Source organism: Xyrauchen texanus, chromosome 2 (genome assembly GCF_025860055.1).
Source record: "Xyrauchen texanus isolate HMW12.3.18 chromosome 2, RBS_HiC_50CHRs, whole genome shotgun sequence".
In the NCBI taxonomy this organism is placed as follows: Eukaryota; Metazoa; Chordata; class Actinopteri; order Cypriniformes; family Catostomidae; genus Xyrauchen; species Xyrauchen texanus.
Genome location: NC_068277.1, coordinates 45,668,604 through 45,812,782, shown reverse-complemented (window position 1 = coordinate 45,812,782; position 144,179 = coordinate 45,668,604). Strand labels below are relative to the sequence as shown.

Sequence of the window (144,179 nt, the reverse complement as noted above, 5' to 3'; positions counted from 1 at the left end):
TTTCCCCTTCTCTCCTTACTTTTTTTCTCCTTTCGACTCTTCTTCTGACAAGCCATGGGTTTTCAGCAAAGAAAGCGAGCATTAATTAAGACAGTGCCAGCTGTAATTTTCTTGGGAAGTAAATTTCTGCACAACTAAAGGTTACGGGGACCTTTTCACTGTCAGAATTTACTACAGCCTGTGAATGTTAATGCAGCTAATGAAGACATGCTCCCAGTTTCTGAACTTAAAAGTACCACTGCAGAGAGAGGGAGAGCGAGGGAGAAAGAGTGAGATGGGAAAAGGAAAAAAGGATACAAATGAAAATCCATTTTGACGAATGCAGTCAGATCAGCCATATTAATTTGATGGAAGTGCTTGGTTTAATTGCAACATTTGGAGGCTTTGTTTCATTCTTAAGGAGGATCAGCATTATCTGTGAACATATGTTCTGATAAACACCTTCCACACAGAGTCCAGACACAGAATGCAGACTTGGTGCAAAGTAATCATTTTATATAGCTTTAATGAAAATGGGTAACTATTTCAGCCTTTATTTGCAATTAATGTACTGTAAGATACTTTGAATAATAATTTTAAAAAAAACAGCTTGCATTGTGAATACTTTTAATGTTCTCTTTTGTTAAGGGTTTATAAAGGGATGCATTAAAGTCATGTATAAATGCATAATAAATGAATTGTAGAAACATGCATAAAAAGGACACATTTCCACCAAAACTTGGCAAATAGTAAGCATTTTAAATGTAATCCACTTATTCATACTTTTTTTTTAATTGATCAAAAACATAAAATCCCCTAAGTCAAGATTTGTGTCACAATTTAGCCAAAAAAAATGTAGTATTATAGTGAGATTATAAAAGGAGAGATAAAGTCATTTTGGTACAGTCTGCTATATGTCTGCAGGTAACACTTTACAATAAGGTTAACATGAACTAACAATGAACAATATTAATTTTATTTATATGAGTTCATGTTAATTTGATCATATAGTAAAAAATTATTTTTATATAAAAGGTTTTATTTGTTAACATTAGTGTGATGATACTATGTACTATGTGTATGTATATATATATATATATATATATATATACACACTATGAATTAACATGAACTATCAATGAACAATTGTGTTTTTATTAACTAACATTAACATAGATTAATAAATGATGTAAAACATGTATTGTTAATTGTTTGTTCATGATACCTAAAGCATTAACTAATGTAAATTGTTGTCTGTCTGCATTGTTTATATTAATTAATGTCTTGAGTTGACTCACTTGTGTTGTCACTTTCTTTGTCACGTTGATGTCAAATAAATGGTGTCTCAACTTTTCATGCTCATCCACAGCATATATCATATAACAAAGCCTGATGGGCATTGAACAATATGGACCTTTATATACTTTAAGTAGGTTTTTAAGGTTGGCAACTTCTTAATAAATTCTTCACAATTGTCCACTTAACTACAGAACAGTAAATTTCCATAGGTTTTGTAATGTTGAATATGTTTTATTTGGTATTTATAACATGTGAGGTAAAAATGATCTTTTCCTTTGTCTTGTTTGACCAAAAAGCATGCCAATGAAAAAGTGTGGAAGCCCGGGATGACTGATAGGACTGCAGTGTAAATAAATATCTAGCTGAGGAGTTCAGAGATGCTTGTTGAAGTCCCTCTCATGGGTTTCAGACTGCGTGAGGTAAATGTTTGAGAATAAACATGGTTCCACCCTGTGAGAAAATATGAGAGGCTTTCAAAGGAGAGGAATATAGATGGAGGTTGCACTAATAGAGGGAGCGCCACGTTGGGGGCAAAGTGCAAAATAGAGACATTGTGTTGTTGGTCTGAATGATTTTAACACATCAAGCCCTTTAGAGTCACAGACTGACACATCCTCTTAGAAACTAGTGTGAGTTTTTAATGTAAAAGTAATACACAGAGAGATGAAAAAAAATCAACAAAACAGCCATTGCGGCTGTCCACACACAAACACAACACACACGCACATTCATACATGCTCCCATTTTAGCAAGCCTGGCCAGGAGGATGATTTGATGTTGCGGATACAAAGTAGGTCTCGGCAAGGCCTTGAATTTCCACATGCTCAACACTAACCCTGCTGATGGGACAAAGAGATGGTGATCAGAAAACAAACAATACAACCTCCTCCCCTCTTCCTTTCCCTGAAGCAGCACGGTCTTCCACAAGATGGCTCTGAAAGCTGCAATCAATGACAAGGTCATAAAAAGCGGGGCGACAAAGCAACAGAATTCCTGAAGTAAGTAATATTTAACCTGAGGCTAGAGAATAATTTGACTTTCTCTTGATCAGTTTAAAAAATCTCCTCTGTCAGTGGGGGCAGCTTTATACAAATGAACTGCCTTTAGTGAAAATCACCCGCACTTAGGTTATTAATTGTTAAAGTGCATACATTAAACAAAATGAGTAAAATTTAATTTTAATAAACTCTATCCCCTACCAAAACCTGCCTGGAAAGGAGCGCAGAACACAGCACGATATCTAAGCGGTGTGTGATCCTTCACAATAATATGGCACAAATAAAAGAGAGAAACAAATGTAGTGTCCACTAGTATCTCATTAGGCTTTGAGCCTTCAGCACAATTAGCAATATAGAGTTGGCTTACTGAGGCTTCAAGCATGATTGCTTTGAAACAGTTTTTTGTTTTTTTCTTAAAAAATATTTAGATAATTGGCTTTTGCATGAATATCAAAACAATATCCATGGCCAAAACAAAATAATATTTAACAGAATATTCAGATATAAGCAAAAAACAAATGCCAATGCAGGGAATATTTGAAATCTCAAATTATTGAGCTATTGAGGTCATTTTACGTTTTCTCTTTGATGAATTTTAATACTCTTTAAAGTTCACGTACTTGAAATGACACATTTGATTGAATTAAGGATTCTTGTGATAAGCAAAACACAAAAACATACATTGATTTTATTCTTAGCAATTTTTTATTTATCCTCAAAGCTCTTTGTTTTAATATTTATTGCCATTTTAGCCACATACAGGGTTCAATCCGTGTCCCCAACTCATGTAATCAAAAACATGTTCTAAACATTCAAAGATAACAAACTCCTTCAATGCTGTACACAAAGCATTTCAGGTGGATACTTTTTAGTAAACTTGTCAAAGGATGGACACTTTGAAGAAGCTAAAATCTAACATTAGAAATCAGCATAAATCATTCTGATTCAAAGTAATGACCAGCATCATCCAATCACTGCTAACCATCTTAAAATAAATGTATACATTCTAAATTCTGAATCTATGTACTATGTAACACAATGTTTGTCCCTGGGAAGTAAGTGTTATTTTCTAATTGCTTATGCCTCAAAAGTATAGACAATGCTATTATTCCCCACAAACTTTGCTTTTGTGACCAGGATATTTTGAAATGCACCTATTTCCAATGACAAAATAAATTGTCTTTTTGTTCACATGAAGTCAGAAAAAAACAATATATGAATCCAATTAACAAATTTATACTTAAGTAATACAAAAATGACTACAGTGAGTCGTTTTTCGAGATTTACGATGATACTGTAAATCACTTTCACGAATCAGACCCCAAATGTACTCATCATACTTCAAGGCATCCAGCAAGGTCTTGATGCTGTTGTAATACTCTTTGAGGTGCACTCTTGAGTGAGCCAGGGGAAGATATGGGTACTTATTTAATTTAAAATGTTTAAACTTTTACAATTTAAAAAATGAACACATTTTATAACATAAAATTCCGAACAGCCTTCCAGAATTGTTTTGCAGTGCTCACAGGTGAAATGAGGTGCCCAGGGTTTGTCTTGATCCCTGACAGACATGCCAAAATATGCCTTTTAGGCCTCACACATCTTAGCAGATGCTTCCACGGAGTACTTTTTCGCTCTTATCTTGATAAATTGGCCGCAGACATAGCAAAATGCGTCTGCCAGATGCTTACAGTCTCAGAAAAATGCAGATATGTATCCACTTAGGCAGCTGGAAGTAAACTGAACTGGTGGGCTTAAGCCCCTGTATTTATACTACTATTTATATTACTGGAAAGTTGTAGAAGTTTCTCGTAGTTTACTCAGCACTGAATTTATCTGGAATGTTCTGGAAAATAGGTACATTTCAAAATATCACTGTCCTGGTCACAAAAGCAAAGTTTGTGGGGAATAATAGCCGTTTTATATCATTTTGAGGCATACGCAATTAGGACATAACACTTATTACCCAGGAACCAAATTTTTTTTCAAAATTGTTACACGGTGATTGCCCCATGTTTGCCTAACATTTTGAGTGGTTCAAACATCTGCAGCATGAAACTGAACTTTTGGTTGGATTTCAGGAGTGAATCCCCTGCATAGAGAGCTATAGGATGCTGTAGGATGCTCATTACCAACCCGTTCTCACTCCCGAGGCGTCAAATACTGCCCAACATGTCAATCTAGAGACGCCAAAAGCACCCTCTGGAGTCTATATCCAATGCACACAGAGGGAAGTCTAAAAGGGAGGCGTCAGTTCCAATATTCGGATATTGTGTGACAGAGTGAAAAGGAACATGTGTATTTTAAAAATGCATAAGTCTGTGTACACTGTAATATATATATATATATATATATATATATATACTCACCTAAAGGATTATTAGGAACACCATACTAATACTGTGTTTGACCCCCTTTCGCATATAGAACTGCCTTAATTCTACGTGGCATTGATTCAACAAGGTGCTGAAAGCATTCTTTAGAAATGTTGGTCCATATTGATAGGATAGCATCTTGCAGTTGATGGAGATTTGTGGGATGCACATCCAGGGCACGAAGCTCCCGTTCCACCACATCCCAAAGATGCTCTATTGGGTTGAGATCTGGTGACTGTGGGGGCCATTTTAGTACAGTGAACTCATTGTCATGTTTAAGAAACCAATTTGAAATGATTCGAGCTTTGTGACATGGTGCATTATCCTGCTGGAAGTAGCCATAAGAGGATGGGTACATGGTGGCCATAAAGGGATGGACATGGTCAAAAACAATGCTCAGGTAGGCCGTGGCATTTAAACGATGCCCAATTGGCACTAAGGGGCCTAAAGTGTGCCAAGAAAACATCCCCCACACATTACACCACCACCACCAGCATGCACAGTGGTAACAAGGCATGATGGATCCATGTTCTCATTCTGTTTACGCCAAATTCTGACTCTACCATCTGAATGTCTCAACAGAAATCGAGACTCATCAGACCAGGCAACATTTTTCCAGTCTTCAACTGTCCAATTTTGGTGAGCTCTTGCAAATTCTAGCCTCTTTTTCCTATTTGTAGTGGAGATGAGTGGTACCCGGTGGGGTCTTCTGCTGTTGTAGCCCATCCGCCTCAAGGTTGTGCGTGTTGTGGCTTCACAAATGCTTTGCTGCATACCTCGGTTGTAACGAGTGGTTATTTCAGGCGAAGTTGCTCTTCTATCAGCTTGAATCAGTCGGCCCATTCTCCTCTGACCTCTAGCATCAACAAGGCATTTTCGCCCACAGGACTGCCGCATACTGGATGTTTTTCCCTTTTCACACCATTCTTTGTAAACCCTAGAAATGGTTGTGTGTGAAAATCCCAGTAACTGAGCAGATTGTGAAATACTCGGACCGGCCCATCTGGCACCAACAACCATGCCACGCTCAAAATTGCTTAAATCACCTTTCTTTCCCATTCTGACATTCAGTTTGGAGTTCAGGAGATTGTCTTGACCAGGACCACACCCCTAAATGCATTGAAGCAACTGCCATGTGATTGGTTGATTAGATAATTGCATTAATGAGAAATTGAACAGGTGTTCCTAATAATCCTTTAGGTGAGTGTATATTTGCTATTTTGAATATGTAGAAAAGTTTATAAAATTTAAATATGTAGTTTAAAGTTATTCTGAGTTTATCGGTGATCAGTTAATTGGCACGATAAGTTGGACGATCGATTGTTCTGGTCTGCGTGAACACTAGGGGAAGAGCCCGCGGGATTTCTCCATTCTACATAAAGCTTGCAGTGGAGAAACAGCGAGTGCGAGTTTTCTGTTTTAATCTTCTTCCCCTTTTCAGGTATGAAGTATAATGTTTAGTCAAAATACTTTGATATGATGTTTAATATGTTTAAGAGCATGCAGACGCGAATATTATATTGATTGTGTGTTTGAAATGTTGAAATGGTTAGTTCAGAAATGCGCATGCTCAGGACTCCATTTTAAGCACGTTGGTCATGGCGTTAGGCCTATATAATTGCGCAAAGTTAAAGAGTATGTTCAATATTTATGTATTTAAGGTGTAATTCTGTTTATTTAGTGCTGATTTGTTGACTTTTTGTACAAAGGTGAATGTATAGAGTATGAAAAGTGAATTGAGAATTTCAGATGCATTTTCAGCTAAAATAATTTGTTGAAATAGTACATTTACGTGCTCATGACTGATTTGCCGTATAATTGATGTGCATTTATGACTAAAAAGAGAATGATTTAAAAGAGTTGATTCTCAGGTAATTAAAAATACTTTAAATGCCTTATTATATATTTTTTTTTGTATACTTTATATAGTGTTATGGTTTTCAAATAGCCTATTATAAAGAAGTGTAGCCTACTCATGTAACTAAATGTGTACGTTACAAATTGTTGAATATATGTTAAGAAATGTCAATGAGGTTAATGTGAAAAAGAACTGCTTAATGTCAATTACAAAAACATTCTACATAAAGCTTGCAGTGGAGAAACAGCGAGTGTGAGTTTTCTGTTTTAATCTTCTTCCCCTTTTCAGGGGTACAACAATTGCGTGTGTTTAACCACAATATGTTTGATCATGTTGATTATTTTAGATCCCCTAACCCAACACCATTCCTGAACCTTACTAATTATCAATGATATAAATCATGAATGAGGTTTCATTTTTAACATCCTTGATAATTGTTTAGGTTTAGGGATGGGGTGACATTTTTCTAACTAAAGCATTACTTTTTTTCCAGTGTGAATCAAAACTAGGCAGATAGGTGTGCTGTATTATTCACCTTATTTTCTTTCCCAACTTATTTCATAAGTAGCTGCATTAGAATCAATATATGACAGTTCTTGAAAATTAACAATGGTGGTATTTTTAGACAATGTGGCATTCAAGAGATTGTTTGTTGCTAAAATAGTATCACCAGGATACCAATAGCTTTTAGAGTAAATTATTTTATTCCTTTTCAAGTTGTATTCCCTTATTTGAAGAATATGACTTTATCAAGTATACAGTAGCTTTATCAGAGAAATTGTGAATTTAGAAATGTTTTATTCTGTACTGTGTTATTTATTCTTTCATTCTGAGTAGTTAGCACAAGTAATATTCTTGCAAAATGTATCCTGGAATATGTAAATATAGCTCGGTTTTCCTTTCCCCACCCCCAAATTTTAGTTGGGAAGTGTGCATTGCAGGTCAGGGACTTGTTCTTCACCGTTCAGGTGTAATCAAATGGTTATATCCTATATTGCAAATACAAAGGTTTCAGGCTCAATTGCAGGAAGTGGAATTCTAAAGTCACTAAAACCGCAGTCAAATAGTGTCCTGAACTCCAGGTTACTTTAGGGCAGTGCCACCACAATTATGGTACCATAAGTCACTTTGGGTGAAGAGTATCGTTAAAAAGTTTACTGCATTAGAGATCTTGAGGCCTGTTGATGGATCCATGCAAATGTGTTATCTTTTTTTACATCAAAGAGAGCATTTAAACTGTACAGATCAGATCAGCAAACTCTCACACTAGCTAATACAAGCTACTCATACATATTTGCATGTATGGCCCTGTTTACACCTGGTATTAACATGCATTATAAATGCGTAGTCAGATTTTATTCGTAGGGTCTCTGATTTTGTAATTATATACATATTTCACTATATGCTAGTGTGCTTCTGCATATTGATAAAGTAAACAATTAAAAGCTAGAAAAAAAAGTTGGCGAGTTGGTTCCATACATGCTTAAAAATAGACCGCACAGCAAAAGTGTTTTTCAAGTGGACTGCTTATTGTTATTTTTGTTGAGCTCCTATATTAACTTCAGATATGTCTGTTTTACATTATCTGTGTCATTGTATGTTGATGTCAAGCTTTTTAATGGGCTTTTCAAGGTTTTTGAACAGACGTTTTTATTATTATTTACTTACTAATTTTTAAAGCAACACTATGTAAGATTTTTGGGTTCAAAATTAACAAATTAAAGATATAATAGAGTACTTAAACAATCAGAGATCAAAACAATGTTCTTACCTTACCCCGATTCACTACGTTAAGCCTATAAGCATTATTTGTATTTTGAACTGTCGGGTCGGATTTGGTGCTAAATCACTGGCTTATGTCATTCATCATTGTGTCATTACGTCATATCCGTAACCGCAGGAAAGAAGAATCAGCTGTCTCATGTTCCTGCTGGATAAACCATAGATATATAAGGGAGAAACTATGTTCCCATGTTAACAGTAGATTGCGGTAATAATCTATTTTAGTTTGCAAGCCTCCATGAAAAAGATGAAACTTCATTAGTTCAGTTCAGTCAGTCACACTCACACAGTTCAGGACAGCAGTCTGGATGGATGTTTATCTGTTATCTGTTTGGTGAAGTTGTTTACCTGCTATAATTCTTGGATATGTTTTCTGGTAGGGTTGTTGAAGCTAATATTGCTTCTCATGCGTGATAAATCGAACATACTCATGTGTTATCTCATTGCGTTGTATTTCTGTTGTCGGGTGGATTTGCTGTGACATGTTTACTAATATTACGACTTCTGAAATTAACTTATTTTAATTGTTATATTGCATACTGTAATTACGCATATTATTTTCATGTTTAATAAAGTATACTTTATCCCCATTATTATTAAATCCTTTTTTTATGTTTTTAGTTTACTGCGTTATTGTGTGCATTGCATCTAGACATACTATTGTAGTAGTATGGTTCACTTTCATTATCAACTGAGGCTTTGCAATATGATAGAATAATAATAAAGTCTTCCATTGAACTTGTATTAGCTGGTGCACCTGCAGGAGTGGCACCCCTTAACGTTGTGTCGATGTTGTGACACTAGGGGTCGCCCTTGGGATCTGTATGAGTGGTTGCATTCCAGCTCCTTTTATAACCGCATGTCCAGGGGAGTGGAGTTTAGAAGTGCATGCTTGCCTGGGTGGCTGCAAGCGTCGGGCTGGAGTGGAGTCCTCCACTCCCCCCGAATCCTTGCGGCTCAATGATTGGTTCCGTGGGCCAGAGTGTTGCTCATTCACTGAGGTACATTAGGAGCCCACGCGATCGTCCTCCGCTCTCATTACACTCGGCAGTGGGGTGGCTAGGGGGGTACTCAGTGATTCCTCAGGTGGATCAAGTGGTCGCAGTGCACTTGTGCCTGAAGAGCGCCATCACCTGATGGAGTCCGGTGCCATCCAGGTCCTGTCCAGGTCCTGTCCAGGTCCTGTAGGCTCACGTGGTCACTGGCGGGTAAGATCTATGGTGCTGCTGGACAGGCTGCCTCCACCCTGCATGCCATGGCACTCCTGCAGGTGCACCAAGCCAAGGCACTTAAAGAACTGCATGAGGGTAGTCCTGAACCGGGATTGATGCAGGAGCTGCGCTTGGCGACCGATCTCGCCCTCCTGGCGATGAAGGTCAAGGTGCGGTCTCTCTGGCAGGCGATGTCCACCTTGGTGGTCCTGGAGCTCCACCTTTGGCTCAACCTGGTCAAGTCGAGAGAGGCTGACAAGGTTTGATTCCTTTACTCCCCCATCTCCCAGGTCGGCCTATTAGGCGACACCATCAGAGACTTTGCCCGGCAGTTTTCGACAGTGAGGAAGCAGACGGAGGCCATTCAACACATCCTGTCCCGGCGCAGCTCAAGGTCTTGCACCCCATCTGCTCGTCACCAAGGGCATACAGTCAGTGCATACAGTCAGTTCCCAACGTGAAGACCCCCAGATATGCACAGTCAGATCAGTGCTTTACTTCCTGCAGGAGAGGCTGGAGGGGCGGCTGTCCCCCTCCACCTTGAAGGTGTATGTTGCCGTTATATTGGCACACCATGATGGAGTGGACAGTAAGTATTTAGGGAAGCATGACTTGATCGTCAGGTTCTTGGCACACGGAGGTTAAACCCCAGCAGATTGTGTCTCATCCCCTCGTGGGACCTCTTTGTGGTACTTCAGGGCCATTTGAGCCCCTACAGTCACCTGAGCTTAAGGCACTCTCATTGGGGGAACTTCATGCGTTCTCTGTCAACGAAACATGCATGGAGTTCGGTCTGGGTTACTCTCACGTGATCCTGAGACACCTACCGGGCTATGTGCCCAAGGTTCCCATGAACCAATTTAGGGATCAGGTAGTGAACCTGCAAGCACTGCCCCAGGAGGAGGCAGACCCGCCTTGGTGCTGCTGTGTCCAGTGCGTGCTTTGCGCAACAATTTGGATCGCACGCATAGCTTTAGATGCTCTGAGGAGCTCTTTGTCTGCTTTTGGTGGATCATTGATGCCATCGCTGTGGCATATCATACCCAGGATGTGCCGCTCCCCCTTGGGGCTGCGTGCTCACTCTACTAGGTGCCTCTTTAGCAGACATCTGTAGAGCAGCGGGCTGGGCATCACCCAACACTTTGTGAGATTCTATAATCTCCAGGTTGTGCCAGTCCATTTCCGTGTTTTGTCAGGTACAAGCAGGTATCTTCTGGGAGAGCTGGCCGGTTGTACTGCTTGCGCATAGCGCCTTTCCCCTCCCCTGAGGTGAAGACGTTTGCTTTTACTCCCAGTCATGTTCACAAAGTTTTCAGAGAAACTGCAAATTGGAGTTGGTGCTCCACATGCGCTGGTTACACGTAGGTAACCCTGTGTGATGTATTTTGCGCAAAATGTTTTCCCCATTGGTAACTGCATCTTCCTTGGTCACCGTGTTTTTAGAACTCCTCCCCACCAAGATAGGACCTACCACAGGACTTCTCCACATGAGATGCACCTCCGGGCGGGGTGTAGTCCCCGCGGTGTCCTCCTCTTTGGAGGGACACTACCTAACGCAGACCCTATATGGCCCCCAGCTGAACTATTTAGTTCCTTTTGGGGAGAAAAAAGAGAAGAGGCTGCAGCTGGGTCAGCCGGTCCTTATTTGTTGGGCAGTCGACTTGTCCCAGAGGTGCAGGTGACCATTTTGACACATATAAGAGCGTTGGGGGAGGTTACATGACGGCCGGGTGCACTGGCTACGAGGCACATAGAGGTCTTCCCGTACAGCACCGCCAGTCCACGTAACACAGTTAATTATGGTGTTTTGTATAGTGACCCCTAGTGTCACTACATTGACACAACTTCGAGTGAGTGACAGAAGGGGAATGTCTCAGTTACTTTTGTAACCTCTGTTACCTGATGGAGGGAACAAGACATTGTGTCCCTCCTGCCACAACACTGAACAACCCGCTGAAATGGCTGGGGCCTTGGCTCGGCTCCTCAGCACAAAAGCTGAATGAGTGGTTGCGTTCCAGCTCCTTTTATACCCGTATGTCCAGGGGAGTGACATGCAAATTCCACTCACCAATTTCCTTTTCTCAAAGATCTGGGTGTCTGGGGCTCCCAAGGGTGAACCCTAGTGTCACTACATCGACACAAGTCTTGTTCCCTCCATCAGGGAACGGAGGTTACAACAGTAACTGAGACATTTCAACTCTTAAATTTATTTGTAGTAAAATACAACATTAATAGTAGATACAACACTTGAATAATCATATTGAAATATAGTGGTAGCGATTGAGTCCCCTGTTAACTCAATCTATCTATGTTAACTATCAATTATCAAAATCAATGGAATATTAGTAAGGATTAATATTACCGGGGCACCACCCTGGAATCAGGGTCTAATAACCAGACAGTATAGCAGTCTCAATATAGGACAGTTCTCTTAGGAAAGTCGATGTCCGGGAACATGGACATTCAAAAGTAAAACAATGAAGGCTTGAATCTGAGCACTGACATCCCCTGACAGCCCTTGGCACAGGTGCCTGCAGAACAAAACCAAAACACTTCTCTTTAAAGTATGACAAAGTTTATTGTCAGTAATATCAATTAATAATCAATACAATGCAGTCGATAAACTTCTGACTTCAAACTACAAACTAACATGATTAGATATGGTAACATGATTAGATATTTTAACAGATAATCCTATAATACATGAGAGGAGGGTAGGGGGTGTGTGTGTGTGTGTGTGTGTGTGTGTGTGTGTGTGTGTGTGTGTGTGTGTGTGTGTGTGTGTGTGTATTTCTGTGTGTGTAAGGATAGGAGTGCATGAAATGGCAGCCTTGGTACATCAGGCGAGGTTTCCAGCCAGAGAATTTGGCTGTGAATATAGGCGGAAAGACTGGTTAATGGTGTCTGCCCGTTTAACGTGTGTCTCCGCTGGTACGATAACTTGGGGACAAAGCTGGGCTCTATTTCCAAGTTTCTGTTCGCCAAATCTGTGTGCAGTTAGTACGAGAGAGAGAGAGAGAGAGAGAGAGAGAAAACAGGGTGACCGAAGCCGGTTTAGCAATCATAGGAGAGATGGCATCCGTTATTTTTATCATGCAGAGACGCAGAGAATGGCTCGTAATCCGTCTGCTGCAGTCGTTGGTTCTTTAATGGATAAACTCAGTGAGTCAGTCTCACCCGCGATGCGGAAAAACACAAAGAGTCAATGTGGTTGGACGACAACACAGCAAATCTCATTCGTGGTAACAAGTAATTTACAGTAATACCTTGAGTATTAGCAGCAATGAGCAGACACTGCGGTCTGTAAACTCTACAAGCAATAACCATGATACACAAGAATAACACACTATAATAATCTATCTCTACCCAGACGTAAACCTCGCGGGTAGAATGTGTGATCGTCCGTCGTTTGACTTTGACTCGGTTCCTCGAAGCTTGGGTAATGACGGGAGGCCGTTTCCTTGTTCTGTCGTTGGACGGTACGGCAGCTGATTCTCGATGGGTTGGCAGAGTATTCAGCGAAGTCAACTCGGTTGAAAGTTGACTTCTTCTCTAATGGAGGCAAAAGTGTGATTGTTCAGCGGTCTCCTTTGGATCCGTTAGCGTGTTCGTTGGAACACAGAGAATCTCGGCTTGTCCAGCGAGATGGGGATTGTATGACCAAAGTTCAAGTATGTACGCTACTTCCTTGGGCAGCAAGACTACACCTGGGAGCAGCAGGGCTGCAAATAGATGTGGTGAATACTGTTGCTGGGAGCAAGGCTTAGGAGGAATCTCCAGGGTTTTATACTCACGATGACATCATGATTGAGGGACATGTTCTGTTGTGCATTTCATCCAGTAGGAGTTGAGAGTTCGATCCTTCAGAATTTCACACCTAGGTGTAAAGTGAGCAAGGCTGGATGGGATCTGTAGTCTATTTGGACTCTATTTGTTTGATTTTGGTACCGTTTTGTATTATCAGGCTTTGAGTGTTCCTACAGGCCTAAGTCAGGATTTATGACTATGTGTAGGCCTGCCTTTGTCTCCTATCTGAGCACATGAGGCCCAAGATTAGTTTAAGCAAACTCTGAATTTTGTGGTACCAGTAAAGTGGATAGGCGTTCCTCACCATAGTAACATATGCTAATCAACTAACCTAATCCAGGGCAGTATATGTTCCCGATCAGAGATCTCATCCAGATTCTGGGCCAATCAGCTGTGAGTAAAGTGACAGATACTCCCCCCAGTATATCTCACTTCAATTTAAAGAGCACTTCAACAAGACAAATTTAGAAATTTACAAACTAAGCTATTGATGATAATGGTTTATTGTAAGAAATGTATTTTTGGCACTATTGCATTTGTTTAAAGACACTTACATTTTTTCCCAATCATTTCCCACACTGGCCAAAAAATATGTATGAATAAATAAACCTAAAATAATTATATAATTTCAAGTAAGATATTAATAAAATATCAATAACGATCGAAAGACTTTAAAATATAAAAACTGAATCACTCCACAGTATACTATAGATATATCAGAAAAGTGTGAATGCCACACAAACCCCTTCTTATTAAGATTTTCTGGCAGAGATGCCATGAATATAAAGTATTTCACTTGTTGTTCAATAAAAGCACACTAGCACACCAAATATGTCTTTGTTGTGTCTTATGCAGCTTGAAAGAACAAATAAGTCCGTATTAGTAGTGTTTCTCAACTGGTGGGTCGCAACCCAAAAGTGGGTCACAGGTCTATTCGGGCTGGGTCGCGGACAGCAGGGAAAGAACAATGCCATGGTTCTTCCACTTAAAGGATTTTCGGCAGCCGCCCATGTGATAGAGATTATTTAATGATAATATAATATTTAATGAAGAGATTTAATGATAATCTCACATTTAGTTAAAGGCTTCTCATCTGAACTGCGATATTTTCATGGTGCGACTAAAGTTTTCACGCAAGTGTAGCAGTACCAGCACTTGATAATGATCTGCTCTGCTCTCTGACTTATATGCGCAATAACCGGGCTTCCCACAATATTGCAGCACGCAGACCTTAAAACTGATGTGACCCATTTGAATTCTCGTGAGACTTTTCTAGTTTTAAGCATTACAGAGGACGTCAAGTCATACCCATCAAACCGGCAGCCCTGACATGCCAAACAGCACTGAGGAGGAAAAGAGCAAAATTGTGCCATGTGCTAAAAAAATAATCATTACACATCATCACCTTTACTAAGTTTCATGATTTTACATGAGTAAAAGTAACTGTTATATTTTGTTATATGTATTATAGTTTCATATGAAATAATCTATAGGTGGAATCTATTAACCAAATTTTTATATCACCATTTGCAGTTGTAGTTAAAGTTTTAAAATGTGTTTCGGCTTGTATTTATTTATTTTTTCATCAATAATATAATGTATTATTATTATTACTATTATTTACTGTAAGACTAGCTACACTGACCTAACCATGATAATGAGGAGCCTTTCCTCCTGTGTAATATGTATGTTCTGTTTGAATGTTGTTTGAAATTAGGAAACAAACCGGATAATAATGGGCTCATAACCTATAAATATATATGCTCTTCAATTTTTAAAAGAGGGGAGAAAAACATTCCTGAAGCTTTTGTTGTTAACATCAACAAAATCTGGGTCCCCAAGCAAAACCAGTTGAGAACCACTGGTGTATAACAATTACTCAATTTCCAACTGCTCACATTTTTATTATTCAATAGTGTATTAATGTCTCATAGTATTAAATTACATTAAGTTTGTAAATTAAATGAATGCTAAAGCTTTTTATTTCAATAAAAAAAATGTAAATCAAGATATTAAACTTTTAAAATTACACGCATGGAAGACATTGTTGTGGACCTATATAAAGTTACTTTCTCATCGATATATTATCTATTTTAATAATTTCATCACATTCAGATTTTTTTCATGCTCAAGCAGCAGCAGCAATGATTATTATTGCTGTGTAAATGCCTTTAAATTCTTTATCATTTACTAGTGATCCTCTGTGATGTTTAAATATATTATAATTAGTCATGATTTCATAGTGATAATTTGTGTTGTGTAAATGTGTTTTGACTGATCATATTTGTTAAAGACATCTTGTGCTGTGTTATAACTGTTTACATTCTTAGGATTTATCATAATTTTCTTCATAATTTTCACATCTTGCTGACTCTCTCTGGAGATGTAATGCACTGTCTCGACTTGATTGGCTGTTCGCTTCATTCATGTGAATGTGCTCATGAACTAATCATAACCCCAGGATCAAATTCTGAATTGATAGAGAACCAATCCTGGAATCCAATTTTCTTTTTTGGTATTTTGTTTATTTATTTATTTGGTGATACATGGCACAGCTCTGAATATCTCCCCAATAATGATCACACACCAGCGATGTCCTGTTAAACTAAAATCAAGAGATCCATCCATCAGAGGACTGTACCATGAGGGTTGCTGAATGAACTCAGGGTTTCAGGATTGGTTTCATGTTGACAAATTCATACCAATCCAATCAGGATTAATTGGTACCATGATGTAGCTCATCAACTTTCTCTGTGAACTCAGGCTTCGATCCTGACTTTAAGATTAGATTACGGACTCAGGCACATTAATTAGTGACATTTGCAGCGCACAACCAATCGTGTGAGAGAATGCGATCCACTTCTCGTGAGAGACTCAGTGGGATTTACTTCTCTGCTGAAAGCTTATGTTTCAAATTCAATTAAACTCTGCACAAGATATTGTTTTAAAAATATTTAAAAAATTATAACGCATTTACACTGCTCAAGAGTTCTGACTGAAACCATGAAGACTTAAAACACATGATTTACACAGTACAAAGGATAACTGTAAATTTATGAAGCAATTAAAGACATTTACACAACAAGAAGAAACAGCTGCTGCTACAAGAGCTCAAGAGGACTGCTGCACACAAATTCTTAATGTGAAAAAAAAAAATATATATATATATATATATATATATATATATATATATATATATATATATATATATATATATATATATATATAACAGCTGGTATATTGATGTGTAAGTGAATTCATATAGGCCCACAACAAGTAATCAATACATTTGATTACAAAACAAATGGAGAATATAAAGATGAATATTATTTTTAAAAATCTACCAGTTAGTATATTCAAAAGTGTTTTTAGACAATGGAATAAACGAATTTGTAAATATATATGGGATAGTAGGAAACCTAGAATTGGTCTATAATGTCTGAATTTATCATAAAGGCTTGGAGGACTAGAATTCCCAAATGTAATAAATGATTATAAATCTGCCCAAATTCAACCTATATTGATTTGGATGAAAAAAGAATCTAAAGTGAAATAGAGGAAGATGGAAATGTATAAAATGGGGAAACTTATTAGTATATCCCCTTTGCTACCTAAACAAATCAACACATGTAAATCAGTACATTTGTATTAATAGTAAAATTTGTTATAATTATTATATTTTTTTTAATTAAGAAATATATTGTTTAATTACAAAAAATTGCTAAAGATCCTGATTTCATGTCAAATACATTAGATAATACATTTAAGTTTTGGGCAGATAGAGGTCTGAAAAGATATCACCAACAATGCACTGATAAAGGAATGTCTTTAGTAAAAAAAAAAATAATGCAAAAATAAAAAGCATAAAATAAGACTACAGCCATGGCCAAAAGTATTGGCAGTGACATTTGTGTTTCGCACATTTTTCTGCTTCAGTTGTTGTGGTGTTGATTCACATTGTTTCTAGATTATTGTGCAGAGTGATCAGGTGCATTTTAAATAATTGCAAAAAGCTTAATTGGCCAAACAAATTTACTTTATCACAAAAATAAAAAATTCACAGTTTCTTTGGCCCTGGCATAAAACGACCAGCTAACATCATTTCACTAATCATATCAGCAGCACCTGGAAAAGTGTGAATGAGTACTAGTCAGGTGAAATCACTCTATAAATCTGATTGGACTATGAGAGCAGACCGATTGCTTCCAATCATTGTGTTCTTGTTAATGGTTACCTCTAAAGAAAGACGTGCAGCCATCATCGCTTTGAATCAAAATGGCCTCAAATGCAAGTAAATTGCTGCAAAGAATATTGCATCTGAAAGAACCATTTACCAGATCATCAAGAACTTCAAGGAGAGAGGTTCAACTGCTGTGAAGAAGGCTTCAGGACATCCCAGATTGTCCAGCTCCTCCTGACAGAGGACCGACGACTCCTGACGAGTCAGCTATGGAATCGTGTCACCACCAGCAGGTTGGTGTGAGTGCATCTGCACGCACAGTGAGGTGAAGACTTTTGGACAATGGCCTGGTGTCAAGAAGGACAGAAAAGAAGCCACTTCTCCAAGAAAAAACATCAAGGACAGACTGAAATTCTGCAGGAAGTACAAGGATTGGACAGCAGAAGACTGGTGCAATGATATTTTCTCTGAAGCCCCCTTCCGACTGTGTGGGACATCTGGAAAATTGACAGTCCAGAGAAGAAAAGCTGAACGCTACCATGAGTCCTGTATTGTGCCAACAGTGAAGCATCCTGAGACCATCCATGTGTGGGGTTGTTTTTCATCCAAGGGAGTGGGCTCTCTCACAATTCTGCCCAAAATTTCAGTTATTAACATAACTGTTAATCAGAAGGTCGCTGGTTCAATCCCCACAGCCACCACCATTGTGTAATGACCACCATTGAGCAAGGCACTTCAGGTTGCTCCGGGGAGATTGTCCCTGTAATAAGTGCACTGTAAGTCGCTTTGCATTACATTGAAATTTTGGATCCGTGGCCAGGCAAATCCCCTGACCTTAATCCCAAAGAGAACCTGTGGTCAATCCTCAAATGGCAATTTGCCTCATCGCCATCAGTCAGGATTTGGCCCAGAAGCTGATATCTAGCATGCTTGAGCGAATTGCAGAGGTTATGAAGAACAAGGGTCAACACTGTAAATATTGACTCTTTGCATATATTGAATGTTTTTGCCAATAAAAACCTTTAAATCTTATTAAACGCTTATCATTGTTTTCCAGTAAACAAAATAAAAAATGATCTACAAATACTGAAACAGCAAACTTTGCAAAACACAACAATTTATGTCACTGCCAATACTTTTGGCCACGGCTGTACTATTGATTAATTAAAGTGAACACTTGGAATACTCTATGCAAAAGAACAATGGTATGCAATAATAAGACGTATTTGTTCTTTTTTATAAAAGTTGTCTTTTGTGTAACTCTTATATTGCTTATATTTTTATAACTTCAAGTAAAATACTGTATGTTCATCTTGAGTCCATGAAAGAAGAAGGGGGTTTGGGTGGCATTTACCCCTTTCCATAGCAATCTTGAGCTTTTAATATTTTAAAAACAACCGAAAATTGACCAAAATTTGGTATCATATTATAGATAGCTTTATATATTATATTTTCAAATATATTTTTTGCAATGGCTAAAGAGGGTAAATGAAAAGCAATTCAATTTTAAATAAAATACAACTCTCTATCTGCTGAAAATATACATTTAGATTCTCAAATTAATAATTTATCATGAAGAGTTGATTTTGTGAATTTTTTTTGTAATGTGTGCTTTAAGATACAAGGGGGGTGACTTGATAGCGTCAGAGATGTCATTTTACTCACAGCTGATTGGTTCAGCATCTGTAATCCAACCTGCTTCGGAGCAGATTAGCCATGTATCTATGGCAATGAACAGTGCTAAAAGCCAACCAACTTTCATGGTACCTAAAACCTGGGGTTGAGGCAAACTAAACTAAAACTTACCTAGCTAGCCATTGAAACTGGCTTCATGGTACAGGCCTCAGAAGAGCAGTGCCGAAACACAACTCACATAAAAGTGTTCTTCCTCAAATTGTTTGCAATTTTAAGTTTCAACCACAGATGTCGCTAGAGAGCACAAAGTTACATAGTGCAGCTTTAAGCTACATGTAACAAACAATGTTTAAAACTCTTGTTTTAGTTCCATTGGTGAGTAGGTGGCTATTCATTGTTATCTGGCAAGCATGAGGACAGATTAGCATATACGCTAAAATTCAATGTGGTCATATGTGTTTCTGACAACTTTCGGATGTGGTTTGGTTTGAATTGATTTACTCAAAACAAATATCAATACCACTTCTAAATTGTGTCTACATTTATGTATGTTCAGAGCTGCACTTATGCACAGGCTAATCTGGGCTGCAGCCCAGGGTCCCAGTTTGTTGGGGGGCCCCAAACATTGCTAGTCAGAAGTTCGGAGTGGTAGCAGAGCAGAGTGGGAGTGTGATTTTGCTTGGATGGAGGACTTTTTTTCTAAGAGGCAAAGCGTCAGACTGTATAATCTGGAACAGAGCGGAGCGGTATTCGAGCAAGAGTTTTTCATGAAACCAAAGACAAAAGAGTTTTCAGAGGTACTATAGGCTACCTCTTGCTTGTTTTCCAAATACCATCATTTCCTGCACACTCTAATGAAGGGAAGATATTTGTGTCCAATTTTATTATCGGGGCGAATTATATGAATGATGGTATTGTGCTACAAATAATTTTTTTCTGTCATGGGCTGGGTTTCCTTATAAAATTTTAACTAACATTTTTGGTCATACCGTAAATTGCTCGTTATTTGTTCTTCATATAAATTGTTCTATACAGGAGCTGTCAAAGGTGCTAAACTAAGGCTGAAACTTTCACCAATATATCCAGGAGTTTGTCTTCTCAACATGAAAATACTAAAAAAAACACTGACAAACATGGAAATTCTATGTAATCTTATCAAGGTGCTGAAAGTTAGTAAATACTACTGAATTTCATAAAATAAACACTGCTTCTATTCTCTCTGTGTTTGTATCCAGATTCGCAAACACCCAGTGCTATATTTGGTTTTCTCAGAAATACCTTTTATTTGTCTTTCCGAAATTGTAGCATAAATGGTTTAGGCCCCAACAATTAATTCAGCCCAGGGCCCCCAAACAACTAAATCCTGCCCTGTCTTAGTCTGATGGATGAATTTACCTGAATTAAAACATTGGAACTGCCATCAGTTTACTTCATTGGTCAGTTGGTCATCAGAGTCCCATCATTGTCCTTGTTAAGAATAAAAGCAAGAGATGGAGGGAAAGATTAATCCATTTGTGTGTGTTGGGTTGAATATGTTGGTGTGTCCTGGTTTAGCAATTAAAATCACAGGGGCATGTAAAACTAATGAAATGTGTGTGTGACCACGTGTGTTGTAATGTCAAAGGGAGTCATTCACTGCACACAACAGTAGACAATACCTGGGAATAGATGTAAAGTAACTGCATTATCTAAAGGAATTACTTCATATTACCATAATGTGACATAGAACTTATATTAACCATTCCATATTTAACACCACTGCCAGATCTCTGCAGACCAATATGAACTATATTCTATAATGACACGATAACAGCTAACAAAAATTTCATTTCATTAGAACACAGCTGAAAGTGTTCCAGGCAATGCCTATAACAGGAGAAATGGGGATTTAGAAAGGTTGAAGTTCAGGGCCAGTATCTGTGGTTTAATATCAAGGCAAAAGTGGGCATTTAAGTGTCAAAAAGGTAAAACATTTGCCTACTCTCCAAGGCCCCCCATTAACTAGATGGGGAAGAAAAAATGTGGAGAGGTTTGGGAGGGGTGAATCTCTTTAATTCTGTGGCATTCCAGTACTCCAGGGTTAAATATCTGCTGTCGTTTCCATGTATTTGCATCTGATTAGCATAGAAATGCTCATTGGGGGCTAAAGCAAAGCCATGAAGACAAAGGGAGCTGGTAATTTCATTAGGTCACATATCTAAGTGTTTAACTTGGAACCCATGATAATGTATTAATTGTTGTCGCACTGCCATGGAAATAGACCAGCAAGATAGCCAATCTATTTGCTCACACTGGAAAAATATTCTATTTGTTCTAGATGTAGAAGAGAAGTAGATGGACTTGGGTCCACAGAAAATGTTTACCTTTATCCCTTCCACTAACCCCTGACCATTTCTTATTTTTGCTTCATTTGTAAGTGGGTTCTTCAGGAACACAATTATATGCAATTCAGTAGTAGTGGCCTTCCATTTTGGATATTAGCTCTTGAGTAGTTATTGGCACCTCAACATAGTATTATGAGTCATGACAACTCGTTATTATTTGTATGTGATGGCAAAAATGTAAGATAGTGTATACAACTTGGATTGTACAAAAATCTATGACTTTTATTCACATTGAGACCAACCAATCAACAGAGTTTCAAACCAATTCAATACAAGCATCACATTTTTAATTAACCTTCTGTTCAACCATTTATTTAAATAAGGAAGACATCTGTGAACAAATTTGATTACTTATTCCATATTTATTTATGCAACATACACTCACTTAGCCCTTTATTTGGAAAATCTATACACCTTCTTATTCATGCGATTATCTAATCAGCCAATCATGTGGCAGCAATGCAATGCATAAAATCATTCAGATACGGGTCAGGAGCTTCAGTTAATGTTCACATCAACCATTAGAATGGGGAAACATTTTTGATATAAGTTGTTGCAGGGGTTAAACTTAGGAAAAATCATAATAACATTGTTTTTTTGTTCGTTTTCTTTTTCTCTTTTGTAGGAAAAGCCATATGTTTTTGTACAAATTTGTACTAAATTTTGCAGTCTCATACAATTATTGTATAACTGGTTTCGAACCCTCATACATTCATCCTGTCATAGCAGCTTGGCATATATTCTGTTCAGTTTTGAGATATTGTTGTTACTTTTCATGTTGTTGAATTTTCTATGTAGTATTATGTGTATTACTTGATAATAGGGCATTCTTATCTCATTGGTTGTATATCTGATCAGTTGGAAATATCTGTTGTTATTTCACTATTTCCACATTTTAAACTGATGAAAGCATAACATGTCAGAGACTGTGAGGCTGCAACATTGGTAAATAAACAAATCTGCATTTTTAAGATGATTTGTGTGGTTAAACGGTATATATACAGTGTGCTTCCCTATACAGGTATACTGTGTGTGCCATAACTGGCACCTTCAAATTTAAGGTGTGCATATACTACAAATGCTATTTCTTCTTAAATGGTGTTAGTGGAGACAGTTCGATGCCTTCACAATGTGGTAGAGCAGATTTAAACTGCTGTAAGGGAGTACCTAGTTGAATGCCCTTGAAAAAAGCCACCATCAGGGCATGTGCTTCTGGGAAAATGCAGTACATTACAGAGATGAAAAATTTTGAAGAAAAAACAACAAAAAAACTAAAACAACAGCAATAAAGTGAAGCCAGTAGGTGGCTTTTAGAACCAGAAGTCTGATCTGTTACATAAATCATTCTTAATGCAGGAATAAAAAGGGTGCATATTTCAATGAGGGAGAGGGAGACGGCAAATCAGTGAAGTTAGTCATAGATGTACGGGGTGGTCATACCTGCAATTTATACAACAACAATACAGAGCAACACATTTATTCACACACACTCACCACACATGTATTCACCCACAAAAGAGGGAATCGTGAAATCTTCCTAGTTGATACACAGTACAACACGGTAGCAACTCTAATTGATTGAAGTCTGCGGGAGAGCACTTTTACAAAAATAACTACACCACATTTGCCATCCAAAGATATGTATCACCATGCCCAGTATCTAAGCCAGCCACTCAGAAGTACATCTTTCAAATCTTTGCTTTCTATTTAGTTCAATTTTGTTAATAAATAGTTAATAAATAGATAATAAAAACTATTGTCTGAGATTCTCAGAAAAATATTTATCTTTTGAGACAGTCATCAGTAATTGTGCAACTGAAGTATTTTAAGCACAAATAAACAAGGTGTGAATTCAACCTGCTTGCATGCAATTTGCGGGGACGGAGTGTATGGTGTCAGGGAAATTTGTCACTGATATACATGCTGTGCCCTTAAGAAAATGACAGCGCTGTCAGCAGGCAGAGGGGGCCTGCGACACTTTGGACATAAATCCACTGAGGAGATAAAGAAAGTACATGATAAATTAAGCGGCGCATATAAATTCTTAAGAGTCTCCATTTTAATGCCGGTCATTATTCAACACATTTTTCTAAGAAATGCCACATAGGCAGGAACAAGTAATTAGAGGGAGAAAAGTGAAACTGTCACCCTTAATGGTTTACTCCAGTGCCTCACCTACTCCTACAGAGAGCTGAGCGAGGCCAAAAAGTAGTGGGAGTGGGGTAGAAAAGAGTCATATAAGGGCAACAAATGGCTATTACACCACAGCCAAAGTGTTTGCTGAAGAAGGGGAAGTGTTCGATCCGAGGGGATCTTTAAATGCCTTCAATTGCCCCATGACGGCAATGTTTTGTCTGTGCCATTTGGACATCAGGGTGTAGAAAGGAACATGATATCTTTAAGCCAGCACCATGTCACCATCTCATCCTCTCCCCGATAGCCAAAGCCCTCAATAAATCTTAAGTCACAAGGGATATTGTTAGCGTAGGGCAAAGTACTATTAAAATGAAAGGGAAATTTATGGGTGACAGTTTGTAACAATTAATCTGGATGTTGATTAATAAAGTTGGTTGGACGTTCTCATGAAACCTGGGAGGCTATGAGCATTGTCAGACGGATCATTTTATTCATTATTTTTGATTAATGCACTGAATTCTGTGAATAAAAGAGGAGAGAGAGAGAAAAAAAACTAATCCGCTATGCAAAATCATAAATAGTGAATGAGAGTGTGTACAGTTAACCTTGGCCATGGCAAACAGATCTCAAGGAAGGAGAAATGTGCATATTCAGCAAACAAATGACTACAGGGATTTAAGGAGTTTGATGAACATCACCTCTCCAGACCTGTCCGTCTTCCACCAGTGCCAGTGATTAATTAGTTTGTTTATACACTCAATTAGCCCAGCCAAGCAGAGAGAAAGTGGGAGAGAAGTAGAAGCAAGCGTGAGCAAGCTGACTGCAAGGGTGAGCAAGCAGACTGATAAGGACAAAAGTGGAAAATAAACGTTATACTGGTGGTTGGTTTTTTTAAACACTTCTCTTTTCTCTCTCTCTGCTATGATGGAGGTCCTTTAACACAGAGCAGCTTTATGATGTGACATTCAACTCACCCTTTACATTTTGGAGAAGATTTGGTGAACTTTGGGCACTTTTAGTCCTGTGAACTGTAAGAACTCCTTTAAAACACACTTTTCACATTCTCACTAGTTTTGTACATTTGTCTACAAACCAGTGCTGAGTAGTAACAGATCAAATTTAATATGGATTATGTAATCAAATTACAAAAATTAAGTACTTTTGATCAGATCATATTACCTTTGAAAATACTCATAATCAGATTACAGTTACATTTGTATGGATTACCTGATTACATAATCAGGCAACTGCAGTAAATTGTTAATTATTTATTGATTCCCCTAATTATTTTTTTTTATTTTTATTCTAAATCAGACTGTTGCTGATATACACAAAAACATTATGAAGCAGGTGAAGCAAATAGCATTGATCATCTCCTAACAAGGCCATATGTCAAGGTCTGGGTAGATTAGATGGTACGTGAACAATCAGTTATCGTAGTCAATGTGTTGAATGCAGGAGAAATGGTCAGGAGTAAAGACCTGAGTGACTTTGACAAAGGCCAAATTGTTTTGGCCAGACAACTGGGTCAGAGCATCTCTGAAATGGCAAGGCTTGTGTGGTGCTCCCGGTCAGCAGTGGTGAGTACCAACGACACGCAAGGCTCATCGATACACAAAGGCAACGAAGGCTATCCCATCTGGTTCTAACCGACAGAAGGTCTACTGTGTAACAAATCATAGAAAATGTCAATGGTGTTTACAGGAGAAAAGAGTCACAACACACAGTGCATCCTACTCTGCTGCGTATGGGGCTGCATAGCTGCAGACTGGTCAGAGTGCCCATGATGACCCCTGTCCATTGCCAAAAGTGATGAGTCCCATTTTCTTTTGCATCATGTTGACGGCAATGTACGTGTGTGCCGTTTACCTGGGGAAATGATGGCACTAGGATGCACTGTGGGAAGACGACATGCCAGTGGAGGGAGTGTGATGCTCTGAGCAATGTTCTGCTGGGAAACCCTAGGTTTGGCCATTCATGTTCATGTCAATTTGACACGAGTCACCTACCTAAACATCGTTACAGACCAGTATCTCCCCTTTATAGCAATGGTATTCCCATATGGCAGTGGCCACATTGCACCCATTGTTCAGGAATGGTTTGAGAAGCATGATGAAGACTTCAAGTTGTTGCCCTGGCCTCCAAATTCCCTGGATCTATATCCGATTGAGCATCTGTGGGATGTGCTGGACCAACAAATCCGATAAACGGTGGCTCCACCTCACAATTTACAGTACTTGAAGGATCAGCTGTCAGGATCAGGATCAATGTACTGGTGCCAGATACCACAGGACACTTCAAGGGTCTTGGAGAGTCCATCCTCACTGGGTCACCACTGATTTGGTGGCATGTGGAGGACAAACAGCATATTAGGCAGGTGGTCATAATGTTTGGCTCATCAGTGTACATTCGGTAAGTCTTCGAGTGTTTTCGGAAGAGAGGTTTGTGGAATTTCACTCACAGACCTAAAACTAGCCACTAGACAAGTGGCTATAATTACACTGAAGATGGAGAGGTTACACTCAGCATTTCAACACTAGATTTACAAACATTAATTTCACTTTTAAAGAGACATAAGGCAAAAATGTTACTTTGAAATGTAGACTCTGACTTGCATGTTTCTCAACTTGACATTGCATATCTAGCCTACACCAACTCCTGACAAACATATACACCCTGTAGCTCAAGATTAGGTGACCTCCTGGAGAAAACTAAGGTTGCTGCTGGAAGAAGTATTAGGGAGGCCAGCAGTGGGTGATCACCCTGTGGTCTGTGTCGGTCCTAATGCCCCAGTATAGTCATGGGAAAACTCTACTGTAAAAAGGTACCATCCTTCGGATGAGATGTTAAACCAAGGTCCTGACTCTCTCTGGTCATTAAAAATCCCAGGACACTCCTCAAAAATTGTAGGGGTGTAACCCTGGTGTCCTGGCCAAATTCCTCCCATTAGTCCTTATCCATCATTGCTTCCTAATAATCCCCATCCGTTATTTGGCTCAATAAATCTACTCTCTCCTCTCCACCAATAGCTGGTGTGTGGTGAGCATACTGGTGCACTATGGCTGCCATCACATCATCCAGTTGGATGCTGAACACTGGTGGTGGTTGAGGAGAGTCCCCTGTTCTCTGTGTAAAGTGCTTTGAGTGTTTCAGAAAAGCACTATATAAATGTAATTTTTATTCATTCATTACTTGAATTATCAATCTGTTTGTTATATAACCATGTATCACTGTGTATTTGGAAAGGTTGTATCCATCAAACACATCAAAATACAAAAATATACATCATAGCGGATTTACAACCTAATCCACACATACATGCCGAACCAATTGCATTAGCACAGTTAGGTTAGTTTTAGTTTTGCAAATTGCTTTTGTACTTGGATTCAGAAATTTACATTAATGAGCTATTGTGATAACTTTTGAGACTTTTGTTCTTTGTGACATTGATTTACAAATATAACTTGTCTGATCTGTTACCTGGAATACAGGTAACTGGATTATATTTTACTTGGTTACAAGGACATGGATTCTAGGGGGGATGGGGGGAGGAAACCCAATGTTCAAGCCAAATCTACGCCCTTGCTTTGTTACATGGATGGCCTTTGTAATTACGAAATTTGTTAAAAGAAACATTTTAAATATGTCGCTAATAACTTGTCCTGTCCATAAATAAATCTCCTATAAGAAATACATGTTAACCTTCTTCCATTTAGGTTTGTTGATGGTGTGAATTATTCTGATCAGTTAAAATGTGTTTTTGTATGAAACTCAATGTGCTTTGTTATTTCACTCATGAAAAGAAAATTAGTGAGTAAAAACCAAATATTCATATTCATTGTCATATTTTGATTCATTAAATTTTCTTATGTTTAAGAAACATTGTCAAAAATAATACAAAATAATACAAGATTATACTATTCAAAGGCATGTGACATCACATACAATTTGTCAGAGGTAATCCAAAAGTAACCCAAAAGTAATCAAATTAGATAAAAACGGTAATCTTAGGCTGCTTTCACACCATTGCTAAATGTGGCCCAAATCTGATTTTTCACTCACATGTGAGACAGATCTGTTTAGATCCTTTTTAAGGCAAGACAATTATCGCTTCAACAATTGGGTTCTGTGGTTCGTCTGAATTTTACAAAGTAAAATACGCGCATGAAAAGATACAGAGGTAATATTTAACATTTTCAATGTTAAAATTAATATTTATCAAACTGTATCAAAACCTGAATGCAAGCAAGTCAATGGAAATATGGAATAATAACAGATAAAACTCAATGCCATTTTTCCAGCTGTCCTTCGATTTTATATTTTCTTCCTCATAGTTTTACAGTTGTGGCCAAAAGTGACATACATTTTGTGTTTTACAAAGTTTGCTGCTTCAGTATTTGTAGATTCTTTTTCCACATGTTTCTATGGCATACTGGAAAACAATGATAAGTATTTCAAAAGTTGTGAAGGCTTTTATTGGCAAAAACATTCAATATATGCAAAGAGTCAATATTTACAGTGTTGACCCTTGTTATTCATAACCTCTGCAATTCGCTCTGGTATGCTGGATATCAGCTTCTGGGCCAAATCCTGACTGATGGCGATCCTTTGTTGACTTATTAGTGCTCGGATTTTATCACAATTTGTGGGCTTCTGCTTGTCCACTTACCTTTTGAGGATTGGCCAAAGGTTCTCTTTGGGATTAAGATCCGGGGATTTGCCTGGCCACGGATCTAAAATTTAAATGTAATGATCTCCGAGCCACTTCATTATTACTCTTGCCCTGTGAAATGGATCGTTGCTCCTGGATCGTTGGGAGAAGTTGCTCTTGCATGACGTTTTGATACCATTCTTTATTCATGGCAGTGTTTTTGGGCAGAATTTTGAGAGAGCCCACTCCCTTGGATGAAAAGCAACCCCACACATGGATGATCTCAGGATGCTTCACTGTTGGTACAACACAGGACTCATTGTAGCATTCACCTTTTCTTCTCTGAACTATCGATGTTCCAGATGTCCCAAACAGTCGGAAGGGGGCTTCATCAGAGAAAATATTTTTGCACCATTCTTCTGCTGTCCAATCCTTGTACTACATGCATAATTTCAGTCTGTCCTTGATGTTTTTCTTGGAGAGAAGTGGCTTCTTTGCTGCCCTTCTTGACACCAGGCTAATGTTCAAAAGTCCGCCTCACTGTGTGTGTAGATGCATTCACACCAACCTGCTGCCAATATTGAGCAAGCTCTGCACTGGTGGTGACACGATTCCGTAGCTGACTCCTCAGGAGGAGACGGTCCTGGCACTTGCTGGACATTATGAAGCCTTCTTCACTGCAGTTGAACCTCTCTTCTTGAAGTGTTTGATGATCCGGTAAATAGTTATTTCAGGTGCAATATTCTTTGCATGTGAGGCCATTTTGATGCAAAGTGATGATGGCTGCATGTCTTTCTTTAGAGGTAACATTGCAAAAATGAACACAATGATTGGAAGCACTTCTTCCCTCCTTTTATATTAATCAGTCTGCTCTCATAATCCAATCAGAATTATAGAGTGATTTCACCTGACTAGTACTCGTTCACACTTTTCCAGGTGCTGCTGATATGATTAGTGAAATGATGTTAGCTAGTCATTTTGTGCCAGGGCCAAAAAACAGTGACATTTGTGTTTTTGTGACAAAGTTGTTTGGCCAATGAAGCTTTTTACAATTATTTAAATGCATTTGATCACTCTGCACGATAATCTAGAAACAATGTGAATCAACACCACAACAACTGAAGCAGAAAACTTTGCGAAACACAAAATTTATGTCACTGACAATAATTTTGGCCACAACTGTACATTCTTGAGCATCAGTGCTAATGAAGATTCACAATATGACTACAAATTTATTTAAAATTAATTTATCCATCTGGTCTTCCATTAGTTGCTGATTTTTATTTATTTATTTATTATCATTTAAGTGTCCTATTCAGGTTAAAAAAAAACACTAATAACCATTTTAATAAGTTAATTAATTAATTATACATATAAAAATAATGAACATGGGTCTAGGTTTGTTATATGCATGCTCAGGGAGTGTTAAACGCATGCGGGTCAGTTAACAATCGTCAGCTGTTTAGATCAGTGTCTGACATGGGCTACATTTAAAATGTTGGGTGAGTCTTACAAAATAAATCTGAAAAAAAAAAAAATCAATTTTAATTTCTCTAAAACATTTTCACCACATGGTTATTTCCATTACATATCAAACTGTATTGTGTTTGAAAGTATTCTGCTGTGGAAATGGCTAAATTGCACAATACAAATATTCATTCATGGTAAATATCACTTTTGAACAGAATATTTGTATTGTGCAATTTAACCATTTCCAGTCTAGCTATAATTTATCATATTATGCAAAATGTGTGAAAACATTATTTTATTGTATTTAGGTTTCTTAAATACATTATTAAGAAAATGTGCCTTAGCTACACAGTCATCTGTCATTTTTTTTCAAAAATGTTTAAATGGCCATTTCCACAGCAGAATACTTTTTTTTAAGAATCATTGTCTGGGTTGTGGACAAGATAAAATATATATATATATATATATGTATATATATCTTGTCCACAACCCAGACAATGATTCTTAAAATATGAAAAAACAATAAAAAAAAAATTTAATTATTACATTTGGAAAACTTGGAAATTTGGGAAATAGTTTTCCAAATTTCCAAGTACTTAAAATAAATGATGAAAGCATGGTAAATAGTTCCAAGACAGTTTTAATGTGAAATCTGTTAGTTTTAATAAAAATCAATGTCTGGAGCATACAAGTGGCCATAATTAAAGAAAAACCGAGAACAAAAACAAAGAAAATATAAATAATTCCACCTGACACTCACTCTGAATTACAGTAGATGTACTTCCAGTGACTATTTAAATCAACAATATTAATCAAATCTATTATCGCTGCAATGATGCTTCTCTTTAACTTATATAGAAATATCAGACTTGAGTGCACACATGAGAAGCACGATCTTTTATACATCTGCCCATCCATATCCCCACTGCTGGAACATGCTTTATGGTGGCATGTGATAACCTAAAACAAGAGAACGAGAAATCAGATTAACATGGTGAGTTTAATGAAAATGGTACGGCATTTTCCGTCAACATCCGCTGCTTTTTATTGAGAAAAGATGCTTGGCCACGTCATACAGACAGAGCGTGTACCAGATATAGCAATTTCCATGAGGGACCAGACCTCAGGAGATACAGTTGTTTCCAGTAACACATTTTTGCTGAACATTTCATGACCTATTTGACAAACTTTCACCCTTTGCTGTATGCATGACTATTAATGACAGCAGACGATCAAAAAAGCAGCAGTTTTGTTTCTAAAGAAAGATGTGCCTAGATGATACAAAGTTCAAGACGCATGCTGGAAAATGTAGTGCATCTCATAACATAAGGTAACAATCATTCTGAAGGTTCCACATGAGCTGCATCCAGATTGTGAGGCAAAGCCATCTTTATCTCTTTAAACTTGAGTTTGTAAATGGAAACATCCTTTTTATATTTTGGTTCAAGTGGGTTGAGACTAATTTGAATTTTCTCCACATTTAGCAAATGCTATGTGTGTATTTCGCTTATTGAGGGGAGGGGGGGGGGGTTCATAAGATGAAGAAACACTGTTGATTTTTATTTTTAAATTCTCCCCAGTCAAATTGTTTCAATTGTGCACAAACATAGAAGAGTGTGCAACGTGCATGGACCATTTAACATACAAATCACAATGATGTGAAAACTAAAAACATCAAAATACATATAAAATGAGCTCTGAATAATCACAAAAAGACACATAACTGAAAGTTACAACAAATAAAATAACAGCAGTGTATCTAAAATTGGCAAGAAGTAAACTAAGCAGTACACACTAATCTGCATAATTTATTCATAACACAAATCATTGCTGGAAAATGGAGCATGGGTTCTTATAACAGTATTATTAGACACAAATCGCACACCTTGCTGAATAATGCACACACCAGACAGAAATGCAGAACATAAGTTATGAAAAATATTGCTATTTGAGACTTTGAGGCTTATTTTGTGTAAATGATAGCAGAAACAGCACTTGACAAATCATCAGGTCTTTTCACATTTTCTCAACAATAATCTGCTGGGGTAGGAATTAAAACACTGTTGATATAAAGATGCAAAAAAACTCACAGAGGGAAAAAATGAGCGATTAATCTGGAAAATCACCATACCATCCTATCTACAAAGATCTCTGCTCTCTAAGAGTGATGTGTTTATTCTTTATATTCTATATATTTTGAGATGTGTTTATAGGCCCTATTTAAAATATGTATTTATATTGCTGTATTTTCCTGATTTTCCCTGATGTTTTAACATCTATTCACTTCTGCACACATTCTGGCCAAAGTTTTGTTTTCGTTGATTTTGCTATGTACATTAAATAAATAAATAAACATTTGCACTTATGTGGGTAGTTGAAATGTAATTTCAAGCATTGTCAGCCGTGTCCTAATTAAAAATATCTATAAAACTATTTTAAACAGTATTTTCTTATTCTGTGTAACTTTAATGGGTAACATTAATGGTTGAATTTGTTAACATTAGTTAATTACATTAGTTAACAACTAACAATCTTAGTTAATACTAATTTCTACAAATACTAGTTAATACAATATGAACTAACATGAACAAACAATAATCAATTGTATTTTTTCAAGATTAATACATGATAGAAAATTGTATGATACGTTGTTAATGATACCTAATGCAAATCTTATTGTATAATGTTACCCAGTAATTATGAAACATGCAGTTCCCATGACCTCATATTAACTGAGACATTGGTTTATTTGTACTTCTAGAAAAAGTTTGAATGATTGATTAAAATAAGGCCACAAAATGGTTGTCACAGCACCTAAAATACACATATTCCTTTATGCATGCATGCACATTTTAACCTAACATCTTCATGATGGGGAAAAGCAACAACTATTGGACACGTTATTTGACATCTACCGAGCTATACAGTACAGTGCTACTTTTTCAGTGCTTTCTATTTAAAAAATCTGCTCATCATGTTTGCAGTGGATTTAGGATGTTTTGAAGTTATGACAATTTTCACACCAGGGGGCCCATTTTCATGATTTCGCCTAGGGCCCCACAAACCCACGGGCCGGCCCTGATGTTAGATGATTGTTACAAGTTGATGCATGAATTTCCCGTGTTTAGTGCTGGCTGGAATAAATATAGACACATAACAGTGTTTATGGCCATGTGTCGTTTTGATTGACGGCTAGTGCCGCTTTCCTGAGTGCCTTATGCGAAGTGCATCCAGTCACTCGCTTTCATCATGCTGGACATTAATTATGGACATATGCCTGTTTATCTGATGACACCAAAGCTGATCAGCGCATCCTGTCCTCGTCAGACATGCATGCATACACACAAACATGCGTGCACTTCAGCGCACCCTTTTTCAATTTGTCACATCACATTTGCTAAAACATGGCAGCTTGTCTCTCTCTGTCCCCCATCCTTTGTGTCCTCACATCCCCTTCCCTCCCCACATGATACAAATGGAAGGAGGGTTCTGCAAGGTTTTGACTCACTGCCCCAATAACTCGGCAAGGAGGCACAAACGAGGTTGCTAATGGACCTGGCCCACAAATGCTTGTCACACAAACATTTCTGCTGTCACAACACTTTATCAGAGAGAAAAAAAGATAGAGAGAGATGTGTGTAAATAGACTAGTGGTGCTCTTTCTTTGTGCTTGTGTCCTAGCAACATGTCTTAGTATATTTTGGCCTGCTCCGCATGAGTATGAATTGAAGATGAATGGTTTTTACACGCAAATTGCATCAGAGGTTAATAGAATTTCTTAATAGTCAAGCTATGAGATTCAGCCTAAACACAACGTGAGATTCAGCCTAGACACTCGTGTCAGTGCCACATCACAGATTTATGTTGCAATGAATTATGTCAGATTACCAGAAACTTGTGTGGCAAATACCATCAACCTTTGACATGTGATCTATATCTTTTTAAAGGTGAAAAAAAATGTCAATACCTTTTTTCTTTTATTTTTTTTTCTTTATTAACTATGTTTGATAGTAAACTTAGTCTCATGAGAATTTGTAATAATTCTCATTTATTACATCGTACTCGATATTGTATGATTTGTCTCCTTCGCAAAGATACAACTTTTTTATTCCCATAGAGACCAACCAATCAACAGAATATTAAATGCATCCAATACAGGCATAACATTTTAGCTAAACTCCTAAAACACTATTTTTAAAAAGGAAATGTCAGTGAACAAATTTGATGACTCAGTCCATATTTATTAATGCAATACAAATGAATCATGTATGTCTATAACCTGTAATATACAACAGTTAGTTCCGGTCCTCGAATCTGATCGTCTGATTGGACGAGAGACGTTCCATGAGCACTGATGGTCTGACACATCAGCACTTGAATGCTTCACTGTGTGTATCATTCCGCTTGTGTTCGTGCCATTCTAAACTAAAGTGTAAGAGCAGTGCATAACAGAATGTCTCTTACATGTATTTTTTATAAAAATTTTTGACATTACATATGTTAGCTAGCAGGTGGTGGCAAAAGATCATTTTTGTGTATAATATGAGCAGTTGGTGATGTGAAGTGAATCCGTTAGTCATTGTTTACATACAACAGCGCTCCATGATCGCTCGTGTTACTACTACACAACTACAGCTAGAAAATAGATTAAACTGCTTTAAACGAACAACTTCAGCATTACGGCTCATCACAGCTGAGAGACACAACAGACAGATTAATTACACAACTCATTACTTACCTCTTACTGGAGTTCCCACATTGAAGAAAACGTACTGTTCACAATGGCGGTGGACATTGTGGTTTCTATAGTGAAAGATTCATTCACCAGCTACCGCAAAATAGTGATTTTTCCACTAAGAAAGCTGGTCTTCAGAAAGCTGACAGCATCTCTGCTTAGGTTTGGCAACAGGTGATCACACGCACTCTGTCTCTCTCTTTCTCTCTCTCTCTCTCTCTCTCTCACACACACACACACACACACACACACAGATCCATCCTTGTTTATCTAATAACTTGGTAGAAACAGCAAAAGCCATGATACTATTTCGGAAGTGAAATTTTTTTTATTACAAGCGAAGTCTTGGACGGATCATTTGTTTTGAACCAGCAATGGCAGATTCTGATCCATCACGTAAGAAAGTGGTTCCAAGCACAGATACGTTTTTATGATTGTACTCAGTTTTTTCTCATTTTTAAAAATGTACTCTTGGCCTGCAACCTCATGCCTACAGCCGAATCACAGCAGTGCTGATGTATGGCCATATCGCACTCATGCTTGTGTGATATTGTTTACATACGCTTCACTTATCTCATTCCAAACCCAGATGTTTTCTTTGATCCAGTTAAAATCATGGTTAGGTTTAAGGATTAGGAAAGGTGTTGCACTTTATTTTTAGGTTTAGGTTTGGATTAGGGGTTAAATTTAGGAAAAAATCACAAGAACTTTGTTCATTGATTTGTTTATTTTTCTCAATGGGAGTAAAAGTCGTACATTTTTCTACAAGCCAGCTTATATGATTTTTTACGATTTCGCCATCTCGTTCTATTATTACAACATGTCGTGACATGTTGATAGTTTACCCCAAAAATGACAATTCTTTCATCATTTACTAACCCTCATTTTGTTCCAAGCCTGTATAACTTTATGTTTTCTAGAGATTTCGCGATACCATTTTTTTGAGAACGAGTATGAATAATCATACTTTCTTTTTGGTACACACCGATACCAAATCCGATATCTGATAAAAAAAAAAAAAAAAATTATTCCATATCAGCAGTTTATTTCAATTTTATCATCAAAATGGTTTTTACAGTGCATCCGGAAAGTATTCACAGCGCTTCACTTTTTCCACATTTTGTTATGTTACAGCCTTATTCCAAAATTGATTGTATTTATTATTTTCCTCAAAATTCTACAAACAATACCCCATAATGACAATGTGAAAGAAGTTTGTTTGAAATCTTTGCAAATTTATAATTATTACTGATCTCAGGTGCATGCTGTTTCCACTGATCATCCTTGAGATGTTTCTACAACTTGACTGGAGTCCACCTGTGGTCAATTCAGTTGATTGGAGATGATTTGGAAAGGCAGACACCTGTCTATATAAGGTCCCAATGTTAACAGTGCATGTCAGAGCACAAACAATGCCATGAAGTCCAAGGAATTGTCTGTGGACCTCCGAAACAGGATTGTATCGAGGCACAGATCTGGGGAAGGGTACAGAAAATGTTCTGCAGAATTGAAGGTCCCAATGGGCACAGTGGCCTCCATCATCTGTAAATGGAAGAAGTTTGGATCCACCATGACTCTTCCTAGAGCTGGCCACCTGGCCAAACTGAGCTATCAGGGGAGAAGGGCATTAGTCAGGGAGGTGACCAAGAACCCAATGGTCACTCTGACAGAGCTCCAGCATTTCTCTGTGGAGAGAGGAGAACCTTCCAGAAAAACAACCATCTCTGCAGCACTCCACCAATCCGGTCTGTGGCCAGACGGAAGCCACTCCTCAGTAAAAGGCACATGACAGCCTGCCTGGAGTTTGCCAAAAGGCACCTAAAGGATTCTCAGACCATGAGAAACAAAATTCTCTAATATGACAAAAAAAATATTGAACTCTTTGGCCTGAATGGCAAGCGTCACGTCTGGAGGAAACAGGCATCGCTCATCACCTGGCCAATACCATCACTACAGTGAAGCATGGTGGTGGCAGCATCATGCTGTGGGGATGTTTTTCAGTGGCAGGAACAGGGAGACTAGTCAGGATTGAGGGAAAAATGAATGCAGCAATGTACAGAGACATCCTTGATGAAAACCTTCTCCAGAGCACTCTGGACCTCATCTTCCAACAGGACATTGACCCCAAGCACACAGCCAAGATAACAAAGGAGTGGCTACGGGACAACTCTGTGAATGTTCTTGAGTGGCCCAGCCAGAGCCCAGACTTGAACCCGATTGAACATATCTGGATAGATCTGAAAATGGCCAACCTGATGGAACTTGAGAGGTCCTGCAAAGAAGGTGTGCCAAGCTTGTAGCATCATACATAAAAATACTCGAGGCTGTAATTGTTGCCGAAGGTGCTTCAACAAAGTATTTAGCAAAGGATGTGAATACTTATGCACATGTGATTTTTTTTCATTTAAAATTTTTCAAACAAGAATTCCAACAAACTTCTTTCACATTGTCATTATGGGGTATTTTTTGTAGAATGTTTAGGAAAATAATTAATTTAATAAATTTTGGAATAAGGCTGTAACATAACAAAATGTGGGGAAAGTGAAGCGCTGTGAATACTTTATGGATGCACTTTAAATAAATGAATTCCTTAAAACTTCAAAAGAAAATATAACAATTCATTTTCAACATTATATAATTATTATTTTTATCAAGTGAAGTAATTGTATACAGAATCTCACAGCACAATCCAAAATACAACATTGTATTTTTGTCAAATAAATTGCTGCATGACAGAGCATCACATGTGAGATAGAGCTTAAATTTAATAAAATTACTATTTAATATGTTTAATACTGTAATAGTATTACAGTGAATATTACATAACTATACAGTAGTAATTTTTTTCTATTGTACTTTTTTCCCTTTAAATTGAGCATTTATTTTGGTGGTGCTTTTATTTTGAAGTGTTTGTGTTGTTATGGCCAAGTTATGCAGCACTTTATTTGACAAAAATATGAGACAAAGTGATTATTAAACTGTAAAAGGCTTTTATTTTATTGAACAAATATGTAGTCTGTATGTGCCTCATGCTACAAAGTGAATTATCGCTCTGCCTGCTGTCATCTGCTACATACAGAGCATGCAATGCTCATGATGGTGTTTTCCTTGTATGAGCCAAGGTGCTCTAAAAGGTATGAGAACTTTGTGTCTTTATGTCTGCACAACACCAGCTCCACACATTAACAAGTACTCACATTTAAAGCACTGCACATGCAACTGTTGGTTTAGAACATGCAGTGATTTTAATTTGTGTATTGAATGTTTACATAATGACATTCGTAGGTCAGATGGTCTTTCCGTTTTTGTATCGGAAAATTTTTATGAGCTCGAGTACAAGTACATGAGTGCGGTGTCGGTATTGGTATCAGGAGATCCCTACTTTTTTTCCATTGAACAAAATTGGAGATTTTAGGCAGAATGTTAGCCTCAGTCACCATTCAAGCATTGCATCTTTTTTCCCCCATACAATCAAAGTGAATGGTGACTGAGTTTAACACTCTAATATCTCCTTTTGTTTTCCATGGAAGATAAAAAGTCATACAGGTTTGTAACATGATGATAAGTAAATGAATACAGAATTTTTATGTTGGGGTGAACTATCCCTTTAAATGGTTGTTTTCTTTTGTGTGTAAGTCTCTTCCAATTAAAAAGAAGGATTCCTAACTTAAAGGATTTGGCCTAAACACCCCCCGAGGGTAGATGAGTCTGTGCTGAGTGGTGATGCAAAAAATAAAACTTGTAGAGATTGCTTTGCTGTGTGATCAGATGTATCTGTGTCCCCAAAGGTCCACATATTTGCAGCTCTGCATAATTCCAAACAAATCGCTCTGCATTAGTAATGGAGATGCTCCCTATCCCCCACAGACCTGCAGCACTTGTAACGCTGCTGCTACGCACTCTGGCCCGTCCTTCAAAAAAGCCTAACCAGGAGGGACTTGTTTAGCGTCCCCAAACCCTCCTTCACACACTCATGCTTACATGCTAACACTCTACAGCCCGAGTGGACTGAATTATTCATGCTGATCTTCAAATGTGTTCATCATGTTTCACAAGTCAAACTGGGAGTTTTGTGAGAGACGCAGAGAGCGAGAGGTATGTATTCATCCATGCATTCATCTTTTGCCGCTTATCCAGGACCAGGTCGCACTGACGGCAGACTAAGTATAAGCAGCCCATATGTCCTTTTCCCTTTCACAGCTTGAGTGTTGTCACTAATGCCATGTAGACAGGAAGTGATGTCAATTATGAACTTCATGGAACCCAGTCATTCAGAGGGGTCTGGATATGCCACAAATCATAATGTCTGTGTTTAAATTAGATGTGGTACATCTTAGGTTGTGTTAATTTTATAAGGTCTTTTTATAACAGTAAGATAATACAGTACATAAGCTTTATACAGTGATAGTGGCTTTAACTATAGCCAATGACTTTTAAAACAACAATAACAAAGCTTCACAAGAGAATGTGCCTTTGGTGCCTTTAGCTTAACAGTTAGGATTTTTTTGGTAGGCCAAACTGACATGCACACAAACCATTTCTGATGTTGAACATTTCACAAGACAGGCTTTTAGGCCTGGCAGCATGACAGTTGAGGGAATAGACTGTGCAGGAATGAGGGGGGTAGAGGGGTAACCATGCAACTTTAAAGAGACAACACAATGCAAGAACAGTTTGTTTTCTGAAAGAAACAGAGAAACAGACAGACAAAGGGAGAAGAGAGTGAGGAAAGAGAAATACTTTTTCTTTTCACATTTACAAGCCAAGCTAAGAGTCCACTTTTGACGTTCTCCATCGTGTCTGCCTCCCCCCATTACAACCTTTGTTTGCACTCTTTACATTCCAAGAAACAGCGACATACTCTATTATGCTAATTTAGGAAGACCTATTTCAGTGGACATTGTGAAATTCCACAAATTAATGCTGTTTGTTATGTTGTGTGAAAAATGAAAATCTTGTTATCATTTAATATCCCTTGTGTTGTTCCAAACCCATATGACTTTCTTTATTCCGAGGGACACAAAAGAACACTGTTCTCTTTCATTGCATCTTTTTTTCTTCTCTCTCTACAATGAAAGTGAATGGCGACTGAGGTTAGATTCTGTCTAACATCTTTTGTGTTCCACCAAAGAAAGGCAGAAAGTCATGTAGGTTTAGAACAACAGGAGGGTGAATTTGTGGGTGCATCTCATTAAATATCAAGCAAAATCAAGCATAACAAAATAATAAGCATAATACTGACGTTTGCTTTACACTGTTAGAATAAAAGGTACTGTGAAGGTATATTTTTGTTAACATGCGTGGATGTTGGTTTTGGGCTTTGCTATATGCAACGCATAACTTAAATTAATTTAAATTAGGAGAGTCTGGGCTGTCAGTAAAGGAGTCATGTGACAACAAATACATGGCACCGATCACTGCTTTTTACTTTGGGAGAAATGCCAACAAATCTACATCTGGCAAGAAACCTAATTACATTTTTACATTGAAACCTGTTTGAGTCAAAAGAGTCTCCAGTTTCATCCTATATGCCATTTTTTAAATCTGAGTAATTAAAAAAAAAAAAAAACCACAATGTACTCAACTTAAGAGCCTATTATTGCTTAGAAATTCTATATTTACTGTGCATTATCACATTGAGAATCAATGAGTTCATTCAAAAGCTAAAACATGTTGCTTTCAGAGGCTTTAGGAGTTAGGATGAAACAAAGGTGCATTTTGAACTGTTCTGAGACCAGTACAGAAAAGCAGCACACTGGGGGTTAAGTCATTCACTAAATAGGGAGCAAGGGAGCATTCTATAGCTCTCTTATGCAGGTAAGTGAAATCCTAAAGTCCTAAAATCAATACTGGCTAAGACTTGTTTGTTTGGCTTTACAAAGACAGAACACTGATATTTTGTTGCCAATGTAGAAAAAAAAAACATTGCAACATAAAAGTCCCGTCAAGTAAAATAATATTTATTTCTATAGTTTTTTTTTATTTCTGCTTTCCGCAATATACATTGTTCAAAAGCAGCCTTACAGAAAATCAGATGTCAATCTCAAGTGATCCGATCACATGTGGTCAGGTGAGACACATCGCTGTTTAAACCTGGTCGCTTAAATGCGTCACATGTGACCAATTTTGTTCGCATTTGAAGGTAAGGGTCTATGTATAATGATGACATACAGTACTGTGCAAAAGTTTTGGGCACTTAAGATGTTTCACAAAAATATTAGTCTTAAAATGCTTATTTATATCCTCAGCTTTAGTGTGTCAATAGGAAAAATAAATTTTAGACTCCCAAACATTACTTTTGCAATATACAGTCAACAAATCACAGCCAATGCGCAGGAGTATATAAGCCGCTGCTTACCTGCTTCCTGTGACAACCCTTCTGACATCCCACCTCCACCCCATCTCCACCTATTCTCTAGATTAATTTTTATATATATATAACACTTTTAGTTATATATATATATAACACTTCAAAATAAAAGCTCAATTTAAATACAAAAGTATGACATAAATGTAATAATCACTGTTATACTACTACTACTACTACTACTAATACTACTACTAATAATAAATCAATAGTAACTGTATTATATTCCCAACTCAATCCGGGAAGCTAACTCACTCTCTATCTTCAAAAAATGGCTAAAAACACATCTTTTCCAAAAGCACTGAACCGGTCACAAAAAAAAAAATAAATAAAAAAAAAATATTTACATTTCTTGTTGCACTTAAATCTGTTATGTATACTATTCTGATGATAGTGAAACTTTGTAATATGTCACTTTTTGTACCACTGTCTCCCTAAGATGATTCGCTGATGTTTTTTCCTCTTTTGTAAGTCGCTTTCAGTTCAGAAAAAAAGAAAAACAGGTATCGGAAACGGTACAAAAAAAAGCGAACACAGGACATCCCTAGTTATAACTAACTAGAGGTACAAAAAGGGAAGCACTCCAGTGACGACCTTTGTACCTGAAAACATTACAGTTAAGTGCAGTTTTTTTTTTTTGGGGGGGGGGTTATGATGTGAGTGTAGCTGGAATTGTTTGTGGGATTGTCAAAACAGAAATAAATAGATATAATGCTTCAGAATGGGTTCATTTTAATCTTGTTAAACTCACAAAAAGTAAAGAACAGAAGCTTTGATTTGCTATCTGTGATATTGCAGTCCTCTTAGGCCAATTCGGTTAGCTGACTCTGAGAGGACCATGCTGAGTTCTTACTAGCTGCTCCAGCAACAACAAAAAAGGCAATAAAAAGCATTCATCAAAAAGCCTCAGTGAGTGGGGCAATTCATTCACAGGCCAGGGAAGAGAAATATCATCAATATTTGACATTGTTTTATGGAGAAGGCACTTGATTTCATCCCATGACACCCGAAATGACCACGAGCAATCAATTACAGAGCTCAAAAATTGTGTGCATTTCTTATTTTTGGGGGCTGGTTTCTGTTGTCATTTTTTCTCACATATTTTAGTCAGACCAGGGCCACTGCACCATAAACAATGTAGTCTGAGTGCTTGCTGTCGCAACACTGCCAGAGCATTTTGGGAACACTGTTGATGCGTTTGAGATCTGAGCCATTGTAAGTTTGTTATGGTGGTGTTGGCGGTAATGGCAGGTCCCTAGGAGGCTACGACGAGTGTGATTTGTGGCTGTGGAAGACTAATGAAGTGGTCGGCATGCCACCCTGATTCTTTTGCAAGATCAATTCGGTGGCGTGCAGCAGCAGCATGTTTATGAATGATGGAGACCTCTTCAGGCCATTCATATACCTGAGCCTTGGTGTCACTGCTGGCCCCCTCTGCACCAGGAGGCAGGGAAGTGGTCATCCTTCTTGTTTGCAACACAATACATTATTGCAAGCAGGCTGCATCAACACTAACTGCTGAGAAAGACAGAACATAGTTAATGACTTTGTGATCTCCTCCTGGAAGCATTCAAAACGAGTGCTCAGATGTATTCCAACACGCAGCGGCATCCTCACACCAGACAGGCCTTTAAGATGATTGCCATTAGTTGAGTCCAGCTAGCAGCAGGTGACTGCAATCTCTGGAGAGCTGTTTTTTAATAGTAAATCAATTGAAAGAGGGATTTTTAGATATTCACATCTCTGACCTCGATCACTCCAAGACGGAGATTTTCAGCATGAGCTTGTGTAATGAGATAGTTTACCATATTTAATTCGGCTTGGTGTTCTCGGGATTCACAGGGTAATGGCGTGTTTGTCTGTGTGATTAAGTGCCATCTCTATCCTTGTGACATTGTTGAACTTCGCCATAAAATAGGTTGCTGAGAAGAAAAGGAGGAAATGCAATCGGATTCAGTATCATTTTATCATTGAAAACACCCTCATTATAATTAGCTTGTTTTTTGTGAAGAGAAATGTAAAGCAGTGTTTTAAAGGCGAGGAATGATGCCCTTTGGCTTGCTCAGGCGGGCTACTCCAGCGAGTGTGTATCAATAAGAAGAATCTAACGCCGGTGTTTTTGTGTTGCAAGATCACAGTGCAGAGCTCATCCGAGGCATCAATGGCATTTTGAAAGGAGAACATCATATATAAAGTTGTCATGAATACAGCCTCCAGCAGAGAGGTTGAAATGGAAAACAAAGAACACAATGAATACTTGCCAGAGTTTTGTGGAAGTAATGAAATTTAAAGGCCTTCCTTTATTTTTGCTCAGATTAAAATGAAAAAAAAAAAAAATGGTGGAAGAAGGAGAAAGGCATTAAGAGTAAGGGAGATAGAGAGGGGGGAACCAGACTTGTACTTTTAATCTGAACTTTGTGAATGATTGACTGGGGTTGTCTTTAAATCAACCCTTCTCTGACAATAGTCTTCTTTTATTGTAATCTGTGTGTCAGAAGTGAGCAGGTTATGGAGACAACGATGAGGAGAGAAGCACCTGGAACTCTCTGACACAGCAGCACCTGCCTCAATATGAGTTTTTTATGTGTCTTCTCATTTCGCTTCAGAACGAGATAAGAAAAAGAGCTTACGAGCTGGTGATTGTTTCAGATATTCAGAGAGAAGAAAGCCAGCTAACTTATCAATAAACTTAATCGAATGGGATGTGGTGTGCAATAGTGGCTGCCGAGACATCACAGTGGTATTTCATATTAGATGTTTCCCAGGTATTCTTTTGTTTTCTTGGAGAAGTTTTAGAAAAGTGTGCACATGGGTAGTTGACATGACATATGATATGTTCATTAGCTTTTTTTTTTAATCAAAATTAGGAATTTAGGTTCAAATTGATACATAAGTATAAGGAAAATGTAAATTTTAGTTGCTGATCTCCATTCCTTTAAAGTTTGTCACCATTTTTAATAATCGTTTTGTCTTAAGCAGTTCCTTTTAAATGGTCAAGCAGAGTAAAAATTACATTTAGAAAGTAATAAGAGTCAAGTTATATCCAAGGTTGTCATCCAATTACTGTAATATGAGGTCGTAAAAACTGAATCCATTTTTATTGTAAAAACGCTGTTTAAACTAGTTTTTGAGTAAAACATGCCACACCGCAAGACAAAAGTATTTGCGTATTGACAAATAAGGTCGTGCCCTGTCGTCTCGTGTTCCGCTCTGTGTTAGTTTGTGTTGGTTTACTTTTCCCCTCGTAGACTTCTTATTTGCTCCAGTGTTTATTCCCTCGTGTTTGATCAGTTTCATTGTGTTTTCAGTTGCCTGTTTCTCCCATCGTGGACTTTGCTTTGTGTTTACCCTTTTATTTATTATATGTTAAATAAAAAACGCATTTGGATCCGCACCTCTTGTCTTCCCATTCTTCAACTGTGACAGAACGATCGACCAAAATATGGATCCAGCGGTTATCCGGGCATGCTGCCGCCTCCTGGACCTGAAGCAAGGAAGCCGCCCGGTGGAGGAACACATTAGGGACTTCCTGTTCCTAACGAGCGCCACCGACTATCCTGACTCCTCCCTGGTGGTGTTCTTCCAGGCTAGCCTGACCGGTTCGCTCCAGGAGCGGTTGCTGCCGGCGACACGTGGCTGGACGCTCTGTGAATTCATGGAGGAGACACTTCTGGCATGCGGCTCACTGCTTACTGTGGAGGTGGTTGAGGATCCTGCCTCTCCTCCCACGGCGGTGGCCCTCCAGTCGTCCTTGGCTCATCCTCTTCCACCTGCCCCACCGGTCAGCGAGCTCGCCCCCACGCCTGTCACGGTGAGCGAACCTGTGCCCACGTCAGCCACGATCTGCGAGCCAGAGCCCACACCTGTCTTGGTCAGTGAGCCTGCACGGCCCACTTCGTCTGCCCGGAGGAGGAACAGAAGACGGGCTTCCGCCTTCCGGCCAACGTCAGCCACGGTCAGCGAGCCTGTGCCCACGTCAGCCACGGTCAGCGAGCCGGCACCTACGCATATCACGGTGAGCGAGCCAATGCCTACGCACGTCACTGTGAGCAAGCCTGTCGCCCCTGAAGTCAGTGAGCCAGCGCCTGTAGCCTCGACCGTCCCTGAGCCAGCGCCTGTAGCCTCGACCGTCCCTGAGCCAGCGCCTGTAGCCTCGACCGTCCCTGAGCCAGCGCCTGTAGCCTCGACCATCCCTGAGCCAGCGCCTGTAGCCTCGACCGTCCCTGAGCCAGCGCCACCAGCCATGACCGTCCAAGAGCCAGCACCAGCGGCCATGACCGATCCAACAGCCAGCGCCCCTCGAACCTTCTAGGGCTCTGCTTCCCGAGCCTTCCAGGGCTCCTCCTCTCGAGCTTTCCAGGGCTCCTCCTCACGAGCTTTCCAGGGCTCCTCCTCTCGAGCTTTCCAGAGCTCCGCCTCTCGAGCTTTCCAGAGCTCTGCCTCTCGAGCTTTCCAGAGCTCTACCTCTCCAGCCTCTCGGGCCATCCAGGGCTCCACCTCTCAGAAGCCCTCTCGAGCTTTCCAGAGCTCCACCTCTTGAGCTTCCCGAGCCTTCCAGGGCTCCGCCCCTCAAGTCACTCGGGCCTTCCAGAGCTCCGCCCCTCAAGTCACTCGATCCTTCCAGGGCTCCGCCCCTCGAGCCTTCTAGAGCTCCGCCCCTCGAGCCCTCTAGGGCTCCACCCCCAGAGCCTCCTATGGCTCTGCAACCAGAGACTCCAGAGCCTTCTAAAGCTCCACCTCCCGAGCCTCCTACGGCTCTACTCCCAGAGCTTTCTGAGCCCCCTACGGCTCTGCCTCCCGAGCCTCCTACGGCTCCGCCCCTAAAGGCCCCTACGGCGCCACCTTCCTCGGCTCCACCTCCTGAGCCTCCCTCGGCTCCGCCTCCAGAGTCTTCCAGGCCTCCGCCTCTAGAGCCTCCTGCAGTGCCACCTCCATCGGCTCTGCCTCCAGAGCCTTCCAGAGCTTCGCCTCTAGAGCCTCCTACGGCGCCACCTTCCTCGGCCCTGCCTCCTGAGCCTCCCACGGCCCTGCCTCCTGAGCCTCCCACGGCCCTGCCTCCTGAGCCTCCCACGGCTCTGCCTCCTGAGGCCCCAGAGCCTCCCTCGGCTCCGCCTCCTGAGCCCCCAGAGCCTCCCTCGGCTCCGCCTCCTGAGCCCCCAGAGCCTCCCTCAGCTTCATCTCCTGAGATGAAGAGCTGCCCCCAGGGTCTCCTGCGGCCTTGCCTGCGCCTCCTTCGGCGCCACCACCCAAGTCTTCGACTGCGCCACCTCCTTGGCTCCGCCAGCTCCCCTAGTGGCCACTCTTCCTCCCAGGCCTCTTCGAACTGTCCCGGTCCTGTGGCCACCTCCCGGGTCCCCTGAACCGGCCCCTGTTCTGCGGCCATCTCCCAGACCTCCTAGACCTGTCCCTGTCCTGAGGCCGCCTCCCAGGCCTCCTGGACCTGTCCCTGTCCGATGGCCACCTCCCAGGCCCCCTAGACCTGTCCCTGTCTTGTGGCCGCCTCCCAGGCCTCCTCGAACTGTCCCGGTCCTGTGGCCACCTCCCGGGTCCCCTGAACCGGCCCTTGCCCAGTGGCCAGCTCCCAGGCCCTCTAAACCTGTCCCTACCCGGGGGACGTTCCCCAGGCCACCCGACCTGGTTCCCTGCACACACCCCCAGAGACTGCTCACCTGCCCTCTCGGCCCCCCTGGTCTGCCCGTCTGCCCTTTGTGCCCCCGTGGACTGCCTAATTTCCCCTTTTGCCCCCGTAGTCTGTCTCCATGTCCCTGGTGCCCCCTTGGTCTGTGTCCCTTGTGCCCCCTTTGGTCCGTCTTTTTTTCCCCTTGTCTAGCCCCTCTCGCCTTGAACATCTGTTTATCCCTGCTATTGTTGCTTGTCTGTGTCTTAAGTCCGTCTGGAATCCGGTCCTTTTGAGGGGGGATTCTGTCACGATTCCCTGTTGTCCTCACTGTGTTCTCTGTTTCTCTTGTCACGTTTCCATGTGGTCCGTCCCATGTTTTCTGTTTCACCCTCGCCAGTCACGTTCCATGTCGCTCGTCCTTGTTATCCGTCCCGTGTTTTCTGTTTCACCTAACACGCTCCCTGTCATTTCTTCCTTGTCGTCCGCCTGTGTTTCACTGTCTCTGTTAAAACTACACTTCCCTTCTTCCTCATCACCGCTGTCACAGCGTTATTGTCCGCACCTGTCGCTTGTTTTGTTATCACTGTGTCTGTCTACTTAACCCCGTCGTTTCCTCTCTCCGTTGTCGATCGTTACCGTTTCATGTTTATGCCTATGTGTAACCTCTCGTGCTTTCTCCAGGTTTTCCCAGCCCTTCGTGGATGACCTGTCGTCTCGTGTTCCGCTCTGTGTTAGTTTGTGTTGGTTTACTTTTCCCCTCGTGGACTTCTTATTTGCTCCAGTGTTTATTCCCTCGTGTTTGATCAGTTTCATTGTGTTTTCAGTTGCCTGTTTCTCCCATCGTGGACTTTGCTTTGTGTTTACCCTTTTATTTATTATATGTTAAATAAAAACCGCATTTGGATCCGCACATCTTGTCTTCCCATTCTTCAACTGTGACAATAGGAGATCTTGACTCAATTCCTTATATTTAGGCTGTCTTAATTGTTTCTGTCTCTTCATGTAATCCCAGACTGACTCAGTAATGTTGAGATCAGGGCTCTGTGTGGGACCTACCATCTGTTGCAGGAATCCTTGTGCTACTTCTATTCTATTTGCAATAGGAATGTTTGTCAATCTGAAATGTATATTTCCTATTGACATAATAAAGCAGAAGATCATCTTAAGACTAATGTTTTTGTGAAACCTCTAATGTGACTAAAGACTTTTGCACAGTACTGTTTTATATATATATATATATACTGAAGTTTTTCAAATGTTAATACTATTTTAAAACACATAAAATGCTTTTTTTATTTTTTATTTGAATAAACATGAATGATCATCTCAAATTACTGTCAAAAATGTTCTTCAAGAATTTCAGCGTTTAATGAGACTTTATTACTCTCTCTCTCTCTCACTCTCTCTCTTGATGGTTAGACCACTTAGACATTTTTTACTTTGAACTCAGAAATGCAAAATATTTGTCTCATAGTAGAGATGTATTCAAGTAATTGTTTTTTGAACTGCACGTTAAATAAAAATGTTCGAGAACATTTTGCATGCAGACATGCCCATTCAGTCTGTTGGTCTTTCGACTTATATGCATCACACCAAAATGTCCTCAGACTGGATGTTGTATATCCTCGCAAACTTGAGTTCTATCTTCCACCTGCAGTAAGGCCATCTGCTCTTCATGTATAGTGACCGGAGTGTATCAGCTCAGTTGAAGGCAAAGTCCGTTGGTAAGGGTACATAAATAAACTTAAATCAAACATGCATTCACTCCCTGTGATCCTGCAAACACACACACACACACACACACACACACACACACACACACACACACACACACACACACACACACACAATTCCAGACCCACCAAAGTAATTTACAGGAAATCGTTCAGTGCAGACATACGCACACCCACAAAAAACACACTTTCACACACTCTGGTTCGGTCGCACACATGCTTGCAGGCAGGCATGCACACAGCTGAATGTAGTCTCGGGGTAAGATTGACCATGAGATAACTCTGCTAGAAAGAAGCCCTCACTTGTTCCCCAGAGTGTTCTACATTTATTTTCCTTTATATATTATTCAAGTTAAAATAATTAATTCAGGATATTAAATCAAGATGTTGGAACCCAATCCAAATCCTGTCTCGGTCTGGATTTCATTACCGCGCTGTGACTGTGACTAGTTAAGCAGGGCTTTGCTTCGCAGGCACGGCGGAGCTGTTACGTGCCATCCGATTGGCTGGTTAAACAATCTTTTTATTCACCGCTGTCAGAGCACTTACATGCAATCTGACTGGCTTGTGGAAATATTTTGGCATGCTTCCAATTGGATGGTCAAGCTGTCACTTATAATGAAACATAGCATTGCCGTGAGCCAGAGCGCTATACGGGTGTTTCCCATAGTTTATCTGAATTACATATAGCTATATATTCTAGCAAGTGATGAAATGAATTATTAAAACATGTGTTTCCAAAATCCTCTAATTATAGAGGATTTCTGAAATAAATTAGAAGGAACTAGACTCAGGGATTTTAAATCTCCAGACCTGTATATTGTATCTTTTATGTGTTCCCTTTCTCTGTCTCTGCAAGAAGACACGATGGCTACTGGCTTTATGGGAAATCCGCTCTCCATCCCGAAAGTCTGCCTGAATCAATATTCTTGTGAGATGACACCACAGTGGATTTTATGTTGATGGCTAGCTCATTTTGGAATGGCGACATGTTTCTTCTCCTCCACCGACAGACATGGTATAATTTTGTGGTAAAAACGTCAATCAGGCGGCAGGATGCTTTGGGCTGAAGAGGGTGGATTCAGGGTGAATTTATTGATGGAAAATGTATCTATATTCTGTTTGAGACACTCTTAACCCCAAATCTGGATGTTGGTGATAATTCCCGGTTGTTAAAGTGACAGCGCACAGTTGCCCTCCACGAGGCAGAGAATGTAAGAGGACGGCTCTGCCTATTAGTGTGCAGTATTTCACACTCACACTCACGCATGGGGATGAGCTGAGTGGGACCTGGGTCAACACAAACACACACATACACAATAACTAAGAGTACACACAGATGCACACCCACATACTCACTAAAGTATGGTTATTACCCAGGGATCAGTGGGAAGTAGGTAGCTTCATCTCTCTCTTTCACACACACATAAACAGCAACAACAAAGACTTGCTCTCTCTTCAAAGTTATGCAGTCACGGTAAAGGTTATTTTTGAGATGCCTGTAGTGCACTGACTGCTATGGAACGTGTCAATACTGGATTTATACAATCAATCAATTTCAGCTCTGGTCAATTCCCTTCATCTTGAAATTGTTTAGTCTGTTCAATTTCATAGATTTGTCCATATTCTTTAAGATAAGCTTTTGATTTCTCAAAGCTCTTTTGAAAATGACAGTCAATATCTGTCATAGATATCAAAGTAAATAATTGCCCTAATTAATACCCAATGGCAATATCGTATTGATAGTCTGGGCCTGAGTGCTGTAAATTCAGCTGGAGTGTTGCTTATTTTTAGGTTGGACTGTACTTGTTTTCTGGGCTTGCAGCAAAATATATGGGATGTTTAGTGTGTGTAAATGAGATGGCAGACCAGGTTGGTGCTTGACAACACTCTGTATCTCTCAAACGCACACGCAGACACACAATACATAAGCTGGTTTTCCGATCACGTCAGTAGCGGTAGTTAAAGGCTGTGCTGTGACACTAAGGGAGCTGTCAAAAGGGTCTGGACTTATTTCATGTAAGGTACCCTAGCCATTAGCTCACACTGACCTTTCCTGCAATTTCCTACTGTCAGATTCACAACACTCTCCTGTGTAGTCTGTGCTTGTATGTTTCTTCTGTGATTGCGTGTGAGATTTAGTTTTTATTTGAATTCTAGTCTATGAAAAAGAAAATGCTCAACCACATTAAAACACTGCAAGGAAAAATTTATTTGATCTGAAAAATTAAATAAATAAAAACATGCCAATATATGCACTCTCACTAACCAGATGCAAACATGCACATTTGTCTATTCTTCTAATCCGTAGTAATTGGAAATTAATTCAACGGCCGTCCAGAGAAATCGATAAAGAATTAATGAAAGGAAAGAGGGAGTCATTAAAAGCAATAAAGAGAGAGGTTATGATGGCATCAGTGGCAGACGGGGAGAGGGGGTTGGGGGACTAGAAGTCTCATTTCTGTTTTTTGCTTAATTTGAATAAAAATTAGAACAATTTTGAAAGTGTTCAGATAGTGCTATATTAAAACTACTGTATGTATGTATGTATTTATTTGGTATTTAATTTTTATTTGGTATTTATTTATTTATTTATTTTTATAAATAATATTAGTATTTGTCAAGATGTTACTTAATTTCTAATGATCTTTCTAATTATGTATATTTTCAACAAATGATATCCCTAGAATAATCAATGACAACTAATTGAGGTATATTTCTACTCAAAATATTTTATTTATTTATCATATTATTATATATTGTCACTCCACCATACACAAGTGTAATGATGATTGAAAAACAATGTATAAAATAACAATATAATCTATACACATATTACGCAAAATACATCATATACATACTATTGTAATACATAATGTTCCCTTTGATAAAAGATTATAAAGGGGTTCCATAATAACTAATTATTTATTTATAAGTGCATTAGAAATCATTGATATGTGGTTATAACAACATGCATAAAAGTTTGACTTCAAAATGGTGAGCCATTTTACCTCATATGTTATAAATGCTTAATGCACTTATTCAACATTTTTAACCTTTAAAATGTACTTTAATGTAAAGTGGACACCTGTGAATAATTTATAATATACACACACACAATTGTAATACATAATGTTCTCTATGTTAAGGGATTATAAAAGAGTTTCTTAATAACTAATAATTTAATAACAAATGTATTACAAATCATTGATATGCGGTTATAACAACATTCATAAAGTCTGGCCTGCAAAATGGTGAGCCATTTTACCTCACATGTTATAAGCATGTTATATACACTTATTCAACATTAGAAACCTATGAAAATGTACCTTAATGTAAAGAGGGGACTTGTGAAGTATTTATTAGGGAGTTGCCAACATTAGAAACTTGTACATAAAAGTTCAGTATGGTTTAATGGTCATCTGGCTTTATTATATGAGATGTGATGTGAATGAAGATAACTTTAGGGAAGTAACTAGGACTAGGTAAAGCATTCGTTTGACATCAACAAGCAAAATGACAACACAAGTGAGTCAAGTCTTGAACAAAATGGCATAATCCCTCTTTTTAATCTCACATAATAATACATTTTGATATATTGTGTAAAAAATAATGATTATTATAAGTATGAATAAGTGTATTAATTAAGTGTGTAAGTAAATTAGCTCACTATTTTGCAAGTATTGGTTTAAAGTTACCTTTTTTGTGCATGCTGCTATAACTCCATTTACGTTATTTGATATACACCTGCCCCCACAACAATAATGTAAAGTGTACTTACTAACAAATGTCCATGGTTCTCAAAAACAGACTTAAATATACATATTGAACACTGCATGTATGTATGTGTATATTTACCCACACGTACTGTTTGTCCCTAAAATGATCTGTAATAGAAAAAGAACAGTATACTATAGACAGTACACACACTGTACAGAAATGTACAACCGAACCACCACACAGAAAGTATTACAACCCTTACGTTCACCTATCACATTCACCCAGCCCATAAAGCTGATAGACTGAGACAATACAGCTACTGGCGTCTGTGCTGGGATAATAGAGAATGGCCAGTAGCTGCCGGTAATATTGTTGGATAAATGATTATTGATTAGATAAAGGTTGAGATAATCATTAGCCTTTATCCTTTTCACTCAGTGTCTCTGACCTTTCTGTCTCTCTCTCTCACTCCCTGCATACTCGAGTTATCCATATGACAATTTGATCATCTGTGTCACACACACACACACACACACACACACACACTTAAGTATGGGATAGAATGAGTGTGGAGGAGTCGAGTGTGAGAATAGGAGGGTGGGAGAAGAAGAAATGATAAGTGTTTTACTGTCTCTACTAGGATGTTTTATTATTTAGATTCCCTTTCCTCCCTTCCTTCTGTCCCTTGGACTGATGCTGTAGAGTATAATATCAGTTATTTTTATTGATTCAAGCCGTGCATTCCTAACACTAGCATTGCAAGTTTACTTAATTACACTTGTGTCTGGTTCTAAAAGAGACGACTTGGATTCTGAAAGCACTTGACATGTGCTCACCAAAGCAAACAGATCCATAATAAATCAACTGGGGACACCAGCATCTTTGTTGTATCAACCATATGTACATTAGTGTGTGAGAATGCACAAGTCACACATAAACTGATATAAATGTCAACCTAAAATATGTGTGTCATGTGGTAACATCTAAGTTAACTGGTTTAACATAAGACAGAAATATAATTTAACAACACCGAAACAACCTTAAAACACATTTTAAGGGTTTGACCAGGTAGAAATAGCACCTTACGGTAGCAATTGCAGGTTACAATGTATAAAGAGATTAGGAAGACATGATCAAATTGTATTACAAATAATTTTTTAACAACATTTCTGTCCAAATACACTAAAGCCACAAATGCAGAAATGGATAGTCACTTGTGCTTATGCATATATCAGATTATTTAACAGGTGGACAATTTAGTTATGACTTTGCCTGAATCTGCATTGCTACACTATAGAAATGTTTTGTCATCTAACTGAAAATAAATAAATTAATAAATGTGCTTCATGTGGTTATTTATCTACAATACAGTAAATCTTTTTTAAATTTAAGTCAGAAATTTTCTTTAATACGACTTTAATAAACTTTGCTACATTAGGTTACACCAATTATATTTTTAGGGGTTTTTCCCCCCTTAATAATAAAATATTCAGCATGTTTGTATATTTATAGGCCTACATTTATTTTTAAGTGTTTGTGTGCAAAAAAAGAGCGTGAAAGGCCTGCATAATAACACGTTATAATATTGTTCCTATGGTGGCTCTATTTATTGAATTATACTGAATTTACCTCTTAATAGCCAGTAAAGCGGCAGCAGACCCTGGCTAACATCTGGCTGCAATCAGCAGCGGAAATCCGCTTCTTTGCTTTTTGTTCTATTTATTCACAAACCCATGCTGGAATTGCAATGTTTATTTAAAGTAATACTGCCCACAAAACTACTGTACAGAGAGACATTTGGACATTTTTACACAGAATTACATTTCCTAAACAATTGTCTCCAACAATGACTGTGGTTAGCTGCATTGTGGGGTTGTGGCTTTAATGTTTTGCATGAACAGAAATGTAATTAGGCCCGAATTTTAGCATTCTGCAGTGGCTTTATCAGACACAGGATGCATCAGATGCTCTAAGTAAGTGTACTCATCAATTAGCCAGTAGAATAGAGCAGCGTTTACCTGTTTGTTTGCCAACTGTAGGATTGAATGACCCATTTTACTCTGTGCCTCAGTGTAAGTGTGTGTGTTACACAATTGTTTTGTATGGGGGTGTGGGCAAGAGTGAAAATTGTCTCTTGTAAACGAGAATGTGATTTAATAATTTGGTACAAGATGCCGTCCTGGCCGACTGCCCATGTCGCCCATGTCTAAATCCGCCACTGAGTGCAAACAACGTAATTGTTGATTAATTCCCTTGATACTGTAATCAAAAAAGTTCATTTCAATTCATATAAATTACATTAGCCATATTATCTATTTTTCAGGTTATTCTCATACACTGATAGGCTTCCTATGTACTCAATGGACATGTGATTGGTTCCAATGCTCAATCACTATAAAAAAATTAAAATACAAAATGAAATAAACATTTTTTGATGCTACATGAGTAGATATTAATGAAATACATTAATTAAAATTTTTCAAAACTAGTTAATTGCAGCAGCCATAATTGTAATCTTAATTACTTTCTCAATGATTGGTGCAGCCCTTCTTTAAATCATCCCTCTCTCCCAAAAAAGACACAGTACCAGAACTTTCCAAATCGGAATTATTTTTTATTAACACTTTTTTTTTTTTTTGCGTACATCAGTGACTCAGTGAAGTAAATCAATATGCTGATCCATTATGGAATAGAATATCCTAGCAAAGCAGCACATATGAGTGTTTTTGACAGACAGGTCAGAGCCTTGGCAGCATGAAAACAGATTTCCAGTAACCAGTTCAAACGTTTCTTTGTGGTGATAAAAACCATATGGATGTCAGTTACACAGCTTAAATAAGCATTTGCACAACTCGAAGGCCAGCTCTGCACACCCGGCTGACTATGAAAATAATTAGTGCGTGAGCTGGAGAGCTTGTGGTGGCTAAGCTCACAGCTAACAACCCCCTGAAGAGCTTCTGTGTAAGCGCCCCTCAAGGCCTGTGTGTTTGGAGAATCTAGGGGGACAAACACAATTGTCTCTATTCAATAATGCTTTTCTCTGGCTGCAGCAATGTTTACTTTTAGTTGGAATGAGAGAAAAGAGGTTTGTAAATGAGCAAAATATGTGACAACTGCCTTATAATTTTGTTTTATAGCTTTGTGTTTGCTTAAAGGGGTATTAGCAAAATGTGCATTTGAGATTATGGACAGACAGAAAGTGAAATAAGCATTAAGAGTCTGTGAAAGGATAGGTTTCACCCAGACACTCTTACAAACATACACACACAAGATCGGTCTTTGTCATCATTTCTTTCATAAATAAATCTTTCAGTAGTATTTATTTCAAAATTGCAATATTTTAAAACTAATATATTATAGCTCTCAATTTAATGTGTTAATTTACTAAGATTAATGAGTAAATTATGCGCTAGACATTGCTGTTCGCTGATTTGCCATGTAATCAAAAGTGTAATCATGTAATCCATAAAAATAAATGTAACCTGATTTTTCACAGATTACATTATTATTTCAATTTTAAGTACTTGATTAATTACATAATCCATATTACATGCAAAACATTGTCAGGATGTGCAGAGAATGAGAGGCTCAGGACCCAAGTACAGACTTGAAAAAGCCAAAGTATTTATTTATAAAAAAACAAAACATAAACTACCCATAGGGGAAAAAGCACCTAAACAAAACCTGAGAGTACATCGCAAGGCCAACGCCACGCGATGCACGCAACAGGTGACAAAAAAAAAGACAGGACACCTGTGCCAGAGTTCGGCCACACACAAACCCGAACTCTTTGACCAAAGTGACCGAATCTCAGCACAACATAAAGATAGCTCATGACCCGGATGCGTAGTTCAAAGCTAGGTCACGCATGTTCGAGAGAGACAGGCACAGAATGGAGAAACTGAACCAGACAGGAAAGTCAGGATCCAGACACCATGCTCCAGAAATGAAACACAAGATAGCTCGAGACCCGGCACACAGCAACACGAGCACAATGCGAGGTGCACCCGTGTTTGCAAGAGACAAACATAAACTATTGACGCACTGCACCCACGTCACTAACAGACAGAACATGGAGCAACACAGACTGAACCAGACAGGAAGTCAGGATCCAGACACCATGTTCTGGACATGAAACAAGACAGACCGAAGAGCATACGGCAGGATATTCATTCGAAACCATGTGCTTACACAAAGACTGACAATGAAACACAAGACAGACATGGTGCGATGATGCCACGGTCCTATCAGACAAAAACCCAAACTGACAGAGTGACAGGAGCATGACATTACCCCCCCCCCCCAAATGGACATCTCTGGGTGTCCCAAAACAGGAACATCAAAAAAATATGCAAGACAAAAAAAACAAGCACTAACAGAACAGAAAACACAACAGAAAGGGAGGGAAAGGAGGAAAACCAGGGAGGGAACTTAAGGAAAGGCGCAGCCTGGGAGGAGGCCTCAGGACAGAGGCTGGGTCTGCAGGGTTGGAGGCGGCATCAGGGCAGAGGCGGGGTCTGGCGGCCTGGGAGGTGGCCTCAGGGCTTAGACAGGGTCTGGCAGACTGGGAGGCGGCCTCAGGGCAGAGGGGACAGAGTACTGTGTGGCGGCCGCTGGACAGAGGATGGAGGACTGGGCAGGGGCCGCTGGATAGGGATCAGAGGACTGGGCAGCTGCCGCAGGTCAGGGTTCAGGAGGGAATGGCTCAGGTAGTGGAGCCGTAGAAGGCTCTGAGTGTTCAGCTGAGAGGCGCTGACGGATCTGGTGTTCCATATCTGCATCAGGACCTCCTCCTCCGTAAGATGGCAGACATGGTTCACCAGATCACAAAAGGGCCCAAAATAATTTCACCCAGCTCCTCGACACTGTGCGGGTTGTCCAAATCCAAAAGGAAAAGACGTTTGAAATCCTACCCAAGAAGGTACTATGAGTAACCTGCTCCTGGCCAGGAGCTGGGTGGAGAAAAATGCCCATCTCTGCTGGGTCCTTCTTGGCCAGTTTGTAATGTGAGAATGTGCAGAGAATGAGAGGCTCAGGACCCAAGCACAGAGTTGAAAAAGCCAAAGTATTTATTTACACGAAAATAAAACAAAAAACAAAACATAACCTACCCCGTAGGCGAAAAAGGAACCCAGATTGGGGCAGAGGAAACTGGAGGCAGGACCGACTGGACCAGGTGGGGATAGGGAATAAACCGACCGACATCAACAAGACCAACTGGAACCGAACAAACACACAAGACCGACTAGGTACACACGACAAACTGGCACTGTACAGTACACACAAGGAGGCTAAAATAGGGAGAGAAATAAAATGGGTTAACAGGGGACAAGTGAGGAAAATAATATAATAATAAGCAAACAAGGAGGCGGGGTGAGATTTAAGACAGAGAGACACTTGGCAATGCAGAAACAAAACAAAGCCACGTGCTCTCACAATACAACAAAACACACGAATGCACGAGCGCACATTGTTAATACAATAAGGAAATATATGCCCATGCTAACGACAAACAAGATGAGAGAATATGTAGCAACACCAAACAAAGCGATGCCATGCATTCTCACACTAAACAAACCTGAGTGTACATTGCGAGGCAAATGCCATGCGATGCATGAAACAGGCTACAAGACAGTACACATGTGCAAGAGTTCGGCCACACACAAACCCCAAGACAGAAGTGACCGACAGCACAACGTGAAGATAGCTCACGGCCCAGGCTTGCATTGCAAAGTGAGTGAACAGATGAAAGACAGACAAAGAACATGGAGCATGAGTGTCCGGATTCCGACACAGACCAAAACTGAACCAGAAAGGGAAGTCAGGATCCAGACACCATGCTCCTAGATAGCTACACTAGACAGCTACCCGTGCTTGCAAGATAAAGACATAAACTATTGAAGCGAGTGCATGCCGGCAAGATGACATAGTGTAAATAAGAGGTGATCAAAACAGACATTCTTACCCTTAACCCTAAGCCTAACCCTAACTGATAGTGTATTAAAAGCAAATTCGACATGAAAAAGAATTTACATTTACAGAAGCAACAACATTATTTCTTGTCACTTCTATGCCTATCCTGTATGGTCACAGTATGTACTGTATTTGATGAAGGACGCACTTCTCAGCCGGTAAAACAATGCATTCTTTTAGGTATGCATGCAAGTAATATGAATAGACTTCATTAGGGGACGTGGGCAAACATGGGTATTGACCCACGATCAGAATACATGAATTAAGAACAACAACTGTGGAAATAATCCACACTGGTACTGTTAAAAGAGCACCATTTAAGCACAAGAAGCAGTTTCTTGGTATATATATATATATATATCCCTTACAGTTGAGAAGAGCCATCTATCTTGCTGTTCTATGCCTGATTTTTCTAACAATGCGTCTTTGACTGCTCATGCGCCTGGAATTATTTGCACAATTTAGTGGATCCACAAGGTGGCATTACTCACATTTGAGCTATTGCTGTCAAGAAGAAACACTAGAAGTAGACATATTCACCAGTAAATAACAGAAGTTGGTTGAAGGTAAAAAAAACAACAGTAGATATGCACATCAATAGCTTGTGTGAGGAGGTTAGGATATACCTGCATTTGTATGACTTCAGTCTGAAGGAATATAAAGACATCTTTATGGGTCTAAACTGCTGAAGAGAAATTGTCCGGCATCTCATAGCAGTTGTAGATAGCATGCACTAAACGTCTGTATATGCACTCACCGTCAAATGAAGTATATTTTGACAGGGTTGTGTTCGACTGTACGCAGACGCTGAACATTTGCGTCAAAATGAAAGTATACTTTGGGCAAGTGTCAAGCCGACCCGCACTTCAAAATCTTGCCGGAAATAGTCGGTCATCCAGGTATTTCTCGCTTACTGCTTCATGAATACTGAGGATTCATACATACTACACAGTTGGCATCGCGTTTTTGGCATACTAAATGCAGGGCCAGCCTGACCCAATAAACGCCAACTAAACATTTGTTTAGGGCCCCGCGATTGTTCGGGGACCCCTGAACAATCCCCCATCAATGCTGACAATCAATTACTATAATTAACAGTACACACAACCATATCAATGAAACTTCGTATGTTTCATTTAGTATATTTTTCTAAATTTATTAAACATAATTTTGGAACGAGGATGGAGGATTTTAAATTGTGTGGGTTCCGAGAGGATGATGAGCGCTGTTTACATTTGTCAGCTGTCAGGAGCAGTAGCTAGGCAACAGACATCCAGCCATCATGAAGCGAACGTACCATCTGGATCAGAGAAGATAAAAAATAAAAAAAATTGAAGAGGAGAAAAGAAGCCGAGAAAAAGGTAAGCTGCAAGTAGTAAGCATATTGGTATCTATTGATATAATTTTTTAAACCATCTCAACAGCAGCTGCAGCGCCAATGCTCTTCTTAGCTAGCTATGAACTTTAGCTAGCTAGCTAATGTTTACCGAGGTCCTAATGCTGTTTTCCTGAATCAGACGATCTGTGGCCTCTTTTAACACTGTTTGCTACTTTTTGTGTGCTTAACCCTTTCTAGCCGGAGCGTTCAAATTTGGGAACAATTATTCCCATGGTTAACATTCTAAATGTTTGTTTTATTAAATTTTCCCACTAATAACTAGAACTTTTAAACAATATTAATTATATTTTTAATCTGTCTGCTGTTCTACATTGCCCACAAAATTATGTGTATTTCATACAATCTAAGTTTCCCTCTAGCTTGTAATTAAAATGGTTGAAAATGTAGTTGGCTGATGAAGTATTGTGGCTAGAGAACATTTTTGTAAAAATTGCTGTGTAAATTCTTATTGATAAAGGATGATTAGCCTTAAATAATCATACATATCATTTGAAAGCCCTAGTTCTTCTCTTATATGGTATATACAGTTCAGGTATGTGATGTTATATGAATATAATATGCATTTTTATATGAATACCATATTCTGGCACAGAATGGAATTTTAGGAATTTTGGGCTCAGGCTGGAAAGGGTTAATTGTAATGCTCCTTCCATCCATTTTTTGTATGTATAATTTCCTTCTTCTCCTCAGGAGCACTCTCCACCGATGACACCGGTAGTGAGTTATAATGGCCCTTACTACAGTTCTGGTATCTTATTGGTAAAATTCTCTTTCTGAAATGAGAGGTTTTTGCATTTATAAAATATCTAATTTCTCTTCTTTATTTCATGATACGAGGTCTGTCATCTCCAGCAGCTGCTGGTCATTCTGGTGCTGCAGCAACCTTACAGCATTCTGGTACAGCAATGCTAACTGGTCTTAGTGGTACACAGGTACTCCCTCTCATCCAGTGAGGATGAAGCTGGTAAGTGTACATAAAAGGATCCTTTGCTTCTCTATTCTTATGGCACATTGATAAAGAAAAATATTTCTTTGAATTGAGAGCTTTTTTATTTATAAAATATCTAATTTATCTTCTTTATTTCATGATACCAGGTCCATCATCCCCAGCAGCTGCTGGTCATTCTGGTGCTGCAGCAACATCGACTGGTCTCCCTCACAATGTCCCTACATCTACTATGACCGCAAGTTCAGCTCCGTCCTCTTCTGCCTCTAGTTCACCAATTGATCCAGCTGATTGGCCATCACACATAACTGATTCAGTTAGGGTAGATATGGTTATCAGTGGGCCAATACAGGTGAACCAAGACTTTGTTTTTCCAAAAAGACAAAATAGAAGATTCCACCACCGTTACATGTTTAGGCCACATATTAATGGGGAGAAAGTTAGACGTAGCTGGTTGATGTATTCAGAAAAGAAGGATGCTGTATACTGTACATACGCTCAATTTGATTGTTGCAGATGCTGCCAAAGGGTCAGTGGATGCCACCAGCTTCTTTGAAGTGGTACAGAAGGTGTATAACCTTTTTTCAGCTGCTACGCAGAGGTGGGCCATTTTAAAGAAACACGCCAACCTCACTCTCAAATCTTGGAGTGACACAAGGTGGGAAAGCAGGCTAAATAGCATTGAGCCTTTACGCCTCCATTCAGACAAAGTCAGGGATGCCTTACTTGAGGTCCGAGACGAGACAAACGATCCATCTGTGAGACACGAGGCCCAATCTCAACAAATAGGATCATTCTGTTTCCAAATATGCACCGTTGTCTGGTATGACATTTTGAGCAAGATTACTATTACAAGTAAGCATCTTCAATCTGTGAACATGCAGCTGGACATCGCGGTCAGTCTAATAGACAAAACCAGAGCATCTCTAGTGAATTACAGGGCCACTGGCTTCAGAGATGATCAGACCACAGCAAAATATCTCTGTGAAACAATGAATGTGGAGGCAGTGCTTCAACAAAAGAGGCTGAGAAGCACAAAGAGGCACTTTGCCTATGATGCAGCCGATGAAACAGTGGCTGATGTCATGAAGAAACTGGAAACGGCCTACTTCAATGTTGTGGTGGACAGTGGCATCCAGTCTTTGGATGACTGTTTCCAGTCTCTAGGAGAAGTCAGAAATAAATTTGGAGTGCTCCTGAACTTCCAACATCTTGTTGACACCACCCTTGGAAACCAGTGTGCACAGCTTGAGGAGACACTCACATGTGGTGATGCAGCTGACCTTGATGGGAGAGAGCTAGTGAGGGAGATCCAGAGCCTTCCAGACCTTCCAAAATCAGAAATGACAGCAATGGAGCTGCTTACCTTTATCCACCAAAAGGAGCTGTCCGAATTGTACCCAAACCTCTGTATAGCGCTGAGAATAGCTTGCACTCTTCCAGTCACTGTCGCATCTGCAGAGAAAAGCTTTTCCAAGCTGAAATTAATAAAGACCTATCTAATGTCATCCATGGCTCAGGAGAACCTAAGTGGACTGGCTATTATTAGCATCAACCATGAAGTTGGCAACCAGATGTGTTATGATGCAGTTATAGATGATTTTGCCTCTAGAAAGACAAGGAAGCAGAAGTTCTGAGGTCCAGGCAACCCATGGTTATTACTGAAGTCTAGGCCATTGTCCTGGCTGTGAAGAGCCATATTGGGCTATAGAGTTTTTATCTCTTATCTCTTGTAATTTTATTGCACCTTTGTATTATAGTTTATCTTGTTAAGAGTTCTTTCTTTTATTGTACTTTTATTGCACTTTTGTATTTGGACTTAAGAATTAGATTTATAGCCTGTTCTTTGCACTTTGTTAAATCTGCTCTTTGAATATGTTAAATCTGCTTTATCTAGATATAAATCTGTTTTAATATATTTTTAAATAAATAATTGTGTTCCCTAAAACAATGGCTTTTTGTTTAATCTACTGCAAATCTATTTTATTCATGGGCAGTGGGGGATATATGGATATTCGGACGCCTGTCTCATAGTCCAACACTCTATCAGGTAAGCTAGACCAGAAGTTAATCATATTGGAATAAGTGCATTAATGTAGGTGGGTCTGTAATACAAGCATTAAAATGCATCGTTTTGATATAATATCATAGCAGTGAGCAAAACACATGTGTTTATAATGTCATAAACAGCCGTAGTTTGTGTGTAAATAAAATGCACAAAACGTTGTTGTCGTGGCCCTAGTGTTAAATTCACCAGGAAACTGTAGCAAAATTTAGAAAGTGGCACATAAAACTCAGTTTGCAAAACTGTAGTTATATTAACATTCATTCTATGAGATTAGGTTGAAATTGACAGATAGCTATTCTTTCTTTCTTTCTTTCTTTCTTTCCTATTCCATCAATTCTTGCTATTTTCCCATTCCCCATTTCAGTTGGTCATATGTGTGTATAGTGTGAAGTGTCATTTAGTCAGATATGGTGCTGTAGTGAAGTGCAATAGGGCAGACAGTTAGAGGTGAAGAAGAGTGAGGGTGCAGATGGAAGAGTGTAACTCTGATGGGATGTGAAAGGGAGAGGACGACAAAGACTGATAACTAATGTGCTTCCTGTGTTCTCCCCTCTTACTTGTCATCTCTCCCTCTTTCACCCAGAGCATCTCTCCATTTCTGGATATGCATGTGTGTGTCCAGTAACGGTGATGTGTGTGAGATGAAGATGATGATGATGATGATGATGTGTCTACTTGTGTGTGAAAGAGTAAAAAAGAGTGAGAGAGCAATGATGATGAGCGGGAGGAAATGAGAGGTGACTGAGATGTTCACTTAGCAGAGAGAATGATATTAACAGTGGCAGACACCTTTCTATGCGTATCAGCGGCATGTTTGTGCGTGCCATGCTTTCCTATGTGCGTGTCCGTGCATATGGTCCTTCGAATGCATAATTTCTCTTAATGTCTTCGATGAGCATGTTATTTGTGCAAAAGTTATCGGGGTGTAAGTGTTACTAGACTGATCCTTGTCTTTGCCATAGGTGGAAGACAGAACCATCTGTTTGTGAAAGTGTATGCATGAATGTAAATTGCATGAATGTGAACATAATGTGTTTTGGCACTGACCTATATCTAAGACCACATACAAGCATTATCCAACTTAGTCTTCAGGTAGTTCCCTCTTCTGAGAAAGATGAAGAAGAAGAAGAAGAAGAAGAAGAAGAAGAAGAAGAAGAAGAAAAAGAAAACAATTAAAATTAACTTTAATGAGTCAATTTGTAGTTAGATGCTTAGTGTTATCAAGCCAAATCCAGTCAACAAAGGCTGCATATCTACTACACATTTGACAAGAAATCTTTTTTTCTCAGCAAAGGCATTAAGTGACCTCCTACTGCTTCTCCAATGATGTGCAGTGGTGTAAAATTGCTCTGCTGTGTGAGAGCTGTTTTGCAGAGGAGTGTGGAGCTCTGTTACCTTCTCACCTGCTTTTAAAAATAGAGACAAAGAGGTCACAAAGCTGAATTAATGATGTGATTATAGTGTCCACTTAATACTGGTTACCATGGAGCCGACTGCTCGAGCATCGTGATCCAAGTGAAAGCGTAGACTGACATCATGATGGAGGCCTTTATTTTTACTCACTGACTGAAGGACAACACTTTATACTTATGGATATGAGTATTACAAACCATGCAAGAGTTGGTTTATGTTTTCCTACAGCTCGTATAGATATATGGTTAGCAGGTTAATATGTCTCTGTGTGATGGACGGACGGACGGACGGACGGACGGACAGACAGACAGACAGACAGATAGACAGACAGACAGATAGACAGATAGATAGATAGATAGATAGATAGATAGATAGATAGATAGATAGATAGATAGATAGATAGATAGATAGATAGACAGATAGACAGATCATGGTACCTTACAATAACCCCTGAAATCACAAGCTTTTCAGAATTCTTTTTTTTTTTTGCAGTCATGAAAAATTACCTAATCAAAATGTAAAGCACAACCCACTTTTACAACTAAGTGCTTTTCCCCTTTTCTCTGAAAAGCCTGGCCTGTGCCCAAGAGAAAGCTACACTTTTATGTCCAACATTAATTTGCTCAGATCAAACCATTTTGCAGACACTTTGCATGACACTTGGCTGGGAAACACAGCACTAAAATACAGCTGAACACAGGCCACAATGAGTCTAGGAAAACCAGCAGGCTTCATTTCATTTAGTCATTACACACACAGTGTGAGTCTATTTTATATTATTACCATTGTACTCGTGGTTTTGAATTGTTTGAAGCGTATGTGCACACATAGAAATCATGCACCGTGCCAAGTATCTAACGCATAATTAATGTATTCATTTAATTAGTCACCTTTCTGTGCACACGCAAGCACACACACAGACAACTCCATGTCCTAGACGTGCAGCGAGTATTGTTTGCCTGCTAACTTCTGTGCTCAAACATTTGAACTACATGTGAACTTTCTTCTCAGAATTCTTTAGTTCCCTCTATCCTGCACCTGCCTGGGCTCTTACACAAAATGATCCCTGTTTGGAGAGAAATAGACTGGATCTGTACTTGCTAGGGCGGAGTGTCTTTTAGTATCTATGATCGGGTGAAAGAAGAATCACTTCCTTAATCCTGCCGTTGAGAGGGCAGACTCCCTATATCAGATCCTATTTCAAAGGGAATACCCCTTGAGAGAACACAGACACATAGACTTTAACTTTTGTAATGGGAAGTGCTTTCTTAGGCAAAAATAGAACTCAAATCACAGGTAATGCAGGTAAAAATAGTTACCCCAAATAAAAGTTTTCATTCTGAGTATATTTGTTTTTGAGTATGCTGAAATCACATTATGCTTTTATCACATTTGCATCTTTAATCAAACTCCTCTCGTATATGTTCTTAGCCTGTGTATTTTAAACATGCCCTGGATAACCCTTAGAGGGACTTAAGGAGAATATGTGGAAGTGTTGATTTACACTGGCAGGAAGCACACAGTAGCCAGTTCTGCGTCTGGGTTTTAGCTACGGGAATGCTAATCATTGGGCGAGCCTCTCTGGGTGCACTTTGAGTCACCCAGGGGTCAACATGATGACATCTGATAGTGTGTGTTTGGGTGGTTTATGAGGAAATATTTTTTAGGTTTCATACTGGTAACTACAAGGGTATTATGCTAAGAATGTGGTTTATGAGAACATTTCTAGTGTCCCCATAATTCCAATTGCTTAAAAAAAACTTAAACAATGTTTTTTAGAAAATGTAAAAATGCTGAAAGTTTTTTGTGAGTGTTAGGTTTAGGGGTAGGGTTAGGGGATAGAATATATAGTTCGTACATTATTAAAATCATTATGTCTATGGAGAGTCCTCATAAGTATAGCCGCAACAACATGTGTTTGTGTGTGTGTGTGTGTGTGTACTGATATGTGTGTTTGAATTTATTATATGATCAGATTTGATTTCAAAATGGAATGTGCTATGTTGGTTCAGCTGTGATGTGACAATTGGCTTCATTGAAAGGTATCTTGTTTCTTTGCAGCGTCATCTCTAAAAAAATAAACTACTTAAATGAAGAGATGAGAGGTGGAGTTTGACCACATGTATACAACTCCTTTCTATGACAAGATAAATTACTTGCTCTCTCTCTCTCTCTCTGCTTTGTTTCCTTCTATCCCTTTAAAATTAGTCAGCAGTCTCTTAACAGTGTTGTAACCTGATTACAAAGTAATTAGTTAGTGTAATCAAATTCCTTTATTAGTCATAGTGTAACGCATTGCATTTCAAACTCTTGTAGTAAGATTACGGTTACTGAATTTACATTAAAATAAGTACTTTTAAGAACTTAACTTGGGTCTCACACACACACACACACACACACACACACACACGTTGTGTTTCCATGTTTTATGTGGACTTTCCATAGACATAATGGTTTTTATACAGTACAAACTTTATATTCTATCCCCTACCCCCAAACCTAACCCTCACAGAAAACTTTCTGCATTTTTGGTCCCCACAAAGTGATAAATACATGCTCACACACACACACACGCACACACACACACATACACACACACACACACACACGTACACATACACACACACATATTATAAATATAATAGATGTTGAATCTATCAAACATTATGGCATGTGTAAATTTGTTTGTTTCTCTGAGAGCTTTTAGTGCTCCCTAACGAGCCACTATGGGAGAAGCATGACGGTGCTGAGTGTATGACTTGTATGCGTCAATGGGTACATCTCAATCAGTTCCCTAGTTTATTAGTCATGGCACTGGTCAGGGTGTCATCCATTTCTAGTGCTGTCTTATTTGCAAAATTGTTCCAGTGCACTGAAACGATTGTTCCCTAAAAATTCCCTAAATGCACCGTTAAAAACTAGTGAGCATTGTTTGTTTCCTTAACAGCAATGTCATAATTTCTTTGAATACTCTCAAGTCATTAGAGGATGAGAGCCTTATATTCATTTTAAAATAGATTTTTGTTTTGTAATTATCTTTCATTCAAAATTACTTTTAAAGTGAAATAATCATGTTCACATACAGATACATCACATAGAGAGCAATATGAGATGGAGGAAGGAAATATAGACATTATTTTGAATTTATTAAGCAGGGGGAAAAAAAACACCTTTTCTGTGAAAACTAACTAAAGTTTCTGGGTAACTTAGTGAAACTTAGTAAAGTAATTAGTAAATGATTGCTTTTCTATCAGGAAGACTCGCAGACTTGAGTGAAATTTAAGATGACATTTATTTAATGAATATAGAACAGAAAAGTAATGTTTCTCTTTGGTGTAGGCCCTGTCTGGCGGTCCGAAGAAGTTGTACTCGGAATGTCATATCCTGCTGGAGATAGGAGGCAGGGGCGAGGAGCCTACCCCCATGCACGACGGGACTCAACTGGTGGTGGTGGGGTGGTGGAGGTTGCCGTGTTAGCGCACTGAAACAGCAATGTGATAGATTGTGAGCAGACTTATAAAGCAATGGCTTACATGTGATTGGCTAGGAATTACCCAGATAATGGTGCGAAGATGTACAGCTGCTAGTCTTCCTGCTAGAACTGCACTGCGCTTACATTTCCTATCAAGTCATAAGTAACACATAATATGTAACCTGATCACAATTTTAGATAATTCATTTATACTTGATTTACCAAACATAGTTCCTAAGTATATTCTTATCCATTTATATATTTTTTCTCTCTCAATTCAATTAAATCCAAAGTGGCTTTAGTGGAATGACTGTGTTTCAAAGCAGAGGTTGTATATAAAAAATAAAACAGCATATTAATCTATAATTAAATGTAAGTTAAACAACTGTAACAAATCATAACAGTTGTGAACTGCTGAAGACCACAGAGTTTACATACATACACTAAAAAGAAATTGTGGTTAACTAAATATAGCAGAAAAGATTAAGTACATTCTACAATGAATAAGTTAGTTTAAGTGTGAACTTGAAAATATTAAGTCAATTCTACATTAAAAATATTAAAATGTATGCTCTTGCTTATAAGTAAATATTATTTATGATTGTTTATTTTAACAATGTGTCATCATGTATTGATTCTAAAGTAGAAAATGTTTTCATATTTATTTGCTAAATTGAGTAAATTTTACATGTTGATAAAATAACTAAAAACTTTTCGAAGCTGGTGTTCCCAGCATGCACTGGACTTGAATCATTAACGAGCTTGCATGGTTTCACTGCATGCAAGATTATTAACACCATTTTTATTGTTAATTTTGTTATGTGTGGTAACTTCTTGTTTGTGCAGTCCTTTTAAACTTCCCTGTGGGAACATATGTTAGTAAGAAACATTTAAAACGTGAAATGTTCTAATATGATGTTTATTTTCATTTTCAGCTTAAAGTTTATTTTAGTACCATGTACATCATATTTGTAAGTAAAAGTTGCTGAATTTACTAAAATGTTTAAGTTAATTTTACTCACTTACTGTTACTCAGTTTTTTTTCAGTGTAACTGAGGGTCACTGTGGTGAACAATAGGGTAACACACAGTACTATAATACACATTCACCCACTGCCAGTGCTACTCTCTCTCTCTCTCTCTCTCTCTCTCTCTCTCACTCACTCACGCACTCTCTCTCTATCTCTATCTCTCTGTCATTAACTTCATCTCTCCAAGTATGTATTTTAGAGGTGAGGCTTCTGCTTATAGGGCTGAAAAATAGATGGTGCAAAGAATGTGAGCATAAGATAAACACTGCATAGTGAAGTGGCTCTCACACGCTTGACAAGACACAAGAAAGAGAGAGGGAAAGAGGAAGAAAGATTGATCTTTAAGACCAGTTGTGGCTATGATGTTTATAGTAGAAGTGATTGTGGTTTAGTCCTTTTTTATTTATTTTTTTCAGCACTGCTTGCCATTTCAGCATCATTTTTCAGCACTCTTTTCTTGTTTGTTAACCCCTATTATTTTATTCCATAATTTCCAGAGTCTTTCATGATTGCTAGGGTGTGGTTATATTGAAAGATGGGTGGTGGGAGTTTGTGTGCATAATGAGGAAGGAAGCTTGACAGAGAGAGTTCGTATCAGTGTTGCATCACACCTAATTAATAAAGCAGGCCCGCACAAATTTAAAAAAAGTGTGATTAATGGATTAATGTCACTGCTGGCACACAACCGTAGCATTAATGGCTGCATGGGGTAAACACACAAACATTCTCAGAGGCTCTCTATCTCTCTACATCACTTTATGCATTCAATTCTTTATTATGAATAGAAGAAAGGGATAAAAACCGACAATAAAAAAGGATGTTAGAATGTCATACGCAGAGGGGGAAAAATGGCTAACCAGAACGTAAAAAGACAGCAGCTATATTTAAACACCAGTATAATGACAGCAAGTTATAAAAAGTTATGAAAACACATTTCGGATTATCCCACTCCAGCTCAGTCACAATCAGTGACTCCAATTCCTGAATCATGACACTCATTCCAATGGATATAGATTGCGCTCTCTAGTAATATCAATCTCATGGGAGCAGAATACTGGGAGTAAACCCAGTCAGGAAGCCAGAATGAGTCAAGCTCCATCTGCTCTATAAAAACACACATATGCCTTGATTGGAGAGGGTTGATTTTATGAAAAATACACGATGCTTCCATTGTGTTCTGCACTATTCCATTGAGTTCATGTTTTTTAATGACTCTCTGCATGCCAAATAATTCAGGAATATTAAAAAAAATAGTAAAAAATATTGAAATAATATACAGTAATATTTTTTCGGGTCACCTAATCTCAGAAATGCTCAAATCTTGTTTGATTGTTAGTGCTATTGACCTTGTAGGTCTGCATTTCAGAGCCTGCTTGCATCATTAATAGCATTAAAACAGGGCCAGGGCTATTAGTTATTCCGTTAGGAGCTGTGAGCTTGGCCGGCCGTGTTTGTCTGGTTTTCATTGGGGTAAACATTTGTTCCAGTTGTAGATGTTGTGCGGCAGGCACATGAATCAGGGACGAGAAGCGGAAAGAGCTCTGACAGCTGCAGCTCATTACCACCACCATTACTGCTATAGGGGGCTGCTGGGGGAAATTCCTCCTTCCAGGGAAAACGTTCCTGTTTACCATACAGTGCTGTGGATCAGGTCCCGCACACAGAGATGCAAGGTGATCACATACAGGCTTACACACATACACTCAGATGAATGAAAACGTGCCATTTTGAACACACAGGCATGCTTTAATACACACTCACAAAAGTACTTATGTCTGCGGTCACGCTCAAATACACACACACACACACACACACACAGACAAGCATGCACACAGACAGTCACTTCTTCAGTTTCTCCTCTCCCACTCATAAGCACTCTCACACACTAACAATCATACTTTTTTGTGAGCTGATACTGTGAGTAGTACCTCCACCCACCTCTTTTCTCCAGCCCCCCACCACCACCTCCTTTCTAACTGCTCACAGTCCCTCACACACGACTGACTCATGCCTGCTTTACGTCATTCCATCAAATCAGAGCGAGTTCCACGGGCCCATTAAACTGAAAGTTGTTTTCTTTTACTTGGTCATTCTTTCACCACTACATCAAAGACAAAACATTCACTCATAATCAACCTCTTCACCCACATCTGCTCCTTCATTGTATACGCACTCAGTAACCCATCATATATCTTCTGCACAAACACAAACTGCAAGTCTTTATCCCAGGAGCTTCAATCACTGTCTATTTCAAAAACGTTCAATTGAAGCAAATACTTTCACGAACAAACACCAAATGCTTCAAGCTGCATGCAGTCATTGCTAACTCTGACATAAAACCAGGAAAGTGTATGTACCTTATTCAGAGTAGTGCCATATTTCATTTGTGACAAAAACTCCAAAGAACACGAGCTGTGAAAATTAGATGAGATCTATGAGCTTTATACAGCTGTATACAATGAATGACATTGATGAGACTGTAAGTCTATCCGTGGGCTAATTTTCATTCCTGTCAAGAATTAAATATGATGTAACGCTGAAAAAGGTCTGTAGAACTATATTACTACAGTAATAGAAATTTAACTGATTATATTGCTATGCAATTTTCATGGCTTATAGGAATATTTCAGATTCAATACAAGTTAAGCTTAATCGACATATTGTTGATTTCCACAAACATTCATTTTGACTTTTCCCTCCTTACATGGGAAGTGAAAGGGGCCAATTTTGTGGAGGACATAATTTTATTTAAAGCATTTAATAAAAAGCACTTACATGAATTCTAATGTAGGCCCTAATTGCTTTTATAAATGTAATATGTACTAAACCTTGTGTATTATTTGAGTTGTAAAGTTTAAATTGTTGTTTTTTGGGATTACAGGATTTACGACATTAGCACTTAAAGCACATACCTTCACACGGGGAAATTCCACAGGCGAAAATAACATGGGCGGACATTGAGCACATTTGAAACCAGCAACCATACATTGTCAAGCAGCCTCTGTGAGACTGAATTTACAAATGAAACTCATTGCTAAAATGATATCCTTATCCTTTGTAAAATATTCAGTGTAGCTGTGTACGAAGCGCCCCCCACACAAATGTCACTGCCAAACCAAGCAACTTCCTATTGGTCAAAGCAGCTAAATTTGCCTGTCATAGTTCACCAAACTTGAACTCTACGTGAAATCTAGAAGGGAAATTCTCTATGCCATCAAGTGTCACGGAATGCAGAGACAACAGAGAGGCTCAGGACCGAAGTGCATATAGGAATAAAATAAAGGAATTTATTTAATACAAAAAACAAACACAAACAATAAAAACAATAAACTACCCAGAAGGGGAAAAACACGAAGTAAATAATTGCCCAGATTGGGGCACGGGAAACTGGAGACAGGACAGACCAGACCGGGTAGGGATGTGGGAAAAACAACTGACAAACTAGACCAACCAACACACACAACCGACTGGAACAAACATAAGGTGAACTGGCACTGGACAGCAAACAAGAGGAGACTAAAATAGATAAATAAATTAACAGATTAACAAGAAAGGGGCAAGTGTGACTAATAAATTAATAATGAGCAAACAAGGAGGCGGGGTATGAATTAGAATAGAGAGACATGCAGCAATACAGAAACAAAACAAAGCCACATGCTCTCACAAGACAACAAAACACCCGAATGGCTTGAGCGCACATCGCCAATTCAATAAGGCAATATACATCCATGCCAACAGACAAACAACAGGAGTGAATGCATAGCAACGCCAAACAAAGTGATGCCATGCATTCTCACACTAAACGAAGCCTATGCATGCAACAGGCGACAAAAACAAAACAGGACACCTGTGTGAGAGTTCAGCCCCCGCCCCCCCCACACACACACACACACGACACCTCAGACCGAAGTGACCAAACCTTAGCACGACATGAAGACAGAAAAACTACTGACGTGAGTGCATGCTGCCAAGGTGACATAAGCACGATGCACCCACATCAATAACAGACAGACATATAGCAAGAGTGTCCAGATCCCGACACAGACAGAAACCGAACCAGACAGGAAGTCAGGATCCAGCCACTGTGCTCCCGACATAAAACAATACGGATCGAAGAGCGCACAGCAGGGGATACAACCGAAACCGTGCGCTCACACAAAGACAGACAACGAAACAGACAAAAGCCACGGTCCTGTCAGACAAAAACCCTAACTGACAGAGTGACAGGACTGTGACATCAAGTCCATCATGCGTAATTCAAGATTATGCAGATTCTCGTTGAGATGACTGTATTTCGCCTGCGGAATTTTGCCATACAAAGGTATGTGTGACCAAGCCTTTACATTTAACTTAACTTATTACGTTAAAATCACATTAACATGTATATTGTTTAGAAATAGTGACCATTCAATTCAATTGTGCCTCACTGTAACCTAGATTTTTTTCCTTTTTTTTTTTTTTTAAATGATATTATTTTTTGTGGTAATGATATTATGCTACCAAAGCTATCGATTGAGCTAAACTTATATTGAACCTGGAATATATATATATATATATATATATATATATATATATATATATATATATGTATATATATATATGTGTGTGTGTACACACCCCCATATACACCCCAGTATATATATATATATATATATAATGTGTATATATATATAAACTGGGGGTGCTTCAGCAAGGCTGAAATCGGGCAGATTCGTCTTTGTGAAGGATGCATGAATCAAGCCACATATAAGGTTGTCCTGGAAGAAAACTTGCTTCCTTCTGCTCTGACAATGTTCCCCAACTCTGCGGATTGGTTTTTCCAGCAGGTTAATGCTCCATGCCACACAGCCACGTCAATCAAGGTGCGGATGGAGGACCACCGGATCAAGACGCTGTCATGGCTAGCCCAATCTTAAGACCTGAACTCCATTGAAAATCTCTGAAATGTGATTAAGAGGAATATAGATGGCCACAAGCCATCAAAGAAATCAGAGTTGCTTGAATTTTTGCACCAGGAGTGGCATAAAGTCACAGAACAGCAATGTGAAAGACTGGTAGAGAGCATGCCAAGACGCATGAAAACTGTGATTGAAAATCAGGGTTATTCCACCAAATACTGACTTCTGAACTCTTCCTAAGTTAAAACATTAGTATTGTGTTGTTTAAAAAAGAATATGAACTTGTTATCTTTGCATTTTTCGAGGTCTGAAAACAAAGCATTATTAAGTTATTTTGATCAGGTGTCATTTTATGCAAATGACACCTAGATGACATTATTTTTATTTGGAATTTGGGAGAAATGTTGTCAGTACTTTATAGAATAAAATACACATTTTCATTTCATTCAAACACATACCTATAAATATAAAATTTAGAGAAACTGAAATTTTGCAGAGGTCTAAATTTTTTTTTACAGAGCTGCATATATATATATATATACATACAACATTGGCTTTGTAGTGGATGACTTATATCAAACCTATTAACCTAAAGTTCCTCATCCCGTAAACAAACCTGCACCGGATCCTAGTGTCGTGGCTCTGAAGACCAAGCTATTGGTTATACCTAAACTGGGCAATGTTTTAATTTCTTTGTTACTCTCTTTGAAAGTATAACTCAACAGAGATGAAAAAGCAAGCTATGTTTTGACTGGCCCATCCTTCTTTGACCTATGCCAATTTTCATCTCAACCTGCTTTAACTTTGTAGATCAGACTTTAATTTTGAAGCAGGTCTGTGGGACAGTGATGAATTGGATATATCAAGCAGGGCTTAAATTACCCTCTCCCTAGTGGCAGAGGATGGGAAGGTGGGGGGGGGGGTGGGGCACTCCGTGACCTAGTAACAGGCAGAGAAAGAGGGCTGGTCAGCACTTGCCCTCCCAACCCTGCAAGCTAGCACACCCAGTGAGAGAAGGGGGTCAGAGAGAGAGAGAGAGAGAGACCTACAAAAGAACATTCCCTAACACTTAAGGTAGCTCTTCTGAGAAATAAGTGTGTGAGACACATCACAGGTAAGAGGCAGAGGAAATATTGTGCCTTTCTGAAGAGGCCAGCAGTAATTTTCTTCCTCACAGAGCCCTTTAATTCTCATGGCAGCACAACAACTGTGAGCTATACCAAACTATATGCATGGTGAACTAGCTCTATACCTGACATAGTTACGTAGATACATATGATCAGACAGCAGCAGTCATGACTCACATGGTGTGATAGGTGCGATCAGACATGGACCTTCTACCCACCCGCCAAAAGGAGCAATATAGACCTTATTAAGAGTAGCACCATATTTGAATTTTGACATGAAAGAAAATAAGGCTGTGAAAGAATATTTGCAGTCTCTGCAATGGGTTGTACTGTTGTTTAACATGGCTTTGATAGTTCTGCAGATGAAATATTGAAGAAAAAAAAAAAATCCAAAACAATTCAAGAAGAGAAAATAGTCCACAAGCTGTGAGAATTAGATGTGATCTAGGACCTTTAGTCGGCTTTTTAGTGTGCATGCCACTTTAGAGACTGTAAGTTTATCCCTTATATCCTTGTTTAAATTTGCTTCAAAGATGGGACCTCTCTTAATAAGGTCTATTGGCATGTTGACTCTATTTTACTATCACTACCTACTGTAAATTACTATTGATTTTATTGAATGGTATATTACCAGGCTAAATAAAATATAACTTCAAATAAATGAATAAATAAACAAACATTTGCGGTTTCATTTTATCCTGTAATTTAATTAGCTTGACCTTACATGGCGCTATTATCATCCATACCTCCCCCATTAGTGGTTTCTAATGAAAAGACAGGCCGCTTATTTCCATGGTGCAGAAGAGGGGCGGTCATGTACAATAGCACAAGAAGCTGATCGGGAAAAGTTAACCGCTACATCACAATGATTTGGGAGAGGGGCGAGAGGAACGCAGAATAGGGGATATCGCTTGAAACTGCCGCGGATGAGCAACAGAGAAATGGACTGAACGTCTGGTTCCCCACTACTTATCTAGAACAGGCATTTGCTGCCTGTACCTGAGTAAAATGTTTCCCTCTCTTGAGAAGATCTCTCTGATGCTTACCCTCTTTACACACACTAAGAACACGTGTGCCGTGAAGATGTGCGCTCCAGAGGTGGAAAATCTCCTATAGCTGTAATCACATTTTTTTTAATAGCCGTTCAGGATCTAGTACTAGCAGTTGTTTTCAAAAGGTAAGCATGCACTATGACGGTAAACCCACCTCGTCAAATTGCATAAAAATGTTGGGCAGTTTTGCATGGGTCTCGCATGATCAGACTTGACCTTGGGCTCGGCGTGGCACAGCTGGGTCTACTGGTCTCATGGGTGAGTGGGGGAGTGGTCACAGTATATTAACCTTTAATCATAAGAGATGTTACCTGAAACAATGGGCCCCTGTCGTGCGTTTTGGTGAGATTGATGCTTTGTGTTCCCGTATGCTCTTTTATTGCATTGCATTGTAGGCTACATTGCGTTGTGTTTAATATTAGGGGCAACTCTCCTACACTGACTGATGCTTTCCACTCATGTATCGATTACATCCAACTGCGCCTTATATAAACGTGCGTTTGTCGGTATGATAAGTTTATAAGCGGCAAATGGCTCATGCTCCATCAGAAAGGCTGGCCAACGTTGGGAATATTAATGAATTTAGTTTAGACTATAATATCACTATTTAGATTTCATGCACGCACAGTGTAAAAAAATAAAATAAAATTGCCAATTGTTATAAAGATAGCCTACTAATAGAACTACGAAGCGATAGCTAGTTAATACTCGTTAGTTAATGCTTGTATTCTTGATGACTTAAAGTGAAGTTTAAATGTAGCAACGTCAAGATAAAAAAAAAATAATAATAATATAATCACTTTTTTGGCCATTTTTTTTCTCGAGCAATCTGAGAGGGTATTGTGTGTTGGGTTTACCTGAACACCTGTAACTGCCTAAATGTAAAAAAAAAATAATAATAATAGTTTTTTACTCGTGTAGGCTACACAAAAATAACGACTACTCACGGGGCAGCACTAATATATTAATGTAAATTAAATTAACAGTGACCCATTTAAAATAATAGACACGAGGGATTCCACTTAACAAACAACTAAACTTTCAGATCTGTCATGATTAACTCGTGTCATTTATAACGTTTGTTAATTTGCACTCTATTGTTTCGCTTTAATATGAACATACTTTGATATCTGATGAATTTTAAGCCCTCTTATGTCGTGTCAGCTCGTGTAGAGAGAGAGGAATCACAAAATGCAAAACAGGTGTTAAAGGAGAGGGATTATGAAGGACCGTCTGGAACTATTTGTTTGCATTTAGTTATAGGCTACATTAATATATGACCAAAAAAAAAAAAAAAAAAACACGCTCTTTAGCTCTAGGAAGGAGCTGAATTGACGTGCACTTACGTTGCATCAGTTTTTTTTCTTCTTCTAAAATGAAAAGAATTTGCGTTACAAATAGTCTTTGCTGGTCAACTTTTGTGACTGATTACTGCATTGACAACTGCATTAGATTATTTTTAAACAATGTAAGACATGTTATCCTTTTTTCTTTAAGACAAAATTTTACTCACACAAATGAAGAAAAATTAAGAATAAAACGAATAGAAGCCTGTAAAATAGCGCGCAAAAAAAAAAAAAAAAAAAAAAGAAAAAGAAAAAAGAAAACAACCCCGCGCTGTCGTGATTGTGTTATTGGATACCCTATGTGTGCTTTCCCTCGCCTTTACTTTCCCTCCTTTACTTTCGTGCTTGCATCGGACACTTTTGGCAACCATTCATTTTTAAATTATAGAGCTGAATCTAAAATGTCTGGATTAGTATAGACACATTAAATTAATCTGTGTGATTACAGATGGGTTGAACTCCCCAACAGAGTATAACACTATAAAACGTATAGAATATCACAATTGTGTTGTGGCCATTGTCAGACTATTATGACTTTTGTATTTTTAGGCTATTCAGAAATGCAAACTAACTCATAGCTACATTTCTTCGACTCGTGAGAACAGCAATTATATTAGCAGAAAAATATATTGTTTTAAAAATTATAGTATTTGCTTATCCCTCGTTTTTTTCGTGTTGTGAATTTCAGAACAAAGTTAGTCACTTTTTGGTGAAGACGAACTCTACCTTCTTCCTCAGATAACACTTGCATTCATTTTATTACTTTTAAAAACTTTATGTAATGAAAACCAAAACAGCCTATTGTAAACCAGGAATACTGAGTAAAGCCACAAGATCATTTCTATTGCGGCTAATGACACATATTAGCGTGCCCGCTGTCTTTAGCGCATGTGGCAATTAAAATAAGCCTGCAAGTGCTACTAAATCACTCATTATTTATGAAAAATATATTCCTCTCTCTCTCTCTCTCTCTCTCTCTCTCTCTCTCTCTCTCTCCATATAGTGGCAAAAAATGCCTACTGCAAACATAAAACAAAATTATATAAAAATAACATAAAAAAATCCCAGAAATTAAGATAAACTTCATTCAAAATTAAAAGCTGCATTATCAAGTATAAAGTGTATCTCCTGTTTCAGGATTGTAGTCCAGCTTCATTTGAATACTTAGAAAATTTTTTTTTTAATGTGATGTCACTTTCCTCTGCCTCAACAACAATAAACCACTGCACGTTTTGCAATTAAAATGATTGTGTATTACTATTGTAGATAGTTATAATAATAATAACAACAACAATATTAATAATAATGGAAGGCCCCTTTAAAATACATTTTCAAGCTGTGAAGATTGATTAGGCCTTTGGCAGAACACAATAAAGAGATATCTCTAATTTTAACATTTGAAACTTATTGCTTACTTGATATTTGGACAGTTCAACACACACACAAACACACACACACGTTGATAAACATATGAGCCAGGTTTAAAGCATGGAGGGTACACATATTGAAGGAAACCACAGAAAGTTGAAATGAAACACATACCTTTTCTTAGAATAATCACAAATAGAGTTGCAGTGAAGAATTTTAACTTTAAAAACGTCCTGAACCCATGTAGTTGAAAATAAAACATTTTAAGGATTTTGTTTTTCTCTCGAATAAGTCTTATGGAAGGGGGCGGTAACACTGGACAATGCGCGCTCACGGTCATACACTCCTGCAGATGTTCATTTATCACACACACACACACACACTCACTCACACACGCTCGCGCAAACACACACTCCCTTTTTAGTTATATAGGTGGCATTGAATCGTGTTCATTATATATATATATTTATCCATTTAGTTCAATGCATTTATCTACACTGATGTAAAGTACAAATTTGAGGCAGAGCTTTGTCTATTAGGCTACTTAATATATCTGTTGAATATTTATTAGTCCTAAAGTCTACAACGGGCCTGTATTAGCAAAGTTTAGCCAATTACTTATTATCATTATTATTATTATAATTATTATTATTATTATTATTATTATTATTATTTGACAGTCACTAAAAGTTTAAATGAAGTTAAATCAGAGACGTGATTCTCAAGGAATGTGATGATAAAAAAGTTGCTGGCTGATAGTCACATGCTTGTATAAACTGATGCAACCGGTCAAAATAGACTCTGAAATAAAGACTATAACCCAGATATGTCATGCAATTTACATGTTAAATCAAGGTAGTTCACATCAAGACAAAACATTCACTTCACTCCAACTTTACAACTGCCAAAACATGCTTTAAATGGTGACTGAAAAGAAGCCTATCGTCAGACTTGAAATAAAATAGAGATTTGTATGTTACTCGCAGACAATGTTTTACATTTTTAAGAAGAGAGAGAGAGAGAGAGAGAGAGAGAGAGAGAGAGAGAGAGAGAGAGAGAGAGAGAGAGAGAGAGAGAGAGAGGGAGAGGGAGAGAACACTAGTTCACTGAAGTTTGAAAATACAGCCTTGTAGCTTACATATGTTCGGTGCAGTGAGCAATTTTACACTTAATGTGAGCAGTCGACAAGAAACAGCTTTCCGATGCACCATTCTAATTAATGTTATATCAATTAGTCCTACATAAAATATTATTTTGTCCAACTTCTCTTTTTTTGGTAGGAAAGCGGAATGCGTCCCCGTTCATCACTTTTATTCTTCCTTCATCAGTCTTTCGATGAGATAGAAGAGAAGCTGCCCGTAGTTAAAGCGACTCCGTGTGGCGCGCGCGCTGTGTGTGTGTGTGTGTGTGTGTGTGTGTGTGTGTGTGTGTGACACTGATGGATGCGCCAATGGTTAGACGGACAGATGCTTGGGCGGATCTAACGGCATGCACACACGGAGTGAGATTGGGCAAAAACATCCGAGATCCGTGAAAGAATGCTCTTTCCATTCAATCTGCCCCTGTGAGCTCGGCGTATACGGAGATTCGGCTGTGATTGAACGCTAGGACTCCCAATTGCCCCATTCAGAGGGCTTGATGCGATTCCCTGTGCGGTCAGATATACGAGTATTGACTTGCGTGAGAGAAGACAGCGCGATCTCAAGGTGAAGACACGGACTTGAACGCATTTAGTAGAAGAGGCAGTATGTGACAACTCACCCCTCAGCTAGTAAACAGTTCCCATCTCCCCCTCTCATAGTGAAGGGACTCTGCATTTCTAATCCAATACGGACAACGTCTCCCTTTCTCCACTGAAAAGAGTTTACGCTTCAACTCCAATTTACGCTTACGAAAAAGAAGAAAAAAACTTTAGTCAAAAACATGTATTTTTTTTGTTAAGTAGGCCTAGGTGCCAAATATCGGCGATTATGGACATATTTGGGAAATGTTGATCTTACCGTCTTTAAACGTCCATTCTGTGAAGGAAAGCGTTTGCTAACCGATTCTGAAAATGACATTAGAGGAGAGAAAGGCATCTCGGAGCTAGAGGAAGACGCGTCTGCTTCGCCCGTTGCTGTTTTTAAATACCTGCTGCAACAAGCCACACAAAGAAGGGTAAAAAGTGCTATTAGCGGCCAAGAAAGTGTTTGGCAATAGCTCAGTGATCCATGCTCTCGCAACAGCAGCAGCTGAGACGCAGCCCGAGTCCATCCCCTTCTTCTGATGTGCGTTATTACAAGCAGGACTACCCAGTCAAACACCTATCGCATCGATTCGCACCGCTCTCAGCGGATTTCCAACGCGCGCGGACAAAATAAGCAAACGAGGCAGCGCGCGGGCGACAAGTCCGTCCATCTCCTCTCCTCTTTTGGCCCTTTTCCTCGTTTGTTTGTTATGAAAGAGTTAGACGTCTGAAAGGCGTCGGGGACTTGGAGGCTTTGGGATTTTCACAAGGAAGCTAACGGCGACGCACTATAAGCGGCTGCCCCGCTGATTTTTGTTTTTCTTCTTTTCAAATTGTATGCGATTACTCGGATCGGATTCCCCATGGATGACACGTTTATTCAAGCGACTGAGTAAGTACAGCTTTGCTTTTTACGTTGGTAAATAATTGACTGCTGCCTTTCACGCGTCACGCGTTTAGTTTACGCTGAAACAGTCAAGTCATGTAGGCTATTGCTTTTAGACGTTAACTCGAATAGTTGGGTTTTATATGTCAGTCATTGTGTATCTATAGTGTTGTGCTTATGATCTGCTCCTTGTACTATTAGAGGGCATGGGGTTGGCTGCGGTAGGGAGTGAAAGAGAGCGAGAGAGAGAGTGAGAGAGAAGAGAGAGAGAGACATATGCCTACCCACATGACATGAGCTAGCTAACCCATTCGAATATGACAGTGCTTGATGTTTGCCCCTGTTTGCAGACTTTGAGTGACGCGTTCATTTCGTTTTCCTTTAAGCTTGCCTGTTGCAGCTTCCAGCGCGGAGTGAGCGAGAATCGCACTGAGGCACGAGCCTTTTTTCTCCCCACTGAAACGGCTCGACTCTCCGTCACATCCAAAAGCCGAGCGGGGGGAACGAGAGAGGGCAAAGAGGAGAAAAATCCCGCTTCGTCTTCATCACCTTCAGATCTTGCCGACTGATTTTTTGTTTTTGTTTGAAAACTGCCGATACATGTCAGGCGTGTGAAAGCGCCCCAGGTGCCGTGTATCAGAGCAGAAGCGGAGCAGCTCTCGGGATTTCAGGGGCTGAAACTCCTGGAAAAAAACCCTGAAAGAGAAACATGCCGCGGAGGAAACAACAAGCGCCCCGGCGCTCGGCAGGTACGGCTCTTCTTCTTCTTCACCTCTCTGTTTATGCGCTATTTTCATCATAACGCTGTGTATGAGCGAGCGCGTGTGTGTGAGATGGAATTATTCACGGCTCTTTTACTCCAGTGAGATGATTGTAACATTGTATCGGGGGAAAAGTTTTTTTTTTTTTTTCTCCACGTCCTCCAACATTTTCGAAATGGTGATGATTTACGTTCATTATGTCCATGTGGCAGACTATATTTTCCCGTTATAATATGGTAATAACATTGTTTAACTTGAATAATCGCAGAATAACAGTTTTATTCCCGTGAATACGGATTATTTCACTGTGATTTGACTTCGTAGTTTTGGTACTTTTGGTCAGTCCCCTGCTAAGCCTGCCCGAGTCGACTCAAGTCTTTGATCGTTCTCTCTTTAGTCTCTTTTATACCGCTTCCTTTCCTCGTAGGGCGTAGATATCGACTCCATGAATCGGAGATCTATAAAGAAGCGCAGGAAAAAAGGGCTTGGGTGTCAGCTGACTGTCATGACTCTCTTTGATGCTCGTCTTCGTTGTTTTGTGCGAAAACATTTGATCACAACACACCAACTTTCCCCTAGTTTTTTTTTTTTCCTCCTCGCCGTTTCTGGGAAGGACTCAATTATTTTGTAGCAGACACCGGGGAGTGCGACGGGGTCTAAGAAGAGGCTTTAATGGACAATTGCCACCTTTGATTTGACGGCTGATTGATTGCCTGTCGTCCGGCTGCTCTTTGATCTATTCATTCTTGATAAACATCAATAAATCACTCGCCATGGCAACGCCAGAACCCCGTGACGTCACGTCTGCCCTGACAAACGCCCATTAAAACATCTTTAATTGCTGCTTTTGAACGTTTTTTTTTCCCCCTTCACATAGATCAGTCACGAGGCCACATTTTCTTCCACTGCTGAGGAACACGAAAAAATAGACAGTATAAACAGCGAAAGGGATACAAATGTGTACATTGAAATGCATTGAACTTTGTTTGTTAGTTGACAAACTTGGAACAAGTAAAAAAAATACATATCTTGCATCAAATAAGCAAAAATACCAATCTATGACAGCTAAACTGTTGCTAACTTCTTTTTCTTGGCCTATATTTTTCCTTTTTATTTTTTTAAGTGGCGACTAAGGTACGATATTTTAGTTAAAAACTAGAATCCATACATCTAGATATTTTGAAACCTTGTCTAAACTTTACTGGCAGACACCAGAGGTATTTGTGTATTCACAGATGAATCACATGATAAATGTAACTGTTATGTATTTACATAAGCCTCAGTAACCTTCAGAAGTATTTACGCATAAGGCATATGAATTATCAAGTATAGATCTTGCACGCATAAAGATCTGACTGGAGCAATATACACACATGAACACACACACACACACACACACACACACACTAATAACCTAATCTGGAGACGGAAGAATGGTTTGCTCCATCAGTATGACCCGTCAAAGCAACTTTGTTTCATATTTGATTTAATTGTCTCTCTTTTGACAGCCACATTCATCAATGGCTCTAATGGTCAATCAGAAGTTGGCAGAGTGAGTGCTCTCATTTTGTCCCCCCCAACAATACGTTAGGCTTGTGCTTTACTTTATCAAAATGCTTTTGCCTAATGGACACACAGAGGTAGAGGGAGGAGGGGAACGATGATGACTGAGAGGCTTCTCATTTCAGAGGAGTGAGAGAGAAAAAAATCTGGCATTTATGCCTTTGATGAGCGGATGAAGACAAATACGAGAGCAGACTGAGAGCCTTTTTCTCTCTTTAGACGAGGCAACTTCCTGTGTTTTTTTTTCAGTGTTACTCCCTCCTTTCTTCAACCCAATGCCCCTCCCCTGTCTCTCTCTCTCTTCTTCTCACTCTATCCCACCCTCCCAGCAGCCCTCACAGCTGCAAGTTATAAGGTTGACGACTGCACTGTGGCATACAAAGAGTGATGACAAATTGATTGTGCCGTCGTGATGGAAAGAGCAAAGGAAAGATGGCAGATGATGGGCCTTGATTAGGAACTTTGGGAAATCCAGTCCCCTGCAACCTTGAGCTTTGCATGAGAAAATTTTGCCCTCCCTCACATTTTCTGTCTCTCTATCTCTCTCCCTCTCTCTCTCTCTCTCTCTCTATACCTCCTTCCTCCCACCAAGTCTGAAAGGCCCGCTCAGCCGTAGAAAAAGAAAAGTTGTTTTGCCAGCTTCATTAGTGTTCACCTAATTAGCTGTAAAGCTGATGGATTCCTGACAGGCCTAATGATTGGAGATGACAAGCTCCACACACTGTCATCCAGCCCAATTAGGTTTGCAGCTAGTTTGATGTAATCAAGTTGATATTACACAGTCCTCCATGCCTTTAGTTGGTGAACTAACACAATTTGCTGCTGCAGGTGACAAATGGGCCGGGGTACCTGGGTAATCACATTGGCTGGAATAGAGCACTTTTAATGGTCAAGAGACTAAGAGCAATAAGCAGCGAGGTGACAAAACAGAATCAAAAGCTGTAGAAAGAAATGCGTCATAGCCTCTGTACGCATACATGGACACCTTGGTCGTGATTTCTTTATAGGGGAAAAATTGCTTGCTCGCTATTTGGCCAGTATTCTGTATCTCTCTATTTTAACAGATGGACACGGCACTCTCTGTCTATTGAGTTTTGTACCAAAAAAAAAAAACAAAAACACTCATTCAGGCACAGGAAATGCAGGGTACCCACCGTGTTATCGTTCACAGGCTTCAAAGCTTTTATCAGACCAAACATATCAGTTGTTTTGGGGAGTCGAAGAGAACTTCAAACTTTTTTCCCCAGCTATTTTTATTTTTTTTGTCCATCTCTGTTTTTAATATCAAAACACACTTAATACCTAACTGTCGAAACTGCAATCTCTGCGTTGAAGCGTCTGTCTTGGCCCAGGTTTTCATCATAGCAAATGGACTCTGTATTTGTACCGAGCGGATTTTATGTATGAAGATATGATGTTGATATAAGGCAACATGATACCGTTCAAGACATATTTAAAGTTAGTTTATCTCAACAGCTTTGGAATTTATACAAACTCTCAGCATTATGTTTAATATTTGGCTTCTGATGAAGGTAGCTGAGGCTGTCCTGAGATGGATTGCAGTTGGGGAAAGGAGCTGATTTCTGTGATTTCGTGTGTGTTTGATTGATTGCAGACATGGATCAATGATAAATCAAACTTAATGCCTGTTCCGGAGGGGGGTGTGTCGCTTTGGATCCGTGAGATCATGTGGGGGAACACCGGTGGGCTTGTAAATATGGTTGCAATTGCATGCACATACTTAGATCAAATATTTAACATAAACACTGATGTCCATATCGACCACAGGTTAGTTGTGGTTAGCATTGATAAAGTTGTTTTCATACTAGGGCTGGACAATATATCGATATAATCAAAATAATTTTGCTGACGATGTAAAATTGACCAGTATTGTGAATATTGCGATGTTTTTAATACGCTTTCATTTGGCCATTAAGTTTCATAAAGAGTACATCAGTAGACTAGTTTCACGATCCTTCAGGACTGCGTAATTAACCGAAATAAAATCAAAATGGCAAGTTGGTCATACGTGATTATTAATCCACAGAAGGCTGTGATTTAAAGACAGATCAACATGGTCTGTGTGTGATTCAGATAAACTGGTGACACGCTGCTCTGTGTGCATGCGTACGGCGGTGCTCTCAGAATAGTTCCCATACATTGTGAAATCAAAGTACTGCAGGCTCAAGCATTCGCACGATTCCAAACATTAGTAACAGTTACAAGTTATTATACAAATCTACAAATGTGGCACAGAATAACAGAAAAGGAAGAAATTACAGCATTTCAGGAAATGCGGAACATTGACAACAACCGTCATAAAAAAAGCCAGACTACAGTTTGCAAGTGCACATGGGGACAAAGATCTTACTTTTTGGAGAAATGTCCTGTGGTCTAATGAAACAAAATGTAAATATTACAGCAATTTCTGTGTCAAAATAAAAGCCCCCAGGTGAAGATGTTGTAAACAAGACAGAAATATAGTACTTTTGTGTAACGCAAATCTAATAATCAGAATAATAATGATAATTCAAGATTATGTTATAATAATAAACCAAGCTGATGTGTCCCACAGTAATAATTTTGTATTATGCAATGCTCAACTGGGGTTTCAAAAATAAGTCAGTGAATTAGCTTTGCACGGTATAAACATAAATAATGTTTTTTATTAAGCTACTATGTATCACTGTATATGAAATATAAATATAAAGTGCATATCAATGAAAATGATTATTAAAATTGTATTAAATGTCTTTAAAACATTTAATCTACTTGTCTAAAATGGCTGTTTGGATGAAATGATTCCTCTTATATATAGAATATCATCAATAGGCTGAGAAATATAGAGATATACATTTTTAAGACATATCGCCCAGCCCTATTTTATACCTACATTCTCAGAAAGCATTCTGTACCAGTTTGCGGCGTATCTAGCAGTGCATACATGTAGTTTCTTCACAATTGTTGTATGTGTGCTTGTGTGTGATGTACTTTTATTTTTTTTATAAATCAAGAGTCATCCACTTTGGTTGAAGGGTTTTTTTCCGGCTGCAATTTAATTAAATTATAATGAAACATGGCAACTTGATTATGCTAATGACCCTTATTAAAGCCTAGACATGATAATCATATGCATTATTAAGAAAAAGAAAATTATGTCATGTACACCACTGTCCAGAATTACATTCAGCTCTTCCACTGAATGGATAAAAAAAAAAAAAGATTGAATTCACAAAATGATTAATCAAAACTTTGCATTCTAATGCATGTACAAATAAATATAATTTTAATCCAGATGTATTGCATTCATGAAGCATGTGATTCACATCTTTAAATTTAACAAGTGATGTATTAAAAATCATCTGTAGCTCTTCAATAGACATTTCTTTATCAGTATTTATGTAACTCTTTCCTTATTTGACAGTGTTATGAATGAAACACATGAACACATTTTATCATAGCTAGATGCTCATTTATCAAGAGTGCTAAAAGGATGTTACTTTGCCCGTTGGACAGAATATTACACTGAAATTGTAAATTCTTGTTCATCATAGGAAATCATGCTATTACATATTTTCCCTTGCTTTCATTCTTCTCGTTTTTACATGCGTTCTGATTCCTGCACACAGCGTTTGGACAGAGGGCTGCAGTTGGCTCTGTTTAGGTGTCCCTTCAGCTGTGTGTGTGTGTGTGTGTGTGTGTGTGTGTGTGTGTGTGTGTGTGTGTGTGTGTGTGTGTGTGTGAGTGTGGATTATGGGGCCTGAGTCTTCGTCCTGCTCACATTGCTCTGGCCCAAACCCTGCGCTCCCAGGCAGCCAACTGACACTATGATTAGTTATGGCTGTCCTCCGCCTTTTTCACCACAAGAAGTGAGCAACAATGAGAAGGGTTAAGAGCAGAGGAGGCAGGATAAAGCACAGGAATGAAGAGAGAGAAAGAATGAAGTAAAGAGGGATGAGGGTTAAGGGAAAAAGTTGAATAACCAGACAAAGTAAGAGATAGAAGGAGAGATAGAGAGAGGGGAGGGGAAGTTCTCCTCCCTGTGGATCCACACCAGGGTTGATGGTTGATAAACAGATTTTTTTCCTGAATCCTCCGTCATGGCTCCCATTAGCTTGACAGCTGTCAATTAGGGCTCCCTTGGTCTCGCGGGCTGCAGTTTATTGCAGGCAGTTGATGCTGTCATTTCCCTCACAGTTTTGCCTTGAGCGTTATCAGGAGTGTTCACACAGTCAATAGCTGATGCATCAGCACTTATTTCTTAAATTGGCTCACAAGGCTGCATCCTTCCCTCTTTTTCCCCCTTTCTATCCCCTTACTATCTCTCTTTCTCTCCCTCGTTCTTCATCTATATTTCTCACTCTATATAATCCCTTTTTTTCATCCCCCCCTTTTCCAGAGATTGTTTGGTTAAGATATGACAATGAATGGCGAGTGCAGGGCGATTCCATGCGACACACACAAACATGTGTTTGTGTGTTCGTGTTCACACACGCCCTACACACAAAATAATTTATCATGCTGTTGACGAATGACACATATTGACTTGCTATCTTTCAGGTTGTTGTCTTGTTGTACACAATTATATATAGTTCTAAATATCGTTAAAATGTATGCTTCGAAATATATTTCTGTGTGGTATTCTGTTTATAAATATATTGGCCATACCTCTGCTATATTAGGTTTTGTTTGCTTATTGAAGGGGTTTCATGGGTTGTCTTTGATTGTATGTCTGGGTAAATATGAATCTGTTTATACTGTTAAATAGAAAAGACGGCACAGCTATCGCTCCAGTTTGATTGTATGACATTCTATGACATTCTTTTACAGCTGAGTAAACATCACAAATTGAAAATTATTTTTTCACAGTTATTAGCGAGGTTTAAACAAAATATTTTGGTTAACTTATCTGCCATTTACACTGCAAAAAATAATAGGAAAAAAAAAACATGTCTAAATGTTTACACATGTTCACTGTCAAGGTTCCTGTGTGTGTGTCGATTTGATGAAAGTTAAATGTTTTTAGTTCAACTGGTTGTTTTGCAGCTTGCTGTGCTGTGCTGATATTAATGTGTTCTGTCGTTCAGAGAATTAAAACTACATATATCGCAATAGTTGCACTTATTTCATGAAGCAGTACTCATGGACAGAATGAATCACAGAAATTGCTGATCAGATTCTGATCCAGCGTCTTTATTCTCATTTAGTTGATTTTTGATTATTTTTCTGATCGACAAGTCAGAAGTTTACATACAGTTAGGTAAGTCATAAAAAAAATGTAAGCACTCCACTGATTTAATATTAGATCTACTAATGACCATGGCATGAGTAATTTTTCCAACAATTGTTTACAGACAGATCGTTTCACTTTTAATTGACTATATCACAATTCCAGTGGGTCATAAGTTTACATACACTAAGTTAACTGTGCCTTTAAGCAGCTTGGAAAATTCCAGAAAATTACGTCAAGCCTTTAGACAATTAGCCAATTAGCTTCTGATGGAGTTGTACATGTGGATGTATTTTAAGGTCTACCTTCAATCTCAGTGCCTTTTTGCTTGATATCATGGGAAAATCTAATTAAATCAGCCAAGACCTCAGAAAGACAATTGTGGACCTCCACAAGTCTGGTTCATCTTTGGGAGCAATTTCCAAATGTCTAAATGTACCACGTTTATCTGTACAAACAACAGTAAGCAAGTATAAACACCATGAGACCACACAGCCATCATATCACTCAGGAAGGTGATGCATTCTGTCTCCTAGAGATGAACGTAGTTTGGTGCGAAATGTGCAAATCAGTCCCAGAACAACTGCAAAGGACCTTGTGAAGATGCTGGAGAAAACAGGTAGACAAGTATTAGGGCTGGGGTATAAAAATATATATAGTAAATATCGATATTTACTGCGTATCGCTAAAACACAAGCAGTTCGGCTTTCTCAGACTGCATTTCCACTGGGGCAGACGAAATCCGCTCAAAGGCGCTCACAGTGCTAGGAGAGAGCATGACGCTTGGCTTTCATAGGAATTAATTAAAAACGCTCTCAGCTTCGCTCACAACGCACCAGTGGTAATGTAGGGTCAGACTGGATGAACTTGCTAATGCTAGCTGCCTTGTTAACAATTAGGTTACATCGGACACCAGATTGATTCTATCCGCACTTTAAGACTTCATGACAAGGGTTGCGCCCTCTTATCGTCTCTAGTAAAGAGCGTGACAGAACAACAGTGATGTGGACAACAGCTCTGTACAGCGCTGTAATCTTGAATATTGTTCTCTAGCAACAAACATGCATAATTTCTACCTTGTCCAGCTCCGCACACTCTTTTCCCTGCATATGTGTAGACATGAAGCGCCGCATGAGTTAACGTGGTTTCAAAGCACCTTTTAGACCATAACTTTTTTCCCTTCTAAATGTATCTTTATTAATCGGCATGCTATGAGCCTTTAATAATAAACTAATCGATAGACTAGTAGACAAGTAGACTAGTCTCTCACTTTAATGAAAATATACAAACGTTTTTTACAATTTTTAAAAAATGTTTTAAAAATTTTCTCTCGGGACACCCCTTAACCCACATTCAGCACCATTCCACAGTCACAAGGGCTGCTATGCCCAATACTTGGGTATCTGAATCTAAAGAAATATAAAAAATATTTCATTTTAATGTAAAAATATTCCAACAAATACTGGACTGCTGTCACTATGCTTCAGAACAAACAGATGATCTTTTAACATTCTTATTAAGTTGATAAACGGTATAATACGGTACAATTCTCTGGACCCCTGTGCAGTTTTGTAGAGACTATTTTGACTGATTAGAATTAATTTTATCTTCTTTTCCTCTGTCAACTTTGAAATAAAAAAAGAAAGTGCAATGTGTAAATGTATATCATGATAAATATTGTTATCGAACAATATGAAAAAGATTATCGTGATAACAATTTTGGCCATATCGCCCAGCCCTAACAAGTATCTATATCCACAGTAAAATGAGTCCTATATCTACATAACCTGAAAGGCTGCTCAGCAAGGAAGAAGCTACTGCCAAACTGCCATAAAAAAGCCAGATTACAGTTTGCAAGTGCACATGGATTCAAATAACTTACTTTTCCTCTGGTCTAATGAAACAAAAATGTAACTGTTTGAAAAACAGCATCCCAACCATGGAGCATGGGCATGGCAGCATCATGTTGAGGGGGTGCTTTGCTGCAGGAGGGACTGTTGCACTTGACAAAATAGATGGCATCATGAGGAATGAAACATATAGGGATATATTGAAGCAACATCTCAAGACATCAGCTAGGAAGTTAAAGCTCAGTCTCAAATGGGTCTTCCAAGCATACCTTCAAAGTTTTTGGCAAAGTGGCTTAAGGACAAAAATGTCAAGGTATTGGAGAGGCCATCACAAAGCCCTGACCTCAGTCTAATAGAAAATTTGTGGCAGAACTGAAAAAGCGTGTGAGAGCAAGGAGGCCTACAAACCTGACTCAGTTACACCAGTTCTGTCTGGAGGAATGGGCTAAAATTCCAACAACTTATTGTGAGGAGCTTGTGGAAGGCTTCCCAAAACGTTTGACCCAAGTTAATCAATATAAAGGCAATGCTACCAAATACTAACAAAGTGTATGTAAACTTCTGACCCACTGGGAATGTGATGAAAGAAATAAAAGCTGAACGAAATAATTTTCTTTCTCTACTACTCTCTACTATTATTCTGATATTTCACATTCTTAAAATAAATTTGTGATCCTAACTGACCTAATACATTGAAGGTTTTCTATGATTAAATATCAGGAATTGTGAAAAACTGAGTTTAAATGTATTTGGCTGAGGTGTAAATTTCTGTCTTCAACTGTATTGCACATTCTTTGTTCGAATGCGTAACATAAATGCTAACATAACTGACCACAGGTTAATTGTGATTAGCATATATACATTTATTATTTTCACAGTGAAATATGATATTTTACTGATCAACAAATTAGTGTTTAATCTTATGGAATATGCTGTAATATCCCAAATGCACCTATAAACATGCTTGTTAGTTCACGATGGTGATTGGTCAAGACTTGCAGCTGTGCTACATGATTTGCTGCTATTGTGTCCCACACCTCTTCGGGTGGGGGAAATGAAAAGGGTTTCTGGGATCTATGTGTCTGGCTGTGGTAGACAGTTATATTTACCCTGCTTGCCCGATACCGTGAGGGATATTAGCTTAGCCTCACACAGAGGTGGCTCTGAGTGTCACAGTATTAATGAATCATCCAGCCTATGCTCTTTCCGTCTGCTTGAGTTGTTACTGAGCTTGAGCGATTCTGTAGGTCTTTGTGTGTGTATCTGTAAGGACGGTCCACTCTAGCAGCTACATGCAAATGTGAGAGTCCCAGTATAGTCCAATGAAATATGGCTACATAGAAGTAATCCCTGTCTGTGCTGTTGTCATGTCGAAGAGCAATTGGGACATGTAGTGGGAGAGAAATAGAGAGTTGGGGGCAGGGACTAGACGGTAAAGATTTTGGCAGGGGGCTGGTTGTTGGTTCGCAGCAGGGGTTGGGTTCAGAGTGTCACTTGGGCCTTTGGTCTAAGTCTGGATTTCTTGTGTATGTGTGACTCCACCACAGAAAGGGTAGGGGCCTTGCCCCATTGCTCCACACAGCTCCCGCCTCCTCCTCTTTCACTCTGTGCCTGAAAACTGACAGCCATCAGTCTTACACTGCTTTTTTTATCTGTGTGTGTGTGTGTGTCTGTGACATGCAGGCTGCTTTTTGATGGCGGTGCTGGTGATGAAAGACAGAGCAGTAGAGAATGAGAGGGGCCCTAGTAATCAGGGCCAGCCTGAGCTCTGACATCCTTCTCCAGCCTGACAGGCCTCTTCCTCCTTCTCTCCTCACTTCCCAGACCAGGAGAAATAGAGAAGGATTGAGAGAGAGAGAGAGAGGGGTGGCCTCAAATGCCTGCATACTCCTCTCTCTTCATGTCCTGATCAGTCTCAGATGCTGGGAATTATCCCTCCTCCCTCTTCGTTGTGTTTTATTTAATGAGGGCAGAGGAAGACAAGGGAATGCCGAGACCAGGGGTAGGGGATGTAGTTAACTCCGCCATAGTCCCTGGTGTGTGTGTGTCCATGTCTGGCTGCATTAGCGGAACCTCTGCATGCATATATGAGTGTTTACGTATGATGATGTGTGTTTTCCTGTGTGTAATGTTATGTTGGCGTTTCCTTCCCGTGTGATCACAAGTGTGGTTTCACATTGCGCATGTGCATGTTTGTATGTAGGGTTAGTCGCTGGGGTTCTTGGCAGATGCAGGCAGGTGTGAGGGCCAGAGAGAGAGGGAGGGAGGGCGAAAGAGCAAGAGAGAGAGAGAGAGAGAGAGAGAGAGAGAGGGAGGAAGTCTGTTTTATTTTATACTGCGGGCCTGTTGCTAATTAATGTTTCTTGGTAGGATTCTGTCTGAGTTGAGTAATGTTTTTGATCTTTATGCCTGATAACTGCATACCTAATGAGATTTCAAAGCTTCTCGAGATGTGTGTGTGCTGCTCCCTGCAATTATTGACAGATGCCTTTTCTCCGCCATTGGGTTCGGCACCATAAATCCTCTGGCTGTAATGAGCTTGAGAAGTGCCACCCTGCCAGTGAGCTAATGAAAGAGAGAGAGAGAGAGAGAGAGAGAGAGAGAGAGAGAGAGTGTGGAGGGGGGATCACGCTTCCTTGACACATTTTTTTCTTTAAATGCACTCTGCAGATGTCAGGCACCCACTGCCAGTGTGTTAAAAAAGAAAAGAGCATGGGATAGAGGAGGGGAAAAGAGAAGACTGAGAGATTTACTGTAAAGGGGGGTCAGTCGAAGCCTTCCTTTGAGGAGAGAAAAGATGGGATGAGAAGAGAGTTTCAGTCAGTGAGGCGTTTCGGGTTTCAGTCTTGTGTTAAGGTCATTTGTCTGCCGTATGTAGTTTTTATTTGAAATAGTAGTCGCATTGTTGCCGAAGTTGAATTTGATTGATACCATTGCCCTCTTCCGCTACTCTGAGCCAGGTTTTTTTAGGTTCTTGTCTTTTTATTTCTCATACATGTTTTTTTGTCTTTTCTTTCCTTCGTTGGCCTGTTTCCTCTTCCTTTTAAAAAAATGGAATGTTATGAAAGAGCAAGAGAGAGAGTGAGAGGAATGATAGACAAGAAAAAAAGGAGAACAGGAAAATGAAAAGAAGGGCCAGTCTGTTCTCAGGCTCCCACATGCACAGACACAACACTTCAACCTTTTTGACAGTGTCCTGAACCCAGATAGCAGGACAGAGAGAGAGAGAGAGAGAGAGAGAGAGAGAGAGAGAGAGAGAGAGCGCTCCATGCCAAACAGTCGATTTCCCCAGCTCCTCAGCATGGTCATACATCATGGACCCACCCTTCTCTCCTGACAGAATGACATGTGTCATTTATCAAATGGGACCTTGCCAAGGAGCCCAGTGTTAGGGTCTGTCCCCCCCTCAGAGAATTGCCACAGCCCTCACGCCACCAAGTGGTCTGCACAGCCAGGCGAGGGAACGTGAAGGGAGGGGGGATTGGGGATGAGGGGGAAATGGCTCCACTAAGTCCAGTAACAATGCCACACAGATCACTCCTCAGTCTACCCAGAATTCCTCCTGTGAGTGTATAGCTGTGTCTGAATGTTGAATGGTCAGAGTGCGTATGCTACTGCATTTGATGCATTTGTTATACAAGTACAATTTAACCACAAGGAACAACTTTCTTGGTATATATAGCACTTACATTCTCAGCAGCTCCCATGGGATTATCAGATAGTTAAGTTTCCAGTGGATGCACACTTCAAAATCTCTCAAAGTAGTAGGACATCCGTGTATTTCTCACCTACTGTTTTGTGAATACTGAAGATTCTGACATACTACTCAATTGACATACTGCTTTTGGCATATTTACATATTAGGGAAGTATGCATATTTGGGCATAGGATATGTGTCATTTTTGATTAATTTAGTTCATGTATTGAGCTAACAGGAAGTTAGTGCTCCAAGTTTTAGTTGTTTAAGTAGGGTAGGCTACACGTGGCCCTCACTTCTCAGCTAAAGTGCCATGCCTGTGTGCACAGACAGGATGTCAGGTATCACTCACAACCCAAATCTGCCATCCCCTACCCTCCCTCTTCCCCTCCTTCTGTCCCTCCTTCTGCCTCTCCATGGGCCTGCATAAGTGAATCTGAGCTCTTTCGCTTTCCCATGATTCAAAAGAGCATTACTGAAGATGGATGCTCCTTAAAAAAAGAAATTGATGATGGATATGAAGCTGGCCATGTCATTCATCATTTTGAATATTATTTAGACTGGCCATGTAAAGCTGTAACCTGAGCAGGGCTCAGAGAGAGAGAGAACAAGAGAGAGCTCCGAGCAGGACGTGGGCTACCTCTGATGGATGGGCCGAGCTTTTGCACTCTTCGTTACCAGATACCAGAGGAGACACACTCCTTTGCTCACTCATTCACCCACTCACTCACTCCTACCCATGTTTTCTTTCGTGCCTGAAAGGGGCAAAAATAAAACAAGGGGTGGTGGTGCTTGAAAACAAAACTCAAAGTGTTTTTGTTTGCCATCACTGTGGCCCTGTAACCTAGATATCCCTGTCTTTTTTCCACATTTTTTTGTTTATCTCATGTTTTCACATGACATGTTTTCCTTGAGTTCGTAAAGTCTTTTGACAGCCCCTCAGGATGAGGTGACCATTGTCGTCACGGACGCAAAAAGAGTGGGAACAGCTGGGCTTCATTAGCAGGAAATTAAGCCGACCTTTAATGCAAGAAAAAAAAAGAAACATATCTCTGAGCACTCTACTCACAAGTGAACCTCCGCACCCAGCCCACATTAATGAAAACATTTCTGTCATGTTTTCTCTTTTGTGACTGTAAAATGAGAAAAGTGACACAATTTTGGAATCATATTTTCACAGTATCAAAATCTATAAAATCAAATGGTCTTATAATTTGGTTAACAGCGCACTCTATAATGTGTGGCTGAAGTTCACGGGCTGGTCAGATTCCTGTAATCTCTTGCATTGGCAGCTGAGCTCTCAACAATACTTGATACATACATTAGTCCATTTTTGCGGTAGGGGACTTCATTACCGTAGACTTAAGATACATTATGATCTCGGCTGCATTGAAATGGGCTTGATGAATAATTTTGCTTTGTGTTATGTACTACTGTCTCGTTGTTGGACATGGTGTGAGTGCTTGGACTCATTGTTCTAGAATTTTCCAGCACCTAGAACGTGTCCCAACTTAGGACAGGCCCCACCCTATGACAAAGTCAAATAGCGCTAAGGTTTCAGCCATCTGAATCTATATAACCCTCTGGGGTTTTTCTGCCTGTAGAAACCCCACTTTTGAGCTGCACCCTTCTGAGTGAGGTTGAAAGCTCAGGTCAAACTATAAAGAGAGGATCAAACCCATTCCAGAGAGAGAGAGAGAGAGAGAGAGAGACCATGCAAATAAACATAGGGGCGAGAGGGAAGGCAAGAATAGGATGGAGAGAATAGGTTGTTTTGTTTTTGTATGCTCTATTTCTTCCCCTTGCTAGTACCCCTCTCTCCCTCCCTCTCTCTCTCTCTCTCTCTCTCTCTCTCTCTCTCTCTCTCTCTCTCTCTCTCTCTCTTTTCCAGTTTTATAGCAGGAGACATGATTTATTGTGGCCATCCATCTCTGGGTCTCATCCATCACCTCCTGGTTGCTAGGCAATCATGGCAGCAGCTGTTTGCTTTGACTCAGACAGAGGCACTGTCAATCAAGACAGGCAGGTGAAAGGCATTAGAAACACGCTATTGTCAGAAGGAATAATTAATCAAAGGCAAGAAAGATAATTAAAAAGATATGACCCTTGCTAGTACTGGCTCAGGGTTGCCTGAGAAGAGAGTGAATGGTGAAAATGGAGGGAAAGGAAGAAGAGTGGATGAGGAGGAAAGCACTGGCGTGTGGCATGTCCTCTCTCTCTTTAACTCAGTCTCTCTCTTTTGACATAGTGAGGGAATGAAGCAGAGGAAGATAAAGCTCACTCTCTCCGTCACAAGACCAGGTTGTAATTAATTAAAAAGAGATCGGAGGAGAAAGAGAGAGGGTAGAGAAATAATAAAAGGGCTGGCGGAGGAGATGGGAGTGAGTGAGGGGAGAGAGACCCAGAGAGAGAGAGGAACCAAATGAAAGGGTTGAGTACCTCGCTCTGATACGAGCAAATGCTACAAACGCGTACTTAAAAGTGTTCCTCTTCAAATCCATGTCGCTAGCTCTCCTGTGTGCCAGAGCGTGTGTGTATGTGTGTGTGTACGTGCTGTGACTTTCCTACAAAGCCTCAGGCCTACACGTTGTGCCTTCTTTAACTCTAGCTTAAGATGTCTAAGTTGAAATGCACCAAGCACACACACTTTCACACAGTTATTTAGATGGTTAATGTTATTCTGAGAGTGAAGGAAGGGACTGTTATTTGGATACAGTGAGAGACAGACAGCACTGCTTATCAGAATAGAGACTGACTGTCGGGATATCTGGGAGATGCTTCATCAACACATGTGCAGTTGTTCATATAATGCAGAAAAGCATTTTGTTTCCACCTCATTAGCTCAGTAGTCAGTAGCTGCATTTACATGGACACTTTTTGTTTTAATCGGAATTAAATCTTTTCGATTGATGATTCCGAACTCACTGTTTACATGAACACTACATAAAGTGATCCGATTGATGTGAGCGTTCATATGCATCAAGCATCAGATCTGAACTGCTATTGTGACTGTACGATCATACAGCATTCCGTCGACATTTGAAGGTGTGTTCACCCTCGACTTTGAGTACACCAAATTATTTCGGACATCTCTTCAAATGAGGATATGATGTTATGCATGATGGCTTGTAGTTTAAATAAGCAATACATCATAAATAACAAAAAAATATTCAAATCAATATGTTCACAAATACTATCTACTCATTTCCAGCAACAATAAAAACATCCAGCTTGAAATATACAGCCTTTAAATTGAGCCAAGATGTCAGTTCTATTTACCTGTTTCATGTGATATCATTTTATGACCTCACTGCCATAAACCGTAAAGTTTATGAACAAAACTCCTCATACCTTCTGTTTGCTGCGCTGTGGGATGCGACAAAAGTCAGTAAAACTTTTGTTTCTATTTATAAAGCTTAATAAAGTGATACTGCTTTTTACATAACAGCCAAAATCACAAAGTCAACTAGTGTTGAAGGGGGAGAGCAGCGATTAAACACTGAAGTTTATAATACAACGGCTGTAATAGATGTTTGACTGTTGTAACATTGTATTACAAACATTGTATGTTTGTATACGAAGCACTATATTGTCTCTATACAGTATATATTTAATTAAAGGCTATACAGTATGCTAATGTTAGTCATTAAACAACACATCTGATTTTGAAGCACATAATTTATTCACACCACCAGATTACAATGTAAACATAGTCATATTTACACAGCAAGTTGGTATGGAAAATGCTGGATATTTTTAAATGAACTACATTAACTATGCTAGAAAAGAGACAGCATACATGACAACGTAAATAAAACAATAGTAATAATTAATCATTTGCATAGGTTTGTTTGCCTCGGTTGCTTTCTGTGTTCTCTTTATGAGCTAAAAGCTGATCTTACTTTCATATAAGTGGGATCATCATAACCGAGTTAGACCAGAAAACAACACAAACATTTGTAACTCCTGAATTTACGGTGATGTACCACTGGGGTTGTGTGCTCGCCGATCACATGTCAGACTGGCCGGCGAACAGAGATGACATTTAAATATATCATAAAATATATTTAAATGTCAGTGAAAAGTAAAATCTGGCTACATATTTGCTGACTTCAGACATATACACACTTTTCCTGGCACTTGGCATGCATCAAAATCAACTTTCGAAACTTTTATCGACATCATTTCACAGGCTTTTCTCCATTCACTGCTGTTGCTTCTTTACGTTGATGGTCACAAATATGGCCACTGTGATGAAAGTGTGATGTTGTGCGTAAAATGTCATGAAGCCATTATTGTGTCAGGACTGAACACGTGCAGATCACACTTCGTTTCACAAAGCAATTCTCAAAAAATATATTTTCAAACAGATTAGAAAAGGTTTACACCACCCCTTACGATCCGAATGAAATTTAAATTGGATGTGGCCAATTTAATACGATTGATGTGGTTACGTGAGACTTTGTTTACACGGATTGAGCTTCTAGTCCGATCACAAACGGATTTCCATGGTCCATGTAAACACCACTTCTTTCTAAAGACTTTAGAACAGGAGCCTTGGTATGAGAAAATCATTGATATTTTGTAGAGAGAGCCCAGTATCTCTGTCAGGTTAAATAAATGGAATATATTTAGCCATTTTTAGATTATTGGCATCAACCGATAATTGTCCCCCAATAGTCATTGCACCTAGTCTCGGATCCAGAATAATATTTTGTGAATATTTAGTAAATATTATGTTAAAAATAATAGTAAATAATGGTAAAAATAAGTGTACATTGAAATCAACAATATTGTATATATCTAATACTTGGTATATTTAAATTGTATTATACTGTATATACCAGCATTTTATCGCCCATCAACCACCCTGCTCACTCTATGGTTACGATAAAGAAAATTGGAGAAAAACATTGATATTTTGTAGAGCTAGTTGAATTGAAAAGGCCAAATAAATTGACAATATTTGTCCATTTTGAGATTTGTTAAGTAAATAATATAAAATAATGTTCAGTGTATTAGAAATTTTGTGTATATCTTATTTGATATATATACACTCACCTAAAGGATTATTAGGAACACCATACTAATACTGTGTTTGACCCCCTTTCGCCTTCAGAACTGCTTTAATTCTACGTGGCATTGATTCAACAAGGTGCTGAAAGTATTCTTTAGAAATGTTGGCCCATATTGATAGGATAGCATCTTGCAGTTGATGGAGATTTGTGGGATGCACATCCAGGGCACGAAGCTCGCGTTCCACCACATCCCAAAGATGCTCTGTTGGGTTGAGATCTGGTGACTGGGGGCCATTTTAGTACCGTGAACTCATTGTCATGTTCAAGAAACCAATTTGAAATGATTCGAGCTTTGTGACATGGTGCATTATCCTGTTGGAAGTAGCCATCAGAGGATGAGTACATGGTGGCCATAAAGGGATGGACATGGTCAGAAACAATGCTCAGGTAGGCCGTGGCAATTAAACGATGCCCAATTGGCACTAAGGGGCCTAAAGTGTGCCAAGAAAACATCCCCCACACCATTACACCACCACCACCAGCCTGCACAGTGGTAACAAGGCATGATGGATCCATGTTCTCATTCTGTTTACGCCAAATGCTGACTCTACCATCTGAATGTCTCAACAGAAATCGAGACTCATCAGACCAGGCAACATTTTTCCAGTCTTCAACTGTCCAATTTTGGTGAGCTCTTGCAAATTGTAGCCTCTTTTTCCTATTTGTAGTGGAGATGAGTGGTACCCGGTGGGGTCTTCTGCTGTTGTAGCCCATTCGCCTCAAGGTTGTGCGTGTTGTGGCTTCACAAATGCTTTGCTGCATACCTCGGTTGTAATGAGTGGTTATTTCAGGCGAAGTTGCTCTTCTATCAGCTTGAATCAGTCGGCCCATTCTCCTCTGACCTCTAGCATCAACAAGGCATTTTCGCCCACAGGACTGCCGCATACTGGATGTTTTTCCCTTTTCACACCATTCTTTGTAAACCCTAGAAATGGTTGTGCGTGAAAATCCCAGTAACTGAGCAGATTGTGAAATACTCAGACTGGCCCGTCTGGCACCAACAACCATGCCACGCTCAAAATTGCTTAAATCACCTTTCTTTCCCATTCTGACATTCAGTTTGGAGTTCAGGAGATTGTCTTGACCAGGACCACACCTCTAAATGCATTGAAGCAACTGTCATGTGATTGGTTGATTAGATAATTGCATTAATGAGAAATTGAACAGGTGTTCCTAATAATCCTTTAGGTGAGTGTGTATATATATATATATATATATTTGGGATCGATGCCAAAAAGAAAAAGGCATCGATAATCAGAATATTCTCCCAGTAAAGTATTCATATACTGCATTTTTTCATATATATATATATATATAGGGCTGTTTGTTGCACAGTAGTTTATTTTATTTTTTGCTCAAATATTTCTAAACACAACTTCTTTTTTTTAAAGTTTTAAGTACATCAATCTATACATCATATCCGCATTATATATTGGTATCAGTATCGATCATTAAAAACAAACATATTTTTATAGATTAGAGGGAGGTTGTTAATCCCTTGACCGTCAGGGCTCTGCTGAGATAATCACTTCACTAACTCCTAAACAACAACCAGCTTGTATGATATTATTGCTGGCAGTCGGTGGGACAGGTATACGTGACCAAGGCAGTGACCAATGAGCTTTAGTCCAAAGTCCAGTTAAAAGATAAAGCTTAAGTAAGTGTTTTCCATAAGTTTTTCAGAGGACTAAAGCAAAATATTTTTCTACAGAAAAAGAATGACATCCAGTTGAAAGCGTGTGTGGATGAGTGGAGAGGATCATTGATCTTTGAAGCCAACATGCCTGTTTGTATGTCAAATTATATAATATTTTGTAATTATTTTAGATATTTATATATTATAATTAGTTTAAAATGAATATTATTGATATTGTATTTCTAAGAATTAACTTTATAATAATTTGAATTATTTTGTACTTAAAAAGAATAATTGATTGTTGAAGGTAAAATATTTTTGTTTAAGATCGTTCATCTGTTATATATATATATATATATATATGCAGTACTGTGCAAATGTTTAAGACACTTGTGAAAAATGTCGCATAGTGAGGATGTCTTCAAAAATAATGACATAATATGACAAATATAGTCCCCCTTGTGCCGCCAAAACAGAGCCAACCCGCAACTCAGAACAGCATTCTGAGATGATATTCTTCTCACTACAATTGTACAGATTGTTTTTCAGAGTTACCGTAGACTTTGTCAGTTCGATCCAGTCTGGCCATCCTCTCTTGACCTCTCTCATCAACAAGGCAACAAGGCATCCACAAAACGTCCGTCACAGGATGTTTTTTGTTTTTGGCACCATTCAGAGTCAATTCTAGTGACTGTTGTGTGTGAAAATCCCAGGAGATCAGCAGTTACACAAATACTCAAACCAGCCCATCTGGCACCAACAATCATGCCATGGTCGAAATCACTGAGATCACATTTGTCCCCATTCTGATGGTTGATGTGAAAATTAACTGAAGCTCCTGACCTGTACCTGCTTGATTTTATGCACTGCACTGCTGCCACACAATTGGCTGATTTGATAATCGCATGGATGATTGTTGGTGCCAGATGGGCTGGTTTGAGTATTTCTGTAACTATGTAAGAATTACCATGATTAAGTACATAAACAATCAGTTTTCAAAACCTTAACCCGATTCATTTTGGTAAGCGTAAAAAAAATAATTTACATTTTTAACTGTTGGGTCGGATTTGACGAGAAATTGCCGGCTTATGTCGTTCCTCTTTGCATCATGACGTTATATACGTAAACAGGAAAAATTACAGACTTTCACGTGTTCCGGCTGAGGACACCGTTCAGCTCAAATCAGTAACACACACACAGTTCAGGATGGCATCGCTGCAGTCTAGATGGATGTTTATCTGTTATCCGTTTGGTGAAGTTGTTTACCTGCTATAATGCTTGGAACTGAATACAGTATGTTGTCTGGTAGAGTTGTAATGCGTTGAATCGAACATTACTTGTGTGTTTACCGATCGCAATCCATTGTCAGGGGAAGTTACTGTGCATGTTTACTAATACATATGACTTCTGAAATTGGCTTCTTGTACATATTATTTTCATGTTTAATAAAGTACATTTATCCCCATTATTGCTCCTTTTATGTTTTTACTTTACAGTGTTATTAGGCCTACAGTTTCACTTGCTTTATCAACTGCTGTGTTAATTTGTTTTTTAATTTGTTTTAGTCACAGTTTGTCTTTTGACAAAATGTCCTTTAAAAGTAGTCAGTATTTCATCATGTTATATTCATTAATTTTAGTCAGTTTGACAAAAATAACATAACATTTTTGTCAACAAAAATATAACTTTTACGTGATGATGACGTGCAAAATGGACAAAAAGTGTCAAACTATAACATACCAAACTTTAATAAAATATTCAAATAGTTAGAAAAACATATAGAAACATTTTCTTATGTAAACACGTTTCAAATATACAGTATAAATGCACATAGGCCTACTGTCCTTGTTGTGAAAACATGAGCTCCTGAAAAAGTAATGAATAGACTGAGGTATTAGCTACTTTTTAGAAGTTAGCCTACTGAACTCTGAATTCTTCATGTATTAAAGACTTATTAATTTTTCTTGAAAGGATATTACATTGTGTGTAGCATGTTTCTTATGGAAACAGTGTATTCACAACACAAGTTACGATTATTCTGACTAGTGTAACATTTAAATCCAGTTCACATGTATATTCGTTTAGTTGTGCAGATGTAAGTTGTTCCATAAATGTTATGGATATAATGATGAATCTCATGTATAAATAGGATGCGTTTGAATGGATTAAAGTAACACACTGGATTAATGGATTAAATGATTCCATATCAAATATTTTCTTCTATTTACAGATTAAGATGTTTCTTCCTCTGTTTTTATCTTGCACTGCTAATATCTTGCAGTATAATGTTTATCGCACTATTTTTTAAGGAACTGTATGCTTTAATACTAATATTCTATAAAACACTTGAATAATCATATTAAAATATACTTGTATCTGGTGGTGATTCAGGAGAGTCCCCTGTTCTCTAAGTAAAAGCACTTTGAGTTTAGTGTCAGAAAAGTGTACATTTCATTCATTCAATATATGTAAATACAGAGTGTTGTTTATCTTCATTACAGCAAGTAATATTACAATTTTTACATGTTTAATCATATAACAATTATATCAGCGTGAAAATAGTTATAAATCCGGCTCTGAATATCTGCCAGCCATGATCATACAGGAGATGTCCAGGTAACCCCAAATCATGAGATTCATCTACCAGAGCAGTAGTTTTGAAACACGATGGACATAATGTATACTTCCGCAAATTGCTTGCAATTTAAAATTTCAACCACAGATGTTGCTAGAGAGCACACATTTATGTAGTGCAGCTTTAAATAAGCAACTGTTATGAGCATGTTCTTACCTTCAATTTCCAAGGGGAATTGCCAAGCCATATTGTCTGTGACCCTGCAAATGTGATCTCGTCCAAAACTTATGGCGCTGCTTCTTCTGTTTCCTTCCGTGTGCAGCAGCAAATAATAAGGGACAAATTCCAACTGCTGCCAGGAAACACTGATTGTTGTTCATGGTTATTGCAGAGCTCTTGCTCTCGACGAGCTTCAGGTTGATTGGCTGTGAAAATGGGGCAGTCGTTTAGATGATACACATTTCCTCTATTCTTAATCAGTGAGTGAGACAGACCCACCAACAGAGGAGGACAAGACCAGCAACAGCAGTCTCTAAGTGAACACTCCTCACCCAAAATGAGTTATTCCGAGTCTGATAGTGTGTCGGCGGCTTTATCGTGCACTAGGGTTGCTCCGATACCAAAATTTGGCTTCGGTGCAATACCAGTCCTGGTACCTCGGTATCAGGCATTCACAGCGTTTATATACACAACACACTGATCTGTGGCTCTGCAGATGGACACTATTAGACACACTGCATGCAAATCATGCATTAGTAGTGTGTGTTGCATTTGTGTGTGTTCGTGTAAAGGAGATGACAGGGCAGAGAGGCGCCTCTTATTCATACTGTGGAGCGCAGTGCATGTGACTGTATATTATTTAATTAAATGACATCCTTCTGCTGTTTAATTATCACACTTGTCTATGTATAGGCTTTTTTATTATTATTTTCAAATAGTCTTTGATTTAATCTCAAAACTCTCACATTACATTACATTTTGCTAATGGCAGCATACTTTAATATGGTACCGAATTAACAACAAGATGATATCATACTGTTTAAAAATGTTTTGGTATCGTGATATTTCGTTATTACCGGTATACTGCACAACCCTAGCTTGCACTAGGGCTGGGCAATATGACTATATATATCATCATGATATAAAGTGTCAACCGATAGAGATTTTGCTATATTGTGCATATCATGATATGTAAATATCCATGTGTGCAGCATGGGCTTATCTACAGTATCAGTGGGCAGGGCTTCATGTGTAACTGAGAGAATTAAACAAAAAAATGTTTGGCACTGAAAATGTTTCTGTGGCTGCCCACTCAAATGTAATTACCTTCATCATGCGTTTTGCACTTTGAAAGCGCTACATATTCTACTCATTTGACACAAATATTTCACGTGACTCTGGCACATGCTGTTTCTGAAGCTCCAAAGTGCACACAAGTTCAGAAGGCTTTCCGATATTTGTGCTCCAGAGACAGGAGAGCTCAGAGTGGGACCACTCGCTCTACTCATTCAATTTTGACCCAGGAAAACCCCAAATGGAGAAAGAAATCTCTACAGAACGACTCTTAAACAGGTCAAGAATATAGATAGGAGCTTGTTATTAAAACCGGTCCGACTTATGTGGTTTGCACAACGAAAATCACTCGTAATACAAGCAAACTGTTTTACCACCTCAAAATGAAGCATGCAAAAGAATAATGTAAGCCAAAAGATGAATTCCACATTAATTCTGTCATTTTTAAAAAAAATTTTAAAGAAGTGATATTTATTTAAAATATTTTTATTTTATTTTATAATATAAAGTTTATTTTTGTTCTATATATATATTTTTTTAATGTTTTATTTTCTTTGTCAAATTGCTTTGAGAAGATATTATGTTTCCTGAGCAAAGTTTATAAAAGGCCTAATAATAATAATATTGGTCAACAACATTTGAATCTGAAATGTGGCTTTTTATACTTATCACCTCTATAGGTACATTTTTTAAATCAAGTTGATTTGTATTTATTTATTTACTTATTTGTAAATATTTGTCTTGTTCCAAATAAATGTAATTCATTGACTGGAGTTCCAAAAATATGCATTACAATAGGGTTATTTCATATATAAACCAATTTTTTATTTATTTTCAAGGAAACTTTTACTATATTGTGATATACAGTATATCGTTATCGAAGTATATACAATTACTGGTCATATCGCCCACCCCTAGTGTGCACTAATTAGTCATCGTTCAATTTTTTTTTACAGCTGAATGCCACGATTGACCAATCAGAATCAATTATTCCAGAGAGCTATGTAATAATTTGCAGTAACATGGTGTGTGAAGTGTTTGTGCCTGTGTCTCTATTCACTTGGTGAGACAGCAGTGTCTCCTGCACCTACATGTCTCTGAGGTAATGTGAGGTCATGTTGCCTCTAGCAGCAGCTCTCCCATGGGTCTGTCTTTTTGTCTCTTTCTGTCTCACGTTCACTCCTCTCTCTCTCTCTCTCTCTCTCTCTCTCTCTCTCTTTCTCCACCATTTCTCTCTATGTACATAGATAAGATTTAGAACAATGTGCTCACACCCCAAACCAAAACATTCTCTCAAACATCAGGTTCATATCAAAGTGTATTTACAATTGCAGAATTCACGCAACAATCGTTGTGCATACCCATACAATGTTTTGACTCGAGCGGGACAAGAGGGTATATTTTTTTTAAACAGTGCATTTCCCGCATGCTAGTTTAAACATAGGGGACAGTATACATGCTCTCCGTTGTAAGTTATGTTTGGTTTGCCATTATCAGATGAAAGACTTGCTGTTATCTTCTCACACAGGTGCAGATTGAAAGTCCAGTCAAAACACGACAAACCGCACTCACAGACGTCACAATGACACGGTCTTCACTTTCTGTTAATGGTAAAAAAATAGCTTTACTTTGTAGCGTCGCCCCACATCACAAATATCTTCCATAAAGACACGACTGCTCTCAAACCTCCTCAACATAGCTGTCTGATCAATTTATACAGAGGAAAATGTCAAGGATCTTAACTCCGTGTCTGTTTGAGTGTTACAGTCTTTTTTTTTCTCAGGATGATTACTTAAGTAGTGTTGTTCAAGCTGTATCTGATTAGTGTTTCATATGTTTGGCATAAACAAAACTCTTAGGGGCCATTCACACAGGACATGTTCTTGCATTCAAAAACAGCTAGATGAAGCTTAACAGAACGGGAAAAAAATGCAGACGAGATACTAACAATTATAGACCAACAATTAAAAAATCTGGATCACCCCTTACTCTGCAAGCAAATGTGATGAGCCTTTTTAATAATTTTTTTGCCAGACACAGAAGAGAAAGAATATGAAATTAATAGGGAGGCAGAATAGGATCAGGTCACATAAAAGCATATTTAAATTAGCGTCACTTACATGAGCCACTCAATGTGGCCATGGTTCTGACCTTCTTATTTTTAAATAACATATCATGCAGATAAGTGAACTATATATGAATGCTTTTTTACGTTAGGGTAAATCACCTTGTTTAATTTTTTTTCCTAATGTCTCTGCTCTTGGTGCATAGCCTAATCAATCATAAGTTCAGTCAGTGGCTCTCAGGAAATGTGCAGCTAAATGGCTTATCAGCGTAATCGCTCTCCGTAGTTGCACTTATGTCAAACATGGATTTAAGTGATTTATTGAGTCGCTGTTAGGTTACATATTGACCTGGTCCTGGGTCAGTCCATAAAACTGATATTTACGCTCTGAACTCTACAGCTTTGGTAAATATTACACTAACTCCTAGAACTGATTGCATGTTTGACCGGGGACAATTAATATTACAAACAATGCTTTTGAATGAAATTTTAATTAAATTAAAATGACCTCGGCATATCAAGCCATGTACAAGTGGACTGCTAATATGATATTCCCCAAAAATCGCCTCAGGGGCTGCCGTGGTATTTTTTTCTCTTATTAAGTTGTATACTTAAAGAAATGGCCTTGAAGTCCCCTGGCATCACATCTTGAAGCTAGAGACGGAAAAAACGTTAATACCACCTGTGTCCAACATTTGTTTTAAAATAAAGCAAATTATTCTAATTACAGTGTTGATCAGTTTTTTATTTTATTTTAAGTAAATATATAAATAATCAATAATCAAAAAATAAATATATGTTACCAAGAAATGTAGTAATAGTACTATCATTTAAATATTTTTTTGTATATTTTTATTGTCACAATATTTTTTTTATTGCCATTTTATAAAATGTAATTTCAAAAATTGCAACAAAATAAATAAGGAGATATTTACAAAAAAATATTTAAAGACTTACTGTTGATTGACAAGTTATTCCTAAACAAGTGCAATTCACTCCTGCCTCCTTTCGGTGGCTGTCATTTGCTTTTTGATGACATGATACACATAACGTCTGCTGTCCGCTTGAGAGGATGCCCTTTCTCGGCTGATAAGGCCCCCACTGTTTATGAATTCCTCTTTCTCCATCCAGTCACCCAACCCTGGAATTCAGTGGGGGGAAAGTTTGTATGCCAGAGTACATCTCTGTGCTTCCAGCGTGTAAGACCACAAATGTTATGACGCTGCCGATCTTGACCGCATATCTTCTGTTACGTACACACATGCATGCCTTAGCAAGAGTTATTTTAGTGTGTGTGTGTGTGTGTGTGTGTGAGAATGGGATGTCCTCAATTTGACTAAAAATTTAAAAAAATTTAAGAGGCATGTTTAGGGTTAGTTCAAAGTATTATATTTTGTTTGATATAAAAACAATAGAAGGCTAAGGTTAAATAGCTAAGTGTTTGCGGTTGGTAAATGAAGGCTCTAAATGATTCAGATTATTTGTGGGCTATGTAATAGAATTCCACACATGCTGAACATGAGTGTAACAGTTGGGTCAGAGCTCTGATCGTACAGCTGTCTCTCTGTGCCCACTGTGTGTCCACACACACTCCCAGCAGCCAGTACAAATCACTCATTCACCATCAGTTGTGCCAGACATTTTTCCCAATTCATTTTTCTGTGTGCACAATTACGTTATACTAAACACAAATACAGACTCAACCATAACAGAGCTTTGGGTTTTTTAATAATCCTCTGTTAGATGTGTTTCCATTAAAGGCGAAGGGGGGAACAATCAGTGTACCTCTGACTGTGTGCGTGTGCGTGTGCGTGTGCGTGCGCGCGTGTGTGTGTGCGTGTGTGTGTTTGGAGATTTGGGGACCGCTGTGGCAGTGTGTTTGCTTATCTCTCCATCATGACACAGGGAACTGCGCTACATTAATACCTGCGATAGGGACTGTCTGCCTCGCACCTCTCTACAATGCAGATAAGCTTCAGCTCTGGAGGATTATCAACAGAGCCTGCTTACATACACACGCGCATGCTTTATGTATTGTTTGGAGGTGCAGCAGGAAAGGTGTGAGTGTAGAAGTGGTAGTGGAAAAAAAACATGAGACTAGGGAGAAGATGGTATCAAGTAAAAATTGAGAACAACTTTAGAGCCTTGTGTTTTTCATCTTCCCTGATGCACACACACACTCAAACACAGATTTGTTCAGGAAGAAGGGAGTGTTCATGCTGTTTGTCTTTGTCTTGCAGGGTTTTCATTCCACTGGAGTGAAGGGATGTGACATATTTTAAAAATGATGATGATGATACATTTTCGATGAGTGGATTATTATGGCAATAAATAAATAAATGTCCATAATGTATGACAGAGTTAACACAGGGATGTTTTTTTATAGGGTCTCTAAATTATAGTTCAGTAGTAAAAATACTATAAGAATTGGTCAATTTGATTCATGTCCGTAAATCAGTTCAAAATGTCCATTTGATTGAATCAAACTAAACCTCAGATTCCTTTTGCATCATGTTTCCATTTGCATCTCTTCTCAAAAGTGTTTGTGGAGGTCTTCGTGTCAAATTTGTTATATTAAAATGTTAAAGAAAAATATCATAACAATATATGTAGATATAGCTATTAATTAATTACTATGAATTGTTATTTTGCTACATAATAATATAAATGATTAAAGGAATATTCTGGGTTCAACACAAGTTGAGCTCAATCAACAGCATTTGTGGCATAATGTTCATTGCCATAAAAAATAATATTGACATGTCCCTCTTTTTCTTAAAAAAACCCCAAATATCGAGTTTAGTGAAGCAGTATCAGTGGAAGTGAATTAGGCAAATTTTTGGAGGATTTTAAGGCAGAAATGTGAAGCTTATAATTTTATAAAAGCACTTGCATTAATTTTTCTGTTAAAACATTTAGTATTATTTAAGCTCTAAAGTTGTTTAAATTGGTGTTGTGTGTGTGTGTGTGTGTGTGTGTGTGTGTGTGTGTGTGTGTGTGTGTGTGTGTGTGTGTGTGTGTGAGCGTGTATTTATCACTTTGTGGGGACCAAATGTCCCCATAAGGATAGTAAAACCCGAAATGTTTGACCTTGTGGGGACATTTTGTCGGTCCCCATGAGGAAAACAGCTTATAAATCATACTAAATTATGTTTTTTGAAAATGTAAAAATGCAGAAAGTTTTCTGTGAGGGTTAGGTTTAGGGGTAGGGTTAGGTTTAGGGGATAGAATATAAAGTTTGTACAGTAGAAAAACCATTATGTCTATGGAAAGTCCCCATAAAACATGGAAACACAACATGTGTGTGTGTGTGTGTGTGTGTGTGTGTGTGTGTGTGTGTGTGTGTGTGTGTGTGTGTGTGGTCGATTTAGGGTTTTAGTGTTTGTCGACATTATATTGTCATGGAACAAAGATAAAAAATTGGATATAAGTTTACACAGAAAAGGATAGTAGTAAAAAGTGAGTATTTTAATCAATTCACTTTGATTGTTCACAGAGTGCCCTGATTTATGCTTTTCTTTCTAAAGAAAAGGAGGGGCAAGACAATATATTTTTTTGTGTTTGTTAACATTATTTCACAAATGCTGTTTAACTTGAGTTTAACTTGTATTGAACCCGGACTATTCCTTTAAATATTGTGGTAGTTTTGTGAAAAACTGTGTTAAACATGCCTTGATTATTTTTTTATAGATTTTGACCTTATTTTACCTCTTGCATTATTATTATTGTTATTAATAATTTACATTATGCATTTGGCAGATGCTTTTATCCAAAGCGACTTGCATTCAATGTATACATTTCACATAGATAAATAGCTTGTTTTGTTACATCTTGGTAAATATAAGTATATATATATATATAAAATCAACTATTCATATTCCTATATATGTAAATATTTGTTTTAAGCTATATCCCTGAGCCCTATAAGCGGGTAGCATACATGGTTCCACATGTGTAGAATATGGAGGTAATTTGAGTTTGATCTTGTCTTGATTCCTGACTCCTAATCCTGTACCCCATTATTTCTTGTTCTCTCTCTGCTGTCTTAGAAATAATAAAAGGCCAAACAATCTAAATGAAGTTAATAAAAGCACTGTTAATGCTTTGCACGGACTTTGACCCGAACACTTTTGATTCGTATTGTTTTTTGAGCAAGTTTTGCTTCCATAGCAGGTGTTTGCGAACATCTGTGACATTTGGAGTTCCCTCAGTGGGTGAGGGAATGTTATGTACAGTTCCCAGCTCAGGTTATTGAGGAGACCATGACCATACATGTGCAGTATGCTTAATGTGTCTTATTGTTTGTACAGTTATTATTATAATTTTTTTTACGATGCCACAGAGTGGTTCTTCATAGCGGTGCGTACTATGCAGCAACGTTTATGCTGCAGGTTATTGCTGGAACAGTGTTTTTTGTTTGTAGCCGTGAGTTGTGTGCAGAGTGTGTGTGTGGTATTGATTGCATTGTGGTGTTATTGTGAAGTTCATGGCCGTGGCGCAGTTCTCTGTGCTCCCCCGTGGAGTTCCATCCTGCAAACACAATGCTAGGTGGTAACTCTTCCTCATCCTTACTGCACTCACAGCAGACACTCTGATTAGCTTTTGTGTGTGTTTGCCCACATTTCATCCATCGTATGATTAATTTACAAAACATTCACATCAAGAACACACAGAGGAAAAGATGTAGGATTTCACACACATATGGAGGCAAACGTTTACTCTCATGCACACACACAAACACAGACTCGCACAAACTTCCACTTTAATTGGGTAAGGAGAGGTTAATGATCTTTCCGAGCATAAGCCCTGAGGATGTGTATGTGGGTGTGTGTTTAAATGGCAGTTTAAAAGCACTTGTACATCTAAACATTTAAATACGAGCCTTTAGTTCTCTGAGCTTTGACGTACCTTCTCATAAACACACACACACACACACACACACACACACACACACACACGAGTGTAGAGGGGCCGTTTTAACAATCAGAGTTTCAGGGATCACTCTTTGGGCTGCTCCATTTGTGTTTGATTGCTGTTTTGTGATAATGAGATAATTAAATGTGGCGTCCCACTTCCTGCTATATTTCATACCCCCCTTTCTTGGAGCCGTGGAACAGGCAAGGCCTTTGAAATTGATACTCTATCAGTTCCAGTCTAGATCGGTGGCCCTGCGGCCCCTAAGAAAATGGGGGGACCTGCGGCCTGACCAATCAGATTGTGGCCCTCTCAAAGAGGTGGTGATGGCAGTAGAACACTAGCTATCCATCATTCACTGTGATTTTAGGAATAACTTGTCTGTAATGCAATATCAAAGTAAACAAATGCCCTTTTAGAGGGAATGCCATTTAAAAGATCTAGAGTTGCATTTTAATTTCAGTCATGCAATAAATCATAGAAAGACAAACAAAATAATCAAAGTTTTATTCCAAATAAGAGCTCAGGTTTTGAAATGCCAAATTAAGGAGAAAATATGCAGGGTGCAATCTGACACTGGGGGAAACTAACCTTGTTGAAAGAGTGCTGAAATGTGATTGATATGCAGCAATTTTGTTTCTCAGCCCTAAAATAGAAGCCAGAGAGTTTATTGCACCATTTTGTACAAATAATTGTGATACTTAAATGTATTATTATTATCATTATTAAAATTCAGTAAGATATTTCAGTATTGAATACATCCATGCAGTAGGGCTGGGCAATATAGCTACAAAAACTATATCTCGATATATTTAAGCCTGTTGACGACATGCGGTATATATCTCAATAATAATGTATTTGCTCTGCAATGGCATAATATATATACTGCATAATACTAAACTATTACTGTGAGACCCAGTCAACTGTATTATTAACATATAATACTGAATTATCATTATTATTATTTTGAGGATTAGATTTGTTTTATATTAAAGTAATATATGTCCTATTAACGTTTTTACGTATTGCTTTTATAAGACTCTGAAAGCATCAGTGTTTGTTTGACAGTTTACAGTCTTTAGAATCTGGTGACTCACTGTCATCTCATTTTCTGTTGTACTGTGCCACCTTTGCAGGTTTGTATATAACTTGTAGTGGTTACTAATGTGTGGAATTGAGCAAATGCTTGAACATGCAGTACTTTTCTTTCACAGTCCATGTGAACTTCTCTAAAAGTGCTAAAAACACAAGCCCGATAGCATACAACGTGTCACCCAATTATTCTGAAGAGCACACAGACCAAAGTTTATTTGTCTTTATTTGCATTTTTATAATCACATATGACCATGTCGCAATTTTGGTTTTATTTTGATTAATTGTGCAGCCCTGAAGGATTGTAAAATTAGTCTACTCATGCACTCTTTATGAAACTTAATGGCTACATAAAATGCACATTAAAATCATTGCAATATTCAAAATATTGCTTAATTTTATGGTGAATATTTATGTCATTTTATTTAATGACTTTGGCCATATTATTGTAACCAAATCATATTCATGCCCTTTAAAAATATGCATTTTAAAACAAAAATAAGCTTACATCCGTTCTGCATTTCTCAGTGTGTGTGTGTGTGTGTGTGTGTGTGTGTGTGTGTGTGTGTGTGTGTGTGTGTGTGTGTGTGTGTGTGTGTGTGTGTGTGTCATATATCAGTCCAACTGTCTGGATTGGTGGTGTCTTAATTGCACATCCTGTTTACATCCTATTGTGTTTCATTTCGGCACGTAGCACACAAGTGAAACCATTTTCCCTCCACTTTCTTCTCTATGTGTATAATATAGATTTTCCACTATTTCTGTTCATACTGTATATAGAATTGACACAAACAGGGGAAGAGAGAAGGGCAGGAGATAAAGATAGAGAAATAATGGCTCTATAGCATCACAGTGACCTGGCGAAGTTGGCCGACATTTCTAAACGTCTCAAAGCAAAGGTCCACGGCTGCGCCGGGACAGCTGTAATGAGAGCCATTCTCTCGTTAACAGTGGAAGCCTGTAAAGGGAGAGAAAAGGGTCCTCTGCCCTGGGCCCCGGTTTTATGAGCTGAGAGAATGTACTGCCAGAGACATGTCTGCTTATCTGGGAAAAAAAAGGAAGCCAGAGAGGATAAAATGAGGTTTCAAGCCTTGGTCTCACACATATACTGTGGGAAATGTGATATATACAACATTTCATTCTCCTAAATGTCGATGAGTCTTTAGCTTCTGGTATCTTATCTTTGTGTTTTAATCCTCCAGCTATTCCCTGACAGTTCTGAGAATTTTGTGAGAAAAAAAGTAAATACTTCTTTTATAGACCACCAACGTATTTCCCCACCCGTATTAAGTATGTGATATTAAGATCTTAAATCTTTTGCCAGCTACAGTGGGTGTGTAAGGGTGTGGGTGGGTGTCTCTCAGTGGAGGGACTGTGATGGCTTGTTTTCTTATTGCATCATTAGTTGAGGGGGTTGTGTTTACCAGGGCAGGCTGAACATTGTGGACATTAATGTGTCCTCCTGTGGTTTATGAGCCATTCAGAACACGTGCACACACACAGACACACATGTGCAATTGACAGTTTACGTGACAACATACTGTACAGTCGAAAGAATTTGCACACACACACTTTCTTATAACCTCAAGACACATATTTTATTTTCAGTATAAAAATGTGAAATGCGTTGAATGGATTCTACTTCCACAGCTATGTGAATGTGAATTGGCCTCATAGCTGTAGAAGCAAATACTATTAACAGAAGGCAAATTTGACTCGGAGGGTTAACGGCTGATAAGGTAGCTGCGTTTGTTGTTGGCACAGTAAACATTTTAATATTATTTAGGGGCATCCCAAAGAAAAGCAGCCCATTGATATGCAGCTGAACACTGTAACATTCCTGCCCTCTGCTTTCCATTAATATCCAGAGATTGAGTGGAGCATTAGCCCATAGCATCTGCAACAAGATGAGACTTACTCACTCGAAATGAACAAATCGAAGACAATGTTGTTTTTCCTGCCAAAACCAAGAGACCTTCTTTTCAACTGCTTTACAAACTGTCTCTCTTCCACTCATGTACATGTATACCCTTTGAATATGCATGTATTTTGTTCTCTGGTCAACAGTGGTAAACAAATTATAGGTTAGCTTCACATGAATCAGGCTACTGTGAATTTCCTCTGCAGTGCATCACTAGTTGGAAAGCTACTGCATTTGCAGCCTGGGTGTTTCTTTGATGATAGATTAAATGAAGTTCTTGACATTCAGCCTGATCTCATGAAAATTCAGAAAATATACCATAATGGCATTTTTTCAAAATGATATTACGTGATTCCTACTTTGATATCACGGCAGCTCCGAGGTGAAATGTCCACTGAGTGGTGCTAAAAGCAAATACAATTTTTTTCAAAACAGGTTTCAAAGGTTAATGCTTTATCGATTTTTTTATTATTTTGTAGTGCTTATATGACAATTTCGGCTCATGTCAACTCCCGTTCCCTCATTTTAGCTTCCACACAATTTGAATGTGCCAGAACAAGCATGTACATTTAGTTGGTTATATAATGCAAACGTGTTTAAATGTCAAGCTATCATTGTGTAGAGGACAGGGTGAAAAGTGTTTATGAACTGATCTTTTGTTTGTGATTTGTGTGAATTTTATTTGTAATTTGTTTATTGGTTCTAGAGTTTCACCAGAAAACTGCTACAATACGTACAATGAGTCAAGTAAAAATTATTTTGCTTAAGTGTACTTATTGTAATGTGATTCCATAAGACCAGTTTGGAAAAATTATTCACAATTTATTTTATGTGCAGGAGTCTGGTTTATTATTGCAATGCTCTGTTTTAACTATTGATCTCAGATCAGTTTTATCAGTGCTCCTCCTAATATTATCCACTGCAGTTAACCCTCCTATTGTCTTGTATTGAACAGGTAATATATTATTAAATGCGTTTACTAACATTATTTTAGATTATATGGTACAGTGGGGCTAAATGCCACCCAATGTTTAAAGACCTATTGGATATACATTTCTCCGAACACATTAGATGGCAGAATGAACCATTATGGCACCATTTTAAACCCCGGTAACACTGCAACAAATTGTTTGACATTAGTGGGAGGAATGGATTTGTTGTATTGGACGTGCAAAGTGATCCCATTTTGACTGCAGGAAAATGCAATAGAAATACATTTGTGAAATAGGCATGTACTCAATTTCTAACTCTAAAATGCACACTGTTGTTACAAGTAGAGTAAATCTGAAATTGTTGAAATCTAGTTCAGTTATTATAAAATGCCAAACGTAATTGAAATAAATATATATTAAGATATCATTGGCCAATGTTTTCAATAAGGGTCAAATCTGATCCAGTTGACAAAAGGTGGGTGCTGTTTTCTAAGACAAAGGAGGGTTAAAAGGGTAAAACTTACCCCAGCCCTGTGACCCAAGGTGGCAATAAATGGCTGTACTGTTGTACCCAGAGTGTTTCTTAAAGTGTCTCTCTGACTGGCTATTTTCAAAAGGGGGTGGGAGGGTGTGTGTGTGTGTTGGGGGGGTTGGGGGGTCTGGGTTCACATCACTTTTTATTAGCTTAATAAATCACCTTTGTTGTCAATCAAGGCACAGAGAATAATTGGATATGGTTGAAGCCTTGCGCGATGGATTATAAATCATTCCAGATTAAATTAAAAGATAATGCACAAACTTAATGGTTTGTGTTTTGCAGTCTAAATTGCCTCCGAGCAGTGTTGTTTTCTCGCTTTATTGTGTGCCGTTTTTCTCCCCTCTAAAACCTCACGCATTTCCCAGCCTTTTGCTGTGCTGCCTCTGCAGAGTCCAACTGCCTCGGTGCGTGTGTAATTTTCTTCATTTTATATGATGTGTCTGTGTGCCGATGTGTTGTTCCTATGTCTGGTTTTGTTTAGATTATGTGTCTGTTTTCACATCCGCCCCGCAGCTCGTCTCTCAAACGCAGCGTGAGCAATATCATAGACAATCAGTCCCCTCCCAGCTCATCTACACCCTCTGCCCTGTCGGCCTCCAAATCAGAATAAGGCAAATCTCTTTCTGTTTGCCTCCACGGCCCAGCTCGATGCTAACAGATTAACCCTGACATCCTCAACAAGCAGGGCTTGCTTCTCAGGTGCCATCCAATGAGAGGAGAAGGCGCGAGAGAGGGATAAGTCAACCCAATAAAGAGAGTAGCAGGAGCGAAGGAGGCAGAGGCAGAGAGGCTATATCCGGCATATTAGCGCCACGGCTGCCCTGTCCGTTTACGTGCTGACAGATCCACTATTATCATAATCGGCCAGAGAACATGACGGGACGCTGAAGTGATGATGTCGTTTTATTTACGGGCGAGGCACCCCCCTCCCCACCCCGCGCTTGCAGGCCACATACCCCGGTGGGCCTGCATGAGTGGGCGACTAGGTCAAATGACATCTTTTGATCAGAGCTGTCTAAAGAGATCAGAGGAGAGTGGCAGGTAATGGATACCCAGTGACACACTGAATGGAGAGAGCCAGCGACTAGATGACTGCTTGTCTACCATTAGGAGCATCTCTCGCTATCTCTCCCCTCTTTGCTTTTCAGGTCCACTCTCTCTGTGTATCTACACCTACCCTTCTACTCCTCTATCTCTCTCCCTCTCTCTTTCAAGGCCTTCAGATTGACGTTTTAACGTAGTACCTAAATCAGTGGACTGCCACTGGTAACACTCTGCATTATGGGTTGGAAAATGCCTATTATTTTGCTGCCTAACGTATCTGCCAAGTTCAGGGCTTGTGTACGTGGGTGAAACAGAGTGACTTTTTCATTTTAAATCAGAGATCGTCTATTTGCGTGTCTTGTGTTTTTGCATCAGACTGTTTTTGCATATTTATGTTGTCTATTTTGTATACTTTATATATTTTTCCTTTATGCACACACAGAAGTGTGTTTATATTGCGGTGTTAATATATGTTTTTATGTGTGTGTGTGGTAGCTGAGCCGAGTGAGGCCCTGGGGATCGCAGCAAGGCAGATCTGTTCTCTCCCATTACCCAGCAACCCTCTCTAATGGGAGACTGACACACTCCTGTGATTCTGAGTGGGACAGAGGGAAAGACAGAGGGAGGGATGAAGGGAAAGACATGTTATGGGTGGAATTACTGAAAGGGGAAGAGGAACAGCACAACTCACAGAGCAAAACAGAGATTCAAAAAGGGCTAGCTCAGTAAGATACACATGTAAACTCATTCAAAGACTATTGCCCCTCCCTCTCCCTCATTTTTGGCCTCTTGGGAGATCCCTGTTTGTTTGAGTGTGTGTGTGTGTGTGTGTGTGTGTGCGTGTGTGTGTGTGTCTGACCTCTGGTTGCCCTGTGCTTTAGGAATGTGACTTCTTCAAGTGGAGCACATCTGAATAACAAAGGCGGGCGGGTGGATCGTTTGCTGGAGATCATCGTCTCTCTGTTTTATAATTGTTTGTGGTGTCTGTTTGAGGGCTGCTATAGACAACAGTGCCTGTCTCCAGACTCATGCACACACACACATGTTGGTACTCCAATAATTATGAGGAATCTCCATAGACATAATTTTTTTACTGTAAAAATGATATATTCTATCCCCTAAACCTAACCCTCACAGAAACCTTTTGGCATTTTTACACTAGGGGTGTCCTCATAAACCACAATTATAGCATAATACCCTTGTAATTAATCCTGTGTAACCACAAAAAAAACAACTCTCTCTCTCACACACACATGCCAGACTGATCATTGATAAAGCAGAGTTCATCTATGCCCATATCTACATTAAATTATTACTATTTTCGCTATTTTTTTATTTTAATTAAAGTCATCAAAACCACGAAAAAACACAAATAAGTGGATTATGTAGTGATCAGAACTCTTATTTTTAGCTTTTTCAAGGTAATCACCCTTCTTGTCCATCTCATCCATAAAATGTGTTTTGTAAGAAAACATTCCTTCATTCAATTAACTCATTTCAAGCTTTTAAGAATATGACATTAGATCAGAAGGTTTTTAATATGAGAAACATAAATTCATTCCAGTGTTCCAATGTTTTTTCCTTTTCACAGATAGAGATAGACAAATATATACATGCATTTTTTCCTTATTGCTTTCGTATCTAGTCTGCACAGGTGAGCACAATGCACACTAAGCTGATCTAGTGTCACTTCCATACAGGAAACACCTGCTGCAAACATAGCTTTCAACTCCTGAACATTCGCTCATCATTCAAAGAACAGCTACTTTCACCATTGAGTTTCAGTGTGATATCCCGAAAAACGGATCATAGACCTGGGCCTCAAGTTAACCTCAGTTGGAATGGTAGTCTATTTTAAGCTGTGAATGTGTTCCTAGATGTTGTAGGTAAACAAAGGCTTGGCTATAAAACAGAAATAGCTTGGTTGTATTATTTTGTGAGGATGTCTTCAATTCGTCATTGCTTTGTTTGTGAGTGTATGACATTTTTAACTTAGAAAGGCCCACACAGAATCTGCAGATTTTCACCTAACTGGAACATCTGGTATTCACAGTTTCTACATATTTTTAGCCCATTGCATGCTCATTCTTTAAATATTTTGGCTAATTTGATTTTGCCCCATATAAATCAGTGAAGAAAATGTGGCAAAGGTCCTCTGTTTTCATCTGGACCTGCATATAAGTAAACAAGTATTTTCACACATTAAATATTAATGACATGAGCAGTAAGAATCAAACACCGTAGCTTTACCTCAGCAGGAGAACAAAAAGGGGTTCTTGATTGAATATGACACTAAATATAATATTTTTTAAGACTTAAAAAAAGAAATAGCTAATAACACAGTAAAAGGTAAAAACCATGGGAACTTCAATTTAGGGAATATTTTCAGTACAAAACATTTCTTTATGGAGTGAATGATGAAAACAAGTTGATGACAAAGCAATGTGCTTTGAACAGCTTCTAAGTTAAAAGTTTTTCATAAAAAAACGCAATGTTTCACCACTCTCATTATTTTTGGTTTAATGACATTTCATAAACAGGCTGTATTTCTTTAATAATGACATGACTAATATTTGTGCTGTTTTTGATCTAGTTGCTAGGCCATAGTGTATTTTTTACAAGACATGTCTGAGTCAAGAGAGTAGTTCATAACTGGAAAATGTGTCATGCTATTCACAAAAAATGTCTGCTGTGAAAATGGACACAACCGGCTTCTTTAATTTGTAATGCTTTTAATATTGAGATTAGCATCGCCTGTCCATGACTGTCAATCGGCATTGGGATATTTGTCATCGACACATCGACCTATTGCTCATCCTTCAATCCACATCTGCATAGCTTTACAGATCTCTGTGGAGAAGCTGAGGGGTGATTATAGCCTACTGAAACTAAAATACTAATTTCTTATCTAAGCTTTACTTTCGTAAGGGGATTGTCTTTATTTTTAAGAAACTACATTTTGTGGTAGCAGACTCTCCTCCAATCCATGTTTGAGACTGCTGTCTTTTTTTCAGTGTCTCTCTAACACTGAAGTGTTTATATCGGTTTTGCGAAAAATCTTCTGAAGATCTCGTACGGGGCTTTCTTGGCAAATGTTAATGTTCGATAGTGACTGATAGCCTTTTGAAAGAGGTGGAGTGTGTATTTACTTCTGAGAATTTTCCTGCTGTGCCCTTTTAAAGTCATGGTTCAAATATCTGAAGGAATAGATCCAAAAAGCACATCTTAGGTTTTTATTGGAGGTGACTCGAGAGGATATGGCTCCAAAATGATTTTGTCAACAGAACTGCTTTTGGTCAGGGAGTGATATGTAATTAAAGAAGTCAATGATCAAATTATATTTTCAGTTCAGCAGTTATTTTAACAATCAGTGATTGTTCTGTTTGCTTAAATTCTCACATCAGAGGTTAAAGACATGATCACTACCTCTACATTTCCTCAACGAGGGTTTTCTAAATGCCTGCATCAGCACCGAGGGTGTTGTTGAATATAAATCAACTTTTTGTTTGTATGTTGTTGTGTTGCACACGGATTATTTGTATGACTGAGTGCTCATGTGTGTGTTGGAGGCTGTCGAATCTTGATGCCGTGTAGGAGTGTTAACTCCAGTGGAGGTGCTATGGCAGCAGGGGGAAGCTCTGTTCTCCAGCGTGGTTACTGGTTGCTGTGCACATGCAGGGGGGGAGGGTGAGGGTGTGTAAACATACAAACACTGTCAGGGGCTCTTCCACTGAGTGGCATGAGCGGGCGATTAGCCGTGCTAGCGTCTGTGTTTACCAGCTCTCTCTCTCAGTTCTGCCAGTGCTGATGCACCTCCAGCCCTGTTTCTTTTCTTTAATCCAAACCAGCTTGCTTGCTCTCTCGCTTACTTTCACTCTCAAATATCACCTCTCCTTTTCACATTATTAGAACAAAATATGCAAAGATTTTAAAGGTTTGTAGTAGTATATACACTCACCTAAAGGATTATTAGGAACACCATACTAATACTGTGTTTGACCCCCTTTCGCCTTCAGAACTGCCTTAATTCTACGTGGCATTGATTCAACAAGGTGCTGAAAGCATTCTTTAGAAATGTTGGTCCATATTGATAGGATAGCATCTTGCAGTTGATGGAGATTTGTGGGATGCACATCCAGGGCACGAAGCTCCCGTTCCACCACATCCCAAAGATGCTCTATTGGGTTGAGATCTGGTGACTGTGGGGGCTATTTTAGTACAGTGAACTCATTGTCATGTTCAAGAAACCAATTTGAAATGATTCGAGCTTTGTGACATGGTGCATTATCCTGCTGGAAGTAGCCATCAGAGGATGGGTACATGGTGGCCATAAAGGGATGGATATGGTCAGAAACAATGCTCAGGTAGGCCGTGGCATTTAAACGATGCCCAATTGGCACTAAGGGGCCTAAAGTGTGCCAAGAAATCATCCCCACACCATTACACCACCACCACCAGCCTGCACAGTGGTAACAAGGCATGATGGATCCATGTTCTCATTCTGTTTACGCCAAATTCTGACTCTACCATCTGAATGTCTCAACAGAAATTGAGACTCATCAGACCAGGCAACATTTTTCCAGTCTTCAACTGTCCAATTTTGGTGAGCTCTTGCAAATTGTAGCCTCTTTTTCCTATTTGTAGTGGAGATGAGTGGTACCCGGTGGAGTCTTCTGCTGTTGTAGCCCATGCGCCTCAAGGTTGTGCGTGTTGTGGCTTCACAAATGCTTTGCTGCATACCTCGGTTGTAACGAGTGGTTATTTCAGGCAAAGTTGATCTTCTATCAGCTTGAATCAGTCGGCCCATTCTCCTCTGACCTCTGGCATCAACAAGGCATTTTCGCCCACAGGACTGCCGCATACTGGATGTTTTTCCCTTTTCACACCATTCTTTGTAAACCCTAGAAATGGTTGTGCGTGAAAAACCCAGTAACTGAGCAGATTGTGAAATACTCAGACCGGCCCGTCTGGCACCAACAACCATGCCACGCTTAAATCACCTTTCTTTCCCATTCTGACATTCAGTTTGGAGTTCAGGAGATTGTCTTGACCAGGACCCAAACCCCTAAATGCATTGAAGCAACTGCCATGTGATTGGTTGATTAGATAATTGCATTAATGAGAAATTTAACAGGTGTTCCTAATAATCCTTTAGGTGAGTGTATGTATCGGCAAGGTCAATAAATCTGCCGATATTCAGAATTTGTTCATTATCAGCATCGGCCAATACATTTTCCCCTTTAGCCGATTTGTTTCTTGAGGGCACTTAGAATCGCCTGCTTGCATGTGAAGTGGCTGAGACATGTAAACAACCAGTCACAGTTAGTTTTGTTGTTGTGTGCCATTGTGTTACTACAATAATAGACCGGTGTGCAACATAATGTCCGTTTAAACGGTCCACATATCAGAGCCGCGTCACACATTTTAACTCATAATGTTAAAGTGCTCACCTGTTTCATTGGCCGTCTCTCTCCTCAACAGTTCTCTGCAACTTTTAACTGTCTTGTCAAGCATGCGATCCAGGCTGTTTAAACTGTCAGGAGATTTCTACTCGTGGTGTATCCACATGAGTTTGTGAGTGCAACTTCAAAGTAAAAGCGCTTCTCGTGCACTATATGTAAATGTCTGTTTCACTATGCACTGAATGTACAATTGGTTTGATTCTGTATTTTTTTTTAGAAAATACGATTGCTAACGTGGACATGACATCCATGGTTGATGTACTACGGTGTGTACTGTTATCCCTCTCTTCCTAATATATTAACAATTTCTTCATGTGCAAATAAATTACAAAAATGTGATGACTGAACAGAAATCTGACGAAACTGATTTTTAAAATACAATATGATTTTTTTACAAAGATAAAGTTTAGTGTGAAATTGAGTAAATATTGTGATAAATAAGATTGTATTAATGTTTTAGCAATTTTATGTTTATGTTATTTAATATATTAAAACTGTGTGATGTATTGGCATTGTATCAGCCTATTGGCCACCCTGCTATCTGGATGTTGGCATCGGCCATTAAAAAAAAAACGGTCGATCACTAGTCTGTAGTGTATGTTAATAATTCTTAGCGTACTCATTGTTTTGGAAATCTGTTGTAAAGGAATATTCCTGAGATACAGCATTTACAATTTAATATGTATGTATTGTCTTTAAAGCATGCAGTCGATTACCACAGCTTTTGTAACAATGAGCACAGGAACATAAGGAGCAATTTGCTGATACATATAAAAAAAAAAAAAATCAGCTTATTAAATAATGCAATAAAACTGCGATTACTCGAGACTTGATTTTTCCCTGCTTTTGACGTCAAAAAGTAAACAGACATGCATGCACTTGATAAACTGGCATGAACTCCGGAAAGGTGTTTACATGCATTGTGTAATCGTATACCTGAATGGATCATTTTTTGCCTATGACTTTACCCCAATAAAAGAAAACCGTTTAAGGTTTTACATGACCTTACACATACGGCTTAAGCATAATTGTCTTGCCATGTAAACCTATAGCAGTCAAGCATGCTGCACTGTAAATAACTATTTTAATATTTGTCTATGGACATTAGTTTAAAAAAATATTCCTTACAGTAAATTATATCAGAAATATTTGATCTCTATCTTTTTTCCGAGACAATGCAGTGAAATAGAACTCGTTATGGTTATAGCCATGGTAACTATCGCTCGGTAAAGGCCAAGCATTCTATAAACAAAACATCAATGAATCCATAGGTAGAAACCCCTTATCTGCATCAGCTGTTTTCTTTCTTTTGTTTTCTCTCTGTAACACTCTTCTATCCATCCAATCCATCTCAATGTGCTGTTTGTGGACTGGGCAGGGAAAGCTGGCTAGAGTGGTCTTACTGAGCTTTCTCTCTGGCTAGCCTTGAAGCAGGGCCTCCATCAGTCAGTAGGCCTGGTCGATGGGGCGTCACTTTGGAATCGATGGCACGCCTGTCTGCTTCGTCCCTTCTCTGTCCAGCCATGCCCTCTCGCCCACCCCTGCGCAGGACACACACACATCTCCTCTAACATCCACATGTATGCGTACACGTCTGGCCTCCCCACCAATTTGTCTGTGCATGTCAAATTGAAATAATTAAGCATTATTGATCTCAGATTCAATTAACTTCATTAACACGGGTCATGATAGCCGAGGAGAGATGGATGGGAGGTGAGGAAAGGAGTGTGGGAGGAGGAGGAGAGGAAAGAGGAGAAGAGCAGTGGATTGGCGCTATCTCATATTCTCCAGCCACACACAGACAGCCTGTCTGCTTAAGGCTACAAACCATTTTCCTCTTAATGATATCACATTGCAGATAGTGGCATATTAGAGAGAGTTACCTCCCATTATAAATGTGGGCTTTAGGGGCTATATATAGCAGCTTTAATTACCAACTACTCACTCTTTCACTCTCTCCAGCTCATCTGCACACCCAGAAGTATTGGACTGGGCTGCCGACTTCAGCTGCTGTCTGTATCAGTGAGGCCGATTGCAAACAAGAACAAATGCCTGCAGATGAGGAATGTTAAATTGGTTCACACATATAGTTGTACATTTTCCTTGCACCGTAAGAAACATACCTTAGAAATACACGACAATCTGTTCTATTCTAACTTTTTACTTTTGCGCACACTGTCCATCGTAGAGCAGATTAGTGATAGACCATTTTACAGACCAGACAGATTAATTGGCTGATATTTGGCCATTTTGATAATATCTGCATATGGTAACTATGCTTGCTTGGCAGATTAGCAAATACGTAATGCTTAATGCATATTTTCTGTTGACATGTTTTAGTGAATTTTGAGTAAATATAAAAATAAGGGGTTTCATTTGCTATTATTATGTGTGTGTGTGTGTGTATATATATATATATATATATATATATATATATACACACATCAGCCACCTTGCTTTTTACATTTCTGCCATTGGAAAATCCACATTGGTCAACCACTAGAATAGATTACAAAGCTTTCTACAAAGTTCTAGAAATATCCTGTGTACTTGAGTATTACAAACTAATTTATTGAAATTTATAAGAACACCTTAGTTCCTGAAATAATTCTAAAGATTACACATTGTTTTGAAACAAACTTGCATAGCTCTCAGTTTTGTCAGCATTCAGTCTTGTTCTTTTGATGAAATGTCTTGGGCATATTTTTATAACCTGGATATGTATTAAGGTTTCCACTCACTCTTATATTTTTGCAGATAGTATGTGTTCTAATAGTCCAGACCCAGACGACCATCCGAATTTGCAAGGTTACGCTTTCCACTGCTTTAGAAAACAGCATTCTCTGCTGGTTGTCTCCCTGGACATCCAAGTGTAAATTAGATCAAGTTCTTCTTCCAATCTGATGCCAAATCATTGGGAGGTCATTCTCATTTTACCTCCCCACCCCCACTCTTGGATCAAAGCATCATGTTTTCTAATTAAAACAGCACCTGTGTGGTGTGGCTAGGCCTGGACCAGAGCATTGGCTTCAGGAGGTCCAAGGATGAAATCTCAATATTGTTCCCAGCCAGAACACACAGACTCTGGGTACACTGGGGACTTGGGAACCTGAATTACAGCCAGACCATGCACCAACACTTTGTGTGTGTGTGTGTGTGTAGGTCGCAGATTATTTCTCTCTTTAGCCCCTGTCTATACTTTCTTCTCGCCTTTTTCCACCCCTCTCAGGTTACCTGATAGCCGGGGGGGATTGTTGTGTTGTCAAGCTGAGATAATTGTGTGTTTGGTGTCAGAAAATGAATTTTGAACAAAATACGCACACATTCAGATTTGCTGTAAGGCGTACACCTACTCACCGGTAATACTTATACTCAGTGCTACACATACAGTCAAGTTCACTTCAAGGTTACATCAAGACAGGTTTGCTTACACTTAAAGTGATGAGCAAACACTTTTCTCTCTCGTGTACTTATTCTTTTCTCCCACCAGCACCTGACCCTCCTTTTAACTTTAATTACCAGCTAATAATTTTGTGTTCAAGGTTGACCTTAAATTTGAACATGTAGTGGTTTACTGGGAGTTAAAGATGTCATGGTACAACTGCCACCTTTTATGTCCATGCGTATATGTGTTGAAAACATTGTGAGGAGGTATAAAATCAGTGTATGTATTTGAAGGAAGGGGATTTTACATTGCTATATGGCCTTGATGTAAAGCTAGGCTTCTTCTGCTTCCTGAACGAAGGCATTGTTCTCTTAAACAGCTGTCGTTTTGGCTGATTCAGAACAGATGGCCATGTGTGAGCTTGTGCATGAATGTTTGTGTGTGCTGCACGATCACAGTTGGTTGTGATTTGTGTAGGGGTGACTCAATTTCACAGACTGGCTGTGATGTGTGTAAGAAGATGGATCCTAATAATAATGCTTTAAAAAAATCTTGTCTTGAAAATAAAAAAAAAAGATTTTTTTCTTTGTCCTAGAACTTTTTTTGCATTTCACTTTTATACCAAAATGCACAGTTCAGATATCTAACTATATCATATTTACAATTTACACTAGAAAGAAAATAAATATTACATTATTTTTGGATTTTTCAGTTTAATTGTATTTTGTAAAAAAATTATGATGATAATAATAAAGTAATATTAAAAAGTAATAATTTCAAATGAATAGTAAATATGAATCAGACATGAGGTATGTACAGTACAACCAGGAAATAAAAATAATTTTGTGCCTTTGCCAAACCCTTGGCATCATTCTGCAGAGAGCTACAAAATGTCTGTCCTTGTTTTGATGGCACTCGTTGTAATCTTTTCATTTTATTTGTTACATGACCAACATGGTTGCAACATGACAGTGTCTTGTGTGTGTGCGTGCATGTGTGCATGTGTGTGTGTGTGTGTGTGTGTGTGTGTCTCAAGGACAGCTTAAATCCCTTTAGTAACCTAAAAGAGGTTTTTGCGGTTCTTATATTAATTTATAAAATTGTTCAATAGTTGATTTTCAAACTCTTGTCTTTATTGAGCAAAGGCTGGAGTATCAAATGTCCCTTTTAGTCAAATTGACATATTATATTTAGAATAAAATCTATCTGCTGTGTGTTGAAGTTTTGGCATGACTAGTTTGACAGTTGTGGTATTAAGACAAGATAGAAAGTGTTCACAGAAAACCAATGTGACCAATGGAGTATCCTCTCCCTCCATTGTTTACATACCTGGTCAAAAAGTGTAATTAACAGGCACAGTAAGGAATGTACGGACAGTTCAGTGTATTACATTTCTCATGCTGTCTCTCTTTCTCTTTCCCTGTCTTTTTGCACTTGCACCGAAGTTAAAAAGAATGTTTTTTTATCTTGCTGCTTTGCACATAACGTGACCATATTTAATGAGCAGTTGCATTCTCCAGGCTAAACTGTAAATAATAACTTTCAACTTTCTAATCTTTCGTAATTGACGCAAATGTGTTTGTTGCAAGGATTTTTATGTCGGAAATGTACATACAATCATATTATATTTACAAGCAGGCGAGCCTTAGCTGGGTAATGAGTGAGAATGCTTTCTTAATTTAAATGGTGAGTGTCTCTGTTTGGGAATGTATTAGGGGCTGCTGAAGAAGCGTAAGACATATTAATTGACAGACAGGAACTGCTGTCTCTGAGGTTGATATAAGTAATTTATTACTTCAGAAACGAATGCCACCTCCAGAATGTGCTTCATTAATTTCAAATTTAGCTTTAATTTCAAGCTGTTGCCCCTTGAGAAGAATAAGGTGGAAACTTCAGTTTTTAAACCCCTCCTCCTCTTTTTTTGTCTCACTCTTTTTTCAGAACAAAGGAAGGGAGGAACATTACTTCATTCCATGTGGCAATGTTATGCAATAGGAAAGTAGAGAAGGAATTACTGCAACAGTTTATGATATGAAAATGCCTGGCTGATTGTTTTTTTTTTTGTCAGTGCTGGAGGGAAACACTGATGCCTGACATCTCTATCATCTGTCTATCCACCATAGTAGGCAATGTATTTTGTGCATATCATTGGTCACTGTGATAACTTGTCTTTTCTTTCTTTTCTTTTTTTATCTCTTTTCATACCTGCAGCGTATGTGCCAGAGGAGCTGAAGGAGGCTGCCTTACTAGATGAGGATGTCGAAGGAGACGATTCAGCTCTAGAGGAGGAACCTGCCATGAAGTATTTGTGCCAAGACAAGGACTTACTCCTTAAAGACAGAACAGGCTTCCACGAGTCTCCACCTGCTGATTTCTCCAGCCATGAGATGGACAGCGAGTCACACCTGAGTGAGACTAGTGACCGTATGTCAGACTTTGAGAGTGCATCAGTAAAAAATGAAGAGGAAAGCTCAGCCAAGGAGCCTATCACCTCACTTTCTTCAACTTCATCTATGATGATGACAACAACCGCCATGCCAAGCAGTGAGGAGGTGGCACCGTTAGGCCCTGACAGCCTTGAGCAGATGAAAGCTATCTACACTAGCTTTCTGACCAACTCCTACTGGTCATCTCTGAACTTGAATATGACTCAGCAGCCAGCAGAAAAGCCCCCACGTAGTCACAGTAGTAGCAGCAGCAGTAGTAGCAGCAGCAGTAGCTGTGGTAGTGGAGGTTATGACTGGCACCAGAAAGCCGTGGCTAAGACCTTACAGCATGTTTCGCAGAACCAAAATAGACTGCTGCACCCAGCATCCGAGCCAAACCTATTTAGTACTGTGCAGCTTTACCGACAGAGCACAAAACTGTATGGCTCCATCTTCACTGGTGCAAGCAAGTTCCGTTGCAAAGACTGCAGTGCTGCTTATGACACTCTGGTCGAGCTCACGGTACACATGAATGAGACAGGTCACTATCGAGATGACAACCATGAGACAGACAGGGAAGGTACCAAGCGCTGGTCAAAGCCTCGCAAGCGTTCCCTCCTGGAGATGGAAGGAAAAGAGGATGCACAGAAAGTTCTTAAGTGCATGTACTGTGGTCATTCTTTTGAGTCACTGCAGGACCTTAGTGTTCACATGATCAAGACGAAACACTACCAGAAAGTGCCTCTTAAGGAACCTGTAACACCGGTGGCAGCCAAGATTATTTCCTCAGCTCGTAAAAGAGCCCCCATTGAACTAGAACTCCCCAGCTCACCAGACTCAAATGGTGGCACCCCCAAGCCCTCTTTATCTGACCCCAGTGACCTTCTGCAAAAGACTCATAATCCCTACATCACACCCAACAATCGGTATGGACACCAGAATGGTGCAAGCTATGCATGGCAGTTTGAGTCACAGAAATCCCAGATCCTGAAGTGTATGGAGTGTGGAAGCTCACATGACACACTTCAGGAGCTAACAGCCCATATGATGGTCACAGGTCACTTCATCAAGGTCACTAACTCAGCAATCAAGAAAGGCAAACCTATCATGGAGTCAATACCCACAACTGCCCCTAACACCGTACCAACTAATGAAGACAAAGTACAGTCAGTTCCACTAGCTGCCACCGCATTCTCCCCACCACCACCTGCACCTCCTCCCCCTAGTATTTCCCCTTCTATCACACCCATGGAGATAAAAAAGGAAGAGAAGGAAGTAGAATGTTCCCACGAGCCAAATAATAGCAACAAAGAAAAGAAGGGAACAGAAAGTGAGACAGAAGAAAAGTTTGAAGTTTCATCCAAATATCCATACTTGACAGAGAAAGATCTTGAAGAAAGCCCAAAGGGGGGATTTGACATTCTGAAGTCTCTAGAGAATACAGTAACATCTGCTATCAACAAAGCACAGAATGGCACACCCAGCTGGGGAGGCTACCCCAGTATCCATGCTGCCTACCAGCTTCCAAACATTATGAAACTTTCTCTGCGCAACTCAGGGAAAAGTTCCCCTTTGAAATACATGTTTTCTGGAGAAGAAATTCTGTCTCCAACCAAAATCCAAACACTAATCTCTCCACCTAGTTGCCAAACATCCCCTTTGCCCAAAAACAACTTCCATGCAATGGAGGAGCTTGTCAAAAAAGTGACAGAAAAAGTGGCCAAAGTAGAGGAGAAGATGCGGGATCCTGGAGCTAGGACATCTCCACTTAGACGGACCACTCCTTCTCCTTGTAGTAGTGATGCAGGAGAATCTGCTAGAGGGGAGTCCCCCAAGGAAAGAAGAGGAGCCAAAACCCCTGAGGCCAATGGTGATGGAAACACTCACAAAGACTCAAATAGTAATGCTTTCACAAAAGAATCTCTGGAAAATGGCACTGACCATGTCGTCAAAACCCCTGTTTCCACCTTAAGCAGCAGCACTGCTATCATAACTGACCATCCTCCAGAGCAGCCATTTGTCAACCCTTTAAGTGCGCTTCAGTCTGTCATGAATGTTCACCTTGGCAAAGCTGCCAAACCTGCTCTGCCATCCCTTGACCCCATGAGCATGCTTTTCAAGATGAGCAACAGCCTGGCCGAGAAGGCAGCTGTAGCTGCCTCCACTCCTTCTCAGACCAAAAAAACAAACGAGCATCTGGATCGCTACTTCTACCACATCAACAATGACCAGCCTATTGATCTGACCAAAGGCAAGAGCGATAAGAGCAACTCCCTGGGATCTGCTGCCCTGTCCTCCACCACCTCCACTCCCACCTCAATTTCACCCTCATCAACCATCACCATGACCAAGGCCTCATCTGCAGTTGCTTCATTCATGTCAAACTCACCTCTGCGTGAGAATGCCCTGTCTGACATCTCTGATATGTTACGCAACCTCACAGAGAACCACACATCCAAGTCCTCCACACCAACAAGTCTTTCAGAGCGCTCTGATATAGATGGGTCAACACCTGAGGAATCAGAGGAGATTTCTCCTGCTCAGAAACGTAAAGGCCGGCAGTCCAACTGGAATCCTCAGCATCTACTTATCCTGCAGGCACAGTTTGCCTCCAGTTTGAGGCAAACAGGTGATGGCAAGTACATTATGTCAGACCTCAGTCCACAGGAACGCATGCATATTTCCCGCTTTACTGGCCTCTCAATGACTACCATCAGCCACTGGCTGGCCAACGTCAAATACCAGCTGAGACGGACAGGTGGCACAAAATTCTTGAAAAATCTTGACTCTGGCCACCCTGTCTTCTTCTGTAGTGACTGTGCATCACAAATCCGTTCCCCCTCCACCTATGTTAGCCATCTTGAGTCACATCTGGGCTTCCGGCTCAGGGACCTGGCTAAGTTATCAGGAGAGCAACTAGTTAGCCAGATCTCACGCCACACCAAGGGGCTCTCTGAGAAACTGCTCGCAGCCCAGGTGCTTTCTTTGGCCCATTCAATCCCCAACCCCAGTCCTCAATCACTCTCCCCGTCCCCTTCCCAAGATGAGGAGACTAATGGCACTTCATATCAGTGTAAACTGTGTAACCGGACTTTTGCCAGTAAGCACGCTGTCAAGCTCCATCTGAGTAAGACCCATGGTAAATCACCTGAGGACCATCTTATGTATGTTAGTGAACTTGAGAAACATTAGCGATGGGCAAGGACAAAACTGTCTCTCATCTGTATATCTCTGTTTTTTTTTTTCCAAGCCTTTCCAATTAACATTTCTTATGTATATATATATATATATATATATATATATATATATATATATAAAAGAACTGCAAGTAACTACCGAAGAACTAACTGCACATAGATGCCAGAACACTACTGTTTAGTTTTGGCACATCTTTTGAAGTTTTCCTCTGGGGAACACTCATTAAGCCCCAGAGACATTCACTTTGTGCATTTTTAGTTAAAAATTTAAAACATAGAAAAACAAATGATAATTTTCTAAATGTGCAGTGTTGAGTAAAGAGGTGCTTTTGTCACTTGTAAAATATGAAGGTAAATAAAAAAAATACTTAAAATGAAGTTGTATGTATTTAAAAGTTGTGTAAATTGGATTTTTTGGCATCGTTGAGATGCAGTAAGCTGCATGCTTTAATGAAATGGTTTAGTTCAATATTTGATAACTAAATCTGGGCTTTTCTTTATCTCTCTCTCTCTTCTTCTCTTATTTTTCTTTTTTTTTTTTTACATTGACATAAGTATGCTGGTGTCACCAGAAAAAAAAAAAAACATTTAACCCTCTGAGTACGTAAATTAAAAATATAAATAAAAAAGAGAGAAATTAGAGATTGGAAATTGCCAAGTTCATATGAGTTGGGGCAGGCAAGTTCTAGGTTATTTTGACCAGTCAATAATCACATCATCTGATAAATCATTTCTTATACTCCAACAGTGTGTGCAGTGCAGAAATATATGTGAATCCAAAATACGGTCTTTTAGTTTCCTCAATTCAGGGGCCTTTATGAATTCAGGACGGTGTAAAAATATGTACATAAAACATATAAACTAATTTCTGTCTAAATTATGCATCATTTTATATTTTTTTTAATTTAAGACGAGTATGACTATCTACTGGTGCACAATATATGAAGACATTAATGAAAATGTTTTGCACAATAGTTTTATAAATATGTTATTTAATTAGATGATATGAAAACGAGATGAAAAAAGTAATAAAAAGTAACACCCTAAAGTTTTATTTCCACCTCGTGCTCAAAGGGTTAAACTTCTTGAACAAGACTGTACCATCATTTCACTTAAATGGTTGTACAATAAGATGCTACTATATTATGTAAGGAGGAATTCCACAATGTAACCTTTTATTTATAAACACTCTTGGTTGTTTCTTATTGTAGAATGCCTTTTTGATTGGTATCTTTTCTTTCGTTGTTTTGTCTTAATTATTTCTCCATAAAACCACACTGCAGCTTTTTCATTTTTGGGGATATGAAAGGTAACTATGGTTACCTTACCTCCAACTGACAGTTCTGCGACATTTTGGCAGTTAATTTACTGAAGTAACTGACAGCTGCCAGTGAATGGAAATCGTATGTGTAAAATATTGGCATGTTAACAGCACAGGCACTGTTATGCATTCTGTGCTATGTTTCTTTTTGTTGTTGTTGACAATGAAGCACTCATTATATGACTTCATATAAAAAATTTCTACTGCAGCATTAAATTGAAACTGTTTTTTTTTTTCTTTGCAATAACTTGATGTGTCATGGCTCACAAGCCTGTCGGGCGCCAGGGATAAGAAATGAGAAGATTAAAGAGAGCTGCTGTCAGTTAAATAGCAGACAACAAGTGTGTGAAAAGAGTGTTGTGTGGCAGTAATGGTCAACCACCAGATGTGAGCATTTTACTATCAGCCAGGTGTGTGTGTGTGTAAACATCTATTGTTGATCTCTGAAGAATTAAATGTTTATCACTGATGCTGCAGAATTTACAGTAGTGGCATCATATGTTTTATCCAGATCTATAATTTCACTCCTCTCATCTAATGCCCTGCTTGGTGATACACTGACTCACAAAGTCTCCTAATATGGTTTAACTAGGGAAGCATCAGACAATGTAAAGAGCAATGTGCCTTTCTGTCTCTACAATGGAATCTATAAGGTAATTGCTCTGACATTAACTTCCCTTTTTTACAATTTTGACTATTGTAATTAGCTCCTATTATTTAGGGTAATACTTGTTTGGGCCTCATCCAGGATGATAACAGAACCACAGTTAGTGTTTAACATTTGAATTCTGGTTTAGCATAGCCTGCACTCAAAAAGCAAAACAAAAAAAATCTAAATGACACGGTTGATGCCTGGTTTAGAGAGCGTGCAAGAGAGAAGTGGCAGCATTGTGAGAGAGAGAGAGAGAGAGAGAGAGAGAAAGAACGAACCTGTGTGAACAGATCAGTGGAAGTAGAGGGATGTATATAATAGATTTTTAATGGTGGAAGGCTTTCTAAAAAATGGTTTACTCTGTTTTGTTACTGAATATGTTCCTCGTCAGATCTGTCAGAGAGCATTCAGGATGCACACATACACACGCACATTCTCCGAGACGTCAAGAGGTAGGTAAAGGGGACATCATGTGTGGTGACAAGGTGCTGCTGTGTGTGAAAGTGTCAGCCTTCACAGGCTTCCCTGAAGTCTGGCGCCATATTTAAGGTGCTCATTAGTCGCAAAGAAAATATGCATGAAAGTGAAGTGTAAGAAACCATCTTCTCTCCGAGCTTAGGTAAGCCACAGAACTCGGGGGTTAATAAGGTGGAAAACATGTATGCACAGAGACAAAATTTAACTATAGAAAATGCCTACACACTCCCACACAAACAAACAATCAACATCCCTCATCATGCTGATGCTAATCATATATTTTGTTTGTGTGTAACTTTTGCTGTATATGATATATGATGTCAAGCAGTGCCAGATTTATTTGGTCACAGCAATATGCTGATCATGGTCTTGAGATATGTGTGTTCTTTGTATATGACCCAGATCTCAACAGGGAGTAAACAAATTGTAAACAGTCTCACACGCATGCACAATAAAACCTAGCCGTAGGTATCTGTGTAGAAAAGGCTTATATAATTGCTTTGAGCCCAAATACCTCAACAATGAGTATTTCCCAGGATGTGAGGTGCATAATTGGTCTCTACACATAATTTACTCAGAATGAGAGGTTTATGTGAGCAGGAATGGGCCACACATTGATGGCTTTATCTCCATTGCACTGTTACAAAAGAAGAGAGTAAAACTCTCAGTGAAACTCACAAACCAGTCCACAGAACACTCTCCAACACAAATTAATGCTGTGTTGTAATGCTATTGAGCTTCTAAGGGATTGCGGGAGTTTTTAGAGAAACAAAATGACATGGTGGTGGAAATGTATCTGTTTTTGCTAACCCCAACCCTAACCTCACACTCAAACACACACACATCTTATTTTCAGTTGTCCTACGCAATAAGGAGGAACCAGTGCATCTTCACATAGCAAATTACAATGATGCAGGCGACACACGCATCCACACGCTTCACTCCTCAACAATCGGGCCTGATTGATTCACTGCTGCACTGACCCAAGGCTTCACTTTGTCTGCGGACACCTTTGAGGCGAACTGTCTCTCTTAACCTGTGTAATTTACATGCACTGTAATTCACTCACCATCTGCAGTCTCACATTGGAAGTACTCCCATTACATTACTATACATGCTAATTTAGGGCACCTTGTAAATTCTCTCAATCACATGCACAGAAAATCAACACACACACACACACACACACACACACACACAGTCCTTCAGAAAAGGAAAAATCAGATATTAACACACACACACACACACAAAAAAAAAGCTCATTTAAATCATGGGCGTGTCCCAATGACCCCTACATTACCCCAAGAAGGAGAGAGGGAGGAAAGGAGTGGTTCAGATTCAGAATGAGCTTTATTGCAAAGTATGCTTACACGCACAAGGAATTTGTGATGGTGACAGAAGCTTCCAGTGCAAGAATGCAACATTTATACATAAATGCAAACATATACACCTTAGACCTTCAAGCTGTCATGTTTCCAAAGTATCTTAAAATAATGCATGTGATGAATGTGCAATTTGCCTAATTTACGGAACCTTGGTCTGCTCCTGGCTACATGCAGGATAGAAATCTTAAATGGGGCTTGAACGGTCCTTTGCACAATAAGAAATCAATATGCCACACAGCTTAGGGAACTAAGAGTTAGAGGGAGTTTAAAGCTGAACTGTGTAATTTCTGTGCCACTAGTATCACAAAACGGAATTGCAAAAATAATTATTGCTTTCAAAATAAGTTTCCAGAATAATTCCCTGCCTTCCATTGTTGGATCATGCCCCAAACTCACGCCATCAGCTGAGCCAATGTTGTTGTGCCGGGCTGGTTGGGATGCTCAAATAAACGGATGAATGTTTTGCAAGTGCCACAGTGTTTTGCAAGTGCAACCTTTTGAGGAAATCAGCATACTAATGGCTTACTTATAGCTGTCTGTTCATATTAAACTGTAAAATAAAAAAAATTAATTGTAAACAGTGTTGGGGAAGCACTTTTGTAGTTACAGTACAATGAAGCAACACTTTTGAAAAAGTAGTAGCTACACTAAGCTATTAAAAAATAGTAGCTAACCACATTGAAGGTACTTAATGAAGATAAAACACACACACAATATACATATATATAAAACATTCAGATTGTATTATTTAATATATGTAATTAACCATGATTAGTGTAGTTAAACCATAGTAACCACAAACTTAACCCTGGTTACTATAGTATTACTATTTTAAAACCATGTTTCCACCAAAATAAAGAAAAAAAACATGGTTACTGTAGCATTACTATAGTAAAACCATGGTTAATTTCCATGAGGGTTAAACAAATAGGTAGACAGTATTCAATTAACATAAAAGTATACATAATATACACTAATAAAACTAGTAACAAACTTTAATACAACTGAATCGAAATATAGTGATAGCAGCAATTCGACTTTTAAGGCTGCAAAATGACAAAAGTAATTTTCATGAACAGTCCGAAAGAGCTGACTCACTAACATAAATCGGTGTTTCTTTAGCTAATATAAGGGTATTGTTTATTTTATCTGTTTAGTTTAAATTAACTGTACGAATGAATGAATGCATTTAAATTATTTGGTTTTCCCAGTGCTACATAGAGAGAGAGGACGGTTTAGGTGTGCGTGCTTGATTCCTCCATTGACTATATTGCTACGTTCACGTTCACAATACAATGTGACAAATGTAGCGTTTTGTAATGCTACAGCGATGCTCGTCAGAAAATGTCCCTCTTACTGGAAAAGCTACACTATTGGGAAAAACTAAGCTACTGTTACACTACTGGGAAATGTAGTAGCATTGTTACTTTTAGTTAACTACTCTCCAACACTAATTGCAACATTGAAAAAATGTATGCTTTAAACACCTGTAAAAGCTAAATTACCTCACGTACATTTGTTATAAGTGTGTGCATATCTGTTTGTCATTTATACCTGTTGTCTCTGAGAGCTGGTTTTGCTGTCAGTGGCTCAGTAAGATGACAAAGGGCATAATGGCGTTGTGCTGCAGAGTGCCATTACAAATGTGATCACCAATCACTTGAGACACAACACACTCCACGCAGGAAGAGGTAATAAGGTCTCAGTGAGCGCACACTCACTCCTACCCAACCTGCTCGCATTCCCACATGGGCCTCTGTGTCTATGGACAGACAAACACACTGGGGAAAAATTATCTACAGTACGAATGCAGTTACTTTGCTACAATACAGATGCACATACACATCTCTGTATTCATCACACAAGGGAAGACATTAAATCCCCCCACACACAGAGATAAATGAAAAAGACACAATAAAAAGAAAGCCTATAAAAGGGACACTGAGGGTGATTCTTTTAGTGCATGTACAACAATAAAATCTGAGATTGTTGGGAGTTGCTGATGCCTGCACCATGACTTTATATACTAATTCATTTTAATTTGCCCTCAAAACAACATTATTTCTGTTTGCGCTGCACCTATGCCCTGGAGACAAACTGAAATGATGCATTTTAAATGTTGCCATGCTCAAACAGTGTTCATGACATTTTGATGCCAGGTACTACTAGTGGATGATATTGTTGCACAATCATGGAAGGTATTCAAAAGCTGCAAATAAGACGATATGATACGAATATGAAAATATATATTTAATTCGATTTGCTGAAAGATTTGAAATAAATCAACATTTTCATGCCTGACTCTAAAACACATTGCTTTTTCATTTTTTTCTTCTTGATAAATCAATGCCTGCAATGGGATTACGCTTACTCATGTGTCACAATAACATGTGTCATGTTATTGTAATGTCAGCGATAGGTGTTGAAATCCCTTAATATAAACGTCTTCCACTTTTATTATTGTTATTATTATAATTATTATTTCAAAATAATAATCCCATACTAAAATGACAAGTTTGCATCTGTGTCTGTGTGTGCCTTTATTATTGTCACTATTGTGGCTGCATTCCATTTGCCCTCTCAATGGCTGAAGTGTTAAACAAACATGACCCTCTTGCCCTGTTACTCACCTCTGGCCTTTGACCTGAGACTGGAGGGTGAACGGCAGGCTACTACAGCATTTGAATTAATGCACAACCGCTACAGCTCAGCCTTTCCCAGCATCAGCAAACAGAATAAAAATATAGTTCACCCCAAAATGAACATTCTCTCATAATTTACAAACTCTCAAACTCGGATGACTTTCTCTTTTCTGCAGAACACAAACAAATATATTTTAATGGAGATATGATGTCTATTTGTATATAATGCAAGTGAATGGTGCCCACATTTTCAAGCTCCAAAAAGGACATAAATGCAACATAAAAGTAATCCATATGACTCCAGTTGTTTATTCCATGTCTTCTGAAGTGATCCTATCTTTTCTGGGTGAGAATTGACCAACATGTAACTCCTTTCCACTGTAAATCTTGTCATAGTAGTCTCTAGGGACGATCATGATTTTAAGCTTGATTACACTTCGTAGTGCTTGACGCATGCGCAGAGCACTAGATGGAATTAGGAAGTGTAATCGATCTTGAAATCATGATCATCAAGGAGCAGAGATGGAAAGTAATTTTAATAAGTATAAATAAATAATAGTACTTTAAGTAGAGTTGAAGTTCAATTTCGCTACAGTAATTTTTCACTACAAAATTTTTTTGGGAAGAAGAAATCGGCAAGTTATAAGCACTAAATCTATTTATAATCTAAAATGTGCTGTGCACGGAATGACGGAATTCCGCAGGGCACAACCTCATGAGCACAGCAGCTTGCATAAACTGCCGCCGGTGTCCTCTCTTCTATGGCTTCTCCAAGACTTTCTGCCTTGTCACTATACAAGAACTATAATACTGTGATTTTCTGCACATTTCATTTTACTCTGGAAAGGAGCCGTTCATTCAGGTATGAGGGAACCATCTGAACAAATTTATCCGCTTATCAAACTTCACTTGTTATTAAGGTAGGCAATGTTTTAACTGTGTCTAACATTAATGTAGTTTGACATAAATGTGGTGATTTCTTTTGTACTTGTTCCTATATGTCTAAAACAAACTTTTAATACCTTAGAAAGATACAATGGCAATTGTGTCGGAAATTAACGGGGCAAAAATGCCACCAAAAATGACAAAAATATCCCCAAAATTCCAAATATGTGGGCAAAAAATGCCCACACGAGTTTCCGTGTTTTATTAATAATACCTGATATAGTCACAATTACATACATTGCGATCTTCTTTTGACTTTTCAGTTTTAACTGAACATAATTTTTTATCCGCCGTCCGGTTCCTTGCACCGTTGCATGCACAGATGGGCTCTCCTTCTATCAATCCACATCAGTTCAGTATTGTACTCCCGCGTAAATTCCATAACCGTTCATACCTCTTGTTCAAAATAAACTGTCCAAGCAGGCAACACTATCGCTCACGGTATTGTACTTTAATTCGCTGCCCCGTACTGCTGTTTATCCTGCACCTGCTAAACCTCACCTGCTAGAAGCCAAAAGTACACAAGGGATGGATGTTATATAAAGAAGGTATGAGAAATCACAAAACAATTGGACATTTGGTGGCGTGAATGAGAATAAACCTGAAATTGGAATGTGTTTCATTCACAATGCACATTATGTAGTTTAGAGACGATTTAGAATGTTACAGTTGGCTATTTCAATTTAAATAAATGTTGTATTCTTACTTTTTTCTGTTTGTCCAAGAATCTTCTTGCAGCAATGCAGGTCTTTGGCATTTAGAAGTTGCTAGTTTAAGACTTGTGAGGAGGAGTCTGTTTCTCAAACTAGATACTGTGATTTACTTGTCTTTTTGTTGTGCATCTGGGCCGTCCACTTCCCTCTCTATCCTGTTTTTTTTTCTTCAAAACAGTAATGCATGGAATAGCCTTCATCTCAATAAAACACTAGGTGAAATGTGTTTCTTTTTGCATATTTTAAAACCAAAATTTGACTTGCAAGTGTCAAGCCACTTGTAAGAACTCAATACCTAAGCAAATGGTATTGTGATCTCTGCATGATATCGCAAACATTTTCAATTGTTCTAATAATGAAATAAGAACATTTTCTTGAGTACTAAATTATCACTTTAGAATGTTTTGTAAGAAATAGGTGACACAGCATATGTTTGCCACCACGAGTAAAAAAAAAATGTAATAAATATCACTTAATCAGTTATTTCAAATCATAATAATAATTAGCAATTTATGATTTTGTCAATATATTTGATCAATTTATTGCATCCTTAGTGATAGGAAACAAAAATGCCTTTGTGTTCTAAAAATGGAAGCGTATATACTATTGTGAACTGGTCTGATTGGAGCGATGGAGGAGTCAGGAGACAATGAGGCAGGTTCAAGTTTAGACCTTTTTATTGCTCGTGCTTTCTCACACACAGAATCGGCGTGACCGTCGATCACAATCACACCTCCCACAAAGATATATATGTGTATATAAATTTATAGAGCACGATCGAGACGTACTCTCCCGTCTGTCGTGCTTTCTGGAAATTCTCTCTCTCCCTCTCGACATTTGGCGTCCCTTAAATGTCTCTCTCCGTATCACTATAACAAGACACAGGTGTTAGAGGTAATTACAAACCAGCTGACAAGCCTTACCGCTCTCTCTCTCCTGCAGACCGACACATGACCACGCCCCCCATGCCACAACTATATATAATATAATGTTTATAAATAAACTTGCAACGTAATTACTTGAGTAGTTTTTCGTCAAACTACTTATTTACTCTTACTTGAGTCATAATATTTCTCAAGTATATTTATATTTAAAGAGTATTTTTAAAGTTTGAATCCAGGGCATGCTGAGTAACTCCAGCCAGGTCTCCTAAGCAACCAAATTGATCCGGTTGCTAGGGAGGGTACAGTAAAATGGGGTAACCTCCTTGTGGTCGCTATAATGTGGTTCTCTCTCGGTGGGGAGCATGCTGATTGTGCGTGAATGCCGCGGAGAATAGCGTGAAGCCAACACACGTGCTATGTCTCCATGGTTGTGCACTCAACAAGCAACATAATAAGATGCACACGGATTGACGTCTCAGACGCGGAGGCAACTGAGATTCATCCTCCGCCATCCGGATTGAGGCGAGTCACTACCACAAGGACTTAGAGCACATTGTGAAATTGGAGAGAAAAAAAAATATATTTTAATATATAAATATTATAAATATATATTTTATACAGAGTTTGATATTGGTTTGATTGATACATGTGATGGAACAAAAATAGGAAAGATCATTGTATTGAGAGTGAGACTGTAGTACTGTTGCAGAAGTCATTAAAACTCATTATTTAACCACTCCACAGATTTAATATTAGCAAACTACAGTTTTGGCAAGTCGTTTTTGTGCATGACACAAGTCATTGTTTACATACAGATTGTTTCACTTTTAATTAACTATATCATAATTAAAGTGGGTCAGAAGTTTACATACACTAAGTTAACTGTGTCTTTAGGCAGCTTGGAAAATTCCAGAAAATTATGTCAAGCCTTTAGACAATTAGCCAATTAGCTTCTGAGGTCTACTGAAGTGTACCTGTTGATGTATTTTAAGGCCTACATTCAAACTCAGAGCCTCTTTGCTTTACATCATGGGAAAATCAGTCAAGTCCTCAGATAAACAATTGTGGACCTCCACAATTCTGGTTTAGTCTTGGGAGAAATTTCCAAATGCCTGAAGGTACCACGATCATCTGTACAAACAATAGTACGCATAAACACTAGCCAGGACTCCTAAGCAACCAAATTGTCCCGGTTGCTAGGGAGGGTAGAGTAACCTCCTCGTGGTTGCAATTAGTGGTTCTTGCTCTCAATGTGGCGCTTGGTAATTGTGCGTGGATCGCAGAGAGTAGCATAAGCCTCCAAATGTGGAGTCTCCACGGTGTCATGCACAACGAGCCACGTGATAAAATGCATGGATTGACGGTCTCAAAAGCGGAGGCAACTGAGACTTGTCCTCCACCCCCCGGATTGAGGTGAGTAACCGCACCACCACGAGGACCTACTGAGTAGTGGGAATTAGGCATTCCAAATTTGGAAAAAATGGTATATATATATATATATATATGTGTATATATGAGAAATGTAATGAAGAAATAAAAGCTGAAAAAAATAATCTATTATTCTGACATTTCTCATTCTTAAAATAAAGTGGTGATCCTAACTGACCTAGACAGAGAATGTTTTCTATGATTAAATGTCAAGAATTGTGAAAAACTGAGTTTAAATATATTTGACTAAGGTGTATGTCATTTCTGACTTCAACTGTAGGCAAAAAATAATACCAACAATTTTTCAAGGGTTTTATCCCAGCCTTTATCTTACATGTACTTGTTCTTTTGTCATTTGACATCTGATGTTTGGTATTGTTGATGTAGATTTTTCACTTTAAATATATATTTTTTTCTCCTCTTTTGCTTTTATATGTGTGCGATTTTCTGTTTTATCTGTTAAAGAAATAAACCATTGTTTGTATGCATACTGCTTTGGTTTTGGAGGAACATGAGCATCTAAGTAAAGGAAAGGAAAGGAAAATATCCTTCTGTGACTGTCGCTCGAGGGCAGTCACAGAAGTGATGTGAGCTGATTGTCGCTCTTTGGCTGGCTGATGTCGGAGGGTTTGTTGCCCCGGGCTCAGACTGGAGAGGACCTCACAGAAAGGTCAGAGGTGAATCTTCTAAAGCAAGGTGATAAGGGAAAGTGTTTAGCACCATTTAACCTGAGCACCCCTCACACTGCTCCATAAACACGCACACCCAAATTAAATTTTTCTTCCAACTCTAACACAATAACAGAATTAAGAGGTCAGCCAGACCAAACTATGTTGAGTGTCTTATTTTGTGAAATGGCAAGAGCAGTGATCAGCCTGGGGGCGTTCCCACCCCCCTCATCATTATCTTCAAAACAATAGTCGTGGAAACTAAAATACAATTGCCAAGAACACTTTGAGTTGAGTGTTACAGTCTGACAATAAGAGAGATCAGTGGTTGTTATTAATAGTCCATTTATTAAATATTTAAAAAATATACCGTCAAACAATATCAACATATTCATCATACAATATGTGTTCCGGTATCATATTGGAATGCAGAGTTTCTTACAGAATTCATCTTTTGCAGCTGGGGATATTTTGCAAATATGGTGAAATGATCTCATCTCCTCTTCTGTTTACAAAATCCTGGCGTTATATAGATATTTTAGATTTTTATAGTAACTTATGGTGGCAAATTAAAGTGAATTAGTAAATATATCATGTAAATATATAGTATAATAAGTGCAGTAAATACTGTATATCATGCTCAGAGCAAGTTACCAAAATGAATTAGCTGAGTGCTGCTGCTGAAAAGTGGTTCAGAAAACACTGCTACAATGAAATGAACTGCAACATAATAAATCTCGTATTTTATACCATGGTCTATTTGAATACAATCACGCATATTTAAAACTGTTTAATACACAGATAGTCCCAGTCAGTTTTAATCACTGTATGATTAAATATGTTTGATATATGTTTATATATAATAAATGCACCTACTCTGCAATCCTTCATAATGAGACATTGCAAGAGTTTTACGCCTCTGTTCAAACTACCTCCAGATGCAAATATAGTGTCGCAAGTCAAAGAATATTTGAGCTTGGGATTAACCGTCACATCACAAAACACAGCACCATAAAGTCATGCAATGCCATCTTTAAATCAATAAATAAAACAGAGACAACAGTGTTCATCAGCCCTGTATTACTAAGTTGGACCTGGAGATAAGTAGGAATGTGCCTGCACTTTCCTCTTACATACCCATAAGTCTTGTAAGAAAAGTATAGCTTCTTTTCCAACATCGGACGAACAGTTCTCCTTGTGAAATCATGCCGATCCATGCTGATCAGGGCCAGTTGTCATGGTTGCGTTTAAAAAAAACCACACATTTTTACAGTGGTGCTTGAAAGTATGTAACAGATCCAATATGTCAGTTTGCGATGGTATGAAAGGTAAACATTGGAGTGAGTGTGCTATGGAGGATCATTGTATATTCCAGTTTTTAGGACTGCTTTTACCCTTGGTTTTAACTTTGCTAAAGCCCAGGAAAGATGTCCATTACGCAAAAACAAAAGCAAAGAGAAAAAGGCAATAGGTTTACCATCATTTGCTGAGGGGTTGTGCATGCCACAGGACATGAACACACAGAAAGGTAAAAGTTCTCAGACTAGCTAAAAAGGACATTTATTGACAACATGTCATGTCAATACGATCAATATCAGAGTTATATCATGATATATCATAAGAGTTTAAGTGAGCTAGCTAGCGTAATCTATCTCTCTGTCGAAAAAGGCGTGTAGACAAATGATGTACTTTACTAGTTAAACCATCATCATAAAACCATACACCAAACATAAATTTTTTCATTAACCTCACCATTGCATA

At 38.9% G+C, this 144,179-nt stretch overlaps 1 protein-coding gene and 1 long non-coding RNA gene across 2 annotated transcripts; one reads left to right on the top strand and one right to left on the bottom strand.

The window, feature by feature from the left end:
- Nucleotides 1–66,257: 66,257 nt before the first annotated feature.
- On the bottom strand, nucleotides 66,258–80,232 carry LOC127662759 (uncharacterized). The gene is made up of 3 exons (XR_007972914.1): nucleotides 80,033–80,232; nucleotides 79,794–79,919; nucleotides 66,258–67,220 (listed from the first exon to the last, which is right to left on the bottom strand). It is a non-coding gene; the product is annotated as an uncharacterized LOC127662759 (long non-coding RNA).
- Nucleotides 80,233–80,339: 107 nt separating this feature from the next.
- tshz3b (teashirt zinc finger homeobox 3b) lies at nucleotides 80,340–133,024 on the top strand. Its single transcript, XM_052153991.1, has 3 exons — nucleotides 80,340–80,650; nucleotides 81,031–81,393; nucleotides 127,892–133,024. The coding sequence occupies exons 2-3, from the start codon at nucleotides 81,354–81,356 to the stop codon at nucleotides 131,296–131,298; spliced, it is 3,447 nt and encodes a 1,148-aa protein (XP_052009951.1). The 5' UTR covers nucleotides 80,340–80,650; nucleotides 81,031–81,353; the 3' UTR covers nucleotides 131,299–133,024.
- The last annotated feature ends 11,155 nt before the right edge of the window (nucleotides 133,025–144,179 follow it).

Excerpts from the sequence above, each read along its gene's own strand:
- tshz3b (XM_052153991.1), top strand. The coding sequence starts at position 81,354 with ATGCCGCGGAGGAAACAACAAGCGCCCCGGCGCTCGGCAG. Across the intron at positions 81,394-127,891 it reads AGCGCCCCGGCGCTCGGCAG|CGTATGTGCCAGAGGAGCTG; the intron begins GTACGGCTCTTC and ends TCATACCTGCAG.